At 38.3% G+C, this 123683-nt stretch overlaps 5 protein-coding genes and 2 long non-coding RNA genes across 17 annotated transcripts; 4 read left to right on the top strand and 3 right to left on the bottom strand.

The window, feature by feature from the left end:
* Window positions 1-2561: 2561 nt before the first annotated feature.
* LOC146482594 (uncharacterized) lies at window positions 2562-9575 on the bottom strand. Its single transcript, XM_085106901.1, has 2 exons — window positions 7279-9575; window positions 2562-4767 (listed from the first exon to the last, which is right to left on the bottom strand). The coding sequence occupies exon 1, from the start codon at window positions 8601-8603 to the stop codon at window positions 7323-7325; it is 1281 nt and encodes a 426-aa protein (XP_084963027.1). The 5' UTR covers window positions 8604-9575; the 3' UTR covers window positions 2562-4767; window positions 7279-7322.
* An 8422-nt stretch (window positions 9576-17997) lies between these two features.
* Window positions 17998-100306, bottom strand: LOC146482589 (uncharacterized). Of its 9 annotated transcripts, none has more exons than XR_014864086.1 (4): window positions 100201-100306; window positions 70036-70172; window positions 18358-18455; window positions 17998-18230 (listed from the first exon to the last, which is right to left on the bottom strand). XR_014864086.1 is itself a non-coding variant. In XM_085107002.1 (4 exons), exons 1-3 carry the CDS (start codon window positions 42664-42666, stop codon window positions 18390-18392), a joined length of 198 nt encoding a protein of 65 aa, XP_084963128.1. In that variant the 5' UTR covers window positions 42667-42980; the 3' UTR covers window positions 17998-18230; window positions 18358-18389. The 9 variants fall into 9 exon arrangements, 6 of the variants coding, with proteins under 6 accessions (XP_084963128.1, XP_084963127.1, XP_084963122.1 ...); XM_085107002.1 differs by lacking the exons at window positions 70036-70172; window positions 100201-100306 and adding exons at window positions 19107-19217; window positions 42646-42980; XM_085107001.1 differs by lacking the exons at window positions 70036-70172; window positions 100201-100306 and adding exons at window positions 19107-19217; window positions 34745-37569.
* Window positions 20331-24636, top strand: LOC146482593 (uncharacterized). The gene has a single exon (XM_085106995.1). It carries the CDS (start codon window positions 22682-22684, stop codon window positions 23933-23935), a length of 1254 nt encoding a protein of 417 aa, XP_084963121.1. The 5' UTR covers window positions 20331-22681; the 3' UTR covers window positions 23936-24636.
* LOC146482591 (uncharacterized) lies at window positions 49511-67688 on the top strand. 2 transcript variants are annotated; one of them, XR_014864090.1, is made up of 3 exons: window positions 49513-49765; window positions 50386-53077; window positions 67073-67688. It is a non-coding gene; the product is annotated as an uncharacterized LOC146482591 (long non-coding RNA). The 2 variants fall into 2 exon arrangements; XR_014864089.1 differs by lacking the exon at window positions 67073-67688 and having other exon boundaries at window positions 49511-49765; window positions 50386-52587.
* LOC146482592 (zinc finger protein ZIC 1-like) lies at window positions 57365-61400 on the top strand. The gene has a single exon (XM_085106993.1). The coding sequence runs from the start codon at window positions 58851-58853 to the stop codon at window positions 60264-60266; it is 1416 nt and encodes a 471-aa protein (XP_084963119.1). The 5' UTR covers window positions 57365-58850; the 3' UTR covers window positions 60267-61400.
* On the top strand, window positions 85463-91335 carry LOC146482590 (zinc finger protein ZIC 5-like). Of its 2 annotated transcripts, XR_014864085.1 has the most exons (2): window positions 85463-87792; window positions 90844-91335. XR_014864085.1 is itself a non-coding variant. In XM_085106994.1 (1 exon), exon 1 carries the CDS (start codon window positions 86024-86026, stop codon window positions 87356-87358), a length of 1335 nt encoding a protein of 444 aa, XP_084963120.1. In that variant the 5' UTR covers window positions 85463-86023; the 3' UTR covers window positions 87359-88691. The 2 variants fall into 2 exon arrangements, 1 of the variants encoding a protein (XP_084963120.1); XM_085106994.1 differs by lacking the exon at window positions 90844-91335 and having other exon boundaries at window positions 85463-88691.
* Window positions 100307-102230: 1924 nt separating the features above from the next.
* LOC146482588 (uncharacterized) lies at window positions 102231-114524 on the bottom strand. Its single transcript, XR_014864069.1, has 3 exons — window positions 114422-114524; window positions 114035-114077; window positions 102231-102721 (listed from the first exon to the last, which is right to left on the bottom strand). It is a non-coding gene; the product is annotated as an uncharacterized LOC146482588 (long non-coding RNA).
* Between the last annotated feature and the right edge of the window lie 9159 nt (window positions 114525-123683).

Genomic DNA, 123683 nt, shown 5'->3' with positions numbered 1-123683 from the left:
AAGGACAGTAGAATTAATCGAGAAGAAGGATTCACGAAAACAAACTGATAATCAGTAGTATTTCGTGCCTGATTCAGCTGATTTCGTAAGTTATAACCATCCTCAGTGTACCACAGGGAAGTGTTGCTCAATAGTTTATCAACTTCGTTTACAGAATCAAAACTACTGACTGAACGGACTTGATGACACAACGATCAGTACCAAGGCATAGAACGTATCGCTTAATATTGAGTTTTCACTTCCGGAATGAATAGGAGAAAATTTGATAGAAAAAACAATGGAAACCAAGAGAGAAACTGATGCAGGCGACGTCAGCTGGCGGTTTTTACTCAGTGGTATGTAAACTTAAGGAATGAGAAAGAAGATCTTATCTTTCAGCCACGGCAAATTTAATGGGGAGAATTTAGTAGTTTCAGTCGGAAGTCCTTAGTCAGGCCCATACTCTATAACTCCGTGTTATGAAGAAAAAGTTACCGCGAGTGATAAGAACATAACGACAGCCTTTCGTTACAACACAGCTAAAAAAAATTCAGTTTCTAAAAATTTTCGTTTCCCTGAGTCAATCAATGAGTTTGCAGTAATTGAAGTTTGAAGTATAAAGAAATCGAGTCCTACGGGTGTAATGTTTGTTTTCCCGAATGTTTGTTAAGCTGGCTGGCACTGGTCTCCAGCACTTAAACTTTGATGGATCAAGATTACCACTCTTGATCAGCTGATACAACAATAATGGTATTAAAGACATGCATAATTATTGGTGAAGAAGTCTGCTATAGCTGGTTTCTCTACCTTATATTCACCTAAAGCTAAAATCAGGGCTGTTTTTAACAGCTTACATTGTTGCTATGGAAGCCTATGAACTTGAAAATAAATTACCATAACTTGTTTACCAGTGTGAAGGCATTTTAAATTTGTTTGATACCATTATTGTGTTATCCACTGATAAAGGATGGCAGTAATGATCGATCAAATTATAACTAAAGGGAGTGCTGGAAACCCTGGTGAGCCACCTTAAATTGCAAGATGAGAGCCTGCAAAGGCGCGACAACTGACAATTGATTCAGCTTTCATATTCTTCAAAGGCGCTTGAACAACTGCTTGAAGAATAGTTTACCGATCACAGATTCTGGAGAAACAAAACGGAAATGGTGACAATCCAATTGTCGTTGTTGTCGTTTAGATAACAGTACTTTTGACTATCGTCAGTCATCTGGTACTTGAAGCAAAAGTCCGTTCTCAGAACATGCGCACTCGGAGAAGGTATTCTTTGATGTAAAATGTTTAAAAATAGGAAATGTCCTCCAATCGTATGCGAGTGCTTCTACTGCTGTTTTGCAGAGTTCTCTGAAAAGAATTTACTGTTTTGATTTATTGAATATAAGCACGTTAAAATTTTCTATTTCCCTTAGAAAACAATCCCAGGAAATTTATGACGCCGTTTGTGCAGCCATAGCAGAACGTCTTCCAACCAATCAGAAAGCACTTAAACTAAACGCTATTTTTTTCCAGTAGACGATACGAGAGCAAGGGGAAAACCCTCTGGTCGCGGCATGGGTACTTTGCCTTGTGCCTTACGACTGATTGGAAAATCCCCTCCTTATTTCTTGACGTCAGTGTAAGCATATTAAATGAAGATCAATATGCTCAAATTAAGTTAAACTAATGTGGCTACAGACCAGAAAAGTAGTAACGCTGGCGAAAAGTGGCTTATCGCACAGTGTCGGGGTAAAATGGTGATTGGCTAGCGCAAGTTACAAAAGGTCGAGAAACGGTGAAATAGAAGCGTCAGTCAGGTACCGATAAACAAACCAAGACAAGGGAGGGGGATAACGCCTGGGTCGAACCCCTAGCTTACCCTTTAGCATAAAATCTATCCCTTTCTTATACCTGAAAAATATGTTAAGACGGAGGAATTTTCAATAAGTTATTGAAAATTAGTCCAGTTTTGGGACCCTACATGGGTGCAAAAGGCTACCGTTTCGAGCGAGCCACCCCATGTAATCCACTATATGAAGTACAACCCCTCCTTCCTCTCTCAGGAGTGCATACACACTTCTGTAAGACGTTCATCTCTGGTTTCTGAACCATAAAACAACTAGGAGTATTTATACTCAATCGAAGGGTTACTTCATGTCCGACCTTTACAGATTTTTCAAACGGTTAACGCATCACCTGGAAGGATAGTAAAAAAGGTAGTCTGAGGAAACAGCAGTATACAAGAGGAAAGATAGATAAGGGGGTTAGTTTCTAGAGAAACTGTGGTGCTGCGTTGGTGAGGAAGTGGAAGCAAAAAGTTGGTTCAGTATCACCTGAGTTGATAAGGTAATTTGGCCCCCATAAAGAGATTCCAGAGCTGACGTTTCGAGCGGTAGTCTACTGTCAGTATGGCGAATCCAAGGGCTTAAGGGTCGACGGGTTAACGCTCGAAACGTCAGCGCTTGAATCTCTTTACGGTGGCCAAATTACTTTTCCCAGCTCTGTTGATACGACCATATACCACCAATAACCACTAACCACTTCTTCACCTCACGTACAGGTTTTCCATTGGATACACAAAGTAATACAGACCCTTGTTTTTACTAATTCGTTTATTACAAAATGTTTACGTTATAGAATAATCGCTTAATATTGGCATTAAGCTGTTCATAAATGCATCTCTATCAAAATAACAATTTTATAACAAAATCCACAAGTGAATACCAAAACCCTTACATCTTTCGAGCTTGAGAACATTTTTTGGTTTCTAACTTTATCATGTTCAATTATGACAGCCGTTCTAACGAGTTAAAATCATAATTGAAAAAAATCAGGATTCTAAGAATTGTTTAATGTTTCTGTTAATATGAGCACATAATCTGAATAAAAAAAGTTCCTTTCGCGACCTCCACTCCTTCCGCAGAACACAGCTTAGGAATTCACGCGAGATGTAATTGAATTAAACAATTATCCAAAGGAATTGAGAGAAAGCAAGAGACAAGAGACATTCCAAGGATCCAATCTGATGACGTGAACATACTATAATTTACGTGTCACACAAATCTCCATTCTCCGGCCTTACTTGTCTATTGGTTAAAAGTTGGAGAAGCAAAGGCCAGTCGAATACGAAATAACTGGAACATTCACAATTGAAATGCGAGCTTAGCTTGGGCCACTCCACACTAATTATGTGTTTTCGTTGAAAATGAATGCACTCCAATGCGTTTTGCCCATACCAGCGTCCACACTAACCAACTAACTAAGGTTGCGTTCGATTGACCTTATTCCGGAATAGGAATAACCAGAATAGTTGTTAAATTTCTCTTTTAAGCTATCTGGAAAGCCATTTCTGCAAAAATTCACCGACACATCATAAGTTAAGAGGCATTTCGTACTCCAGTAATTCCTAAAACCTCTTTAGAGGGATTTCTTGTCATCGTTATATGTATTCCTATTCCGGAATAGGGTCAATCGAACGCACCCTAACTAACTCTTCATGACAATTGAACATTCGCTTTGCTGCTGCAGCTATCTGGAATGATCTAGACGAGAACTTGAAACAACTTCCCCTAAATTCATTCAAACAAAAACTGAAACTGAATTCTCATACAGGCCTATGTATAAATAAAACAAATACTTTGGTGATCAAATATCCATAGCTGTCAACTGGTACCTATTACTTTCCTGACCTTCTAGTTATAACTACTTTTTTTCTTATTCCTTTTATCCCTTTAACGCTTTATTGCCAACAACCTTTAAGTCCAAATATTCAATTTTGTTACTCAGCTGGGATAGCTCTTTAGTTATTCTGAGTAACTTTTACCAGTTTTCGTTCACTTTTTATTACGTTTGTAATATTTATTTTAAAGGTAATAAAGTTGTTGTTGTTTTTGTCGTTGGTGTTGTTTTAACGAGAGAAATCGCTCGTATTTTTCTGTAAAGGCTTTCGAAGAGTGCGCGTCTATTTGTCACATGCACAAATGGTTGTGCTAATGTTTCCAAGTTGTTTATTAGCATTTCCAGGCATTATTGCGTGGACGGGGAAAACGCTTCGAAAACGATAGTGTGGACGCGAGGCCTTTGATGCATTATCGGTAAAACGAAAAAAGGACGTTTAGAAAAGGGATAAGTGAAGGAGGAGCCTTAACATTGAAGTACTACTTTTATCAAAGGAGGATCACCAATAATGCTCTCTTGCCCTATTCTCCTTTCTTCCCTTTCCCGTGCTTAGGATCGTAAATTGAAAATTTAGCAAATGTTTTAAAATTGAAATGTCTTTGTAAATTCAGTTTAAGACGATTAGTAGATATACTTCTGATTTCAAGGTTGATTGTAAGTGTTGGAAAAGCTCATCAGAGTAACTGGTACAAACTTGGCAAAGCACTTGCAGGGTCGATTCTAGAAACTGGCTGATGATGGCCCAGTAGGTTTGGACCCCTTGGGACATTTTAGAGTACTAACTATTTGAACTTCTCACGAGCAAATTTCATGGTAATATGGTGGTGGAAAATTGATATTTCAGTGAGATTACGAATCGCGCAGGGAAAAAATATTTAAAAAAACATGATTTTGCATAAAAATCTCAGTTTTGTGCGACCACCGCCCAAAAAAACTTAAAGAGAAGAAAGGATGAGCAACAAAAGAAAGAGAAAAACGTCATAAAAAAGCAAAATAAAGAGAAAGTTTCTTATCTTTAAATCAGTTTAACGTCAAGTAAGAGATCTTTAGACCTCTACAATTCATCCAGTCAGGTCAGATAACTTCTGCTTGTTTAGGATATCATTAGGTGAATACCTAAAAAGGAATAAAAAATATTTGTAATTTATATTTGCAATCTTTCATATTTGTTGTTTAATTAAAAAATTACACCTCCCCAGGGAGTCTGTAATTGGATCTCTAGTAGTTTATCGTATTAAATCTTACTTATAACGAGTAATTGTTATAGTTATTCCCTGTAATAGTCAATAGTCAACGCAGTTTTGCCTTGATGTCTGACAATTCTGTATGAACAAAATCTAAACTTTAAATTCCCTGACATACCCTGCATATAATGTATGTACCGATCCAAATGGTATGGTAAGAACCCTCAAAGTGGAAAGGGAAGATGACACATTTGGTCCTAAAAAAGGACAGGCGGGCCACGCGCCCAGCAAATATTTTTCGAAGAGTATTAACCCTTAACATCAGAGCCAAGCTTTACCGAAGTAGTATAACGCGGTTTAGTAAATGAAAGGTCTTGATCAGAACGCTCTCCTTTGCTGCTGTTTGTTACGTCAGTTAAAAGGCGGTGCTGCTATTGCACCTTTTGCCCTTCATTATCAGGAAATATATTTTCATTAGCGCGAAAACATTGGTCAATAAAATTAATGTATAATCAGTTTAACTAGGAAATGAAACATTTCAATTTGTGGCAGAGTCATTAAGGAGTTTTGCATCGAAAAGAAGATTCATTAAGGCCAATCAGAAAAGCGTTTTATCGAAAGCAACATTCTTTAGTGCGAATGAAGATTCATTGACCTAGGGTTAACGTTCCATTGCGCGAATAAAATTTCAACTACAAAAGATTTTTAGATACGTGGTTTCTGACTAATTTCCAAATGGATTTATATGGATGCTTAAATTTAAAAACGATGCTGAACATGTGCACACTGGTTTCGCAGTAATGGAGCACAGAGTTTGTCGAAACCGTGTCCCAATTGAGCATCGTGAAAGGATAGTTAGGGCGTTTGAAGATCCCCGCGAGAAGAGGAGAAACGTGAACACGATAATTGCAAGAAAATGTGCAGCGTGGTTTAGGTTTAGGCAGAGTTACATAGACCACGATGTTTGAATAGGGAGTTGATTGAAGGTAGAGCTAAGACTTGCTTGATTGTAACGCTGACTGTATCTCTGTTTAAATGAATTTTTTTCCTCGTTAAAGAACATTACGAAGCGTCTAATGTTTGCTCATTCTCTTAAAAGTTTGTTATTTCCATTAAATTGAACTGATATTCGCATTAATGAATATTCTTCTCTGTGTAAAACGCCTTATTGACGACACCGAAAATTAAAACGTTTGTCTATTTTCATACAATGATTACACATTCGCTTTTATGATTTAATTTTTAACACTAATGAAAATGTATTTCCTGATAATGAAGGGCAAAAGGTGTACTGACGGTCAAGTGTATTTCGTTAAAAACTGCAAACTACAATTAAATTTCTCTTCTGGTATAATCAAAATGTTATTTTTTCTTACAAAAGGGAACAGACGGCAGATTTAAAGAAGCTATCACTTCGGGATTCTGCTTTATTCACAGTGAGGAGAATTTGATTTTGAATTTGGTCTCAAATGATACCAAATAACGAGATGTTTACGACTTAAATCCATTTCTATCATTTGAAGAATATTAAATCCAAATTCTGGCAGGAATGAATGAATTTAGCAAGAGAAGGCATAAGTGTCTGACTGTTGAATCGTTTCAAGCCCAGCGTCCATGTGCTGGAGCTGCAAAATTTTCTCTAAAAAAGTACCTTAGGGAAGCATTTCTATGGCAATGATCCAAGAATTAGATTCAAGTGACAATCACCTCGTCCAGCATAAAAATAGCATTCAATAGCGTTCCCAGTTGAATGGCCACCCTGCAGCATTTCGTTCGTAAAATAAAAGCTTAAGAAACACTTTGTACGCCATGATAACAGGAAAGAATTGCAGGATAGATTTCGTGTGAACATTCACACTTGAGGATTTCATCCAAAGTTTGAACCAGTTAAATGTTCGAAGTGTGAGTTTGAACATGAACGGGTAACTTGGTTGGGAGTAAGCAGTAGCAAAATTTAATCTGTCACTTAGGAAAGGATTTTTTCGTGCCCAAACATCATAGTAACCAAGAACAATTACACTTGAGTTCGTGAAAGCTGACTGGGAATGCGTTTATAGATAAACGACTTAAGTATAAATGAACAACAGCATTCAGAACTACACTCGTTTTAGATGTGACACTTCATGAGGCATTCACACATGCAGTGCATTGTGCAAACTGTTGATGTTGTAATAGCGCAGCTGGTGACAAAACGTCTCTATTTGAATGAACGAATACTTACTTTCTATTCAACATTTGACAAAAGCGCAGAAGGAAATTGAGACAGGAAAATATTAATTCGGCAATTATTTCTTTCCAAAATCAAATTGTTAAGTAGACATTTTTTAAAAGCTAAATCAAAACATAACTGTATGACCAAAATTGTATACCTTAGTATTTAAGTTCATTGTCCACTGTTTTTCATTTATTCTTAAATAATGCTGAGATTGAATTCTTTACTTACCAGGCGGCAAAGAAATCAGAAGCCTCTATTGTTAACTATCACCATTAACTGAAAGATTCAGTGTACTGCACATGGGCCTCTTCGCATCCACCACTCACATGTTTAATAAACGTCTGCTCTAATTGTTGTCTTTTTCGTTTTAATTTCTCCAGCTCTTCCATTAACCTAGAATTTTCCGCGTAAAGCTCTTCAACAGTCGTCTCGAGCCTCGATTCACGTATAAGTTTCTTTTGACGGCATTTCCACGCCGCTAAACGGTTCTTTCGCCGTTTTCGTTCCGTTTTAATAAATCCCTGCACATCGATGTTCTCGCCGGGAATGGCGGCGGTTTGCGAGCGTTCCTCTAAAGTGTCCACCTCCTGCTTTAACACAGACATGTTATAAAGCTTTGTGTGGACCGTTAACCAGTGTTTAGGTGTCGGGGTATCTTGAATGTTATCGTCTCTCGCCTGGGTCCAGCCGACGCCAGCTTCAAAGTTGTCGTGCTCGTAGACGCCATGATGAACCTCCATGCTTTCTGCAGCTTTGCAGTCGTTTTCGAATTCCTCATAGCAGCTCTCCTGTGTTGCTTCCTCAGAGTCAGGACTGAGGAGAGAAGGAGAATTAGTAGATGATTCGTCTGAATCTTCGCTGGATTGATTTGATAAGTTATCTTTGAATGAACATTGTTGTTGCCCAGAAAATCCCTCTTCTAATGTTTCTACTTTGAACCACTCGGAATCCTCCGATTCTTGAAGTTGTTGTCCATTTTCCTGCTCGCGAAACGTAAATCTGTCTATCTCTTGCCTTGTTTTTGATTTTACCGTACCAGTCAACTTAGCAGGTACGAAAGTGTCTTGAAAAGACGGCAAACGATACGATGAATCAAATCTGTAAGAAATGAAAGTGCACTTCGAGTCATCAACGACTCGGGTTGAATCATCGGACGTGGGCGTCTCGGAATTGCTTATTTGTGTTACTTCTCTCTCTTCCCGAAGGCGTTGTAGAGCGTCAGTAAATCCTCTGGCAAATACCTCTTGTTCTGCGGTGACTTGTTGTGTAGAATAATCCTCCTGTGGAACAAAAAGTGACGGCGGTGGAGGAGAACTTGATTGTAGTTTTATCGAACATGTCTCCGGGAAATTCCTCCACACTATTGTTTCAAGGTCTGGTGACGAAATTCCAATGTCTGGAGACCTGAGCAAATCAGATATATCAAAGTCTTCTTTCTTTCCAGGATTTTTACAATCGCTCGGTAAATTTAAAAACAGTTTTCCATTGTCTTGTGCGTAGGAATTTTTATTCGAAAACAAGAAGCTCTGATCCTCATAAATGGTTGCTTCCATTGTAGGCCCGCCAGAGCTACGCTGAACTGTCTTGGTTAAAATCTATGATATAATCGCTGAAATTTGCTAAGTTAGCCCCTAAATGCAGTAGAAATCTTGTAAAATTCCTGGTTTCTTTTGAAGGCACGTGGAATTCAATCGTTCCAAGGAAATCAATGGGAGATGCGTGGCAGAATCTTGGTAACCCTTTGTTATGGACAATTAAACGAGGGAGTTTTGGGCTTTGTGATTGGTCAACCAAAGCCGTGACTGGTAGCGTATTATATCCTTCTCATATACAGCTGCGTGTCTCCTCTTTTGTTCATAAACTTGCTGGTTTTAGAGCGATTCAAATGACCTTAGAGTCAAGAGCCTTATCAGTTGAACTCTAGTCACTTGTTTGGATGGCCGGTGTAACGCGTTTGTTTGAAAAAAAAAGTCTTTTACGAGAAATTATTCATCCCAAATGAAACTCTTTTATATCGTAGGAATTGAAAGAAACTCTTCTATGTCATAGGAAATCTTAGTAAAATTTAATCATGAGTTTTAAAAAAATTTCTTAGAATTTCAGAAACTTTTCTCAATAAATTAAGAAATTAGTTACGGCGTCTTTTGTTCGCGTCACCAAGCTTAATGCCATCCTATTATTGAATAGCTCAAAAAAAAAAAATCTGGCGAAATCTCGATTCCGGTGACAAGATAAATATCGTCTGTGAATTAGTATACCAACTAAATATCTCCAACGCGTGTTTCTAAGTTAAGGAAGCCCTGTTTTTAACATGTATAAGTTAATAATAATTTTTAAACCCTGAATTTAATGGCACAATTAACAGGTTCCTTACTTTTATTGTTTTTTTTTAACTTGTATAAAGTTGCCCTTTCTGCAACAGCACCTGTCCCCTACCGCTTAACTGGTTTAAAACTCGTATAGGTTTAAGAAACTGGAAGCTTTCGCCACAGAGTTTTTAAACTGTAAGATACTGTGATCAAGGCGTGGCGAACTGGGTCAAACTCTAACCTCTTTCCAGATTAATGATAAATAACAAACATGGCATGCACGTCGCACAATATAAAAGAGCTTTTGCAGGACAGTTGCCAAAGACAGCGAAAATGAGTGGGTTGTAAGTGTAAGAAGATGTTTGGAAATGTAATTTAAAAACATTACGTAAACTTTCATAGCATATGACAAATAATATCTGATTATTTAATGCACCCCGTTCAAGCCTGATTTTTTTCAGGCTATCTTTTCATAGTTGCAAGTTGTGTGCCTAACCACTATGATCTGTCGTTTGTTGACTCTTTCATCTGCAGTCCATAATATTTGTGTTTCATATTTTTCACTTCCATTTACTTAATGCATGAACCAACCTTACTTAGTTGTGACGTAATTCAAGAATCCTCCCATGTCCCGTTAACCCAAAACGGAGTTAGAGCCATAGCTGTAAACAACTATTTAAAAATAGTTTAAATTTCAGTTGACTAACAGGAAACTAAAGTTGGGAAGTGATCCAAACTTAAAACAGATAACTACAAATTAATTAATTCCAGTTTGTACTGTTTCAGATTTTTTCCAGCTGCTGGGCGCGAAATTCATTTGATGTGATGCATAAACCGAAAATTGTTGCACCATCTTTGAAGACTACAATCCAGCCGGGCATATCCAGAATGTGAAATCTTTGAAGTATAACGACAATTTTTGGCAACAGTATCTCATTATGTTCGGAAATCTAAGATAAAAACTTTTACCCCCAATGACGATTTCGTCCTTCTAAAAGGAAAAAAATCATTAATCTCCATTGAGGTGATATTTCACCTGCGAAACCGTCTGATTATCTTGGGTGACTGTCTTGTCCCGAAACTGTTCGTTTTGCGCTCTTGTAGTATTTGTCGAATAAAGGCAAAGAAAGAACATTAGAAACACCACCAGATATATCTAGAATTTAACGCTGACTAACGATTTCGGATATGTCAAAATGCGAGTAAAGTTATTTGATATCGCCTTCCTTCAAAAAATCACTGTACTTCGCAAGATGCTCCAAATAATAGCGTAAACCAGAGTAAACTGGTTCTAATACACGAGCCAAATACACGCTTCTCAGCGACCGTACGGTTTGGCGAGGTCTCGGTAGGTTTCGGCTCGCCAAGCCTTAAGGTACTTTCCATTGCCAGGACCATTGCCAGAAAAAATGGAACGCACGAGAAAGACGGGTCTATGCCTGTCCTTCAAATTCCTTCCAAATGCCGAAATGGCCCAACCATTATCTGAATGCACCATTTTAAAGAATGTGGCAGAACCATTTCTTCAAAATGGTGCATTACACTGATTGACGAACTGCCGGATCTGGGAGGCTTGTTATGACAGATGGAAAGCGCACTTAGTTTCTATCGTTCTTTATTGCTGGATGTTTATCACAATCGATGAACGCCCGGATATTAACAAACCTTGACACATGCTGCGTTACCGAGCATGTTTGTTATGTTTTTATTTCATTTGTCAGATAACTGTTCAGAAACACACGAGATAAAAGCTCCTTTGTCTGATCGCGGCATGGCTTTGATTGATTTGACCTTAATAAAATTATTTGATTGAAAAGAAAAGATTGATATTGCGTCCGAAAAGCGACATATTAAAGTTGCGCTTTTTATTAACCTCATATGTATCAAGACTGTATGTGAAAGAAGTGTTGCTTTCCAGCCAGTTTCCGCCGACGTTACCTAGACAAAATAACGTCATATTCATTATGATGAAGACAATGTTCTGCTTTAAAAATACAGCTGAAGAGGGTAAAGTAGAAAAGAGAAATCGTTGCTAGACTGTCCAATTAGGGCAAATTAAAAAACGAACAACTGTGACGAGTATTACTTGAACGGTTATGCTTTTAAGCATTTTTAACCGGACAGAACCAGGTTCCCAAAAATTGACACTGCATCTCAGTCATAACATGATTCAAAGATTTCCTGAAGGAAACGGATTTTTAAGAAAAAACTGTGCGATTGTGCCATGTTTTTGATTTAATTATTCCCCAAACAAAGCATCTATTTACATCAAGTCATTCCAGATGACCGCGTCTTTCAAGAACCTTCCACGTGGTGACCTGCGAATAAACTGTCGATTTTCTTTTATCAACGGATATATCACAGTTATCACCGCCATCTGTTCGATAACAAATCGCCTTGGGCCGCTTCGCAGAAAGACAAAACCGTAATTTTGTGGTAACTTTACCGACATCATAACAATGAGATGATAAATGGATGTATCTCTTTCACAACGATATTGTTTTAGTTTTGCGGTTTGCAAATTAACATGACCAACCAACGAGTCGAGAAGCTGGTGGTCATTTTTAACCCTTCAATTAAAAAAGTCTCAAATTCTTGATTGTAAAAATATTGAAAACTGATGAAGACTACCATATTAAAGTACTACTTACGTAGTAGCTTTGATTTGAATACTCATACTTTTGGGTTTAATCCACAAACTCAAAAGACAAAATTGTTTTCATTGCTTAAGGCTTTAGAATACGTGTCAGTTAAATTAGGGGCTGCACAGTAAGATTATACGATTTAGGCTTCAGGGTTGAACATTTTAGTTTGAACATTTAAAATGTACAACTCTCCGTGTTCCAGTGGAGGAGGGTCCTCCCGTCAAGCACGTCTGTACAAAAATTGAAAAGAAGACGAAAGGATAACATCTCAGTAACTATTTTGGATATTCATCGCGATTCGCTGAAATCTTGAACTAGATGAAATGCTTTTAGGTTCAGGTTCATGAAAAACGGAAACCTTTACTTTTAGATTTTGCGTCGTATAAACCCGGGTATAAACTCCCTAAAACTTGATCCTTTAAATCATTACTGAGCGCCATGATAATATGAAACAGTATTTTCATTAGTTCAGACCAAAATTATTAGCCTCACACCCTTTATCAAGTAGAAAGGTATAATTGAGACGAATTTCCGAAAAGTTTTCCTGATCCACCATCAATATTGTTACTTAAGCAAACGATTAATTAGCGAATGTTTGAAGTGAGTTATTCTTGATTGCTGTTAATTCTTTAAATTTTAATGCAGGAAAGGATTTTGGCTTACAGCGGAAGTTATCATTGGGTACGAAGTTCGTTTATGGCAGGATTTGAAATAGGAAGCCTTGAGGTCAATAAAATAAACTTAGGTTCACAATTTGTTCTAATAAAAGTCAACATGGAGATAATTGATTGCCTAAATAATCTATTCACGCGTTGTTTTCATTGAGTGAATAACTTCTAAAAGCATGCATCGGCTTATTTTAATCCCCCAATTGACCCTCTCCCTTCAACAATCTTGTGTCGGAAACAATAATAAGAACTTTTACAGTTTGGAAGCATTGTTAGATCACTGGGTCTGTGAGTGATGGTTAGAAAACAGGAAATTAAATTTAGGTGCCCCGAGGCATTTCTACAACCAGATGGTTCAAACATCGAGATGCACCACAAATCTAAAATCGCTGATGGAATACTCCCCAGTTCGAGCATGAACAGAAACGAGATTTTCACCGATTAGGAATAGAGGTAAATTTAACAGGGGAAGTCATTTCATGAACTAATGAAAAAAGTCTGCGAATGCCTCAGGGGCTCTTGCCTTTTTTAATTTTGCGACTTAATTATTCATTTTTAAATGAATTTCTCGTGTTTTGTTCGAAGAGGTTCTATTTTAAGTCATAACTGGAGCAAAACAGGCCTGGTTGTCATAAGTAAATTTCACTTGGCATCTGACTTCCTAAGGCCGGGGATGAATGATCAAGATATAATTTCTCCGGACAAAATTTTCAGATAGATACGATACTGGAAAAATAAATTGTTTATATGCTGCGGATATGGCTCTGATGCAAAATGTAATTCTCATAAGAAACGTTGCCAAAAATATGAAGGTCACTTTAGGATAACTTTAATAGCCGCACTAAAAGCGTGACCTGCATGATACAGTTCAGTAGCTCGTTTTAACGCAGCTGATTTGTAGGTACCTCAATATGTGGAGAACAAGGAAGGATACATAAAGAATTCCTTTAAAATGAATCCTAAATGTTTCTCCGCAATGGCACCTTAGTATCAGCAATACTTAGAAGACATCTCTTTACACCTAGATGAGCAGCACGAATACCGCCGGCCTCCAATTATTTAGTAGAGCTAACTAAATTGTCGCCACGAGTCATCAATGGCTTACTAGTGGCAGAGCCTGAGTCTGACTGGGAAGTTCGTGGCTTCCATTCCTGCTGGAGCTCGGCTTTTTTTCTCGGCAGTTTGACTTGTAACAAACGCACCATTCTTTTTCATAACTAAGGTTGTGTTCGATTGACCGTATTCCAGATAAGCTGTTAAATTTGTCTTTTAAGTAAACGTGGGAAGATGTATTTACAAGCTTTTGGTGATACACGATTGTTTAAGGGCCATCTTGTAGTCCAGTAACTACTAAAACCTCTTATGAGATATTTCTAGTAATCATTGCATGCATTCCTATTCCGGAATAGGGTCAATCGAACGCCCCCTTACTTTTTGTTAAAGGGAGAGTGCCATTGGGATTTGAGGTCATTTCAAAAACCCCAAAACGTTTTTTTATCAACAAAAACCTAAAACTAACAGTCCAATTTTGTTAAAAATCACGTACCGCTCCAGTGTAGGAAACGGTCAATGAGTCTCTCTGGTCACAACTGAACTGGATCGGAATGGATTGCAACTTCAAGAAAGTTACGCTAACTTTTTTTCAAGTTCACACATTTTCGTATCCGAAATGCTCCAGAACAGAGTTTGAGTTGTTCCTTTCAAGAATTGAGTTGATTTCTTTCGCTCGGTGTTCTAGAATACTTTTGTTATTAAGTGAAGGTACTTTACCATTTTCACCAAAAAGAGTCAAAATCTCCAAAACAATCCCCTTTAACGCCTAACAATCGGTCGCATTTTTTTTCTTTGGGCCTAATACGTTTCCTTCAAGCCAGCAGGCCATTTGGCTCCCAATGCTTGTTAAGTGCATTACTCGTTGTTACTAGGTTGATTTACTGAGAATTTTGCCAGTTTGGTGGAGCGTTGAATTAAATTCGATGCGACTAACTTATAAGAGCAACGTCACTTATTTGTAGTGTATTTTACGAAAAAGGTTCTTTTAAAATATTTGAACAGTGGCGAAAATACAGTAAAATATCCGTGGCAGTGAGGTGTATCAGTTACACCAAACGCTTCTGTTTTTCATCTCCTCTATAACTGTTTGTGCAAAAAGTGCAATTAGTTACTCGCGCATTCCACTTACAGGTCTAGAAACATTTATTTAGAGCACATGTCTTATTGTGAAATAATCATTCGTTTGTACTGGGACTTTACTGGCCTCCAAACACTTCTTGAGATATTGTCCTGATACCGTTTAGAGATTTAGAAGCTATGAAACAAACGCATTCGTCGAAAGTAAAACGTTTCACCGAATGGCCTACTCATCATTCTATTCAGCTCGTAAGGTGGCCACTGTGCAAGCATGGTTGCTCCTATGAGTGGCTATCACGCCCGACCAGCACAGTCATGGGTCCGATTCCCGCTCGAAAAGTCATCTTACAAAGTCCACGACTTCCTGACTTCTCCAGACTTCATTATCGAGTTATCCAAGTGTATATTCAATTCCTTACATTCAACATCTTACTTCCCAGACCATTTCATTGCCCGACTGCGGATAAAACGTGGGTCTTGAGTTCGAGTTCCTTTGAAAGCCTGGTTTGTTTTTACCCCGAATGAACTCCTCAGCCCCCACCCACTCCCACCCCTCCCCACCCCCCGAATTGGGGAGAACCCGAGGAAGGATTCATAAAGAATTTTAAGACGAATGCTAAATGTTTCTCAACAATGGCACCTTAGTATGAAAAATACTTAGGAGGCAAGAATTTTTCAAGACACAAGAATCAAATTTTAATGATTTTGAAAGCTAAATACTCAAGTGTTAATCATACTCTGAAAAACGTCCAACTTGTTTACACTAAAAGCGCCTGAAAAAGATGGGTTTTCCGATATGTATTCGGCAGCTTTTCCTCCAAAGTGTCTGGTTTGTGCCAAGTTATTTTCTGAACCTTGCTAACTTCTCAAGTTATTTTATTCTACCTTGTTAACCGGTTGAATACAATTTTTAACAGTGAAATTTTACGAATGATCTGAATTTTATAGAACAATGGGAGCCAATTGACTGATAAAAAGATCTGTGCGGCAAGGGACTCATAATATCCTTCATACCCAACCATAGGCTATTGATAGCGAGTCTACGCATAAAGTGAGTATTTGCGTTATTTAGAGTATTTTAATAATGCAAAATGCCCATCAAAAGAAACCTAAAAATAGTCGGGTTTAGTGAACAAGGAACTCGAAACACCAGCGTAATAGCAATATTGATATTGCGGTAAAACTAGATTTCTAAAAGTAATTTCTGTATATTTCAAAATATGAAATTAAGTTTCTTTAAGACGTACGCACATATTGTATACATCATGTCTTGCAATTAAAACAATATTTTTCTAATTAAAGTCTTCTTGTTTGTATATGCATTTTTTGCGAGTCGAGATTTTCCTGCAAATGCCTGATGACAAATCTCAACTTTATGAGGTCATCATTTAACGTTTGAGTCTATGAATGAAATCACAGTATGACTATTCAAATGCATATGAAGGCGGTTGAACTTGTTCTTTCCTATGTTTACTGGGCCGAACAAAGCGGTTTTAACCTATTACCCTGTGAATTGAATTCTTATTGTGTCATTTAAATGAAAGCCATCGTGCAGTGCTTTCCATTGGTATTGTTTATTATGCTGTACAAGGTGATTCTAGTTTTTGCGTCTGTGGATGAAATCCTAAAGTATAACCATTCAAACGAAAGCTACTGAGCAGTACTTTCCTGTGGTGCTGTTTTTTATGCTGTACAAGATGATTTTGCTGTATTAGGTGGTTCGACTTTTGAGTCTGAGGACGAATTCTTGAGGTGTGACTATTTAAACAAAAGTGCTTCAGCAAAGCTTTCACGCGTGTTGCCTGTTTTTCTGCATACTTTGTAAAATGTAATTTTTCGGTGCTTTTGAAGTCCAGGATCTGATTTTATGAGCTCAGTGACGCCCAATATTCAATATAATAAGACTTAGCTTCTAAACAATGGTTTGAAGGGAAACCTGCGACTTTAATATCACAGCAAGAGCGCTTTTTTTCTGGACCATTAGTATGTAACATCTTCACACATCAGTGGATTGCTTGCTGGTGGTACCCTGGGCCCGAGAAAGAAGTTCAAAGAAATTAAAGTCAGGAAAGTCCGTACGAAGTTCGATCTGCTGATAAATCGAATGCTTCAAAAGCAATTCAACTAGTTTTATTTTCATCTTTGGTAGTGAGACCGTTAACCATTATGTGATTTATTCTACTAATCAGTAGTAGTCTATAATAATAGTCTTTATTAATTCTACTCACTACTCCAACGCAAATAATTCACTCTTTCTGCCCTGTCACAGTTGTTGTTAATAGAAGGACCACCACGAAGTTTGTCTGAGGTTGTTTACTTTTTTGTGGTCGCGTTGTTGGCGCGTAGGATGTTCGACCAGAGGGTTGGTTCTACCCGCAAAAGGTCGTGTTGTTAAAAGCCTACGCCAAAAGGATTCAGGAGTTCGTTTTATGTCGTTCAGCAATGTTGAATCACGGTAAAATCTGTCATCTTTGGAAAGCGCTGATAAGGAAACAGGGTACGAAATACAGTGTTTGTGTTTGAAGTAAAAAAATATGAAAACTGGGACAATTATGGAATTTTAAACTCAAAATATCCCTTGCTTTGTTGTGTTTCAAAATTTTTTTCCATCTACAACCCTGACGGAAATGCGGTACCACAGCTTGCTAATTTCTTGAAACATTGTATCTCGTAAACGATCTTCCTGAACGCATTAGCTTCTCTGGCAATCATACTTATAGCTAATGAGGAAATATCAATTAAACCGTGCTTTCCTGTTTTATTAACCCGTATTTTCTGATAGAGCCTCGATATGTTGTAAGTAAGTAAAATAATTTAAAGAATAAGTGCACTATTTTGAGAATATTTCCCTTGAATTCCTCCATTGAACGAATTGACAGAAAAATTTGTCTATATATACAGTAAAAATGGGAAAAGACTCCAAAATTCACTTTGCAAGCTATTGAAGAAGAAGTCTTCCAAGCGTACTGCTTTCATTTGAATAGCCACGCTTTAGGATTTCATCGAAAGATTCAAAGTTTGAACCACGGCAACGACTGATTCAAGGTCTGCCTTTTGGCCAGGGTGAAGGGTTTTTGGACAATCGCGGCTTTTACACAATACACAAAATCCCCTCCTCCTCTCCTCCTCCCCCAAAAGAGAGGTTTTCAAAATCCCTTTTCAGTAAAACATTGAATCACACACATTAACACTGGATAGGACTGCGCAATAGCTTTTATTTGAATAGCCACACTTAAGATTTCATCCACAGACTCAAACGTTAGAACTGCCTTGTACAGCAGACAGCACCACAGGAAGGTACGGCTCAATAGCTTTCATTTGATTGGTACACTTAAATATTTTATTCTCAATAGACGCAAAGTAAGGGCCATATCTTACAAAAAACCCTCCAGAGAAAGGTAGTTTTGTAACCTGTGACATGCGTGATCCTGAAAAGAATAGAGAAGGCGATAATTGAATTTTTAGTTTAATTGCAGGAAATTGAAAGGCAGACAGACTTGCCCATTTCGTGGATTACTTAAGTAAACAGTACATCAATTTGAAATGTAAACATACTTTATTGGCACAGTGAACTTTAACGTAAATATTTAGACACTGCACACAACCCGTGCTTGAGATTCTTGTACGACGGTTAGAACGTTGAGTCTCCCTGTCTGGAGAGGAAATAAACGCACAATATCAGCTAAAAAGGCTGGAACCCTCTATTTATTGTATAGCCCATATTGCGTTTAAGATGTATAACTACAGAGGTCATCTTTCTTACCGCGGTCAAATTCATGAAGTACAAAAGGCAACATGAAAAATCAGCGGCTCTAATTATGATGTGCGATATCATCACTGAAGCTCAAGTACTGAATAATTACCATCCAGATAAGCTCTTCCGCCTGCCCTCGCGTGCTTCAAGTAATAGTATTACCCAAGATAAGAGATTAGTACCATGCAACTGCCCCGCTGGCGTTAATTGTCAACAAATTAGAGCTTCTAACTGATAACTTCTCTGTAAGTCACGCTTTGAAAGGTCATCTTGAAAAGATCCACTGCTGGTTGATTACTCGAAGAACATATTGCAGACTGAGCAAGGTTCCAAGGAGCTTTTGTTGTCGGTTATTATTTCTTATTTACAAAGATACTTCACCTAAACGGACTTTTTTTCTTTAGGCTAAAATGGCACAGTTTAAAGCGTGCGTTTGTAATTATAAGTCAATTCCGGTCGTATCTGTCAAAGGCGTGCTTAAAATTTCGCGTGTACAACCCACTTTAACTTCCCCAAACAGAGCATATCTCCTGATTCTTTTTTCTCTTACTTGTTGAGCTTTGTTGCCACGGCCATGAGAAGTACTTGAGAAATATGAACTGATAAGCCCCACAACTAACACGGTAAACAGCAGTTTGTAACTCCTTCGAGTCTCGTAAAACTGTAAAAAAAAAAGGTTGATCAGAATTGGTTACTCTAGGTCTCCCAGCACAAGACTTGGAGATCGCGAATTTTATTTAATTTTTCTCTTTTTCAGTATTTCATGACACTGATATAAACCTCTTAATATAAACAACATTTGAACAATTGAGCTTAAATCAAAATATAGTTTGACATATTTGGTTCGAACAGCATGAGTTAGAAATTAAGAGCTTCACTGCATCTGGGTAGTTTGGGTTTTTCGCGAAACCAATTTCCTGATTTGTTCGCGTGATTAGGAACTAGCATTAATCTAATTAATCTCTATATTTTTTAGTTCCTTCCATTGGCTTGCCACGAATCGCAAATCAAAGTGAAATAAAACTTTATTCATGTTTGCATAAATCAAAGCAAAATGATCGAACCAATGAAAACACACACACGGCACGCCAAAATCCGGCTATTTTGGTGATGCTTACCAAAACACAGGAAAAGGGAGTTTCCATGCAGCTATACCATTCATGTTTTTCTCTTTATTCTTCGTCGACAAGATAATTTTCACAACTGGCCGAATAAAATGTATAAGAACCATCGCTGCTCACATTAACTCTTCGAAAATAAAAGCGTTTAATAAAATAAGTCACCCTTGACCTTACGAAAGTTGTTTATATTAACAGGAAACTCCGCGTTGGCCGACTTTCTTTTGTAAGGCATAATTAAAATATCGTCCGCATTTGCATCTCAACTTATTGAATCTGAGCACTCACAGCTTGAAGCGCTCAGTTTGTGGACCCCATAGCGGGGCCAAGCCAGATCGAACTTGGATATTTTGTGAAAAGCTGGTTGCATCCGTATAAACCTGACGGCAGCTTTCTCTCACGAAGCTTGACCTTTGGATATGCGTATTTATCGCACATGGAAATTAGCACTGGTATTGAATGAATCATTGATAAGTTGTTGGTGAAGTTTACGTTGGCTGCGTGCAAAACAAAAGTTCCCCGCTAGTAGCGAGCGCGATGTTTTTCTAAGTCTGTCACGCAAAATTTTCACTGGCGTGCTCTGTCCAAATACATCTGATCCTAAACATTTATCGTGTACAGAAATGCAGAAATGCTTAGAGATAAACTACCAGGTTTCAGTGCCGCTTTCAAAGGAATAATCCATATTCATTTGTCGTCATTGTTTTGAAGACTGCCTTACAATCTTCTTAAAGGACGTGAGGAGCTAATTGTTTTAGACGGTTTCGACGGAAGATTTAAAGGATTTACTTAATGATAAAATGACCTCTGTTAAAGAGAAGCCTTGACACCGTAGGTGCTAATGATGATTTGGTCCTTTCACTTTCCCTCCCTCTATCATCAAAACTGCTAGTTTTCGCAAGTTGAACAAATAATGCTTCCAGGGGGTCGTCGAGTGCTTGGTCTTCAAATCGTCATTCATTTTTTTCAACGCCTGACCCCAATTGTGTTGTATATGCCATGGACTATTACTCCCCCTTGTCGTCAACGCTAAAAAAAATTTGCTTGAACTTACCGGCCTTGGTTTTTTTTTTCTAGAAGAGTCTTTCGAAATTGATATCGAGATGTTGTTTGGACCGCCAAAATAATAAATACGTAATACCCATTATTTTCCACATCGCTTGTATGAATGCATAGGCTGAAGAGTGCAGCAAAAATCTTCACAGCTGACGATGGTACAAATTTACGCCAATTATTTATGTTTGCTTTATTTTGATTCAAACCTGCCAGTGAGGAATTTAAACAATTTTTTTAGAAAGTGAATTGTGTAGTTATTTATTTCGTTTCTTGTACACTCAAAAGCTCTTACGACGCGGTAGAGTGTTTGGGAAACACAAAGTGTGATATCGTATTAATTAAGCACTACTCGAACCTGTCACTATCACAGCTTAACTCCTCTATAAATAGAATTACAAATAGTTATGTTTGAAGAAGACAGGCGACTGTCAACACTACTTAGGTGTTGCCGCTAGGGTCGGTGTCAACAAAGACACCGAGCACAATGGTATCGCACCTACGTAACGCAACCGAATCAGACAAATTATCGATTCTGTTGAAATTTGTTTGTCTTCAAACTGTCAACAACAGCCAAGTCAACTGAGACGGGTCAAAAGGCGCCGCAAACACGAGAAGTACAGTGGTGCTAAAAATGTCGGAAATCGCGGGAACCGCACAAACAAACTTAAACTAGTGCTTTTTATCAATTTAGCTCAAGTGTGCGGTTAACCCAACGAGATGGAAAATCGACTCATCTTCCACGCTCGCTGCCGATAACATCGCAGTGGAGAAGGCGTCTTTCAGTTATAATCTCAACCCAGAAGTCGGTCGGTTTTTGCAGGGTCTCCACTCAAGTAGAGCGTTTAAAGTAAGATCATTCATTAAGATGACAATGAGGATAATAAAATTCTCACGACTCTTGCCTAGGTGTAACTGACACCAGACACTCGCGTGCTCTACCGCGCGTGACCCGTACTCAGAAACAAATAAACCGAATTGGCATTGGTTGATATTCTGTTTCCTGTTGTTTGTGACATGAAAAGAGAAGCCTATAACACTACCATTTATTTTATTAATAATGGCTTGGATTGCCATAATGTCCAATGAGACCTCAGATCGATGAATACTCTGTGGGGGGGAATTTGGTTCGTTTAACCGTCAAAATAGGCAATTAAAATTCTTTATTTCGAGGTGGCATGTGCTTCCCTCCCCTTAATCAAACCGTCCTTATACGAATGGTAAATATTTGAAAATTACATGTCGGCACCTCGGGACAAATATTGACAATGGAAATTAATCCCATTTCAGTGAAGAGGGAAGCAAACAAAATCTCTAAAATGTGTGTGTAGGATGGCCGTCCAATTTTTTTCTTTGAGCGATTTCTCGAGTTTGACGCGCGAAAATTTTTTTCATTTGTTTCTCTCAGATTGCAAATAAGATTGTTCCAATAAGACGTCTGCTATTGAAACACTAACAATTAATTGCATTCGATAGGACGAACAAATCGTAAAATATTTATCAACCCAAACACCCCGGGGGCGTTAACGCGATGATTGGATCACGAAATATCAACAACTTGCTAATGCCAATCAAAGACTGGTGTAGTTCAGTTACAATAGACCGAGAACTCACGCTGAGCACCGAACACAGGCAACTACAGATGCTTGTATGAACCGTGAGTCGACTTCAAAGGGGAGAACTAATACAGCAGCGTTTGAATTCCGCGCATCTTCGAAAATTAACCGCGCTACATTGTGTGAAGAGGCTCCGTGGAATGTTCGTGCACTTCTCAGCCGTGGCGTTCGACTTGCTCAGCACGACACAGATGCTTATTTAGTTCCACGGGAGGATGACAAAACTGTGAATTAAACAAAGAGCCAGCCCGATTGAATCATTTGAGTTTTCTGTCCGGTTTCTCACGCGATTTTATAGTGGAAAAAGCAGCCCGTTGAAGGTGCGAGAGACAAAAGAAATGAGTACAGTGCAAGACACATTCAACGTTCCAAATGGCTCGCATTATCCTTTTACACCAGCTCAAGGTGTAAGATCCTCGGCTCGTCCGTCGGCCCATGAGTTCCTATTTGCCGGGCCCGAGAATTTTCCAAGTTCTAGCGTCGCAGCTGTTCGCCCACCTAACAGTGGTATAAATCTGGCGTCTGACACGACTGGCGCTAGAGCAGGGAGCAACCAGCGACAACACAACATGTTCCCAGGCTCCGTAATTCACCAGCTTCATCCAAGCCATTACAACAGCCTGCAAGAGCCGCATCGCGACGGTACCAATGGCTCACCTCACGGCTTTTATTCCGTCGCTCACGCTCATGACCCGCCCGGTTCTCACTATCAACAAACTGGCGGGCCACTAACAGGGCCTTACAGATTCTCCAAAGGCATAGACTATTATCCACGAGACGAAAAATTCGATCCCACTCACCATTCGCAGTTTGCAAACCCTTTCGCTGCTCCACGTTACGAGTTCATGCAACACCCAGGACTAGCCATGCCGAGTTACCTGCGCCAACCTCTGAGTCATGTGGTGGTTTGTGAATGGATCGAACCGGGCAGCAAAGGAAAGCCTTGTGGGAGACAATTCTTTCGAATGCACGACGTTGTGGCTCATCTCTCTGAGGATCATGTTGGAGGACCGGAAAGCAGCACACATGTGTGCTTTTGGAAGGATTGCCCGCGTAATGGACTTCCCTTTAAGGCCAAGTATAAGCTTATCAACCACATTCGTGTGCATACGGGAGAAAAGCCTTTCTCGTGCCCCTTCCCTGGCTGTGGAAAGCTGTTTGCCAGGTCTGAAAACCTAAAGATTCACAAGCGAACGCACACTGGCGAAAAGCCATTTATGTGCGAATATCCGGGATGCGATCGACGCTTCGCAAATTCCAGCGACAGAAAGAAGCATTCGCATGTCCACACGTCCGATAAACCATACATATGCAAGATTGAAGGATGCAACAAGAGTTATACTCATCCAAGTTCACTTCGTAAACACATGAAGCTTCACGCAAAGCCTTCAGAATCACTGGGTACACCGAGCCCTCAAGAGGAAAGCGTATCGTCCACTCGGACTACTTCGCCAGCCTTCCACACCGCGTCAACGTACCCACCAATGTCGGAGTGGTTCAATCGATTACCGGTTACTCAGAATCATGAGCACTTTCATATGGACACTACCAGTAGCATTGCTGCCGGTCAAACGCCTTTGGCGTCCTACTGACATCCTACCGAGGAAATAAAGACTACAGTTTTTAAGCACAGAAGCTAGACAGAACGATTTAAATAGCCGTCTCAACCAGCAAGCGGTGACATTTCCATTAGATAAGTACACTCAGAAAACGTGTCGGCTGCGGTGCAGCTGATACGCGACCTAGAATTTCGTTTGGGTGACTGACCAGCCTTTGAACCGTTTAAAGGTGGGAATATGATCTAAGTACTGTACACTAAAGCACGAAGAACTTCCGCGATGTATTTATGCAATCACAGTTTTACAAAAAATGTGATGTTTATGAATGATTCTTAATACTGAGTTGCAGTGGTTGACATACAGGGAAGTGTCACACAAAAAAGGACATACGAAAACAACCACAAAACTGAAAATTTTAGAAGCTGACCGTGCTCCACATCCCACCAATAACCATGACATTGGGGCAGAAGGTTGTCTTTCGTAAGAATGAAACTTCGTTTGCGAACAAGTGATTTGTTGCAATTCAAACCGTGGAAATGAGAGTCCGTTTTTGTACAGCAGAGGACGAAAAAAGGTTCGGCTTGATTCGTCACCAAAAATAGACTACGTTTTACCTTACAATATTTTCCTATTTAAGTGAGAATATTTCCTGCTCTAAATCGGCACTGTAAATAGCATATTTAGGATTTGACTTCATGTGGGATATTAAAGAGAAAACAGACTGATGGAAACGAGAGGAATTTGATCTGAAGTGTCAAATTTAGTCAATGTGCTTTTTCCAGATCTCTTAAGTCTCAAATGTTCTCCGTCTAAGTTGTATGATACTGTCAAAATCCCCAATACAGTTAAACGAGCTTTCTTTTTTCCATGAAAAGAATCCGGATTAAAAACCTGGGTTTTTCTGGCAAGTCGCCTTACTTCAAAGTCCGAAGCTCAGCAAGACTTTCATTTTTTTTAAAAAAAAAAAAGAGAGATCTACCTTTGTCATTTCTAGAAAACGGTCAACTATTTTTAACAGCCAGCCATGTCAAATCCTATAACCTTGGTAAAACTACAAACAAAGAATAGTTCCTACGCAACAAGGGACGCATCTGAGAATTCAAAATTTACAAATTATATATACACAAGAGAAAAGCGTCAGTGAATCTCTCTCGCGCTCTATTTATCTTTGTAATTAAATTCTTGGAAGAAAGATGATTAGCTAAAGAAAACCGTCGTTCGGTACTCTGGTAACCAGAGGCCTGTTAGAAACAACATTCCACATTCTACTGAATTTTACAGTCCCAGTTTGGCACGTTTGGAGAGAAATGTTCAAGCAAAACTGTTGTCCGTTTAAAAATGTAAAAAACTATGAACACGAGGGGAAATATTTTTTGTTCAGCTCAAATCGGCATATATAATTAATTAATCTTTGTCACTCTGAGAACCCAAGTAGTCCCATCCTGTTCGAAATTGAGATTCAAATGCCCATGATTAGACTATTTGTTTAGTTCTTGAACACATCAAAGTAAAACCAACAAAACAGCTCCGTTTCTTTTAACCAATTACCTGTCAGTGGCCGTATCGCACGGGGTCTGGCTGGGCTGTTTGTATCCGTTCAAAAGCCGGCATCTACAAAGGCTTTTCTTTATTATGGTGTTTTTAATCTCTATGAATTTTTGCCCAAAGGCTGTTTCGAAGGGAACCGGTGAATTCGAATATTTAGCGGGCCGGTGAGCGGCTCATCGACAAAAGCCACAAACACTGTTAAGTCGCAAGAACGTTGCCAAGAAAATCATTCACTCTTACACTTGTTTTTCAAAGAAGACAAAATACACAAAACAATGGGCTTTTGCGAGAAGGTCTTAAAATAGTACAGTTTCTTATTAAGCAGTCATGCTGCTTAGAGCATTTATCAATCTTCACTGAAGCGTGGGACAGGTTTAGTAAGCACGGTCGATTGAACCAGAAAACCACAAGTCCACTGAAGTTCACAAAGAAGAAAATTAAAATAAAGTAAGGGATCTTTCTGGAATTTAGATGCACTAGTTAAATGGTTCAGTATTTCCACTGAAAGCTGTGTGTCACTCAAAACCTTGAGCTGTGTAATAGTGGTTAGAACTTTTGAGCCTATTATAGAAAATCCATAGTGTTCCCATTTAAATGAAGGTTACTGAACAGGACGTTCTCGTGGTAAAATCTGACATTCGATATTTCACCGAAAGAAACTTTAAACTTATTTTTTAGCATATTTTGGTCACTTTTATGAATGAAACTGGTGAACATGACGTGATGTGGTTCGGCGCTGTTGGCTTTTCAATTGCTGTGCATAACGTCACGCTGGGACTTTTGCTTAAAAGACTAAAGTTAGTTTCCGACTGGTGTAATATTTTGAAGCATGGTTAGCCTCTGTAGTAACGACATTACCGTACAAACACAAGTTGCATTTATTGTAACCTTGCTTGTGTTTCGCGGGTCGAGAGAATGGTGCACATCAACAACACAGTGGCTCTAAACTGGGGTCAACCAGTCCAAAACAAATGTTGCTTTCATGTGGCTCTGGAAATATGAAACAAATTATTGAGAGAGAATTTTAGCAAGAGATGAGAGCAGCCTGACTACCATTGGAAGCCGAAGGTAAAGTACACTTGCAATTTCAGAAACAGACCAGAATGACATGCTTGGATTCATCAGCCATTGAGTTGAATTTGTATGCAGCTAGAGCCACATAGTTTGCACTCATAAATGCGTAGATGCTCGTGCAGTCCCTGAAATATATTTCATCTAAATTGGGAACAAATGGGACCACTTTTAATAAGGTTTCACTTAGGATATCGCTTGGTGTAGTTTTCTTTCGGGCAACTGCTAATGCTTTACATTGACTCATTAGTCTTTGTGTCCTTCTCAGGTGGTTTCGAATCGGTCATAGTAACTTATTATCATCATCTGGTTTCAATATGGCAAGGAACTGTGAAAACCATAGAGCTGTATGTCTCCCAAGTAGTCATAAAACTCATGGAAGACCGGAAGAGCGCCCTTTGAGCCGTATTAAATGTTGCAATTCTTGTAAACTCAAAGCAGAACTGTGTTCAGCTGTGTGAAAATGGGATTTGGTGAAGGATGAACGGGCATTACATGTTGCATTCGCACGGTGTTCACCACTAAAATATCCCGTTTGTGTACTTAATTGGGATTGTTTTAGAATAGTCTTAGTCATGTTCTAGCATGAGGCGAAAATCATGGATAAAGATTCTGTGTGAAATATGAGAAGTTAGTGAGAGCTTTTTGCCAATTGTAACGGCACGTGTTCTATCCTTCTCAGAAGTCATGGCTACGCATTCAAGTGACCGGTGGGAATTTCATTGAAGAAAATTCCAACTTGAAGTACAAAATAAAATAATCGATTAAGCTATGATTATTTGGAGAGATAATTATAGGTTTTCCTTCATAGGTTTCTTTGCACTCTCAAATAAACAAACGCTCTCCAAAGATTCCCACTTTTCATCGTAGACATCATGATTGATAACAGTATTGTTGGTCACTCAAGCAATTTCAAATCGCTTTCGAGTCCTTGATGGCCATTATTAAGAACGCCGGTAAAACGTTCTCACAATACAAAACGCTTTCTATTTCTTATCCAACTACCGATGAAAGCAACGCCACAAACTGTAAAATGCATCTTACATGTACGGTTTATCATCAGTATCATACAGGTTTTAGAGGAAGAAGATAGTCTAGTTTACTTTCAAGCGAATGGGACACGTGTATGGCATTCTATTCTTAGATCCACCATTTGTTTCGACTGAAACAAAGGAAATTTTTTTCTCAAAGCAATCTTGAAGCAAACTTGATATATGTCCTAAATGACAAAAGAAATCAGGCAATTGATACTCTAAGAAGGACAAGCACTATGTGATTCATAGCCAAAACAACAAAGTCTCTAGACACCCAAAGCCTTGCCATAGCAGATACTTATTTTGCCCTCGAGCAGGTAAAATGTGCTTTGGGTCATTACCGGTTGTGTTAAAAAAATACCGGTGGATTCACTTAGTGAAAGACCACCGGAAACGTGAATTATTTTTTGTCAAACTTGTTGTAAATGAGTACCATGTTCAACCTGATATAGTGCATGGTGACTGAATCACCTTGTTCTTCAAATAATACTAAAAAAATGCTCCGTACCGGTAATGACTCGATACATAAAACAAACATGAATTTTATGTTGATGCTGTAGCTTTGCCAATGAAGTATAGCCCGATCAGATGTTGTGAAACACTTCCTCTACCAGAGACGTCTCATGTTATTTTTTTGAAATTGTACCCGATTCCTAGCACAAATTAGTTAATGTGGTTCTTGTTTTTGTGTCTGTGGATAAAATCCTCAAGTGCGACCATTCAAATGAAAGCTACCGAGCAGTAATTTCCCACGGTATTGTTAAAAATAAATTTTTCACAAAATGATTTTTGTTTGTTTGAGTTCAGGTGCTCTTTGAAATGAATGGTTTCATAGTACACAATTTCTGGTGCAGTTTGTCTCCCAGCAAAATGTGAGACTCGAGGATGAAATAAACAGCTGGCCGTACGAGTGAAACAAGTTTACGTTCTTTTTCTTTACCATTATAATGCTTGCAAATTGGGGCACTTGATATTGCATACATTACATCAGTTGTTGTACAGTAACAATGAACAAGTTGAGAAATCAAGTGACCAAAAACTACTAAATGACTAAAGTTCGGTTGATGCATTGCTTGTATCACTTCCTTGAAAGAATTGGAAGGGCGAAGGGTTGACTAAGAGAAGGATTTTTGATGCACTTTTTTAAATACCAGAGAATTAGGTCGGAGACCACGACTTCGATTATTAAAATTAGCGATGGAACCCAATTTAACTTCAAAAATTTACATTTCGATAAGAAACAAAGAAAATTATAAAAATTATTATTATATCAGGAAATTGCTCCCTCGGTACGTAATGTTAGAAATTGCTTTTCATTTTTTTTTTTTTTTTTTAATGGTTATTTTATTGACACAGACAGAAAAAGATAGCGTTTTGGACAGGTTGTATCTTGCCTAAATAGTTGTTTCCTCTTAAAAGAGGGGTACCCCGGGGAGATCACGACTGGTCGCCTTACCATATCGAAAAGCTTTTGTCCCGCGATCACGGAATCCTTAAAAATCAACCTCTAAAGTCATGCAACGACAAAAAATTTCAGTTTCTGTTAAGAGAAGAATACCAAATAATATCGAATTATGTTTAAGGGAAAAATCTTTTTTCAAAATTCATCTTTACTCGATGTGTAGCTGTGACAAACTTGACAACAACAATGGCAATCGGGAGGAGTGATTTTATTCTCGTTGCATGGCAAAAAAAAACCAAAAATATCAAATGAAATGTACCCTGTGAGGCTTGAAAATCTCATTTCATTTTGCACATGAAGCTATCCTAAAGTTGTATACTTTGGACAAGGATAGATGCATCGCTGATAGATCGTTTCTGATTCGATTGCCGAGTCAGAAATATAATTTCAGTTTTATTAGTTAATCGATACCAATCTTGATAATTCAGTCTTTCAAAATATAAGCACTTAAGTATTCCTCAAAGGAGCACTAGCTCTGCAAAGCCAATCATGAGTAAAAATAACCCTGACTAAATTCAACTAAAGCCGAGATACATATGTGACTAATTTTGATTGAGGCCCTCTTCTCCGTTTCCTCTGGTGAAAAAGTGCTTGATTTGACCTTCCAATTTAATCAACAGAAAGAGATTTTTGAGAGGTACTATTGTTAAATCTCTACAAGCACTGAAGTATAAAATGAAACCCATTTTCCTCGTTTGTGTTCAACATCGCTTGGAGATAATGTCAGCTATAAATGGCAACACCCAGAATTGAGGTTCCAAAAATCAACAATGTCGAGAATCTTCTAGTAACCTAACTTCCAGAATTTTTCAAATTGACGAAATCTGTCGCTTTTGGAGTCATTAAAGTAGATGTTTGAAAATAACCATGTAGGCTTTCAAGTGTAAAATGAAAATTCAGTCCTACAGTGGTAACCCATATTCAGCCATATTGGAATTCTCTAGCCACTTTCAAATCCTTATTACAAAAGAAAATGCCTTTCGATTAATTTCGTAATAATACAACTTGTTACTGAAGGTTCTGTAGTTAACTCGTTGTGTCCAGTAGAGGAAAAACAATTTGGGAATTGAAAAAAGTCTCCAGAAAATTCAGCCTGAAGAACACTTTGGCTGCTGTTTACCTTTGTGACTACAATAAATAATATAAAATCAGCCTGCAAATTTCCCTAATATGTGCTAGTTGGTTAATGACAGAAACCTCAACATATTACTGAGTACTTCCAAGAATATTTCAGAAAACAAGATCTTCAAGCTTTGAGTGATCATAATTATAATGTAATTTCTCCAAGGGAAATATTGAGGAGATAATTTTGAATGGCTAGAGTCAAACCTACGTTGATGCTATTTGTCTCTAGTTTATATACTTCAACCAAAAACTATTGAGCAATGCTTTCTTGTAATTCTTTCTGATTATGCTGTACAAGGTAGTTCTACCTTTTGACACTGTGAGTGAAATCCTGAAGTGTGACCATTCAAATAAAAGTTACTAAGCAGTACGCCCCTGTGGAGCTTTCTGATATGCTATACAAGGTGATTCTTCTCTAGAGTTTGGGGATAGAATCTTGAAGTGTCGCAACTCAAATAAAAGCTACTGAGCCGATGCTTTCCAGTGATGCTCTTTGTTATGTTGTGTAAGGTGGTTGTAACGTTTGAGTCTGTGGATGAAGATCTAAAGTGTGACTGTTCAAACGAAAGCTACTGAGCAGTACTCCCCTGCAGTAGTGTTTATTATGATGTACAAGGAATTCTAGCTTTTGAGTCTGCAGATAAAATCCTAAACTGTGACCATTCAAATGGAAGCCAATGAGGAGTATTTTCTTGTGGGTTTGTCTATTAAGCTGTAAGCGGTGATCCTACGTTTTGGCCTGTGGGTGAAATTTTATCGCACTACCATTGAAATGAAAGCTACTGAGCGGTACTTTCCTGTGGTACCGTTTGTCCGCTATAAACTTTCTAGCTAAGACGCCCTTGGGAGAGAAAGACTTCAATCAAACTAAGAAAATGACTGGTCAGGAGGCCGGTTGCTCGAGGGTGAAATGATATATTTTAACCTGAGAATGCCCAAGTTAAACGTGCTCATTAAATACGTAAACATTGAATACGATGGCTATTATGAAATTCACAAGATGTGAAAAAGTGAAACTGGCTTCATGTTGGCATATATGGCTAATATAAGTTAGATATTTGACCACGGCGAAATAGGAATGTCACATGGCTCACATATATTCGTCACGATTTTGCTATTTGAATCATTGCTGCCTAAACTGAAACGGTATTCAATACAATTTGGCAAAAGGAATCTGTATATAATCACTTTATCAAGAGCTTGAGTATGGGACTGCAAACTAATCTTTGCTTATTCTTTGACATTTCACCTTCAAGTTCCTTAATATTTTCCTATACTTCACTGTGTCATGTTTAATCTAGACAACATGTAATGGAACATAAAGCTCCATTTAACTTAGCTATCTTGAGATACAATTTGGCCGTCTGCCAGCGCCAGTGGGAATTTCATATTTGAAGAAAATTTCATAAATTGTTGAAAGAATGATCCACGACATACTTGTCTCTTGCTGCCATTTATTCCTTAAATCTTCTTCTCTACTGATTCACTGAGCCTTGAACTATCTTGGTGATTCTAACCACTAAATCTTTCAACGGAATCCCAAGAGCGTAACTTTTCTAATGAAAGCTCTCGCACAGCACATTACTGTGGTGCATTTGTGTCAACTTTTTACAACAAGAAAAATAAGGAAAAAATTTCAACTGAGTGCAAAGATTTTGGCACTAGAGCAGATCCAAGATTAAACTGATTTTTCGCATTGCACGATTTTATTTCCTGTGGTGGTCTAGACAGTACAGGCAGCTCCTCCAGACCAGAGAAGCTGTGCTTTACAACATGCCCGCGGATTCAAGTCAAACCAACAAGCAGTGCCGGGTCCTGAGATAGAGGAGAAAATGTTTTAAGATTTTCCAAATAGACACTTTATCGTTATTTTAATAACTTTCATCTTCAAACGGTTACTAATCGCCCTTGGCTCAAACTGTTTTATGGCATCAAGGTAAAGTTCCTTCATATAGGTTAATTTGAGTGGAAGAATACAAATTTAATATTTCACGAAACCTGTTTAAAGAGCTATCGACAGAATAGTAGCCAAATGCACGGAAAGTGTTTCTTCGAAGTAGAATTCAGAGTTAAACGCTTTGAAATAGTAACTGAATCGGAAAGAAACCTTGTTCCTTTACTCCCACAGTGAAGAAACCTTTCATTTAAAAATTGTTTACCAGTCCACAGAAACAGTTGTAAAACTGGCAAATGTAACAAGCTTCTCCCACCTGTATACCTGCTGTAGCTATATGCGATGACGTTAAATGAAGAAGAAATAAATTCCACAGAAATCAAACGAGACTTTGTTTTCTTTTCCCCGCCAAGGAATGTTTTACTAAGTGTTACAGATATTAGGCCCTTTCACTATTGGCTATTTTGTTACTCAGAAATTTGGTACTTGCCGGCTTCAAATAAACACAGATACAACCTGTCGAAATAGAATTAACTTAGTGATAGGGAATGTGAGTGAGTCTCCATGAAATTGGAACCACATACACGATTTAGTTTCAGTGATTTTTTCTTTGAAGTTAAATCTGATCACAAAGTTAATTTTTAGCATACAAAGTAGTTCATTTAGTCAAATTGTTTTTCAAGTTCTTTCCTAAATTGATTCTAAACAGCCTAGGAAAAAAGATAAGGTCTTGCAGCTAGGGGACAAAACCTCGCGTAACACTGAAACGCGCTTTTGACGCCTGTAATCAAGTGTTTCCTTAAAGTAACTACATATATCACCATTTATAAACTCACAACAGAAGCGGAAGACAAAGAAAAGTCACTTCTCAAATCCCATCATGCAATCATTTTCACAACATTTTTAACCTCAAGCAGTTTATATATGCCACTTCTTGTTAGACCAATTTTAAAATCAACAATGTTAAATCTTGGAAAGAATTTGCTTCAGGCGCTTGGAAAGCAATATTACTATGTGGAACTGGTGTCTTCTTTTCTCAGAGTATCACCTTGATATTTTTCACTGATGAAGAGATAATATACTATGCACTAAAAAACATTATTTTTAGATATAGGGTACAGCTCATTATTGCGTTTATTTGAGTAGTATAGGGTAAAGAAGCTGGATCTTAAAATTCCTTTTGCCAAGAAACAAACGTTTAATGATTCTTTCAAAAAAATAAACGCAGAGAAATAGAATGTCAAACAAGGACGTATTCTGCAACGAGACCTTTCAAGATTTGTTCAAACAGACAAATCTGCCAAGCACTTGCCCACGACAAAGACCATAAATGGGCAAATTGAGAAAACAAGTGTTCCTTCCTTGAAATGATTTTATCACTTTTTTCAAAATAGCAGTAATGAGATGGAATGCCTATAATTCAGACACCAGTTCTAAAAGGTTTAAAAGTTACTCCCATGTTTTAAAGTAGGACGGTTTCAATATCGACCAGGCGTCTGCTAGGATATCATATTCCTACCTATTTAAATAAACATTTCTTGAAAGATGTTGCAACTAAATTTAATTGTTACAAGCCATTTAAACCGTAAAGTAGCCATTTGCTGATAGATAGATAAAACGTGGCACAAGGTTATTAATGTTCTAACGACGACTTGGAATTTTTAAGACAAAAATACTACCTAGTATTTTCTTTGTTTAACATGGATGTTTTACGGAAGAACACAACACCACACCCGTTCTTAATGTTTGGTGGTTTATTATTTTCAAAAAAAAAATGACTAAAAGAATATTTCACTTAGCATTCGCTTTAACACGATTGCTGTAAACAATTTCCATCATGTATAAAGGTTTTACCTGGCAATATGCCCTGAAAGCGAGCGCTCATATAAATGGGGCGGAGAAAACATAGCCTACACACAATAAAACGAGCACAAAACAATTGATATCGTTTAACAACGATTACAAGTTTCTTGTTTGCAACTTTAGAAACATTTGCTATCAAATTCCACTTGGTATATTCTGTCGCTGCTCTTATTTTTCTTTTGCAAAATTGTACAATCGACAGGAGGAGGAGACTTCGTCGACTACCAGCCTAGCTTTATTTCAATGGCGACAATTTCAAAGAAAGCAAAAACTGCCCCGCTGAGAGAGAAGCTTTCAATTAGTGTTAGTTGCCAAACACGTGTTTTGGGATTTACTTTTTAACCAGCTCAAAGAAACAGACCACAAAAATTTACCAAATTTCTGTTGAAGATTATGCATTTTATCTCAAAGGCACGGAATATAAGATGGTAAAAATTAGTTTCAAAATTGTTGTACCACCCAGTTATTTTGTCACCAAACTAACTTAATCAACGATTGAACACCTGTTCAGTTAAATCAATGTCTTTTCAAAACCTGGTAAGATTTACTATCTGTTCCTTGCGAAAATTTTACTTGACCTTCTGAGAAGGTTGATGTGTTTTTTTCCTTGAAATCCCTCTATGGTCTTCTATTTACTACGATTAATCAGTTACATATTAAGTCTCACCTCGAGATGTTATGGGCAAGACGTAACACATGTAATGAAAACATTGTCAAATAAAACACTTGTCCCTTTAAACTTGGCAAACTTGTCTTTGAAAAAGAAAGGATTGCGTTTTCTTGGTGGTCGATAGAATCAACATGCCTATATGGTTTTACGTTCTAATACACCAGACTTCGCTTACCTCAGCAAAATCTTTTAACGTTCTTGCCTTGATATGACAAAGCAACACAATTTCCATCCCTCCTTTTCGAATATCCCTTAGTTTAAACAAATGCCTCTTTGTGCAGCTCTCTGGTCGAGAACTACCGACTACTAGCGAAGAGTCTAACAGATCGACCCTCTTATTTTCCCTTCAGTTTCTGTGGGAGGGAAGGCATACAACACTGGTTGAACGTGTTGAATTTTGCCTCATATGGCGACTAGGCGCACAGTGTCGCGGCGACACGGCGGTACCTGCCATCATCGGCCTTCATGCGGGCAGAAAATATGGGTGAATATCTTAAATATTTTACTGTCTAGAGTTTCCAAGTCTTTCCTTGATTGGGACTAACTGTGCGATCTCTCTATTACAGTGGAATCCCGATTTAACGATCAACATTCTGTGTCCCGGTAACAGTTATTTATAAATCGGGAATTCGTTTACAACGATATCCCGATTTAACGATATGATTTTGCTGTCCCCTTGCCATATCGTAAAATCGAGGTTCCACTGTAGAACGATATCGAGTGACCGCTTCCTCACTGCAAGACTTTTGAATCACTTGAAAAGATGAGAGAGATCCGGAGACACCGACAAATTGCCATTCGTGAGTTTCAACCAACTGCGTTTTATTTTGTTTAAACTTTAGCTAAGTATGAATATTGTCTTTAGAATTTTGGCCTCTCCAGTCGCAAGGATTAAACACTGGTTCCAACTTCCCTTCCGGAGATCCTTTTTAACTATGAAAGTTGTAGTAGTTAACCAACAGATCTCTAATCACGTCAACTTCTGAATGTCGATTATGCACCCCAAAAAATTCGGTTCAGCAGAAGCTAACTAGGGAAGGAAAACCTGAAAACAAATTAAAATTATGATGTGGAAAACCCACACCAAGATATGTCGGAATATTTCTTTTAATGTGACTAAGGTGCAACAACGGGATAAGGGTGTTTGAAACTTTGTAAGGGAAACAATATAACCCATAGGTTAAAACCTCGCTGGAAAAAATCAAAACGCCATTTTGGGGACACATTTCACAAACATGGAAGGTAACTATAAAGTGGTTATTATTATTATTATTATTATTATTATTATTATTATTATTATTATTATTATTATTATTATTATTATTATTATTATTATTATTATTATGATCATCATCTGTTTTACCAGATATCTTTAGTATTAAGACTTAAAAAGTACAGATGCATATTATTTTTCTGACCAAATGCCCACAAAAATAAGGAATTTTTGTAGGCAAGGGGGCAATGGGTTTAGGTGTGTTGGTTATGTAAGGGAACGGATTTTAAAGACAAACTCGGATTTTTTTTCCAAAAATTGGATGTTTACTTCTAGGTCACAAAACATGAAAAGCTATTTTTGAGGCTTTCGTGTTTTGCAGGTTCAAGCAAGAATTGGGTGGTCTTAACAGCGTCGACAAGAACAAACGGCACCCAACCGGCTCAGAACGGAAGGGATTAATCTCCAAACCTCCGCGAAGCTTTTGAATTGTTAACAATGCCAGATGGAATTGATCACAGCTGGTGACGAACAAAGTCTAGGATTAACAACTAAGGGGTTTCAAAAGATCAATCTTGTCGATGTTTTACTTATCAAGGAAATGTGAAATAACGGGTCAATTTTGAATAAAGTAGTGACTCAGAAATACCCTGGTATGCTCGTTCCTTTTCTTTTTAACCGATGATAAAATTATCCCATGAGTCTTTTAAATCACCGCATGGTTCAAATTGCGCCTAACAAACAAAATGCCTTGTCAACAAAGAATTGTCCCTTCACTGTTTTTGTTGGCCATGCGGTCAGAAAGAAATGGATAAAACAGCCAGTTTTATCTCGCCTAATACGCAGGTGCAAAGCTAAAGAAAAAGGGTAAAAAGATGTTATTTCCCATGCCAATCCAAGAAAATAGCAACTAATTTGTTGAACAATGCAAAACAATGCAAACAAAATTGATAGCACTACCTTTCTGCTGCGAGAAACTGAATACAACAAAATATCAAAAACAGAAAAAGCCTCCAGGGTAAGGGTTTAGGGTTGTTCGCTCACTGTAACCCTGTGAATGCCGCCCAATAATTCCGGGAGGGGCGTACTCCCCCTGTACAAGCTATATAAGTATGAACTGCATGGTATGGGTTTTGAGCCGTTTTGGTCTGAAATAGGATCTAGATTTTAACCATTTTGGTCTGAAAACCTAAAAACGGGTATGGATTCTACAAATCAGGTCTAAGAATTAAGATTGTAGTACGAATACGAGTACGAAAACGAGATTTGACTTCAAGTTTTAAACGAAGTACTAATAATAACTTTATTTATCCTGATAAAAGACCGGTCAGTCAAACAACAAAGGTTGATAGACTGGTATTAATCGGTGACCAGCACATAGGAAATATGTAAAAATATTTACATGAAAACAGCGGTAAAAAATAGTTAGAGAAATATAACAAAATGAACTAAGCATCGCTTTTACAAATATGATTGGCCCTATCCATGTTCGTCAAGTAAGTAAATGTTCTGACCTTAAACTGTACAAGTGTTTTTAGCTCACGTAACTCTCTTGGTAGTTTGTTCCAGGCACTCGCAGCCGAGACCTTAAATGAAGTCTGGCCACATTTGGTCTTAACTAGTGGTAGATCTAATAATGTCGGATGTCTAAGAGATCGACAATGTCTTTGTGATCGTTTTACTAAGTAGCCTGTCAATTGCGTAGGGCAGTGTACTCAGACCTAAGAACAAACTAACAAGAGATATATCTCAGAAAGCTTTATTTTACTCTGAGCCCTTTTGTAATTGCAAAAAGACGAGATCACCTACAGGTTTCAAAGACCTTTTTCGCCCCTACGCCGTTCTCCAAAAAAGACAACCCTCGTCGACAAATGACACTGGTTCACATGCGCATTTTTGCTCTCTTGAAAAATATCGTACTTGCCGACTCGTACTTGTCCTAGAATCTAAAGGTCTCTATTAACACCATCGAACACTGTTATCTACGAATGCGTTTTGCTTAATCATCGCGAAAAGCGACTAAACATCATGAAATAATACAACAAAGACGTGCTGAGCTTAAACGTCATCAAAAAGTACAAAATGTACAGTTCACAGTATCATCCAGACTTCAGCAAATAATACAAAAGATACACACGCAGCGCGTAAACAACCTTAAAAAGGTATGCAAGACATGCACACTAATAATATTTGTGACCTTCTGTAAACAGTAGAAAAGAGGCAGGTAAAATGCCTAAACATTTTCAAATAGCACAGCAAAGAAATGACCATGGGCGCGCTTTAACCATGTAACAGTATAGAATTGACTTGTGCAACCGCGGTCAAAGATTAAAAAAAACCAAAAGAAAGAAAACTTCCAAGAGTTCAAAGATGTTAAATTTTTTGTGAGTCTGTTAGTTTACTAAATTTTCTTATTTACTAGAGAAGTTTCAAGTTTTTGAAAGAAGCATGTAACTGTTTGATATGTCGTATATAGAAGCAATAAAGAGCTGACTTGTTACAATTTCAGATCAATTGCCAAGAAATAGGACACCCCAACCGCAAAAAAAGCCCATATCACTGCAACGCCACATATACACGTTGTGAGAGTGGGCTGTACATGGAAACGAAGGAATATTTCAAGTCCATATGTCGTGTTTATATTTAAAAAAAATTACCATGCGTGTCCTGTTTCAGTACATTGTCATAAGAGGCGCCTGTGGCTTTAAAAGGTGTTCAATATCATCAAGCACGAAGACAAGTTCATGCATGATGAGTTGAAATATCAAGAAACAGTGCATCAAAGGTATGCACAGTGCTTAAACATAAACAACAACAAAAGATGCGGTAGTGCGTCACGAACATACAATATACAATATACAATAAAATATACAATATTTATTTTGCCACATACAACAATTACAGATGGAAAAAAAAATGATGAAAATTGACGAAAGAAAATAAATGGCGAGGAAACCTGAAAGAAACCACGAGGCTTATAAAGTCAGGCTTCCTCACTTCATCACCATCACACCTCGCTTCATCACCATCACACATTTCGACAAAGATATGTGCAGAGCTTAAACCACAGAAAACTGTACAAAGACAGAAGAAAAATGATATTTCAGTGAAGTGTCTCAACATCACAACAACGGCACGCGCAGTGTTGAGGCATCACCACAAATCACATGAAATACATGCAAAGTACTGCAAGGTCATTGCTAAGTACGAGAAAGACATGCGCATTAACACAACACTACCAGAGGTAGAACAAGGACATACGCGGTTGTTAAAAGTAAAAAAGTTAAGTGCAGTGCTGAACTTAGAACAAAGACATGTATGATACTAAAACATTTCCAAACAAGACAGCAAACAGGACACATGCGCAGTGCGTACAAATCACCAAACACTACATTTTGGACATGGGCAACACTTAGCAGTAAAGTAAAGATAGGCACGTTACTTAAAATTACCTAAAAGTACAACAAATGCTTGTAAAATACCTGGGCATCACAAACAGTGACAAAAGAACAAGCGCGGTGCTTATACCGATGGCTTCAAGGAATTACGAAATTGAGTTTATCAGGTTTCGTTTTATTCAGAACTTCACAAACACCTTCTACAGTATTCCAAGAAAAAGCAAACATCATTGAACTTGCATTGTTTAATGTAATTTGTTTTGATGAAGTTGATAATAAATTAGAGGAGAACATAGGTAGAAGCTTGCAAAGCTCTTGTGAATTGCTAGGCTTTAAGATAGAACTGACGAATAAACAATGAAACACATTCAATCCTTCGATCGCAAGCAATAAAAATCAAACAGCTGAGTAAAATTTGCTCGAGAGGGAAACAATCTATGCATTAACCCTGATTTTCTTGAAAAGCATATTCAGCAGATCAACCACTGTGAAATTATTTTAACGGAAACTACGTTGGTTAGCAAGGTATAGGGCGTCTTCTTTTCAGTTTATTTCGAAAAAGGAATGCTAGAAACTAGACGAAAATCGTTTCTGGCGTCACCCATTCTGCTGTCTAAATCATGGGAACTATATTTCACTGCTGTTTGTTTTTAAATATTACGAACCAGTGAACCAAGTGAATCAAGAACAAAACTGAAACTTGAAACAAGGAAGCGATTGAATCAAATATTTGATGACGGTATGAATGGACCTGAACCAAGCAAGAAATCTGTTCAAGTAAACAGAAAAGGAAGTGGGTCAAAGGAATCAAGAGCGAAATTTTAGGAAAGTCATCTGGAAATCAAAGGACTATAGCTGAAGAAATGGCACCAACGGAAATCCTAGGGCAATAGGAAACGCTTAACCTATTTGCCTACTAAAGCAGTTAGGTATGGTCTGTTTACATCTACAGTTTTATTGTCATGTTTTTCATTACACGAAGAGTGTGTCTGAGCGTAGATTGAAAATTGAAACAAATGCTGCTAAAGGAAAAGTCTGACTACATCAACATACATAGTTCTCTTTCAGTTGATTAAATTGTCGTTGTCGCTTACGAGTCCTCACCAAAACTAAACTGTCGTTGTCTTTTCATGGGTGATCAACCTCGCTAAAATGTTGAGAAGAAGAAGAAGAAGAAGAAGAAAACAGATCCCACCCACCGCTAAACAAAAGTTACAAGATAGGTATTCAGATACAATTGTTGATAGGGAAAAAGTTTACTCCTTAGCCTTTAATGTTACATTAGAATCAAAACTTAGGGAATTTCAATATAAAATACTAAATTGTATTCTTTACACCAATGAAAAGCTATTTCGGCTAGGCCAAACTAACTCTCCATGTTGTACCTTTTCCCAAGAGGACATAGAGTCCATCGAGCATTTGCTTTTCTCTTGCAAAGTATCTTTAAATTTTGGCAACACGTTTTGTCCTGGTTAAGGGATAATGGAATTCAAATCAATACACTAAAAGAGACAGATTTGATATTTGGAAAATTTGATGCCACAGATGACTTCACTCTAATCAATCACATGTTGCTAATGGGTAAATTCTATCTTTATTCCAATAGATGTCAAAAAATATCCGAACCTAATCTGCCAGTTTTTACTGCGAGGACTAAACGTGTGTACAACATTGAGCTCTATATTGCAAGGGAGAATGATAAACGTTTGCAGCATCTTAAGAAATGGGAGAAATTAATTCATATTTTCCAATAATTAAACGTGACGATATTCAATGGAAGGTTTTTAAACAGTGACAGGATTTCAATACAAAATGTCCTTGTAATTGACTTCGTATTGTTGTTTGTTAATGTTTCTGTTGTAGTTTTATTTTATTTAATTAACTAGTATTACGTGTTTTTCTTTCCTTTGCAATTGTTAAAATTGTATTCTTGAATATTTAATAATCAATAAAAATTGACAAAAAAAAGAAGAAGAAGAAGAAGAAGAAGAAGAAGAAGAAGATCAAGAAGAAGTAGGAGAAGAAGAAGAAGAAGAAGATGATGATGATGATGATGATGATGATGATGATGATGACGATGATGATGATAAAGGAGAAGAACGAGGAGAAGTAAAAGGAGAAGGGGCATACATTTGCTTTAAAAAATACCTCTTCAGTTTTTAAGGGCGCATCAGGGGGACAAACGGATACATTTTGGGCGTGGGATGTATATAAGAGGGACAAAATGAGGTTTTTGGCGTGTCGAAGCTTGATACAGTTTAATCCAGTTACCTTTCCTAATATCTTGTGTACTATTAAAATAATGAATATTAAACCCAATAAAATTAGTTGTGGATCTCGACAATGCAAAATTTGTTCTCGATATATCATAAGATGATAAAGATCGATAGTGGTGGAGAACAAATTTCGATACATCTAATAATATCAAACATTATATACTTATACGTTGAAATATTGTTCTCCTCTATGCCTGTCGTTTATTTTTGTTTGCAAATGTATTTTGAAATCACGAACTGAATCTATAAAAATGCACTGTGTAATTTTGGTGGGCCTGGACAAGTTATGCTGCAATGCGATCTTTCTTTTATTTATTTTGTTTCTTGGTTGGTTGGTTGGTTGGCTTTATTGGCACCGAGAAAACTGAGGATATCCTCGACACACCTTGCACAAGAGACTCGGCGATATATGTACTGTAAAATACAACGAATGATACTTAAGGATTCTCAGGAAACAGGAACTGTACCAGTCAAAACAGGCATCAAAATCCTTGTATGACTTTCAATTCAAAGCATAATTTGATGAACTGATCTCCCTTGAACTACAGGAAAAGAAAACGAAGAAAGCCTACTTGAAACATTCGACCAGACGCTCGAAGACACGATACTTAAATACGTGTAACTTCAGGCTGACAAAATGCTAAAAAATTCAATAAAGAACTGCATCAGGTTCTGTATAATTTCAGTTTTAACTCCCTAGAATCCTAAAAAGTCTACTCAATGTAAAACGAATCAATCCCTGTAGTTGCTGCCCAAGTCTAGAAAAAGGACGCACAATGTTCTTTGCCATACAGAAAATCTACATCTCTCAAGATAGTGCAGCCGATATCAAGCGTAGTACATTGTCGCTACCATCTCGAAAAAGCAAAGATTGCTGTGCTCGTCTGACTTTAAACAAAGGACATCACTTCCATGAATTAGGGCGTACTTTTGTTTCGCTTAAATGTATTTCATTTCCGATACCAGCTCAGAGTTAACACGACCACGGTTTAGCAAAGCAATGAATATTACAACAAGATTTCATGGACACATTCATTCACTAGATTTATCGACAAGATGATCCGAACTTCCTGCTTTTGAGTTGGTTATCCGAAGTGAATACTTCCCCCTAGTATTAGTCGATGGCAATACTTACGCTAGATTTTGCCACTCCAAAATGTAACTGAAACAGTAAAATATGAGCCAATACCTTCAAGCCTATCCTATCCATCCTGAAGATTCTGAGGCTGGTACTCGACCTCTCAAAACGTTGGATAAGGTACTGTATCCATTTTGACAAACCTTTTTTTAAAAACGACGTGATTTAAGTTTCAGTTAGAACCAAGCATTCAGTGCATCTTAAAGATGTTTACACCGTAAAACGTTGCGAGGTAGACAAACAACTACTGGGTCTTAAAACTGAATATATGTCACTACAAATAAACGTTACAAAAAATACTGCCATCACAGCACAGTGGGCATTTTAGGGCTTAAGCCTCAACCGTCAGGGTTTTTTTTACACATGCAAAGAACTTCAAACCACGACAGTTGCTTTGTTCATTTAATCTCTCGTAAACGCAACCCTCCGAGTTTCAAAATACAGTCGCTAAGATTTTTCCGGGTCTTTGGTACGTCGATTGTCTCAGAAATCACGACAACAGCGCACCCGTGAGGTCTACGCAAAAGAAACAGGCCGCACCAATTAATCTGGGTGGGGATCCAAACAACAGCGGCACGAAAAGATGTTTAATATTTAAATCCTGCTGTTGGCAAAAGCGTGCGACACGCTATCTGCACGACACCAGTACAGATTTGAAAGCAGCTAAACAAAACGGATCTTAATTTTCTGCTAATAGCGTTGGGGTGGAGCGATTAGGTGGACCCCTAAGAGCTTTATAATGACACTTTATTGAGACCTTTCCTAGTGTACAGCGCTTAAGAATTATTTCCCCTGACCTCACGCTACTTAAATGTATTGGAAAATCCATTGTTTTCCACGCTACATCAATAAAGCCAATGACATGTTTTCGGATGGACGCTCTCCACATCTGAAAGCATTCTGTCGAGGAAAATAAACACAAAACTGTATTACACAAACAGCATTTCTTCAATGCTTTCGATATGTTGGATGAGTTGGACGAGTTGGATGACGCTAAAGATAGCTTTACATGCTATACAAATAGCAGTAATTATGAAAGCTTTTAAGTACATGGTCTGATTTACACCCTTTTATCTCACGCAATTCAGTTTCATTATTTCACGCGGTCTCTTTTAACCGCGTAGAAAATCATAAAAAGTTAACCTGACCAATCAGTAGTCCATTGGCAAAGGAAGCAAAGAGTACTCAGTTATAGTTAATTGTTCGTGAGCTAATCAGCCAGTCTCACGGTCTTCCTGCCGGCAGCTTTAACGAGGATTTACAAGTTAGATGGAGTCAAGGAAATTGTTATTGCTTCGACCACTTAAATCCTTGAGTCAATTCTGCATTTTATAAATAATAATGTGATTGCACATGTCAACTTGAAATCCGTGAAGAAAATCCTACGGTGTGACCATTCAAATGAAAGCTAGCCAATGGTACTTCCCTATGGTATTGTTTGCTTTGCTATAAAAGGTGTTTTCTAGCTTTTCTCTAGCTGTGGACGAACTCCCGAAATGTGACCTTCCAAATAAAAGCTATGGAACAGTACGATTCTTTAGTACTGTTTATTGTGTTGAGCCAAGTGGATGTGAAACTCTTAAGTGCTACCACCCAAATGAAAGACACTCAAATTTTTTTCATGTGTTGATTTGTCTTTCAAAACGACTTTTTTAAAATCTGAACTTGACATTAAGTTTTAACTTCGCGTTTCGCTGGAAGACAGAACAAAAAGAGAAAGCTTTTTACACCGATCACCTGGAGTGAGATGTAATAAGAAACCAAAGTTTTCTATATACGTAATTCAATGTCACCAGAGAGCACCTGCCAAAATCATATCGCCTTGAAATTAAATACGGACAAACAAAGAACTTCGGAAAAAGCTTTAAAGACTTTTTATCACAATATAGTTAGTGAAAATACCGTTGGGTTGACAGGGAAACTTCGTTATCTTCCGCTGCAATATACATGAAAATGACACGATAAATTTTCATACGTCCGAAACTCCTTCGTTGATAATAAAATACTATTGTTACTGACCTAAGGCACTGGTTATCTTAAACCAATTTGCCTCCATATACCAGGTACCTGCTCGTCGGTAGGTGGTTGATTTGATATTATCGACCAAGCCAGTCATGAGAGAGAGAAAATATAGAACTGCAGTAGGATAGTTTTTTCTCTAGAATTTAAAATTACACGAGATTTTTCAAGCAATGTGGGAGAATAGTGTTTTCAAGGAACGAAATCTTTCACTTCTTACTGTGTTGTGAATCTAGTACTACGAATTAAGCGAAATTGAAGAACTAGATTTTCAAGAGTTAATTTAAAGCCGGCTTGAAAATCAAAAGATTTTTTTATGGAAAAATATATGATGTAAGTTATTATTGTTATTATTATTTTTAATTTGCCCCCCATTTTCCAATAACATTATGTTTTTGGAATATCGCCAGGTTTTGTTTCAAACAAATTTGGAAACAGAAATCACAGCAACATTTCAAATTATATGCTTGGTGTTTAACTGCTATCGAAACCCTTCCCGCAGGCTAAATATTAAACGGGATATTCCTTGATAACATCTTTCTTCCCTGGTAACAGAACTATTTGTCTTCAAACACAACATATTCTAAGAATTTTCCCTGTTTAAATTGTATGAATAAAATACAATAAAAAAAAACAGGGTAAATAACAAACCCACGCATTCATTAAATGTGATTTCTAACGTCTGCATCTGAAGGTTAAATCCTATTTAATTGTGACCATTCATATGAAAGCTACTGAGCAGAACATTTCCCTCGTACTGTTTATTCTGCTGTCCAAGGTGGTTCTGCCTTTGTGTTTGTGGATGAAATCCTTACGTGTGATCATTCAAATAAAAGCTACTGAGCAGACCGTCCCTGGTACTCTTTATTCTGCTGTACAAGGTGGTTCTTACTTCATCGTCCATGGGTGACGCTTTATTTCATTACAAACGAAATGTGAAAATTTTTTCCTGTTCCGAAATTGAGTTTTTGAGAGAAAACTGGGCTTAGGAAATCAACAAAGAGTTTCTCCGTCTTGAGTTACTAAAACACCCTAAAAACAGTTATTCTGAAAGTGAGAGACAACGCATTTTCGGTTTATATCTACGCTTTATTCATAGGCGTTTAGATCTCTTTTCTTGAGTCAAATGTGTCTGAAGACAGTGTCTAAACACATCAATCGATCGCATATAGCCGTGCCCAGCAGTCCAGTATCAAAAATCCCAGTGGGGATATTTCATTTGGGAAATTGGGAAAAGCCATTCAGGCTGATAAGCAAGGGCATAAAAATTTGTCGAGGACAGCTTCATTGTTCTGGGCATCCCGGACTTTTTAAGCAACAAATGGCGGAATACTAACTCGCTCCTTAGTCAAAATCCCCTTAAATCTTGAAGAAGAATATATGGTTAAACGTATGCGATATACAGTATTTGTCTAGAGGCAATCATTACGTCGGTTCAGTTATGTTCTTCGCAAGCGGAAATTTTTTTTCTAGTGTTTTCGTTGCACAGTAAAAAATGCCAAGTTTGAAAAACGGAAAAAAAGTGCTTCAATAAGAAAACTCTTTCACAAAGAACAAATAAATAATGATATCAAAAACGGTGCTATTCGTTTTTGCCTTCGATTTTTGCGTTATTCTGCTTGAGCTTTCCTATGTCATGATGACCTTGAATAAAGAAACGCAAAATTTTCATTTTCAGGATTAACTATATGTAAAGGGTTATTGGAAGTATCGTTTGCATTTGAGGCTCTACAGGAATGAAGAAAGTGGAGCCCCTCTGTTTCAAGATCGTTTCTTCGCCCGTCCCACATCGGCATTTGAAAATAAGGTGCTGAAGGAAGGCCCTTTTATGTTGTCGCTCCGTTTAAGATGCAACTTCTCCCCACAGAATGGGAACGATGTTGGTGTAGTAGTGGCTAGCACGTTGCACCTCAGATCTGGAGGTCGTTGGTTCGAGGCATAGCTTCTGCTCCCAAGGGGGGGGGGAGGGGATACTCCCCTAAATAAGCCATCCCAAAGGGTATGGTTTTGAGTCTGAAAATGGATATGGAGTTTATAGAAACGGGTGTGGATTCTTGAGACCAGTTCTGAAAATGGGTATGGATTTCATAGAAACGGGCATAGATTCTTGAGACCAGAACTGAAAATGGGTATGAATTTTACAGGCCAGGCCCCAGTTGTTCAAAGGGCGGATAATTTTATCCACTGGATAATTCGCTATCCGGCAGATAAAATGTGTGCAAGATTTTCACGATAGTCCTATGATTTGTAAATAGAGTAGAAGCATATGTCAAATTGAAGAATGGAATTGTGTGGAAAACTTGCCAAAAGCATTGGTTGGAGCACATTTGCTGTGCTGGATAGCGACTTATCCACTGGATAAAGTTATCCGCTCTTTGAACAACTGGGGCCCTTGGACTCCTGGGAAGGTCTTAAAAAAAGGTCTCGAAGAATAAAATGTTTTGTTCCGCGACATGGTAAAGTTTTGGAGAACCGAGTCGTACACCCCCTCCAAAAATCCGAGGAGTACCCCCTCGGGCTTCTGCTGTCGTGCTCGGTTGCCTAAGACAAGAAACTTTGTGCCTCATAACCCAGCAATATGTTGTTGTAACTCATTTACACACCTGGGGGTAACCCTGCAATGCTCTGGCACTCCACCCGGGGGTAACACTGCAATGCTCTGGCACTCCACCTAGGCGTAACACTGCAATGCTCTGGCACTCCACCCGGGTGTAACACTGCAATGCTCTGGCACTCCACCTGGGGGAGAGTAGCAATACTCGTAATTAACTGCATGATGTTGCAGAAACCGGCTTTAGCGCTAAACGTATGGGCCACCTGAGACCACCTCTGCGATTTTATCTTTAATTCCTGGGCACATACTGCTGTCCCACGTTCACGTAATTGTTGTTGAGCAAGTCCCAGACAGGTTGGAAGCGGTTCGCACGAAAGTATCTCAACCTTTTACGTCCGACGTCCCTATAGTGATCAGCACCTAATTTCTCTCAACAATATTTCCACCCGGTGGTCGTGAGAATTAAAAAAATGATCACCAAGATAAAATGCCTTGATGTTCAAACAAATTCTCCCAACTAATAACATGAGAAATACATCAAGAAAAGTGGGGAGAATACGTATGTCGACATTACAGCAGATTCAGATTTTGTTATCCGTCCAAGACCTTCCAAGGTGTTATAATTATTTTACAATTGTTCTTTATTCTCTCTAGATTCCCGGTCGAGAAAGAATTATAATTCCACCCAAAATCTTAACAGTTATATCCACATATGCAATTCAGAATGCGATACTTTGTAGATTTAGTTGAAACAAATATTCTGATGATTTTACTATCCAAAGCAACCTTAGCGCATTTTACTGACTTGTGATTTTGGAAGTAATATAAAAAGGTAGCAAGCAGTTCGAAAATTGATGACATAGTTTCTCGTGTACTTTACGTGCAGTGGTTCAAGTCTTTAGAACTGTTTTCGTAAAGGGAGATGAAGTTAAATAAAAACCAATTTTACATTTCAATTTTTATGTAAAATTATGCAACAGATTGTAGCCTTAAAGAATATAGTTAACCAACAGTTATCTTCATGAAAAAACATTTTCTTTCCAATCTACATCGAAGCGTAGTTCACTATTTAAATGTAATAACGAAAATCAAAATCAAAAGCAAGATTTATGAACAGAATATTCCAGATTTCACTGAAATGAGAAATCTGAAGAATTATGTTGTCACAATGGGTAAACGGGTTTAATTAATGTCCTTCATGAATATTGTGTGATATTAACTCTGCACATGGATTGAAAACAGATGAAACATGCTTTGAGGCGATAAAGACATTTAGACATTTCAACGCCATGTTTTTCATAAAGTGGTAGTTAAAAATCAGCGTGGGTGTGTAAATAACTATTTGCACAACAGCACATACATATGCACCGTTGACAAGACTGGGAAAATGTGTATTTCTTTAAAATGACACCAAATATATTAAAAAGTCATTTGCAGGCAATTTTGGGAAGAAAAACGTTTTCGATGCTATCTTCATACGTGATGAATTAGTTTATACAAAAACGCGCGTGATTTTCTTTAGTCAAAAACAAGCCCGAATTAAAAATTTTCAAACATAAAATTCAAACAAAGCAAGAGGAATTGAAACCACGGGCTTCGCAAAACATCTTCCGTGCAATTGTTAATATAGCTAACTTCTGAAAGTGAAATGAAAATTAAAAAGATACCTTGCAGCGCATATTTCATCCTGAAAGGCCCCGACCTTTCAGATTTCTTATTAAAATCTTCTTTCCTTCGCCCGCTCTATTTTGTGTGTTTTTGAAACGTACCGCATTCACAAAGAAATCCCCACACCCCCTACACGTTTCTTTCTTCTCATCTATAAAGCTAGGCTTGTTTCTATATCAACCAGGTACTCGGTTTCCCGCGATCATTACACGAATTTTTCCAACCCTAGTTACATGTACAGCAGGCCCCCCGATGTGAACGTGTCCTTCGTCCTAGACTAGTGGCGCTCCCTTTCTTTCTGACAAAAAAAGACAGGAAAAAATCATGAAATCACCTAATGTCCTGTTACTAATAAACTTTTAAACAAAAAGAAAAAGGCTAACCATACCAAAACAACGTTTTGCTCACTTGATGAAAATTTGGCCTACTTTTATTTGACCCACAAAAAAAAGTTTGCTAGTTTTTGGTTTTTTTTTTTAGCTGAATACTTGGTGAGAAATTTTGTTATAAAATAAAGGCAATTCAACACTTTTCATTTAATTTTTTGCATCCCTCGATAACCAATTCGTCGTGTTACAAAGACAAAAAGGTTTTTAGATCTCTCTCGCAGCGAAACGCCGCATGTGTAGAGACGTTCAGACTGAGCCACCTGCTACGAACAACATGCATAGAACATAGAAAGCTGCGAAAATTCACCATTCCCGTTGACGAAATCGTGGGGATCACTCGGTCAGCTGAGGCTGGCAGCGAACCCGTCGTATATAAGCTCCAAAAATGCTTCAGAAAGTTGCACTAATTCATCAGCATTGCTGCTATTTAGAGTTTAATTTATTGGCGATTGGGGGAGCATGATTTTGTTAGGACAAGAAAGTGTACGTTAAAGACAGACCTGACTTCGTGACTTGATGCCGCTTGGAACCAGCGATTCGAGTAAGTTTTCTTGTGTTTATAATGATCATAGAATTAAGCTTACACGAAAACATGTTCATTACGAGCAAACTTCGAATACAAATAATCGACAAACAGTTTCCAATTGAATATTAAGCCGCTAAGGAATGAATGCTCTGAATGCTGTTTGGATTATTTTTCACTTGCTTTTAATACAAGTATAAATCATATCTTAAAGCTTAACTTCAAGTATTAGATCCGATCACGATGTATCGTACTATTTATGAAACAGTTTAACTTCAACTCGAGTAGTTATCTATCTCTCATACGAAACCTCGTTCCTTGTGAATTATTTTGTTTTTATTTGTAATATTAAGTGAAATGTTCTTAACTGCTACAAGTTAAAAAAATGCCTAGAGTTATTTTTTTTTTCAGCGAAATATAAAAAACCGCTCGGGCCTAATAAGCGAGACATCAACCAACCAAAATAAAAAGTAAAAAACTTAGAAAAGCCATTTGAAAAAATGTTACACTGAAATTGCACACAAGAGACGCTAAACCTGTAATCCTGTTATATTTAACAAACTCGCCTTTATTTCATTTTCATCCAGTGGTGATTTTTGCTATGTTCTAATTGGTTCCGTTCTTATTTTTCTCCCTAGAATTCGATGTGGACTTCACTTATAGCAGCTACGGTGCTTCCAAAATACAACGCAAACTGGGAAATGCAGCTCTCTTTCGAGCACCCAACCGCGGATTGTTTATAAATCAGGGCGTGATTTTATCCACCCCTATCCTTTTAAAGCCCCATAATTAGCCAGCAAGATTTTCAGATTTTGATTTTCTTGGCTGCGCAAACATCTTAGGCTTCATGCAACATCACAGTAGGGCAAAAGGAAATTTTAGACTTGAAAAACTCAGGAATAATCCACTTCAGTTAGGGTATAAAATCGTAACAGTAGAAGCTTGGCTTCAGGGCAATTCGAGACTTGGAGCAGTCTGTATCTCAAAACTCCCGGAGTGTCCAGTTCGAGCCCGAGTAGTTTTCTCCAAATCCGTTTTCTATCGATTGGTGCTAGGTTTTCGTACAAACTAGCCCAATTTGTTTCTAAGTCTTGTACAATTTGTTTTAGCTTCCAAAATCATTGGAAACAAATTTCTAGTTTTGAACATTGCGCACGTAGAACAGTTTTTCGGGCCTGAACTGTTTTAGGGGTTTTGAGAAAACTCACACCAGAAAAGCGCCCTCGCTTGCTCGGCTACTGATCCGTGTACTGATAGAACAGCAATTCATAGTATACTTTAAACTACCAGCTTCATTTTTCCCAGGCGAAATCAACGTGAAAATTATCCCCAAATGATTTGCACACCATTTTTAAGGGTTAATCAGATAAGACCGCTTGCAAGACTAGGGATGTGTTGTTAAAAGTATTTAAACTGAATCTAAATCGTGTAATATTTTGCTGCCTGGAATTAGAATTGTCATTGGCTGTCGTGCAGGGGTAGCGATTTTCGGCGTAACAGATCAGAAAGCAAGCTCTTTGTACAGCTCAACTTAAACAGCAAACACTCTGGAGATGAAAGATCGATATCGTCACACTTAATAACTATAACCCGCTAAGTTGAAAGGCTCTATCGGTACTCGTGTCAAAGATTTAGCTCAAGAATTTATTCTTAATCTTGTTCATAACATGGTAAGGTGCTTTTTTTTTTTTTTTTTCATTCTTGTCGGTGGTCATAGCCTATTTATTTTTTTTAAGGCAAATAATTGTGAGAATCGGAAAACCTTTATACAAACGCAGTCTTCTATAAGCTTGTTTGTTTTATTTTGCGAGGCTTTTTCAGTCGATTGTGTAACCGACAACTCGGAAATTTAACCGGCCTCTAATGATTTGAAGGTGGTATTTTCAACACAATGATATTGCCTTTATCATCCAACGCGGATCTAAAAATTGAGGGAAAATTATCCTACATTATCAAGTTGGGTGGATTTCATCACGTTACTTAAAATTCAAATTCTTAATCGATTCACATTGCTTATCAACACCTCCAAGGTACAAATTAAGTTCAATATGAATACTAATCACTTGAGGAAACTCAAAATTGACTCCCTCAAAAGAACAGCATTATTGATAGCCAGAAGATAAACTTAATTAGAATTCTACAGCTACCAAAAAAAAATTGTGAAGCCGATATTGCCCAAAAAAAGGCTCAACACCATATTAAACAGCTTCTCTTTGATAAAAGACGGATAATAACCGCCCTGGCTGTTAAACTTGTGTTTCTCAGTAAAGATAACGAGAAAGAGGAAATACAATTTACATAAAGGTTGGGTTATGTCGTGAGACTTTCAAGATGTTGAAGGGAATCCATGCCATAAAGTTGTCAATATTTTTCTCAGTGAGTATTCAAGAAATCTGCAAGCTAACTTCACCAACTTCTTAATGGGCGAAGCTTGATACATTTTGCGCTCTCTTGGTGGTTTAAAGCAGCTCTAGTGCTAAGTTGGTGGTGATATGCAAAAAATAGTAATCGCAGATGCCTCGCGGCATCGGCAGATGGGTACGCAGACGCACCACTGGATCAGCTACTATCTATTTTATCAAGTGTGGTTAATAAAATATTCGTTGGGTTTTAAGACATCATCAATGCTAAAAATCGAGTGTATATTATCTTATGAGAAGAAATACGGGGAACACCAAATGGCACCCAGATGTCTATATATTATCATGAAGCGGTGTGCTTTATTGATATAATTGCAGTTGACGTTCAAACTTAAACCCAAACGACTTTTGTCTCCAAGACATCTTGACCAACACTTTGCTCGGTTTTTTTCAAAGAAATAAAATTGCCTGACTCTCATGTTTTATAATTGCCTTGCTGTCCGTTCGCAAAGCTGTCAAATTACCCCAGCAGACATGTGATTGGTCTCAGCGAAAGGATTCGTTTCGTTGCGGCGTTGACCTACACTTCACATGCAAATAATAAATGATGTGGTTTCGGTAAGCGCTCGTTGTTAACTCACACACAAAACAGGATTATTGATCATATCTACTTTATCAAAACGGCAGCAGTTGTTTTGGAGTTCGAGACATATTTGCATGTCTCAGTGTTATATTTTCTTCAGTTCAAAGTGAATGAAAACAAAACCCTAAACTGATCCTTTTTAACTCGTTATCCGAAGACAAAAGTTGTTGAAGGACTGTGGCTAAGTCATGTTAACAAAGGCTATCAACCTACAAGAAAAAGCTAAATGCTCGTTTATTGTCTGGCAGTCCAATACAGTCTATAAGCGTCAAAAGAGGTGACAATCAAATGGAACTCTTAACAGACCTTCTTATTATCAACAAAAAGGTGAGGCGGTTGGTTTTTTTTGAGGGTGTTTCGTGAGGTCATTGTGTTTCACTTAGCCGCCTCTTAATTAAGACGCTAGAATGCAACGATGCAAACGTTGCTTGAACAGTTTTTCTAAAGGGACATCTTATCAGACAAGCGAGCTTCTTTCATGCGTCGATTAGAAACGTTAAAGACTTCAAATCCGCGATAAATGTTAACGTTTAAGTCTAGACGTTGAATATTTTTGCCTACAGCATTTTGTAATAGATAAATAACGGTGTATAAGAGCCAGAGAAGATCGGGAAGAAATGAGGAATAAGGAAAACTTTTTACAACGTCCTGAAATTTAAATAAAACAATAAAATCCAAGAGAGATTTTTGTTTGCATATCTGGAGTTAATACTTTAAGATATTCGGATTAAATTGTGATAAAAACTAGTGTTTTGTTTATTCCCTTGAGCGTTCTTAAATTTACCCTGTTTCGCTTCAGAAGGATAAACGTTGTTTAGCTATAAAGAATACTGCACCAGGCAGGGTTTTTTTACGTAAACGGCATCAGCAGTTTAAACATTCGAAAATACTTCGCTTCGTCGAATGTTCTGTTCCCTAGAAACTTTTCTAGATAATGTAACAAGATCAACCTGTTTAAAGGCTTAAGAAAAGGCTCAGGCCAAACGAACTGGGAGTACTGGACTGAAAGATGATTATTTGTCTCGCTCGGTGCTTCTGTAAAGTGTTCAACAATGTTCTTTGCTAAGGTACAAGATTTACATACACGTCCGCCGTCGATTTTTTTTTAAGTTAAATATTTAGTCTGAGTTTTTATAGAGAAACACAATAGATGAAGTTTAAGGTTCCTCCGCGATAAACTCAATGCCTTTTATTTTCTTTTAAGGACACAAATTCTGTCAATAAACATTTATTTAACCAAAGGAGCAATGAATATATAAAGTGTTCAAGATAATTGTCCTTGCAACGAATACGCTTCACCACCTATCAAAGGATTATTTGTTCTCTCTGGTAATTGTGTCTCTGTTATCGGTTGATGCGCTCTTATTTTGGTTAACAGTTTGTTCGCTTCTATACAGCTTCTCACCGCTTTTAAAATGTATATGTTGCTTGGCCGGGAGTCCGTGACTTCAAAAAAATGTTATGCACGAAGAGAATTAATTAGACTGATGCGTAGAGGTAAAAAGGTCTTTGATAAAACGAAATTGGGATGGAAATTTTCCCGGTTGTCATCTTCTAGAGGGCGCCTGCATGTGTGTTTTTGCTTGAGGGCAAATCAACTGATCAACGAATTTGACAGCTAGTTTGGCGCCTAACCATTTCGAGTACAGGTGCCACATCAGTCGCCACAAAGGAACAACTCATGCACAACATTTAAAATACGGACCAATTTGCCTTTGCGTTTACATCCAAATTATTCCTCTGTTCCCTATTTTCATATCTTTTAAATGGCTCTGTTGTACAAAAAGCGTGAGCATAAACCCGGCCACGGTCGAACCAAAAGGAAATACTCGGAAGTGGGTAAATTACAACCAGTTTCCGGTTGTTTTTGTGACTGAATAATATGCTCTCGGGAGACAACTTGTGGACAAATAATAAAAGCATCAGTTTTCGAGTCAATGCGTGCCAGTCACGCGCATTTCCTACGATTTCTCCTAGAAATCGTGTCGATGGGGCGAGAATTTATTTTCTAAATTCTGCCCTCGAATAAAGGTAAAATAAATAAACAGACGAAAAGCCGAAAACTTAATTATTTTAGTCTTAGGAAAGGTTGGTCCAGCCATAAGTTTGTTTTGAGAGGAATGAAAGCGGCTGTCTACTTGTAACCAAAACAAACTCGGTGCAAAACCAAACATCACGAAGAAAAACTCGGATCCGATATTACATTAAAGTTAGGCAATATTTTGAAACCCCAATTGTCAAGTTGGAAACCTTGTAAGTGCTTTGTTTACCTAAACAATCTGCGAAGAATTCGCTTAACTGACCCAGAAAACTGATCCTTAAAACTCCTGCAGTGAAAAATATCAAAACCAAGATTTCTCACATATTTAGCAATTGAAATCCGTCTTGAAACTGGTGTAGTTTCAGACAAGGGGCTAAATGCAGCAGAAATCCTGTTAAAGTCGTAGGTTACCATTTTGTTTTCGACATTCGTGCACAAGATGTTCAAGGAAGTATTTAACGAAAATGAAGAAAGGATTGTGTTTTAAGATTGCCGAAATTTGAAGCTGAACTTTGCATGAGGCCGCAGTGGGGACAAAAGGATTTGTTTCAAGCGCTGTACGCGCTCTTACAAAAACGCTTGTTAACAAGGGCTTTATAATCAAAGCTTCCCTCCTACTCAACCGCAAAGTTCATTAGTCATCTTTTACATGCAGCGACCTGTTGTGACGGAAACAAGTGAAGGGGCCGCGAATTGACTTTTCTAGTAGGTATAATTTTTGTTGGAAACGAACACTCTAGCGGCGGGCGCCTTTTTAGAAACATCACTGTTATATCCAACAGGCTTTTTAATATTCACAAGCAAGGGAGAAAAAGCTTGTAAATAAACGTGGCCTCATTTTAGACATAGGAGCTCAAAAAACCAACTCCAAGTAAAGATACTTTCTAACTATCATGGGTGTTTGTAAACGTTCTATCGAAAATGTCTTATTTTTTGTAATCTCTATAGATTTATAGTCTTTTTGGATCGTTTTCTTGCTGAATACAAATAAAATGCTTTGAATTAATGTGTCTGCTTATCTAAATGAACCATTGCTTTTTTATAAGACTGTTTATATATATTTTTAATCTAGTGTTGTTCCTGTATAACGTATTTTTGAATGGTAAAAGACCTTTACACCACTCGAAATGCAAACTTTAATCCTAAGACTGTACAGATAACAATAAAAGTTAAGTCGCCAAGGAGTGAATACAAAATAAAGGAGTTTGTTGTTTGTTGCTAAAATTATACGAGAATTATTGGTACATACCAAACAATAAGGAAAATTCTCGATTTTTAGGAAACGCGCCAAGAATAGAGGAAATCCCATGTTCCCTGTAATTTCATTTCTGAGAATGGCTTTTAAAGTAAAAGGAAATTAAATATGTTAGACCTAGAGCTTTTATAATTGCAATGTTTCGGATGATTTCTCCAACGGCGACTAGTGCTAATCAGGTTTTTTTAGCTGCGGGCAGGCATGCTGGTGTCAAGATGTAAACATCACAAAATCGACCATTTGGCTCAGATTCAACGAAAAACCCGTAAAAGACTTATTCAGAAGGTCGGCAAAATATTTCTCGGATTCAGCTTTGGGAGCTGTCTTCAAAGCATTCAATGTTAGAGTTGTGAAATAAAAGTGCATTAATGCTTGGTTCTTTTCCATGCATTTTACTCTGTTGGAAGGAAATTTAATGAAATCATTTCACAAGATTTTTTTGTGGTCAATTTCACAAGGAGCTCGCTTCCCTCGTGAAGTCTACGTGAGTTCGCTTTTTAATTTCGTATTTCACGGCTGTTACGGGACGATTAAAAAAACTTGACTACGGTGAAGTTTATTAAAAAACTTTCAACTTCTCAGGTGGAGGGCGGCCAAACCGGATACATACCTGAGAAAGTTTGCTGTAAATAAAGATGTAAAAATGTTGGAAGGAGCAAGTCCCTTTACGTTTTCTCTGAGTACAATAATTTAGCAGCGATAAATAGACTCCTCTGCGTCAAATTTGGGAAATTTTCAATTTTTAAAACCAATCACATTTCCTAAGCGAGAAGGACAATTATCTGATGGATTTATTTCATAGAAGTCAGCGAAATAATTGAGACAGCTGAGTAATATTGGGTGATGTAAACAAGGGCAGGTGCAGACATCCGCTCGATTGACAAAAACGAGAAGTAAAACTGTAAAAGATAACAACTTTTTTAATATAACAGTATACAACTTGAGTCAAATATAGCAAGAATATCAGCGGAAAGATAAATAACTCAACAAGACTGGAGAGGCATGCGACAAGTCAGATATTTCACACACAAACGCTCCCGGGTCTCAGTGTTATGTTGTTCTTTTACTCAATATGATTGATATCACTACACTTAATGAGCACGGAAAAAAATGAAATATCTTTTGATCAAGCAAGGTTACCGGTTTGAGCTGTGTTTACAAAGAAAATGACCTGGCATATTACAACTGAGTTATTACGTTGCAGCCGTCGCAGCAAAAAGCCTCTGGGATAAACCTGCTTTTATTTATTGACCTTTTCGTGAACCAATCTTCAAAAGAGGCAACAATGGCTCACTAACACATTCTCCGTTGTCACATTCACTGGGGAATATTATAAAAAAAAGTGAATTGGCACTTAAAATTCAATAACCCAAGATAATAATTGCCTCCTTCCTTGCGGGGAAGAGTAGAAATTGTCTTTTTTTCTCCGTTGAAAGTCTGCAGCTTGCCTGCGTGCACTGCCAGGCTTCAAAACCGCGGAAATTAGACAGACGGTGCGAGTGAATACATTCAATTACAGAAGCAAGGGAAAAGGGGAGCACCCCGTGCGGTGGTCCTATTTATATAAACTATTTCATCTCCTTCGCACGATGAATAAACACTCTTACTGCACCGCGGTTCAAACTGCAATGAACAATGGCGTGCGGCGTATGAATTATCCTTAGCAGTGGTAGTCACTTCAGTGCTAAGCTTAATTAAACTCAACCAAATGAAATTCGGTGTTTTATGCTTTTCTATTGCTGGGCCTTGTTTAATGGCCGCGATCGGGACCACTTAACGGCTTTATTGATTCATAATTCCGAGCACGAAAGCCCAAGAGATAATATCTGACATTTGCTTCAATGCATTTTTCCTAATTGTTACTCGCTTCCGCGGCTGAATTAAAGAGAAAACGATATCGTGAGGTATCGCGAATAATGTCCCATCCCCATGGCCTGCTTAAGCACTCCACGGACAATTAAATGATGAATTGGCGAGAATCTTACGTCGCTTGCAAACCAAAGCCGAACTGTGGCGACTCCCGGCGATTTTTGTCAATAGTATTGTGTCTCTCGGGGTGTTAATAAATTTATCGCGACAAACACTGCAGATAAAGCGAGGAGGTGTTTAAATAAGAAACGATTAATCGCCTCCGAATCCCGTTATGTAAGCTAGTAAAAGCGTCAAGTTTGACGGATTTACGTTCGTGTTCGGTCTTTTTCAAGAGGAACTTTACCAAGAGGCCCATCCTTAACAACGTTGAGTGACATCGCTTCAAGGTGTTTATTCTTTCCCGCTGTGCTTTTCAAATTGTGTCCCTCCCTATATGTCTATCACCGCAACCTCACCTGCAACGTAGCTGTTACTGAACGACAACATGTATTCGCGACGCTCTACAAAAATATCGAGGTGGAGAGGCGTTATATTCTCAGAGATAGCGCGCTACCCGCTTCCGATGAAGCGTTCTTAATCTCGGGCGTGATCGCACGTTGAAAACTGGCGAAATGGTTCGCGTTCGGTGTTAGTCAATAAGAATAGGAATGCCAAATATAGTGTTGTTTTCAGAAGCTATCAAACAATTAAGAACATAACCACAGCTCTGCGGGAGACGACTAATCATAATATTCACCGGGATCACTTTACTGCTCATGCGTGCCTTCTTGGCAGGACAATTGTCAGTCGAGTCTCACGCTGGGTTTTAACGGTGTAACATATGCTACTAAACTCAAAACTTTCGCGTAGTCTCTCTTTAATAATAGTTTGAATCGTTATTATTTACACTTGCGTAGAGTTGATCCATATTCAAAGCCCAGGGAAGCCTTAAAATGGACGGCGGATTTTCCAAGCGGTATTCACTGCCGTCGTTCGAGGGTGCAGCTCTAAGGTCCTCGTCCGTGAATAACTTTCCAACCACTTCGACCGCGGGATTCAACGAGCACAAGAAGGACTCGCCGCTAGGAATGAATCATTTGTTAGACTCCGGGAGCCATCTTTCGTCGATCAGATTTGCTGCAGCGCACAGGGCACAAGCCGAAGCTGTCGCCTTCGATCAAAAACCGCCCGGGATGTCTTCGCAGCAGACTCTGTACCACTCGTTTCCAGCGTATCGTCATGTCTCCTCTCAAGGCTTCCCGCCTCACGAGTTTATCCATCACCAGGATTCGCACTTAGGATCTGCCAACATATCGAGCTCTCACTCGCTGGCTCTTCACGATCCCATCGCTTCCAACACGCCCAATTACTCACATAGGCACAACATGTTCAGTTCGCCACCAACCGCTGCAATTCACGGAAACAACATAAACTACCATCACGCAGTGACGCATAAAGGCTTAGATGTCACGAGCAATCCGCATATACACTACGGACCTCTTACGCCAGGGCACGAGGCGACTTCTCCACACCATGGAATGCCTCAGGTCCTCAACAACCAGCTCAGGTATCGTGGAGACTTTTACTCGCGAACCGATCGCTTTGCACAAGGCGGTCTCGGAAGCCCTTTCTTGGATCACGGCCCGCCTGGTTATGGAGGGCCAACAGGACCGGGCATGTATCATCTTCCTTTGATGAAGCAGCCCACAAACCAAATAATGACCTGCCTTTGGATAGACCAGAACCCGGTGCAAGGAAAACGGAAGCCTTGTGGGAAGCAGTTCACTATGATGCCCGATCTAGTTTCGCATATCTCGGACGAGCATGTGAGCATCAACGATTCTAACCTCCATGTCTGCTATTGGCAAGAGTGCGGGAGGAGCGGCCAACCTTTCAAGGCCAAATACAAGCTGGTAAACCACATCCGAGTCCACACTGGAGAGAAACCTTTTCCGTGTCCTTTTCCCGGGTGCGGAAAACTATTTGCTCGGTCTGAGAACCTAAAGATTCACAAACGAACTCACACCGGGGAGAAGCCTTTCGAATGCGAGTTCCCCGGCTGCGATCGCCGCTTCGCCAATTCAAGCGATAGAAAAAAGCATTCGCACGTGCATACCTCGGATAAACCGTATATCTGCAAGATCGAAGGGTGCAACAAAAGCTACACGCACCCCAGCTCACTACGAAAACACATGAAACTTCACGAGACCGGTGGACTAAGGCCTTTATCGCCACCTATTTCTCAAACTAACGGACAACGGGATAGTATTAGTTCAGACAGGGAAAGTCCTATAAAACCTTCCGCGAGGTCGCCTTCGCCTAGAGCGCGACCAAACACAGAGAACAACTCGGAATGGTACTCTTGCTAGCTGCATAATTTGCAAACGAGTTGGAGATGTTGGATATTTGCCGACTCGATAGACAACGTTTAAAAATCAAGCACTTACTGTATTACTAGGTAGAAACTTTAGAGAATGTTTTCAAGAAGAGTAAAAACGTTTTAGACAATAATGGGTTTTAGTGCAACCTATTCATCCGTCGTGACAGTTCAGAACGATTTGCACAGTAGTAAATTAAGGAAGCAGTTTTTAATTTCAAAATAAGACTTAAAGAGTGAGTGCTTATGAATGCTGTCTCTATCTATCGCGTGGAATTTTATTGCGTGTACAGGTGCTATATTCTTTGTGTAAATATAAGTTTCTTCTTACAAAGAAGCTGATTAACGGAGTTAACTGAGAATGTACGTAGATTGAAAACTATGCAAACACGATACTTCAGCGTAAAACTTTCGTCGAGGTAAACGCATAAGAAATCTGTAAATCAGTTTGGTTACAAAAGACAAAACAATCATTGAACACCACATGTAAGTCTTTGATAATTTTGCGGATTTAAACAGTTTATCGACGAGATGAAGTGATAGAAGGGTGGAATTCCCCGTCCGATACAAAACTGCAAAGCAGGGAAGAAAGATACTGAACGAAATGGGAATTTTTTGAAAAATAAAGTCACGTTTCGTAAGGCCCTGCATAGCAATTACAAACATTTGGAGGCCATGCTGGTACTACCGGTTGCCACTAACAGTAAACTTTTCTCGTTGTGTCACGGAAATTGCGGCTTAAAACAAAAACCTCAAAATCAAGATAGTTTAAGCAGTATTTAGATTTAGTAAAAGCTGTATTTTAACTTTATCCAGCACGGAGCAGCGCGGGGAAAAATTGCTACGCGCACAGTCGTTCCGTCGCGCAATAAACGACGCTAGAGCTTAGAGACAATTCATATTCTACGATTTTTATTTTGGACAAAACAAAACTATTTAATTTATTTTCGGAGCTTGTAAAAATAAAATTCCCTTTATCGCCAAAATAGGTACTTAAGATTTTTATCTCGCTTCCGCGTTTAACAAGGTTTCTTATCGTTCTGTTGAGGTAAAAGTGATGATTGTTTAGCGACGGTAATGAGTGAAAATTTGGACTGGCATTAATTAAACATGTACGAACACCTTGGCCTTCCTTCGTCTTTTATTCTCGCTCAACTCTTCCATATGAAATTGCACTAAAAAATTACAACAAATACAGGAACACAACCAAGACGAACAAACTTAGCATTCGACTGTCTTATAATTGCGCCATCTGGTCCACAAAAAATACTCATATCTTCTTGGTCGGTAAAGACAAATCTTTGAACAGATTTATCAAAGCAATTTTGCAATCATAACAACTGTTTTACTTTCAAGGTCGACTCAATGAGTTCTGCGACGTTGCTATTCAACTTTAAGTTGATTTTCAGTACGCTCAACGTTATCATCTTGCCTTGTAAAATCGCCTTTACACTTTCAATACCATGCATAGCATGTTTTATTTTTTTCCTTCAATGGAAGTAATTACATCGGAGAATCTCATTCTCTTGCTCTCTCGTGATTTTAAGTAAATGCCTCGCAAATGGCAACACGTTTGCTGCGAGAAGTTTACAAAATGAAATGTGCTTGGGGTTTCTTTCGCAGCCAAGTTAAAAACCTGATGAGTTATACAAATAAAAACGATTCACTTCGAGGTATGAATGGGGAAGAAACAGCTGGAAGATTCTGTTTCTCTTGTTTGCTGATTTTGAGTTTAAAAAAAGTACCCCAGTGAGATTTTGCCCACTCAAAGATTTAAATCTTCGAAAAGACTTCTCGCTTCTAATATAATCTTTAATTGAACCATCTTTTTACGAATTTTCGATGAAAATGGATAAAGTAACCAAGTTGTCTTTTCAGAGGAACAAATTATAGCTTGTAAGCCCCCAACACAGAGTATCATATTTCGTATACAGTAGTAAAACCGTAACTAAACAGTTGCCAACTCAAAGCACTACACTAAAAGCAATTACAACATCTTCATCATTCAAACATGGGAGCGAAACCACTAATTACAAAGAAAACTGCTTCCTAGCTAGAATGATCGAGGACCGTTCTTTGAGGCACACTGTCCATGGTGTATGTGTTTGTTAAAAGGTCTTAAAACTGACTACAATTGTCTGGAGAATTTGTCTGAAGAACGCAGTAAAAAATATCACTCGTCTTGGCGCTCCAAAAGCAGGTCATTGGATCTTGCACTAGACTGTGTATAGATGGATTATTGTTCGTCTCGCACTCGTTTCGGTGCCGACGACCAGTGAAAACTGTCACGAGTAACCTCACTTCACTCTCGATAGAGAGACCTTATAGTTAGTTTATTGAACGTATTACACAAAAGGTAAAACAACGACAAATATCAAGATGGCTTTCCAGTTCCTCCTAACATTTTCTGATGCACATTTCGCCGACAGGTTTATATTTCTCCGACGAAGGATGCTTCATAAAACTTACTATTTCGGATTGTTTGTTTCGCATCTAAAGGGAGAAAATGATCGTTAACTAGAACTGGCCCACTCAGTATTGGAAACAGTGATCGTATAAAAACTCAGTGACAATTCTTGCGTAGGTTTGGGGTCATGTATTGCGTGATATAAACCCCTTTTAACCTGTATCTCCTGCCAGCAACTGACACGCAGACAGCAAGTCTACATACGGTTCTTTTCTTGTTGATTTTTTTTCTTCGAAGAACAAATGATCAATTAAAAGTTGGCTCGAAGGGCGAAAAGAGAAATTTTAATCAATATTTTAAATGTGACCAAACTCACCCAGGTTGATCTGTAATTTTTGGTGGGCCCAAAATAAAAACTTTTGTCTGCACCAGCGGCGACATAATTGAATTGAAAAGCTCTTGATAGAATCCTTAGAACAGCAGCGTGGTCCACTGAATTAAAATTCGAGAAACCAGCCGGAAGAACAGCTTAAAAAGTCAACTTCTCTGCGACAAATAGACAAGCATTTTCCTAGCAAGATGTTCCGGAGGGGCAGGTTAGGATCCCACGCTTGAATTTAGACGTAATATTTAATCGTTCTACGCCCCGCTGTGATGTACAATTGCTAATCACAACCCCAGAAGCACTTGAAATCGCCTTTGTGCTGGGGCTTTTGAAATAGCTCGGCTCCCTGCCGCGATCCCTCCGAGAAACCACGCTTGATTTAAGATTAACTGCGGCAGCACTATGATGGACGCTGAGAAGGTGGCGCTACGCGCAACGACTCATGTAAACATCGTGAATGTAGTCACCGATCAGCCGCAGAGAAGGGAGACTTGGTTCACGAAAAGGATCTTAACAGTTCCAATTTAAGCTTTTGTGAACCACTGCACTTGCTGCTTTTCAACCAAGAAAGTTCTTAATCCAAAATTATGATGATAAACGGCAGAATAAAGAATTGCTGTGTATGAGTGATCTTTCATTTCATAGGCCAGGCATTTAAGTTTCATTCAAAAACTAAAGATGAGAAAACAGGAACCAAGATTTGATTCCGAGAGAGAGAGAGGATCAGGAAAATAGTTGCTTGGAGGGGATTGTTTTAAATAGCAAAACAAAGGGCAGTAAGTGGCTGAAATGCTTTGTTTTCATTTAGATAACCATCGCGTCAAACCACAACTTGTAAATCTATTATTGCCGTTTTGATTATCGTCCTCAACTGATGTAAACATCTTCTAAAGTCAAAGGATTCCTTCAAGTGTTTGCGTCAAGTGAACAGTGTAGAGTGCTCGCAAGGGGTATGATTGGTATACTGATTATTCTTTTTTGTTCGGCTCTGCAGCCACAGGGGTTGAGCTCAAGAAGTTAACCGTGTCAAAACAAAGAAATATTAGTTCTTTAACAAGCGTGTTTTGAATAACAATCAGAACGTATTTAATCGTCCAATTTAACAAAGCAGATCGAAAGTACAACACCGGAAAAAATAATCATGCAAAGCATTTTTTAGCCAAATAGCAACAGAGAGATGTCATCATTGTTATTTGCTCTTGAGTATTGATAGCGACCTCCGCCAGTTTGGTTTTCTCTCCTCTCTCTTTACATAGAACAGTATCTTGACTCTGAACATGCAACAAAAATAGCGTGAAGGTTGGCAAAATACCATTATCTAAAAGCGTCATTCGTTGTCGAAGAAACAAGTTCCTCTTAAGATAAAAACAATTTGTAACAAAGATGTTTTAGCCGTTTTGTACCTCAAGGTAAAAAGACGGAATTAAAGTGGTTATGTTAACCGACAAAATACTACAAAGCATCATGCAAATTGATGCCGGATTCAAAGTAAACCACATCAGCGTAATAAATTTAAAAAGTTGTTTGTCGCTGCCAAGTTCAAACACTGTGTGTGTTGATACGTTTCACGTGCAGCTGAGACAATAGGCTAAGGCGGCCAAAGATATGAGCCGCATATAAGTGTGCAATCTTCAAATTATGTTTACCTGTGTTTTAAGCGCTGAGGAGTATTAACGTCGGCATATTTACCTGTGCTTCAGGCGCTAAGGAGTCTTAACGTCGGCGCTCGTATAATATCTGTAAAGCGGTTTTTGAATTGATTGGTGTCAATATTAGTGGTTCCTTAGCAACTAAACTACTGAAAAGCCGAAATAAAAAATACAAATAAGACAAGCGACAGAAAAAAGACATTTTATTATGCAAAAACTTCAAGACGGGGGTTTCACTCCCTAAAATTGTTGTTTATACATTTTATGTTGTCTGCAGTAATAATTTTGTCCCACACATCTATATCAGCTGAATTCAGTCAGAAACAAGTTACAATAGGAAATATAATTCAAAAGAAAAGGGAAGTAATTCCATACCATGCCTTGAATAGGCTATTAGTCACTCAAGTTCGAAAGCGAGCATAATTCTTAAAATAACCATTACGGGAGAAAATAATGCGAATGACGTAAAGAAGTGCTAAGGACTTTACATCTGAATAATCAACTAATAAGTAAGTCCACCTTAAATCAAAGTAAATCCAAGTTTCCTCCTTCGAAGCAAAAGGCCTTGTTCAGCATGAAGACAAAACAGCCATGAGATAAAACGTGTATTTAGAACATGTCATTTCCTAAACTGCATGGTATTGAACTTGAACTGTCTTTTATAAGGGATCCTAGTTGAACAGCCTAAGTTCTGTGACAAAAAGACATCTCTTTTATCCTGGAAATTTGTCGATTTGGTTGTTTTTATTATTATGTCAAAAACAAACTACAGTTATGTTCTACCAAGGACAACCGACATTGTAATTCCTTTAGCCGAATTGTTTCATGGATGCCATATTTCAGTTTTGCAGGTCGTCTTTTCAATGACTTTAAATAAACCTTTGGCTAGACGCAGTCAAATGTTGAGTTATGTGGATCAAACTTCAAGGGCAACTTAGCAATATATTCTTGCGATATTACTGTTTATAGCCCATAGATAAAATACTAGTGTTTTGCGTCTGTGGATAACATTAACAAATCAAGGCTTTCGAGTAGTGCTTTAAGATGAATGGCCGGTTTATTATAGGTTTAACCATTAAAATCACATGTAACCACCCATTAATCGGTTTGAGTTGGTGGACGAAATCCTAGCATGTGACCATTCAACTGTAAGCTGTTGAGCATCCCTTTCCTATGTGCTATTTATTATACTTTGTAAGGTGGCCCTACCTTTCGAGTATCTCTGAAGAACATATTGAGCGGTGCTTTTCTGTGGTGCTGTTTATTATGTTGTACAAGGTGGCTCAAACTTCCGCGTTTGTGGATTAAATTCTAAAATGTGACCATTCAAATGAAAGCTACTGAGCAGACACTGTCCTGTGGTGCTATTTATAAAGCTGTACAGGGTAGTTCTAACTATAAAGTCTGCGGGTGAGATCCTGAAGTACAGTGACCATTCAAATGAAAGTCCCTGTCTGTGAGTTTGTTTTATTGTGCTATATCAGGTGTTGTTCATGTTTTACCTTTTCCCTAGCATATGGATAATAAAATTATCCTCCTTTAGGAGGAAATGGTTACAAGACCTTCTTTTTTTAAGTAGTGCCGACAAGCTACAACTCAGATAACGCCAGTATCGTTTGACATCTGGCGTGACTGTCTGTTTTTTACATTCCTTTAACTCCATCCGTTTCGGATCAACACTCACTTGTATCGTAAATGTGATGACATATTCAATGGGTGATAAATTGTGACCCGTAAAGTGATATTTCTCACTTCCTGAGTGTTGGGGAGGTACCTTGGATTACAAATCTGTTAAATGCCGCGCTGGAGGTCGAACCAATTAATCGCTGCCGCACATCTGCGGTCCAGATTATATAGCGCGGAGCGGAGGCGTACAGAAACATAACAACAGAGAAAATAATACAGCAATGAAAAGAGGAGATGTGCGAATATTATCTTTCCTAGACTTTGCATTAGTAAAAACAAAGATTCTACAGTTAGTAAACATTCAGTAAAAACCAGCGGACTGTGTTTGGAAGGACCACCGCGACAAATATATTTTCAGCCTCAAAAATACCCTGAAGAAGAAATGTCATGCCTTTCAAAATATTGGAAAAATATATTTCCCTGATTGTGAAATCCGCCTTGCTCTTTTTTTTATATTAGAAGAAACCAAACCAGAAGTCTGAGGATAAAGGGTGTTACAACGATAGAATTGCATCACAACTCATCAAGTTCATTCCATAACAGAAGGGACAGAAATCACGGATGGATCTTTTTTATTGTTATTTTATTTGTGAGGCTATTACTTTGCCCCTTTGAGTCCATATGTTGTTTCTCTTATCACTTTTGCCCATTTTTTTTCGTCCTATTTTAAGATAACAAAGCAAACTTGATGCAAGCGTCCGGTCCAGGAGTGTGTGTTGCTGTTATACTTCCGGAAACACAGCTCAAACAATCACAAGTCTCTCATCAACGGCATTGTACCCGCGACCTCCTGCTCAAGAGTCTGGAACACAATCTAATTGAGCTAGTAAGGTGGCGGTGAAACAGTTGCAAATAACAACTTAAGAAACGATCTTTGACCGGTAAAAAAAAAAAAGGAAAGAAAGATCGAGACAATTTTATCGCTGCGAATTTCTGTCTTCAACAAGGATCGGGCGTCCCAGTAAAAAACAGCAACATAGAGTTTGGATGTCTCCCTCCTCCCTGCACCGCTCTCTATCTATAGTAATAAAACCTTCGAGATGTTCCCACAACCTCAGCCCAGCGCTTGCTCAAGTCTCTGTAGAGCGTAATAGCGACTGAGTTGCATTACGCCGCTCATTGAACACTTTTGAAAATCAGTTTCACTTTTCTTCGCTGTTCATTGCGAAAGATTTTGACAGCGAGGGCAATGGCCGTATCGAGGAAAATAGCTTTTTATCTACTGGAAACTGGGAAGTTAAGGACTTTTCATTTCTCACTTGTATGCAGGATTTCACTTTTCAGACGCAGCGGACTTTGTCAACGAGTTAGGGCCTTTCTTGAGGAAGATTTCTGCCGGTTTCGAATTCATTTTCAAATTTTAAGACGTCAGTTCTAATTCGTGCTACCCCTAAAATTTTTAGCCTATAAGAAACAAATAAACAATCAACAACAAACCAACAAAAAATTAGCAATGAAAAAAACAAGCAAAACGACCAAACAAAATAATAATAATAAACCTTTTGGCATGATGGTTGGCTCCTAAAGCTGAATACATTCCGTAAACAATTTCGAATTGGCCTTATTAAACCCAAACAAAACAACAAGATAAAAGGTGACTGATGAAGAAGTCCAAATGGTAAGGGCACGAAGGCCGAGGTCCCATATACGAGGAACCACCATAACTGAATGCCGGCGAGAAATAGGTAACGGATCATACTCCTTCCATCATGTCCGAAGTTTCAGATGAAATGGTCTGAGGAATGGAGAAGTAATTTTGTTTGTTTTTGTGTGATTAATCTAAACTGGAACATGCCTTCAAAGTTGGGTACTTGATAAGTGTGGTTTGGATCAGGTATCACAAATTATATGAATCATTCCACCTACGGTTCCGTTCCGTAATTAGCTATATAGCTAGCCTGAACGTCCTTGTGAAATGCTCATTGTTAAAGTATATCACGCAACTCGTGGTCCACGCGGCACATGAACCATTGACAGTTCGCGTCGTAAACTTTAGGCCGTTGCCAAATTGGGCCATGCGAGCAAAAAATAAAATAAATAAATAAATACAAATAAATAAAACAATGATAAAACAGGCAACGTACACACAGGGTACAACCATGGCCAATTAAAGTGACTCGAACAGTTATCGCGCATTTCATGAATATGTTGTTCTGCTGGCTTAGGCGTTCCGCTATTACCGTTCACGTAATCATGAATTCTCACTTCTTACGAGTAACGATTATCAAAAGTCACAATTCACGGCTATTTGATTAAAGAAGATATGGAAAAACATTTTAAGAGAAATATTAACACAAGAACATGACGTTTCGGCATCATCCTGTCTCCATTATCAAATGCAAATTATTAAGGTTGTACGTTAGAATTTACAGCAGTTTGAGTGTGAAGATGAATAACGTCAACTTATCAGCTAAGTAAACAGTTTTGCACGGATGGAGTCCGCTTGCGTGTTTAAAATTGGGCTTCTTTCCTTGATCAATAGCATTTCATAAATCAGACATTCCAACTTCCCTCTGCATTTTTTCAAGATGTTAAATTGTTCGTGCATATTTGGTAGGTCAAGGTTGTGACTTTCTCGGAGATGTTTCCCATTAGCTGAGTACCCATGTTTGTTAATCGTCGAAAGAGGTGTCGGCATTGTCTACAAGTGCATTTTCGTACTAACAATTAAGCCTTGTCTTGATAAAGTAAAGTATAACGTGACAAAATGAAAATAACGAGAAAAGAACAACATACAAATACAATGTGGGGAGGAGGGGGTTGCTGGGTAAGGATTTTATCGACGGACTCAGTTTAAGTTGTGGCCGCCTTGTAAAACCAAATAAACCATCTAAACAAACAAAAAAACAGTAATTGAAGAATGCACTGCTAAAATACTTCCGTTTCAAAGGTCTCACTTCGTTATGTCATCCATAGACTCAAAGGTTACAACCACCTTGTACGGAATAATAAACAGTCCCACAGAAAAACACTGCTTGCCTTCATTAAAATGGTAAAACGTTAGGATTTGGATGTTATTCCGGCATAGACTTGAAAGTAGGAACCCATTTTACAGGTTCATAAACAAACAAAAAAAAGATAGCTACTGTCCAATTTAGCTTTTGATGGCATGTTACGCTATAGTATTTCTTTTCAAAACTTAAACGTTGAGGGTTAAAGGGGCACTGTAACGAAAATTTTGCTGTATTTTGGTCAAAACTTCTGAAATATTGACAAAGAACCTGTTTGTAACATGAAACATGTTTTTACAACACCGAGAAGCACAAACTATAATCAATTTTTAGCGACTTCTGTAAAATACATGGGAAGAACTTGAAAAAAAATGGTTGCAATCCACTTCCATCCTAGCCATCCGTAGCCAAGTATGATTAATAGTAGTTTCTATACACTATTAGGCTTATTGTTAACCAAACTAAAACATTAATTTAACGATTCCAGTGAAACAAATAAGTTTTTTGGCTATTCATAGTGACACTAAAAATAAGTGACACTGCCCTTTAAGTTACTGAACCCTAGCCAGTGTCTAGTGTGCCGGCGAAAATAAAACAGGTTAATGTTAGGAAATGGACTTAACAGGAAATGCGTCAAGCGCATTGCATATTCGATGTGAAAACAAAAATTATTCTGCACTGACCTGACGAAAGGTTTTCGGCATTCGTCTTCCGGAGCTGAACATCTGCTTCAAAGATGTATTGAAGGAAATCTTTGTTCTTTAAAAGTTACGAAGACAGAGCACTCAGTACTTCCATTGGCGAGACATCATCCTTTCAACTGTGTGGACAAAATACGCCAACGTCATTAACCAATCAGTAAATAAACATGTTGTTGTGTTGTTGCTTGGGATTCACCGACAATAAACATCTGTTCGTAGATGACTCGTATTAGTTGTCTACAAAAGGGACCGTAGTATTGCTATTTTACGAGCCTTTCTGTTGGAAACTTCTCAGATATCACTGAGTATACCCCATGGTCAGATTGGTTCCCACAGCTAAATCAACATTGCTTCTCATTTGCTTCCATGTTTACTCTCCCAAACGGTCAAAACAAATGGAGAGGTCAGGGTACGTGGTAGCAAATCATGAAACAGTTACGCATGATATTTCCGCTCAATATTACCCCAGATATTTCACTTACGGGGCAAAAAGGAAAACAAATGGAAGTTCAGGAAAAACAAAGTTGTCTTCATTTACCATTAATGTCCTCGAATTTTTTACCTGACAGAGAAAATGAAGGATGTTGGGAAGAGGAAAAGAAGACGTGCGTTTCGAGTACCTAAAAGGTGAAAATTGTCCTTATTGAAGGGCGAACCTGTAGCTTTCCAAAAGAGGTCTGTTTTTGTTTCTTTTTAGGAATATAGGGTTCCGTAGAAAGTCCTGGGTAAGGTAAATTCGCACTCGATCCCAAGTGGTCTCTACGACTGGAGCCTAACCCGATTTCTGTGACATGAAGCAACTAGGATTATTGCTACTCCTCCCTGGATGGGATGCTAGTCCATCCCAGGGTTACTCCCAGCAGTATGTTGCCAGTACCCCTCTATACACCTGTGGAACAAAGTTTCTTGTCTAAGGAAACAACACAGCAATGAAGAGACCAACCCAGCAACGAACCAACGACCCTCCAATCTTCTGACCGTCCGATCGAAAGTCCGGCGTCCCTATATCACTACACCACCGCGCCTCCATAAACGAGGTCTGTCTTTGGAAAGACCCAAACAATGTCGCAATCCCTAACAACAGTGGCAGCTAGAGGATATATAGTTCAAGATGAAAATAGGAGTCTGTTTGAAGCCCTGGAGCGCTTTCCATTTAACCAATACAAATGGTGCGATTGCGCATGGATCAAATGGAAAATTTCCGGAACAAACAGACGACCCATTTTGGAACATCTCACGAAATGTCTATCTCCATTTTGTTGTCTTCTTGCGCCATCATTGCAGCATCACCTACGTTTTTTGATGTACCAAAGTCTCTCCATTTGATGCGGAAAATTTCCGAAATTTCGATCCGAAAATTTTGGTTAAATGGATTCCCCGGAAACACATACAAGCACGTATATATGTAACAAATAGATAAGAGGGTTAGTTTTAAAGAAACTGCGTTACTTCGTCGGTGGGGGGGGGGGGGGGGGGGTTAGAAACGAATCAGGAAATCAGGATTCTCCCTGACGAGGGCTTACGCTCGAAATGTCAGTACTGGAATCTCTTGACGCTGGCCAAATTACGATATCAATTCCGTTGATAAAAACAAACATTGGCTTATTTAACAATTAGATTGTGAGCTCGAGATTTCCATTCAATGGATGGCAAAATGGAGGTTTCTATCGGCTATTATCAAAAAGGGATCATTGTATAACTCAATTTCAGGGAATTGATTGGCTTAGCGACAACATGGCATATGAGCCATTATACCATGCCCGAAAAATAGCGACCGTTAAATTGTGTTTCGGGTCTTTCTTGCAAAGCAAAGTCAGCAAGATCAAGCAAAATGTCTTGATTGTTTTTAATAAAACAATTATTCCGCTCGCTGTTGTTGGATATGAGCTGATTATAGACAACTCGACGCTACACGCCTCTTTGGCTATCTATCATATCATCTCCTATCCAAAGCGCACTTGTGGAATAAATGTTAATTGTAGTTCGCCGCTTAATTTTCTCCAAACCCTAGTGATTTAAATTGATCACATGACGTGATAGTGTTCTTACGAGAAGGAAATATCAGCGCATAGTGTCCATCGAGCGAAAATGCCCCAATGAATAGTATTCATTGCCTTCCATATTTATTCTTCCAATCATTACCAAACAAGTTATTTTCGTACTATTTTTATCCTTTACGCTGTCCATTCGCCTTTTTCATTTCGAATTTTTGCCGTAAACTGAGGTGAGGGTAAGTTGTTGAATGTAAATTCGAAATGCCAGTCTCGGTGACATTTCTGCATAAGAAATTTAGTGGTGAACAATAAAAACAATAGAACGTTTCTGTCTTGGGACTATCGGTCTGACAGTTGCCCCTTAGAAATTTGATGTTCTTAAAACTAGCAAACAAGCCCTCGAAACTTCCTTTTTGGGGCTAATATTTGTTTTAAGAACATCAAATTTCTGCGGGCAAATATCAGCCAATAACAACAGCAACAATCGTTATTTTCTTAATTTTACCAATTTACAAATTGGACTGGCCCGCAGGTAGCAAATTATTTATTTCGTATATCAAAAGAAGAAGAAGAAGAAAAGAAGCAGATACAATAGAAAGGAGAAAAAGAAAGAGAGATTAAAACCTGTATACAAGGTTTATGGTAAGGTTGGTTAGAACGAAGAATTATGGAGAATTGTTAGATGATACTTTTGCTACTAAGGATTTGACTTTAGAGATATCTTGTGTATGTCAATAAGGAATCTTCTTCTCCCAAACCACTCAGCAGTGTTTTTTGAATTCTGCTTTTGAACGATTTTTTTGGTAGTTCTCTCAAAGTGCATTGTATCTTGAGAGTTTTACGTAGATATTGTTGGAGGTAGAATACATACGTTGCTGAAGCATTTCTAATGTCATGCATTAATTCGGATATTAAAAGCTATTGTTTAAATAGTTAGCGAGGGACGAAACGCCTACCAACTCTTACTGTCGACAAAAACCAAGAGCGAGCCCACTGATTGTTTAAGCATAATCCAGTGACCGATATATTCAAAAACGAAAGTCGGTAAAAACGGTTGATATCTATTTAGTTGTTCCCTGAGCGGCAATTTTCCTTGCAAGCACTTCCAGGGTATAGGTAGCCTGTTGAAAATGAGACTCCTGCGTAGCCAATCGGATTGCGAGTTTGCCTACTGGTCCGGGTCGCTGGGTTATGCCCAATAACGCGTGATTTATGAGTTGTAGTCCAAATCAACTACCAAGCATAGAAATCGAGAGTAACAATTGGTTATTATAAATCTATATAAACATCCCAATGGATATCCAGAGATAAGGTGTTTATTAACAATTCCTTATTGTTATTCCCAGGAATAGAAAATTGTTAAGACAAAAATACTTTGCATACATCTTATCGTAGGTGGGCTTCGTAAATCCGGCTCCAGGAAACCACCTTAGGATAAGACGTGTCCTCAGTAATTTGGAGGAATTCTCAAAGGAAGAACACACTTAGTGGGTACTATAATCCCCTTTTTACAGTAACACAAAAAGGAGACAACTAGGCCAACGGCTTACCCTCCAGGCCAAAGGGCGCGGACTCGATCATGATCCCTATGACGAGATAAGATTCTTATGGTCGATAAGTTTACATGATCTTTCCAATTATTTGAAATCCTGCGGTGTTGGTGGTCCAGCCCGAATTGAAACAAGTGACCTTCGTTCCGCATTTTACCGTACGGCGGAGAGATCCTTAAACGCATAAATGAAAACTTGAACCGCCAAGACCGTGAAAAGAAACATGACAATTAGAAAAAAAATGACAATACTATTTGCAGTTTAAGAATTAAATAGCTACTTAACATATTCACTCCCATGGCGCTCCTAACCACCCATGAAGGACCACGCTTCTTGTGCCATAAAAATCATTATAATCACTCTAGGGTTTGTGACGCTGGTAAGGCCTAAATAAATAAATAAATAAATAAATAAATAAATAAACAAATAAATACGATAAATAGATCCTAATGCTCCCAGCAAAAAAAACAAGCAAATACATCATAATCCTATACAACAATGGAAAAAGCCATAGAAATGTAAACTCTAAAACCTAAAACCTTAGGATGCAGACTGCGGTCCGAAAGGAAGGTAATTCCGTTAATGAACGCAGTGTGCCAGGCATGCTATTCCACGCAGCAACAGTTGGGTATCTGACAGAGTCAGTTAAACCAAATGGAGTAGAATAAATTTTTGGCAACTTTAACCTTGTTAACTCCTCTTAGGTTCTTGACGTTGTCTCTGACCACGGTTATCAGTTTAACGACCAAAGGCATTTTCGATTATCTCCCGATAATCAGAAAATGGGATCTTGCGAATCATGTTCAATGCGAACAATCAGAGGAAACGGGTCTGAGTTACATACAAAAAAATCAAGGAATTCCTCAAAGAAATATGGAAGAAAAACGTGGTTTTCCATTCTTGTAAAAAATTTACTTCTTCCTTTAAATTTTAGGCCAAACTTCGTCCATCACAAAGAACGTCTGCTCTCAGAGACTGACGGAGGAGGGTTCTAGCGATCTCCAATCAACTAACGCTCGACTTGCGTGTCTTTTTACTGTATTTTTGCCTTTCCTTGCCACCAGGATTGAAAGAGCTATATTTCTCGCGTTGAAATGAATTGTGGTTTTCTTGGTTTTAGATTCGTTGAAATTTAATAACAGTAATATTTTATAATAACGATATAATTTATAGAGCGCATATTACATCTCTATTATGTTTTGTACGCTATACAAACAAACCTACACTCCCAAAAAACGTAATTCAATTAAAATAAATCAAAGATTCAAATACTCCATAGAGGTATTGTTTATAAATACACAAACGCTCCAGTTTTTTAGTCATGACTCAACAGACTCCATGATTCTGATTGTCCAAAAGCATGTTAATTCATCATCATCATCATTTTCATTCATTTCTTCCCAGGGAAGGGAGGTTAAGTACTTGGGGGAAAATAACTAATAGATTACCGAAGGTCACCGAAAACTACATGTACCTAATATTAAGAGAACTTCCGAAGATTTCCGAGGCATTCCTACGATTTCCCACATTTCGAAAGATTAGTACCAAAGACTTAACAAATATTTCTGTGATCAGAAGGTTTTCAAGTAACTCCGGAAATCTTCTAAAGATTATCCAGAGATGTGCACTAACATGACTACGATTGCTTGCACAAAAAGGATTATAACGATTAAAACTGTTCGTGATGGAAATTATTTCAAGTTGGTCGATTATTGCGCTCGCACTCATTCGATTACCAGTTCTGTAAAATTAATGTAACTTATGCTAACGGAATAGAACTGAAAAAACTGAGCATAGTACCACCAATCGGTTAAAAAGATTAACACCTAAGCTTTTTGCTCATTCTGCATGTCACACTATATTTTTAATCACATGCAATTAAAATTTAGCACCCTTTTCACTACATAACAACCCGCATAACCGGACTTACACAACTTTGAAAATGATGATCTGAATTCATCGACACGTCATTCAACATTGCTAACGTTTGTTTTTATTTTAAATAGTTTATCGAAAACCTCCGTTATTCAAAACGTTACTGCCGTATGAATCACGATCGTTTTACCGCGTGTCTAAAAGTTTTGTACCATGCGCTTAAAACAAACAAAACAAAACATAAAACGGGAAAAACAGGAAAAGCCCCAGACTATTCTGAAACACAGCAGAAGAAGTACGATCCTAGTCTATTATTCATTGTAACTTTCTATGTTTGTATGTCGTGGTGAATAAATAAATAAAAGTCGAGACAGCGCCGGGACGATGGAAACACCAAAGAACTATGGTGTCATTCCCAGTCTCCGTTCGATGTTCTCAGAGCTCTTTAGAATTATATGATTAAATTATAGAATACCATAACAGCTTCAACGGAAAAGAGCTGCTTGTTTTAGCGTCGACTTGATCGCGCTTTTCCTCTTCAAATAGGATTCAAAATTCACTATACGACCCGTACGACCCATGTTGTTCAAAAACGATTCAAAATTAACTATACGACCATCTTTAAAGTGATATTTCGAGTTAAATTTGATACAAAAAGGTGAGGCCTGGCGGTTAGGACACTGGACTTGTTAGCGGTAGGTCCCTGGTTCAAGCCCTGTCTCTCTAAATACTAGCTTGGTGTAAAATTCGTAAACTCCGATATCTAAAAAGTGAAATCGCCAGATCCCTTCCTGCCCTTGTGACCTAATGGGGATACCATTCCATGAGTCACCCAACAATGGCCTTTTATCTTTCTCTAGGGCAAGTATGGTTCGTTTCTAAGACAAATGAAAAATTATCCATAAATCCAAATTCGTTGCCACTGGATTCTCTACGTGGGGTAAAAACTATAAAAATCACAGACTCGTCTTCAAAATAGGTTCGCTAAGGGGACGCAATTGGATCGCTTTACATCCACAAACTGCCAGTTGCAAAAAAATTAAGGGGCCCAATCTTCTCATACGAAAGAGTCCAGACCCGTTCCATCCATTCCAATAATATATATATATGACCCGATGTGATGTGCTGTGTTGTAAATCACCATAACTATGGTTGCTTATTAAAACTGGGACTTCTGTTTTACCAGACCAAGGAATTCAATGCTCTTGACGTAGAGTAACTCAACACTTTCTGCTCGCGTGAGTGCGCTAGAACTTTTCGAAGTTCTTATCAATTACGGGTAATTCGTCCAATAAGCCAGTTTTCACGGATTTTGAAAAGGAAAAGCTTGGCAACCTGGCTTATACCAGGTCAAGAGCATGAATCACAGACACTGTTAACGTATCTGCTAGTTATCGCAAGAAACTCTTAAGGGTTATTAAAATTTAAGACTTCTCAAGTGGAGTTGAACTTTGCCACGGTATATAGAAATTTCCCTGAGTTTAGGCTTTTATCACGAGTGTAAAAACGAACGGAAATAAGAAAATTTCAGGCGGCTCTGAACCCCTTCCTTTAAAGTATTTTTGACTTTGAAAAAAGTTGTATCGGAGCATATTTATCACGGTTCTATACTTAAAAAAAAAAGGGAGGTCACTGAGCTCGATTTTGAGTTATAACCCCTTAAAGTTAAAATTAGAATTTTTTAACAGGTTCAGACACTTTTGCTAAGGTAACCCAGCAAATGACCATAACTTGTTCACCGATGATTAGGCAACTGCTTGATACCATTATTGTTCTATCAACTGATAAAGAGTAGTAGTATTGATCCGTCAAATTATAAGTGCTGGAAACTGGTGTCAGCCAACTTAAATAAGCACTTTGGGATTTTTAAATAATTCTCAAAAGGTGAGGCTCACGGCTTACGCTGATGCAAGCATGGCGTTTGGGTTGTCAAAAATTTCCGGGTGTTGATATAATTTAACAATGCTCCCAAAGAAACTTTTTGTTTTTAATGTCGTGCCGCCCGTCTCAGTGTGTGCAATCCCGTTCATTCTTAAGAGTTTAACCCGTATCTTACTCTGATACCTCTTTTTCGCGTACACACAATGTTAGTTTTACACATCGTTCTGAAGGTTGTTCGTGAAAATTAAAAAACTTGAGCGACCATTATTTCCACAGGAAGAAAATATTGCAGGGAGGAAATATCAAGGACTGATACTATTGTGAGCGGTGTTCCGATCTTCATAAGACATTTTTATCTTTATCAAACTATCATTACAGTAATTTAACCAATAGTTCTTTACCTCTTAAATACTTTTCGAAGTTTTCCTGTTAGTTGCGAACACTATAACAATGCGTTAAATTATTATTTGTTTGCTTTTTTTTCTTATTTTTTCAACACATTTGGTATAAAATTTCAAAATTTGGTCTATTTTACACATCAAAGTTCTTGTGGAAAAATGTTTCTTAAGCGAAAAATTCAAACACCCGAATGCTGAAAATAGTTTCAAACCTAATACAGTTTGAAATGGATTATCACGTTTAATTATGAATTATGAAGGCTACTGGTACATTGAAACTATAGCAAATGATACCCATGTCTAGCCCGTTTTTGAAAGCCCGATGATTTATCGATCTTCTATCGATTGCCGGCGATTGTACGTACAATTTGCATAATGCATTTCATTAACATCGACTTTTAAAATTAATAGTCTTTGTTGAGAAACATTATACACATAAAATAGCTTTTAGGTTGGAGATTGTAACTTGAAAAACATGAATCAGCATTTTCACTCAATAAAAACTACTTATGGTTTTTTCTCTTCGAGAATTTGACTGGCACTGTGGTATCTTACTCTTAAAATACGGTTCAGAATTATTTTTTTTTTGCATGAACCAAGGCGGTACTGCACAAAAAGCAAAATCCTATAGACCAAAGGGGGACTTACTAGTTTAACGAGGAAATTATTGCCGACTTTCGCCTATTGGAAGCGAAACTATACTAACATCAAGTTAATAACATAGTATTTCAGTGTATCAGAGCATTGAGATAAGTCAATGTGATAGTCTGTAGCAGTTCTCAATTCATCTGTTAACATGAACCAAGGCGGTACTGCACAAAAAGCAAAATCCTATAGACCAAAGGGGGACTTACTAGTTTAACGAGGAAATTATTGCCGACTTTCGCTTATTGGAAGCGAAACTATACTAACATCAAGTTAATAACATAGTATTTCAGTGTATCAGAGCATTAAGATAAGTCAATGTGATAGTCTGTAGCAGTTCTCAATTCATCTGTTAACATGTTCCAAATCTTCGGACCAGAAAATCGAAAGGATTATTTTCCACAGAAGGTAGTTTGACACATGGTAGCCGGAATTTGTTAATGCCCCTGATTTCATTAGTTTTAATTCTTGGTATAAGTAAAGATGGAATATAAGTGGGTGTGGTACCTTGAAAGGGGCACAGGAGACAGGTACAATCATGATCATAGCCCTTAACGGCTGAATTTAAATTTAAAAAATGAGAATGGAACAAAATAGGACATTTGCAAATTCTACTTTTTTTAACTATCATTCACAAAAAGGAGTTTTGTTGGCAAGAATTCGTGAATCGAACTTTCTAGAAATCGTGGAGCCATTCATTGTTGTCAATAATTCATAGTGGCGGGAGCACCGTAATGGTAACTGGTGATAAGCCACTGTGTTGTTTAGGTTCTGGGGTAATGGTAAGGTAAGGGTGACTATATGGAGGGTTAGGGTTAGGGTTATGTGGGTGACTATATGGTACCTAAACATTCCTGGGTGGTTTATTGCAATACTGTAAAGTTCTTTTGAGCCCCTGGGAGGCTGAAGCCAACCCAATAAAATGTTTCGTTGCAAATCACCTGACCCCGGTCGTTCGAAAGCCGATTAACGCTAATCCACGATTAAAAGTTACCCGAGATTTTCAGCTCGCTCGTTAAAAATGTTTTTAAAATCTAATTTTAAGCCAATGGTGAAGAAAAGCCAAAGTCAAAACTGAGGGACGCAAATCTTTTTGAAAAATCTTTATTGTTTAGTAATTAAAGTCGAATCAAAATTCCCGTTAATCCAGGATTAGCTTAATCGGGCTTCGAGCAACTGGGCCCTGGGTTCAGTTGTTCAAAGCCCGATTAAGCTAAGCCTGGGTTAACGTGAACTTTGATTCGAGTATATTTAATAACCCATAAGGATTCGTCTAAAAGATTTTTGTCCCTAAGTTTTGTCTAAGACTTTTCTTTACCATTAGCTTAAAATGAGTCTTTTAAATCATTTTTAATGAGCGAGATAAAAACCTTGGTTAACTTTTAATCGTAGATTGGCGTTAATCGGCTTTTGAACAACCCGGCCCAGATGGCCAGCAGGGAAACTGACATAAAAATCACCGTCATGATGCCACCGGCTTTCGAGTGAGGAAATATCGCCTTCGAACAGCTTTTAGTAGATAGTGCTCGTTGCATTTTGGTCATGATGTCAGTTCCTAAACGCCTCCCCGCAAAAGTATATTGTTACAGCCTTGGGGGTTAGTGTTTTTAAATTTGTCTGAAATACGGTAGTAGGATTTCGTCTACTTAACTGGAAGGGGAAATGGCACCTATTCTTAGTCATTCTGAATAGCCAAACCACCTATTTGCCAAACGTTAAAATAATGTTCTAGTTTTTGTTAACAGTTTCCCGACTAGTGCACAGAATCTGGTGTTAATCATCTCTAACTTCAGATGGCCAGCAGGGAAAGGGATTGAAACTTCAAATAATTGGCCACCGGATGTGTGAAAATACCATAAACAGTTATCCTCGTGACTTTTTTGTGTAGGGTGGGCTAGAGCTCAGTTTGGTAAAGTTTTTAATAAATTACCCATATCACCTTGCGGTCTTGTCCTGCAGGGTTTTCGACAACTTTAATAGGAAAAGTTGAAAACTGAAGGCGGATTACCCTCTTCTGCGGATCCATAAAGTGTAGAATTTATCCATGATACTGATGGAAAGCAAACATCTACACAATTGTTCAGACAGATTACACAATATGCGAGATATCATATTGCCTGGGTCGCCTGCTGCGCTCGAAAGTAGGAGATCCACTTTAATCGATGAAAATGTCAACAATTTTCTCTCAAAGACAGGTCTGTAAGTGCTGCATTCACTGTTATATCAACATTTACGGTTCATGTCGTTTGAAATAAAAAAAATAAATGAGTGGCATAATGCGATTTCATGTAAACATGCGAAAACCATGACAAAGTTACAAGCCGTTCCTAAAGTAGCGGGCCTCGGAAAGTAGGCGAAAATAGCGGCTACCTAAAAGTAACGAACTTAAGATAACTTGATTTTTCAGTTAAAGTACAGCAATGGGAAATAACAAATACCACATTTTGAGTGCACCAAAAATTGTACGAAATTTTCACCTTTACTACAGTTTTACCTTGATGAATCGGTCTAGATGCTACCCAAAGCTGATCAGCGAACCTCCGAAAGCAACGAACCCGCAAAGTCGCGATAGAAAAAGACTGTTAAATACGAAAGTAACGAGAGTCGTAACTTGCCGAACTTTAACGGTACGTCAAGTCGCGTATCGAAACAAAGTGCGAGCGCTGTTCAAACAGCTCGTTGTAATATATGTGGAACACACTGGTTTGTGTTGTCGTGATCATTTTTTTCGGCAAAAAATGAATTAAGTGGTTGAAAACACCGATTAGTCAATCTAATTCTTCTCGAACAAAATCAATCGATGCCCACGGATTTACTTATTGATTTACAGTATTTCATTCTTTAGTTATGCTTCATTTGCTTCTTAACCACGCAATACATCATAAAGGATCTTTATTGAAAAATGAAAGGCTTTGAAGGAAACGGATGCACGCACCATAAAGGAGAGAGATACGGCTGATAAGCAGGACAAAGCGGTTATCATACCGAATGGGTTTAATTATAGGTTACTCGCATTCAACTCAAATACGATGTTTAGCCTTAGAGCACCTACAAAAAATACTCCTTTGGGCTGCGTGAACAGTCATACAGTCAAACACTACTTAAATTTCTCGTCTCCATGTAAAATAATAGCACCTAACCGAGAACCAGCAGTAGTCCCTAGAGCAAAGTCCTTTGCACCTGTACAGGTGTAAAAACAGAACGAGTGTCTTTGGCCTTGGCTTCAAACCGCCTGTACAACGGCTATACCGTCATCAAACAAAACTGGTTGGAAATCTCGGGTTGGCAAACTCCAAAAAGTTTGAAAACTCGCGCCTTCACACGGGAACCCTCCAAAAACGTCCATTCATTTGCTGCTTGAATCCGAGTTTGACGGCAATTCTTTGTATATACTTCTCTGTGGCTTTAACGTAAACAGCACTTGTTTAACAAGCGTTTATGCGATTGCAAGTTCCCATCTTCACAGGGTTGTAGAGAAAGTTAGCAAGAACAGAGACTGGTTTGCCAACATGTTTACCAACTGTTGCGGCTATTTTTTTTTTCCACACACAACTTTTTACTAATTTGCTAATCCGTCAAGCAAACCGTTATCGTGTGCAGGCGCCTTGACCCTCAGATCCTTTACTCCCCTTGAAGCTTCCAAGCCCAAAACAATAATAAAAAATTTTGTTTTCGGAAATACCGAAAACCGCACAGCACCACAGGAAAGTGCAACTCAATTAGCTTTCACTACTTTAGGATCCCGTCCACTGACTCGATACGCCCACAACACGAACCAAGTGGCTAAGAGCCAAAGCCGCGTTTTCTTATTTCTTTTCATTATTTCATTTCACAAATCGTTTTCAAGTAAATGGTTTAACGTTTTGAAGAAATTTCAAACTTTATTACTTCAAAAAACTTAGCAGAGGTTCCTTGTGGATAGCAAGGTATAAAATAAGTTACTTATTTAACCAAGCGGAACGTTTTATCATCTGCTTGCGGTTTTCACGAACTGAATAGAAAAAGTGCAACACAAAGAAACAATTCAGTTTCAGTGCGTGTTTCACAGGGTTCTCAAAAGCACGATATATCAGTTAACAATTTTCTCGGGGATTGGTAAACTGAGGGCGCTTTCCATTTGTCAGAAATGGCCTGTCAGCTTGAATGTACCAATTTGAAAGATAAGTTTTATCCTTCTTCAAAATAGTGCGTACCTTTTTTCGGAGTGGTTATTTTTCAATATTTTCCAGCACCATCCCTTCAAAATGATGCGTTTGATTTAAAGACTGACCGGCCAGACCGACCAGTTTTGGCAAATGGGAAGCACTCTTAGTTACCAGTAAGAAGCACTGAACCGCACCATATCAACATACTTATTCTCTTTAATGTCTTCCATATGGTTCTCGGGGCACTTGTTGAGAGAATTGGGTTCCAACATTAAGGCATTTGATTTTTTGTGTTCGTGACCTGTCTGTTTGAAAAACTAGTGATAATGAAAGGAGAAATGAAATGTTTATCACCTTAAGGAACTATAAGAAAACACAACGGTTTAGAAGCAGCAAATGGCTGGGCTTAAAATAACAGTTTGTCGACATGGCCAGTAAGTTTATTAATTAATTCAAAACCCAGCCCCGGCCTCTTAGAACTGAAATGAAAGTTCTGGTTTTGCCAATCTCTGGTGTCTTGATTTTAAAATCCTATCACTTTGTAACTTATCTACTAAACATTTTTCACGAGTTTGCGAGAATTCATTCTTCCTCGTTCGCCTTCAAGTGAATAGGCTACTAAGTTCTGAAGAACTCCTGCGATATTTCAACTGTGGTCAACTGAGTTCGGAGATAAGACAGCTACTGTTTGTTTCATTGTTTAATAATGAAACATATTTTGTTGACTGTAAAAGCTCATAATACAAAACCACAAGGATGCAATAGGTCACGTAGTTGTATTTATCCAAAGGCCTTGTAGCGGCCCTGTTAATCATAACCAACTCATTTTACTACGCAGAAGTAAAACGGAGGGAGTACATTATTTGTCATGACGCACCTGTCGAAAATGATTGATCACAGTCATCATTCATAAAATTAATGTATGTATTGGTTTAATAAGCCATTGATTTCGGAGTTGTCGTACTTTTTCAGCTGGATGACAATGAACCCAACTGGCTCCACTGCAAAATGGCGCGGTCAAACACATCGTGAGATCGCGCGCTGTTTATAGTTTTATTGCTAACATCTAAACACATCAGTAAGCTGAGTTAAAAGACTAATTCCTTTTAACAGCTAAACAACCCGCAGAGATCGATAAGAATTTAAATAACACTAGCCCGAAATTGAAAACGGTACACGAATAAGCGTACAGTACAGGTGGATGCACATTTGGTAAACAAGTTGTACAATGAATAATCATGGCACTTTTCCCCAGTAAGGAAAAAAAATAAACAAAATTAATGGACAAATTACACGTGTAAAACCCTAACGAATCAGTCCTATAATGAAATGGTCTGTAATTCCTTTGGTGTTGGAGATTTAGACAGCCTCTTTCCTTTCAGACTAAGGATTAACAATGTAAGTAATCCATCAAATTCAAATACCACTGTGCCCCCGCAGTGTTTCTGTCAGCGTTGTCCATCAAATGAACTACAAGTCGAGAAAAATCTTTTCTTGGTGAAGTGCAACTGTCACTGGTCCATTTTAAGAAATTATTTTACTTCATTTTTAAACAGAATTAAATTTTAGCGTTCCGTGCACTGAATGAAAGCGTTGCCAAGCGTCATCTCCTAAGAACTCTCTGAGGATTGATCTCCCCTGAAATGAGATTAATCCTGGGGTATTTATCCGTGTCAGCACACTGGGTGATTTTCAACAACATTGACTAAACCCTAGCGGTCAATTCACGAGTGTAATATTGTAATAACACAACCACGAGGTCACATAAACACGTTCTCAGCTTGCAGACAAGTTAACAATTTTGATCAGTCTACAGTTTTTTATTAACATTTGCAAATTCTGCTCCTAAAAGAAAATCACATGTCGAATGTAACCCCACCATTTCCGGAAGTCGAAAGTCTGGCAAAGAAAAAATGTCCGGAAGTATTAATATTTAGTGAACGGTGAAGTACGGACAGATGGCTGGCAGATTGGCTAAAGCTGTATTTGTACAACGAATATTTCTTAGTTAGGCTTCTCGCACAGCATAAAACGCAATAAAATCTTGACCTTTTAGTCACAGTACATTGACATCACTTTCAGAATCATTCTTTTTGGTGAGACATATTAAGGGTCTTTTAATACAATCTAATTCCTACAGCCACTTTTACATTAGATCTTCTTGATCCGCTAAATTCTTTCATCGAGGAAAAACGGAAAAATGTTTGACGAGGTATTTTAACAATGGGCTTTGCTTGAAAGGCTGCTGCCTTTGCTAGCATTAAGGGAGAAAAGCCCGATGACTAGCTGAGAGAGCATTTAAAAGCTCATCGCGACCTCATAGAGAAACGCGAGATCGATTTTCGTTGTTAGCTTAACCCAAAACAAACATTTCCCACCGTGAATGAAGATACCTCGAGTGGGTACTGAATAGACGCGGTTTATTGTTCGGAAGCGTATTTTAAATAACTTCCAAATATTTTGCATTCAAAGAAAAAAGCGGTCCACGAGGAGCTAATGTTAATTCAATCTTTCGTGACGCTCAAGATAAGATCTTAATGAGGGCGGGGCGCGCCAATTAGTCACTCTAACTTGCCTGTCAGCACTTGCTACGGAGACTTTGCATGTGTATCAAAATAATAGAGACGAGCATAAAAACTGATTTATTTTCTATTACACACTGGATGGGCGTCCAACAAACATAACAATCTTTGAATTTTGATGGCAATTAATTAGTTCTCGGCAATCTTCTGATAACGTTAAGTCCAGTGGCAATGAAATCGATCGATATCTCGTTATCTTTGCGAGCCTGATCAGCTTACGTCTTTGGGATTTACAGTACAAACGAAAGAGCTGCTTAGAGAGATATAAAATGGAATAGCAGGAAGATAATTGATGATCTTATATAGCTGAATTATAAGATGACCTAAGGTGAGATAGAATAAAGATTTAGCGCCCCCTAGAACGCTTGTCAATGAACCCAATACACCACATGCACGCATGTAAGAGCTACCGCCACCGGGATGCGACGCGGTGTGGTTAGCTCTTAAAACAAGAAAACGCACTAAATCGATTCTAATTCCCACTAATGGATTTTAGACAGTCTGGTGATGTGTTTGGCGTTGGATTGAACTACTCACGAGTAGTCACTGAACGTCAACAAAACCAGGCCTGACCACAGCAGCCGTAAACGACAAGTGACGCCAACAGGATCAGTGACGGAGCATGCGTGTGGAAAGCCTGTCTGATGAATGATTGGCCCCTAAATCTGCTTCGAAAACAAATTATGCAAGAACCGATCGATTGATAAAGTAAGCATCAAGCTGTGATCGAACTCAAAAACACAGATGCAGACGGTCCAGTCAACAGCGTTGGCCAAATAATCATTTACCGTCAATCTACTCCGGTGGATAATCTTGTAAAACAAACTATAGGAACCTGAAAATCAATACATTGTACATTTACTCTCGCATTACTGGCGTCTCTTACCCGGCTTTGCTGTTATGGACAATCTTTCGCTGTTTAGCCAAAGCGCTTCTGTTGGCCATCCGACCGTGGCTGACTTCATCGAGCCCGGCAAAGATTCACCGTATGTTGGAAATCCTTTCGTGGACTCAAGCCCCAGTATGATCTCGCGAACGGCTTTCAACTTGGCACATAGAATTCCCGAACCCATCGCCGACACCAAGGCGGTGTTTAGCTCGCAAACCGGTGGCTATCCGGCCTTTTCACCCCACACCAGTCAAGTCAGAGCAGCGTGTGCGGCTCAAAATCTAAGTAGCCGAGATTACCTCCACCGCCAAGATCATCTTCAAAGTTCTGGATCAATTGCTCATGGTCATGGGCACTCTCTATACGAGCCTGTGGCACCAGGTCCGGGACGGTTTCCTCAATGTCAGGGCCCTTCAATTCATTCCAACTTCAGTCCTCTGACACTCCATCAAGCGAGACCAGATGTAAAGCGGCACAATTTCTACCCATCGCTGAACGGGCCTCCTGATCCAGAGGCGCCACAAAGGCCAACTTTCGCTTTTCCACCGCCTGGAGCAGATGTGTATTCTCGAGTGGATATGTACTCGCAGCCGCCCTACGGTTACGACCATCATCGCTCTCTCAATTACGCACAAGTGCACTTCTCACAGTTTATGAGCCAGCCTCCAAACAAAATCATGACCTGTGAATGGATTGATCCACAGAACTATCCGAAGAACAAGATCTGTGGTAAGCAGTATACCAGTATACATGAGATAGTTAGGCACTTGAATGATGAACACGTTAGCCAGAACGATTCTCCTTTACACGTTTGCTTTTGGAGGAACTGTGGACGTAATGGACTTCCATTTAAAGCAAAGTACAAGCTGGTGAATCACATCCGAGTCCACACTGGTGAAAAGCCATTCCCATGTCCCTTTCCCGGCTGTGGAAAACTCTTCGCTAGGTCTGAAAATTTAAAGATCCACAAACGAACTCACACAGGCGAAAAGCCATTTGTATGCGAGTTCCCGGGCTGCGATCGCCGCTTCGCCAACTCCAGCGATAGAAAAAAGCATTCGCATGTCCATACGTCCGACAAACCATACAACTGCAAGTATCAAGGATGCAACAAAAGCTATACACACCCGAGCTCTCTTCGCAAGCACATGAAACTTCACGGTATCTCGCCTTCTCCACCACCACTACACGAATCTGGTAGCCTGGATAGAAGCCGTTTGAGCACTCCTTCACCGCCAGAAAACCTTCGTCTTTCTATCAACTCCTCCTCTAACAGCCAAAGCTGTGCGAGTGCGTCGAGTGAGCGCAATGAACGCGAAGCTAACACGAACTGGTATTCGTGTTAGATGGAGGGAAGTGAAGATAACTCAGTGGACGCGACGCTTCAAAACATACTTCTTCGATAGAGAACGCAACTTCCAGTTATGCTACACAGTGAGATAAACGCTGTTAGATTTTAATACCAGTTGATCTTGTCGAAGTAACAGAGGGTCTGTATATAAAATAATGAACTGTAGGTTTCACCCACTAGCACTGCTAGAGATTCTATCAATAGTTAGGCGTCATGGCTTGATACATGACAATAATAATGTATCGATTGAGAATATCCATGTGATATCCCTGTGGTGTGGTGTGCAGAGTATAAAGCTACTGCAGTTAGCAGTCAACTCGATTATTCTCAGGGATTACCGAAACAATTACATTGAAATCAGGCACAAGCTGAACGTTTTAGCCATAGCAAAACGGCTTTGAAACTGTTACACTCGCGAAAGGACTTCAGGTTTGTTTGCTCCTTCAAAATATAGGATTAATTCTTATGGGAAGGGCGATATCAACAAACTAGCTTTCTAACATATTAGTTTCAACCAATTTTTGTTCATAATACATGACATGTTTTTAGATGTTTCTTAGCTAAATGTCCTTGTGGAAATAGTAGGATGAGATCAAAACAAGTTACGAGATTGTGCCCGACGTTTCGAGCTTTTATTTCAGACCTAAAATAAAAGCTCGAAACATGGACACAATCTTACAAATATATTTTTTTTATCTCATCCTACTTCGATCGTACTATTTACATCTGAAATCTAGGTTTTTCCCTGTTTATATTGTGGTTGATTGACTGAATGCCCTCTTACGACGAAAGCGTGGGAGTCTTCTAGAAAAGGAAAAGTTTGATTATAGATTACTTCGGTCTTTTGAAACCCCATTCTCAAAATTCCTGTACGCCGAGATCTGAAGCAATTTGGCGAGACTCTTGGAACACATTTAACATTCTTCGCCCTAATGTCTATATAGAAAACCGGGTTGTCCGTGGGGACAACAGGTCCCAGAGTAGCTATTCTCCGCCTCACTACTTAGAAAATCCGTAACGTTGGATGCGCCTTGCTTTCAGATTAAGCAGAATTTCTTCTTAGCGAGTCAAGTTGATTGCGAACGTTACTTTATTGCTTCATTCTTTGTGGACAACGATGCGAGGGCCCTTTGCCCTTTCTTTTATTTATTTAGAGTCATACTTCGCGCCGAAGGGCTGAGTGATAACAGTACGCATTTGAAAACGAATTCGACTCATCTTAGGGTAGAGATATAATTTAATCTTCTTAACTAGATGATATCGCTTAATTCAAGAACAGACTGTGATGGAAAACAACTGAACAATAAAAAAATTTAATCAAGAAAGAAGCGTTGTAAACGTAAACCATCTTGAATAACCCATTACATATCTTAGAGAGTCAGCGCTAGGGAAAGAAAGCATCAAAAGCAATGTACAGTCAAGCTATAGGCTAAATTATTTTCCTTTGTTTTCTCAAGAAACATTAACGTTTTATTATGCCTTGGTTTCAAAAAAACTCAGCGTTGTCCGTTTGTGTAATAAGAAAAATACATGGAACACATTGATCAGGGAGGTCTAACTCAATAGGAGCGGAAATTCCCTGCGCGTTCCATTGAAGAAAACAAAAGCTCTTCCCATTTACCTTTTGTTAAGAAAAATCCAATGAAGAAGAATAGCCGGCCAAGGGCCTTAGAATTTTACATGAAAGCTTGGATGAATTTTTAGACGCAAACTTTGTTTTTAACACTGACAGAGATTTCAAGAGGGATGAGTTATTAAGTTCCCCAAGAAGGAAGGATCAAAGCGAATTAATAGGTGGGGTTAATACCAAGCCAAGTCAGACAAATGCTGTTCAAATTTTAAACTTGTCATAACTTTCTACTAGCTAGGATCGTTTAAATCAGATGAAGAGAATGCGAGATTGTTAGATAACGACAAAACTGGTTAATTGCCTCAACCTCCGTTGTGTGAGGAACATTCAAACATCAAGATCGCTGATAGCAAAATGTCTGAATTACTGTAGCTAGGAATGATCGATTAGATCTTTATCTCGCGAGTTGACATCAATTGGACTCAAGATCTAGGAGTTTTTCATTGTTATCTTTAATCTCCAAGCAACAAACTGGACGTGTCGCTTGTGACGTTTCGCACATGCACACGGCCTAAAGTGCACTATCAAGATGTAAGAAAAACCCCGAAAATCTGGAAATTAGGAATAAAACAAATATCAACTGAGAGTGCCCTCTTCACCTACTGGCCTATATACGATTGATATTTGCAAGGTAAGTTTGGAGGGACATACAGCCCTTCAACTGCTAAGATCTTAAACTGCTTACAATGTTAAGCCCAAGAAAACGCTTCTAGCAACATCCATCACCTAAATGGCGGTATTTTGGGGGAATTCTGCGGGTTGTTAACTCCAGTTTTAAGATGTCATAACCACTTTCTCCTTGAAAAGGCATTCGCCCATCTTGCAGACAGTATTTCGATATTTCAGCGATCACAAATAACGAATTCGTGAAAGACTAATCAGCTTAACTGAAACATAATGATCGCCTAAGTTCAGGCTATTGTAAGTTGGTCTTGGTGTCGCCATTTTATTTTAAATTGCCTGTAGTTTCTTGCACCCTCAATGTCTTGCCAGTGCCCGAGTCACAGTGACCCAATGATGAAAAGATACCATTCTACTTTGAAAACTGCACAAGTGCTACAAAATATATTATATGTCGAAAGAATAAGGACAAATTATTTCCCTGGGCGATTCATGATGTTCTCACTCGTTTCTACCCTTATAAACTTTAGAGAAAGCATTCCTCAAATGCACGCTTCTGAACAATACGTTCTGTAACACTGTTCACGATGTAGTTCAAGGAGGTTCTATAAGATAAATGGGGATAAAACTAAAAGGCGCTACCATTATAATGAAAGTCATTGAGGAACTAGTTATTTTCCTGTGGGTTGTTTACCGTGCCGTACAAGGACGGTTGCTGTACAACCTTTTACGCTGTAGTTAAATGTGACCATTCAAGTAAAGAGCTTCTGAGCGGCACGTTTGTGTGGTTTGCTTGGGTGTTTTCAGCCGGACAGAATTTTTCTACTGTTTGAACTTTTGGATGAAATTCCATAGTATGACCACATCTATTGTACAGTACTTTCTTGTGGTTATACCCCTTCCTCAATATTTCCTGAGTGGAAATTAAAGCTTTATCAAGTTTCATTTCGACTGAAGTGTTGTTTAGCGGAAAAGGCTTTATAATCTTGCTTTGGCACTTTAGTAAAGGCTTAATGCATGAAGAGTATTACATAAAATGGATTTGGATCCACAAACTTGATTTTCACTACGGTAGACTGACAAATGACGTTTACGTAAGCAAATAAACATTTACTGCACAACATTACTCATTAAACATCGAAGTAAGTGCTGCACATTTATTTAGTTTACAGCCAGCAGTTTCTACATTGTCTTTTCCTTTGATATTTTCCGTTTCTTTTGTGTTGTAGATGAAATCTTGGAGGGTCGACTTAAAGAACATGTGACTTATTGTCGACTGGATGAATGCAAAGCGGAAAGCGGAGTCTATTATTTTGGATCGCGCTCAAAACACATCAAAATTGAACATGGGCTAAAACGCCAATTAGAAGGGATAACCGGATTCCTCGTGCCAGCAAACAACCTGGTGCACTAAGCAAAATTGTTTTCAGTGTTTTGTGTCATGGATAACCAACTTTGAAATCTGCGTGTACTCGCCATTTAAATCGCCCCAGGATTTCAAGTGTCTCAAAGAAAGATGGCAGATAAATACAGGAAGCGGATGACAATTCAGGCCACGATCCTTTGGCTAAATAGTGTTCTTTGTAAGAGGATTAGTCTCTCTCTATATTTGGAAGCTTCTTATTTTTATCTCATTTTCTGTCCGAGCGTTTAAAGCCATTTCGGACATTAACGTAGGTCCAAAGAAATATATTAATAAAGTGCTAAATCAATTTGGAAATAACCCCTGATCTTTTCATTCTCATCTAGTGAGCAATGCTGACCTTTAAAAAAGTGTACGTGCCCTTGGGTATTTAATTCTGGTACCGTCATCGAAAAACGCTACCCTATGAATAAATGCACACTTACAGTTGCTCGGTCTAAAAAAAATTCATTACTAAAAAGCGAGACTTAGCAATAGGAAAGAAACTCACCATTGAAGTTTGGTTTTTGATAGCGTGCGCAAGTAAAGGGAAAAATTATACTTCTTTAACTAAAGGTGAAAAATAGCTTTTAAGGTAGTAATAAACTATCCGAGCCACAAAATGTATTATTTACCAGAGTACTGGCTCTATCTGATGTTTCAAAGGCGAGACGTTGAGTTTCGAGGTAGTGCAATAGCGTCTGGCCGGATGCATTTATAAATTTGTGGCGAACAACTTCAGCATCTTCTATTCTGGGTTAACTAAGTGGATTAGTCGGCGATCTGGCACGCACAAACCGCGACGTGAATTTCGTCAAACTGCTCATGTTTGTTATCATTTGACCCACAACGTCTAGATCCAACCCTTACAAAGTAATAACAACAAACTATGAAAGGTTTCTGTCGGATTGAAGTCAACGAGAAACGATTTGAAAAGCCTTTAAAGAGCGACACCATAGCGCTAATGCAAATAGACCTAAATCGCTTCCCCTTAACTAAACTTGGCAAAGCGACCGTACTTTTACATTTTCTACGCAAACTAGAAGAAATCGCGCCCCACAGTTTTAGCTGTGAGAAATCGAACGTCAGAGCATTTCAATATCATTTCATGGAACGACTTAAAAAAAGAAAAACAATGAGAATTCACCGACCTTTTCAAGTGGTTAATAGAAAACGCAGCGGGCAGTAACAGACTAAATGTTGTTTGGACGTAGCTTTGATCTTGGGTCTTTGGAACTGTGCCGCTTTGTAGAGCTATTAAGATTAAACAACTCAAGCGACACAAAAGAAGTGGGAGATGATTTTTAATTAATTTTTTTAACGGAGTTAATGGTTGTTAGCATTTCTTACAAAACGGGGCATTTCAAAGTGTTAGCTGTCACGAAAATGTCTTATACCATTTCCTCGTGTTATTTACAGGATTAAATAATGCTTATGGACATTTCAATGTTTTTTTTCTTGTGAGGAATCTTCTAAAAATAGCTCAAAATGACACTGCGTTTGAATAAATAATGTACATGAATTGTATTTCACGTGGGTATGTCTCGAAGTGACGTTGTATTTTACTATCATTCCACGAATTCGTGTCATCTGTGCCTTCATAGCTAAGGCGTCAAGCTATCTGTGAACCAGTGTAAAATGGAATTGAGTGAAATAAATGTCTTATTCCATGGCCTGTTCCAAGATCATATGAAAGTTTGTTGCCAAACAAGAGACACATCTCTGTAAAAAAAGTGTCCCTAGTCCCTTCGGGAGCAGGGGGGGGGGGGGTTGGGGAGTAGCCACACGGCCACACTGCCTCTTATGTTCACAGATTAATTTGAAAGTGTCCTCTGAGTTCCGTTAACAGATAAGACGTTCGCCTCTGATAACCCTGAACCAATTCCGATAAAACCACCCCTTTTAGGACAAAAGTTAGTGAACTAGATACCCTTTAATGACAAAAAGCCTTATTGGGGTGTACGATTCTGTAAAATGAAGAGTCAACCTCGTTCCCAGGGCCTTTCCCTTTCTTAACAAAGGAAAAAGCCCTGGGAACGAGGTTGCAAAAAGAGTGTACCACAGGGCACGGCACTGGAACCCCAGGTCTATGGACCGCTCTGACCACTTGGACTTGTTTCATGGTTGCCCTGTTTTCAAATCCAAGGCCAGGGTATGTCAAGAGCCAATTGGTCTGCCTCTCACCAGTTGAGATTTTTAACAATGTCATGTTCAGTTTTGCATATTTATTTCACTGATTTATAGCGTCTCCAATTAGTACTACGGTGCTAAACATTTCGAACTTAAAAACTATAAAGTTTTATCATTGTATATTGCTATCTCTTGCAATGGCGCAAGACAAACACACGTTTCACACAAATTTCGGCAGCAGCGGCAATCATAAAATAAGACAAGGTGTCTGTTCAGACAAGGTACCCGTGCCAGGGCCGTGTGCCGGGTACCCCTTGTCTGATTGGTTTAGCCATTTTTCGTGGTTGTTTTTAATAAAACAATTATTCCACTAGCGATTATTGGATACGAGATGATTATAGCCAACTATCATCTTGTATCCAACGCGCGCTGGTGGAATAATTAATTCGTTACTCGTCATTGCAACTAGACTTGAAAATCCAAAGTAAAGAACAGAAGCATTTTACCAGTGAACCTATGACATTACTAAAGCAAGATCGTCGGAATCAGACTGAAAAATAAGCCATTTTTACTCAGCCTTGTCTACTGAGAACTCAGAATTCACTCAGTGGTAGACGCTGCTTGCATTTGGTGATCGAAAAGGCAATCTGTTTCATTCTTCTTTTTCGTTGAACATGAATGCTTGGTTTTAACAACAGAGTAGATAAGTTAGTTTTGTCACCGTAAAGAGATTCTAGGGTCAGCGTTAGCCCTAACGCTCGAAACGTCAGGACTCCAATCTCTTCTATACTGTGTCCAAATTACCTTAACAACTCTAAAACCTTCGTTTCCACTCCCCACCGACACAGCACAGTTTCTTTAGAATCTAACCCACATATCCTTGAAACAAGGTTTGTAATTTCAGCTTCTATCCTTTTTACTGCTTTTGTTGGGTGGTTTATTTATTTTCTATTCATCTCTTTCGACTTTTTTTCTGGACTTTCCTTGCAAGAGCAACAATAACATGGTTGTTGAAAATTGGAAAGAACAGATTGAAAGTTCGGGATACGTTTGGTCGCCGACAAAATTTCTAAACGGGTTTGACAACCGATATTTAAGGACAAAACAATAATCACACCAAACGCAAATGTTGTTTCTTGATATGCTATTTTTAGCATGGGCAGTGCAAATTAGTCGAGATAACGTTCTTGTCTCGACACACTGTCACCCAGTCTCCGTTGTGCAGCCCTCCAATGAACGAAGTGAAATTTCACGTTCTCTTCAGACCCGCCGGAGAGAAATACTCACGATCTCCAGCAATTTCAAGAGCAACCGAGCAATAGAGAGGCGTAAATCGAGCCCAGAAAAATAATCGATACATTGCCAGAGTTAATAGTAAGATGATATTTGGATGCATTTAATTCAAATGAAGTAGCCACAAATTAATCTTTCTTAAAACATAGAGAGCAAAATTACTTAATGCTGATTGGTCGAAGCAGAGGGCATTCTTCTCCTAATTTTCCCTCTATCGAAGACAAAATTACTCGCTCCTTATAAGTCGAGGAGCAAAAACACTCGCTCTTGGCAGAGCAGAGCTTTCAGTTCTACATTAAGGTGGTTCGCACAGGGGGTGCTTCGGAGTTTGACTTATACTAACCGGAGTTGTTTGTTTAAAAAATGCGTGGAATTGAAGAAAATTCCAAAGGTGAATCACGAAAGGGCAAAAGACTATTTAGAGTAGGCGCCAGGTGGGTCTACGTGCTCGAAAAAAAAAAATTCATCGAGACCAAACTCTTTCACTTCATCAAAGCCCATTGTAAAATAAACCTGCACAAAAGAGGGCAGAGTTCACCGAAAGAGAATGTCATTATACTTTCAAAGGAAGGAATCACCAGATTTAAATTCAGTTGGAGAAATTACAGCGCATGTTTCCTCTTTGTACTCGCCGCTTGCTCTTTTATTATTATTATTTTTTTTAATTTGTTTTTTAATTTTTTTATTAAGAATGTGTGATTTTCAGCAATTGATAGAGAACTTTAAAGCACTGGTGAATCAAATTAATTTAAGCTTAATAATTGGTTTAATCTCGTTAAGTTAATTTTGCTCTTGAATTAAACTTGTACAGGGTGCCGACATTTTTCTTTTAATCATAGATAACAATCGTCTTTTTCTTGTTTTGAGTACGCTGAGGAATTTGTTCGACGTTTAGTTACCACCGTGTAAGTCTACTTCTTTTCCGCGGAGTGCTTTCGAAGAGCCTCGAAGATTTTTACAATGGGTTAACAAAATTTTTCCCTCTATCTTGTAAACACGTAATCGCAACGACTCCACACTTGTATTTCTAGAGTTTGTACAAACTGCCCGAGCGGCGAAGCGAAAAGGGCAATCTGTAGAAACTTGGAAAATATGCGTGGAAATTAATCCTTCAGGTCTCATGCAAGTACACAGACTATAATGTACTTATGGTACACGATGAAGGAAAAAGACAGGTGGGGGCGAGGCAAAGTTTTTGCGTAACAAGATCTTAACCGGTAAGTACACGAGTCAGATCATGCCGTAAGGGATTCATATCAGTTGTACATATATGCTATGAAACGCCTACATAATATGCTCAGGGAAAAATTGGTTAACTCCCGTATCACGCGGAGTACACAGGAGTCCACCTGAGTACACCACACGCGATAACAAAGTACTTCTCTACAAAAAGATTATAAAGATGCGGTTGTACCTTTTTATTAGGTGCGTGATTCTCTTCAAATGGACAACTTTATTATAAGAAATGAACGCTTCATGAAGTAACACTGCACAAAGCGAATTCAAAAGATTTGTTTTAATTCAAGTCGCGCTATTTTCATTGGAAGTTCATTTTCGTGGCTTTATCAATTTTTCCCAAATTCTTGGGAAGGTGCAATTCAAAAACTAAAACAACAGCTCTCTTTGTTTTTTTTCTCTTTTTTTTTTTTTTTTTTTTTGGGGGGGGGGGGGGGCAATTTGAGGCTGAAAAACCTGCTGTATAGACTGAAGTTTTATATGGATTATTTTATCCGTATTTATACTGTTCATTTTAAAAACATTTGGTGAAATAAAAATGTTCTCAACTGACTCTCAGCCTGAGTAATGTTCTCAGTAAGTTCTTAAATTTACGTTAATCTCAGCCTCAACATTCTTATAGAAAGGTACTTATATAAAAAAGTGTATTCCAGAGGAAATGGCTTTAGCATGATCGATGTTTTCTTCTTTGAGAAAACGGAGACCACCGCGCTCCCGCTAATTCCTTCAATTCGTGTTAAAGTCGCGTTGCTACTTTCCTATATTTAGGCACTAATAATTTCCAAGTCGAACTTTCCAGTTTTATCCTTAGATTAACCCGTGGAAAGTTATCGCAGACAAAGTAATTTAGATTCGAACTTCCGGAGTATGCGAAGTATGACAATTGCCCAACTCAGTGAATGCTTCGACGTTAGTAAATTTCCTTTGTTAAATGTGATTTATATTTACAATAACCATATAGATAAAGAAAGAAAGATAATAATTCCTTTTATCATAACTGTATTATAGCATTTATGATCCATTCGCGGCAAGTTGGTGCATTCTTGATGATCGGGGTCGTTACTCTCGGAGCTCTACCTGAGTATCATGAATGAAAAGCCTGTAACACAGACAGCGTCATACAAACAACCAAATCCGCTATTTTTTTTTTTTTTTTCATTATAAATGGTCATGTTAAATGTTTTTAAACTTATAGAATTTTTTGTTCTTGAATAGAGTAGTGTACTTTAATAAAGAAGCAAAATAATTTAATTATAAAAATAAACGCTAAAAGCGAACGACGTTTCGACCGTTCAACGGTCATTTTCCACCATCATGGTAGCTTAAAGGAGAGGGGGGAAGTGCTAATTGGGAATACGATTCTCGGATGGAACTTCAAGGGGGTTTAAAGGACGGTGCCTACTTTTGTTACTGCGCATACGTTCTGCGCATCATCCTCTGGGTGGGGCCCCTCAATAGAGGGATACTTTTGCGCGGTTTAAAACTATGCGGAGAAAGCAGAACTTAGCAAGTGCTCTTGATGTCCAAAAAGGAAATTGGGGGGAACCATGCATTTTTCAGACATAATAAAGCTTCAATATAGAAAAAAAAAACGCCATGCATTGCTTTGTATTATACTGTTTTTTAGAATAATTGTTGCTTAATCATCTCTAAAAAATGCGTGCTTACCCCCAATTTTCTTTTTGGATTTCAATAGTCCTTGCTAAGGTCTACTTTCCCCAAATAGTCATAAACCACACAAAAATACTTTTTTACTAGTAGACACCGTCCTTAAGGGTTTATTTTGACTCCCTTAACTAACGGTCAAAGTAGTCCTACGTTTAAGGTCTGAAATGCATACAAATTGCAAAATTAGTCCCAGAGCGGCCGGAAATGGTGTTTGATAGGGCAACTCGTTGCCACGGCTTTTCCCTTGTAAATTTAAATGCTAAAAAAAGTCAGCTAGAAGTAAAATTCCATTCTCTAAAACTTTCTGCGACTTAAATTTTCGGCTAAAGCATCCCAACAGATCAGTCTATATTAGCTTATAACAATATGTCTGTAAATAGACACAAAATGATCTGGAAACACAGGGACAACATTTTAAGTAGTTTTCTGACATGTTCTGGTTGGGGGTCCCTGGAATTTTGGGAGTTATAAAATGAATCTGATGATTGGTATTTGATATCTTGGGCCCAGTTGTTCAAAGCACTATTAAGCTAACCCAGGGCTAGCGTGAACGTCCATTCAAGCGTAATACTAATCGCTAAAGATTTTTCCTAAAGATTTTTGCCCTTCAGTTTTGATTTAGAATTTCTCTGTACCTGGAGCTTTTAAAAATATTGTTAAAGGGCGAGATGAAAAAAAAAACTCAATTCAATTTTAATCATGGATTAGCATTAATCTGCTTTCGAACAACTGGGCCCTTTATTCTAGTTAGTATCTCGTACTTGGTCTTATAATGTGACAACTGAGAATTACAAAATGTCAACTCCTTGTCTGGAATAGTCTGAAATTTGAAAACTGGAAAGTAAGATCTAAATCTGGAATTTGAAGTTTTCAATTGGATATTATTTAAAAGGAAATTTGGAAACTGGATTTGAAACAGGAATTTGTAATTTTGACCTTGGTTTTTGAATTTTAAGAATTTTCAAATTGAAACATTTCACACCTGACTGAATTTTACAGATAAACAGACAACTCTATGTAAAGAGTTCCTGAATTGTCCCTTCCCTGGGGGATTGCACAAGGAACCCATTTTGTTCTGAAGCCTTGAGTGATGTCAATGCCAATGATTGACTATGGCAGGGTACATGAGGTATGCTGCTGTACCATTGTAAGCTGCAGTCTCATCAAGCAGTGATCACTCAACACTAGATAAGCAACAACAACAACAACTTTATGCTACCCCTACAGAGCAGTACAGCTGAAATGACATAAAATGTACAATGAAAATATAGAAAAAGGGGTATTGGCTTCCTAAAAAAAAAACTTGAGAGTTAAAGAACAAGGAAGCCAATTTACATGAAATAAATTACAATATTGTGGCCGGAAAACACAGAGAAAAGAGACAACAAACACAACAGAGACAAAAAAACACACAGTGTTTCAGGTAACTGTCAAAGATAAAGAGAGCCAATAGATACAGGTAACACTCCATATCTTCTGAAGTTTACCATTCAATTCGTTGAAACAGGAAGCCAGCCGTTTTGGGACATTTTGTCACCTAGTGCTAGCAGTAATTTTCACTGCAGTGACCAGAGTGAAATTACTTTAAAAATTGTAGAACAGAATGCTGTAAGTGCATTTTCATTCCAACAATGATTTTTAACAGATCTCATATCTCATAAATAGCAGTAATATCATTTAGCATAGAAAACTAGTCGCCTTCATTTTGTTTGATGATGTGCAAATAAAATTAATATTCATTATCATCGTCATTGTTATTGCAACAACATCAAAGACACTTTATTGGATAAGTAAAGAAAGCAATACACTAACCAAGGGGTAAGCCTAAGGTATGTGCAGTGGGTTAGTTAAATGTCATCATAATGTTGAAGTTTAATATACCTTGAACAAGGCTAGTGCGACTAACTTGAATGCAGACAAAAGAATATCAAAATGCCAGTCATTCCTGCATAACTGAGGTCTATAGCATACACAAAATGTTCATTACATTTAATATTATTAAGGCCAAATGGTTACAAAGAGCAGTCAAAGAACAATTTCAGGGCATCTTCATCGACATTAACACACTCTCCCACTCTCAGCATCCTCCCAAATTCACCACAAATTTTGTGAGAGAAAAAAGTTACCAGTATCTTGTCACTATCTATTACAAATTTCATTTTCTCTCACTGTTTCAACACTACTTGATTTAAAGTTGCCTCCCTTTGAAAAAAAACTGTTATCCAGAGTAATATCTTATTGTGAAGTTACTGTTTCACCAATAACATAAAAACAAAGAAGAAGCACTTGTTACTGAAGCGTGAGAGCGTGACACGGCAGTCTCACGCTCAGTGCGTGCGTGACTTGAGCGCTCTGTGACATTACATGCAACCGGATGTTACCATAAAGTGAGATTAGAAGAAATGTATTTCAATACAACTTAGGAGCCATTGAAACGTTTTTTTAAATATAATTCAAGTAAAAGATAAAGTTCAAAACAGAAGATCCTAGAAGGGACCAAAAGGGGTAATACCAGTAGTTTTAAGCACACGCGTACGTTAGTAACGCTCATCGCCAAACCACAAGCTCGAACTGGACACGCCGCACTGCAAAACGTGGTATCTGAGAATTTGTACGGAATTCAACGGATAAATTCCGGAGACACGAGGCAGTTTTCTTTCTTTTTGGTTAATATTTGTCAGCAGTTTTTCCCTGCTTGTTGCAGAGATTTGAACTTAAGACTATGTAAGCTTCTTTAAATTCTCAGGTCTTCTTTTACCCGAAGTCTTATTCACAACTATACCTACGATTTTCTCGTTGTAACCTCTCCTCTTTTAAAATTCTTAACACTAAGGACAAAGACAATTAAATTTCTTACCTTTTGTCGCTGCTCAAAGGTACGTTACATCATTTCTTAGACCACGCAAACACGAAGAGACGCAATATATCCACGTGAATCTTCAAACATGGCGCGGCGTGAGAAAAAAAACGCGATGTGGCCTGGGAGAGGACAGGGGAACGATGGGGAATTGCCCGGCGGGAGTGGGGAGGGAACTCCCACATTAAAGTCCAGGGCCCAGTTGTTTAAAGCTCGATTAAGCTAATCCTGGGTTAACGTGAACTTTGATTCGAGTATACAGTGTATTTACTAATCCATAAGGATTCATCCAAAAGATTTTGTCCCTAAGTTTTGCCTTAGACTTTTCTTTCCCGTTAACTTAAGGGACCGTTTTTTTTTTGTTATGAGCATGGGGGGGCTGGTGGGATTTAGGGGGGGGGGGGGCACGAGAAAAAAAATGTCTTTAAAGGGGGGGCTACCAAAAAAAATTTAGTGAAAGAGGGGGGGTCACCAGCAATAATTGGCTAGTAGGGGAAATTGAAAGTGGCTCAACACAGAAACAGATGAAGAAATTGAATATTATTTCAATTTTATTTAATACGATTTTCCTAACCACTTTTAATTTGTTTTACATACTGAGGTCGAAATCTGCATTTCATATTACAACAACTGTGGAAATGAAGCATATCTGTTGGAAAAGCAATAATGAATATAAACTGAAGTAGAAACCTATGTTTGTACAAGTTCAAATTAATATAAAAACGTAACAGTCTCACTATTGAATCAACCGTCGGGGAGTAGTTTTCTATTAAGTGGTTGTACTCAGAACTATATCAATAGATTGTTTAATGTTCTGTTTAATAGTACTCACTTTTATAAAGACTGTTGATTAGTAAATTATTTGAACCCAGGAGTATCAGTAGACTCAGTAGTATGCCTAGTGTGAACATCCAGATTAGTTTTTAATAATAGAACTGTTGTTGGTGACTTCAGTTGACAGTAAATCTGAGCCGTTGGCCATCTTCAGAAAAGCTTGTAACTGTCATTTTTAATAGCAGTACTTTAATATCCAGGCGTGTAGGAGGGGGGGTTCGAGGGGTTCGAACGAACCCCCTTTGAAGATCAATAATGGCGGAAGAAAAAGCACAATGAGGAGGTTGAACAACTACATGAGGTGTACCATGCGAGAGAGTAGAATGTCCGCCCTGGTTCTAATGCATATCAAATATGATATGCCTGTCAATCTTGACGAGATAGTCAATTTGTTTGAAGGCCTACACCCGAGAATGATGCAGTTTACCAGCTTGGTGTATGACTATCAGCAGATCCAATAGCTATCAGAACTTGACAGGACGCGGAATGTACATTGAACTTTCTTGTTTAAGTTGAGACAATTATGCCGAAGAAATGACGTATATAGCTTAAAAAGCTGCTGTAAAACAAATTTGTGATTTGCCTAAAATAGGTCTCAAAATGCAGGAAATGAGGTTTCTGGGAACCTAGATTTTCAAAAATTTCCGGGGGAGGATGCCCCCGGACCCCCCTAGTAAGAGCGCCTCCGGCGCTCAACAAACACCCCTATCTAACCCTTAACTACGCGCCTGATATATGTGTGTCCGCTGTTTTTTTTTCTGTTTAATATGACTCGTTATCGTTGATTGGTATGCTTCGATCCATATTTTGTTAGTCAGATCTGTATGTGTATTATATGTTTCTACTCGAAGGGGAGTAATTTCACTTTAAACATTTGCTTGATTAATTTTTATAGTTCGTCTAAGAATCTAAATGGAAATTTAGGGTTTGCCGTTGCCGTAAACGTGTTGCTATCTATCAAACGTTTTTTTTTTAAACAAGAGAAATCTTTACCTAAGCAGGGCACGGTAACTTTTTAATAGTACTGTAAAGAAATCACAGTAACAATAACGTTTATCTTTGATATAAACAGTACATAAGCGTTTTGCTAAAGTTAGGAGTATGATTTGTTTCTGGCTGGGCGGGAGGGGGGGGGGGCATCAGAAAAAAATAGTTTCTGCTTGGGGGGGGGGCCATGTGGAGAAAGAGTAGGTCGGAGTGGATTGAAACTTGAAAAAATGTTAGGCTAATGCTTTTCAAGTTCTCGCATTTTTGTTTCCAAAATGCGCTAGAACAGATCACGAGTTGTTCCTTTCAAGAATTGAGTTGATTTCTTTCCTCTCGTCATTCTAGAATTATTTGACAGCTGATTGAAGGTCTTATTTCATCATTTTTAACGAAAGATACCAAAAACCCAATGATACTTCCCCTTTAATTCATATTCATAAGTCGCTTGCAGTGTCTTAATATCTGATAAACATCGCAAACTAATGGAGTGTTTTATCAGTTTTTTCAGCTGATAAAACACCGCATACTAATAAGGAGGAGGTTTATCGATATATATAGTCGCTGCACGTGCTGTATTATCGACCATTTGATAGGTCAATGGGCTTATGAATTATTAATGAGTTTCTGAAGAAATATTCATTAAATATAAAATTATTATGAAGATAATCATCGCTGCAGATTCTCTTGTACAGCCCTGTTCCTGTGGATTATAAAATGAAAACTGCGTTTGTTGGAATATTTCATTGATGCTCGAGGAAATAAAATTGACGACGTTAAAGACTAGGTAAAAGGGGAAGGCAAGAATCTCCTAATGACGGGAGTGTTCACTGAGTGGAGTTCACTGAGTGCAGAACGAATAAAAAAAAAAATAGGCTAACTGCAGTCACGTTCTTCCTTTGTGTTACTAAAAACTCATTTTAATCTTTTAAATCTTGAAAGATTTATTCTTCATTTGAGTAATCGCTTGAAATTTCCTTTTACGTGCTCTGGAAGCATTTCAGGTTTCGGGTAGGTATGTCTATTCATCTCCACGTTGTACATTAGAACAGAAATATTAACAAAAAGAGGGAAAATGGTGTAAAAGTAACGGAGAAAGGGCAAAAATAGCTTAAAGCCGCCGTTACACGTTGAAACTTTTAGCTGAAACTTGTGTGCAACGGCAAACGAGACCAGTTTCACGAAGCGGTGTTACACGGTGAAACTCTTGTTTTTTCACCACTGCGACCGTTGCGAGCCGTTGCAGAAGTAGAAAGCGGTTCTACTTTTCGTGAAACTTGTCTCGCAACGGAAGTTCGAAAAAGTTTCACGAAACCGACCATGTTACACGGTGCAACGCCTGCTGAAACTTGTTTCGCAGCGCCGTTGCACACAAGTTTCAGCTAAAAGTTTCAACGTGTAACGGCGGCTTAACTAACACTTACCAAGATTGTTAAATAATCACTTAGGACACCGGATTTGTAATCCGAAGGCCTAAGTGGCCAATCAGAATGGCAAAATAAAATCGCGGAATTATATTCTTTATTTAAACTGTCCACTAGCTAAAGTTCAAGTCCTGGCGTTCTGACCACTTCAATATGTGTGCTGGTAACCCCTTTGACAAATATAAGGCCATGCTATTTAAATAGCCAACTGGTCTGCCTCCCGCCATTTGGGATTTTTATCAAATGTTATGTTCAGTTTCTACTATTTCTGTCAGTAATTCATATAGTGTCCCCTTCGACACTTCAATAAAGTTCCGTGTGCAATTGAAGAGAGTTTCAAACTGAACGCGTAATGTCACCACAACGGTAGTTTCATTAATAGGTTTCTCTACCCTACTGACCCTGAGCATGGTGCTTACAAGCTTGTGTTAGTAACTTTTGACTGACGAGTTTTTTTATTGTTCACAATTCCTAGAGAAGTGCTACGCACCTACCTACCTGAGCATATGCAAAATCGGCTGGTGTGGGACAGGCTACACCTCTAAAATAAAGAGATTCAAAACAATTACGTGTATCGTATGTAACATAAGCAACTGTTTCTATGGATTTCTGAATCCACTTTAAAACAAATCTTCCTTGAAGTTTCTACTAAGGTTTGCTGTCACAATGTAAAGTTAGGTAAGACTAGATGGACATGTTAGACAGGCAAACAGAGTATGTTTGAAAAGTGTGAAGAACGTATTAAAAGAGACTATTGAAACAGCCGTGATGCTACTCCATATATCTTACCCTATGGGGCTGTGTTCACCCCCCGGGTCAGTACACTGACACACTTTGTGGCCCCTTTCTGTCCATCCTGGTGGCGGAAAAACCTAAACAAACAAAGAAATAAGGCGTTTGTAACCTTGCTAAAGAAATCCTGTTGGATAGAAAAAAATAAGACCGTATATGATGAATCAAAAGTGTAAAAAATAAATAAATATATAGATAAATGAATGAATAAATAAAAAGTTTTTGTTCTGAAAATAAGTTTTCATATGCAAACAAAATTAATTTTCATATGAAAATGTTTGCACTTAGCCTCGCTTTCATAGTGAGGTTCTCAGCAACTTGGAAATGGCCTATTGTTCATGTGCAGGAGCTCCTGACATGTGCTGTAGTGTATGGAAAAGAGTACATGCAATTCTGGAACATATAGATGAGTTCTCAGAAGACAATTTTTGGATCGACCTCGCATGTGTTATTCTCCCGCTGCATCAGCTCGAATCACCGGGAGGGATACTTTCTACTAATAAAGTAGTACAGGCTAATTGGGATATGACGCCGGATAGTGCTTTGTTACTAATTGATCGAATATAATGGGAGACGCATTTTTACCTCAGCTACCACATCGGACTGAAATTGAAAGAACTCGAATGACTGAAAGGCGTCTTCACCGTGGAAATGACTGCTAGATAAAAGGGTTCAAAGGTAGATGCGTAAATTCAACTGAATTTACCGGGTTGGCATTGAGTATGTTACACTGATTTGAACAAAAAATCGCCGGCTTAAATGGCCCTTTAGAAAGTGAAAACTGTATAAAGGTTAAAGAAAAATAGTTGTCGATTTCTTTCTGTAAGTTGGTGGAGTTGTTCAGTAACACAAGGCGAAAGCCAAGAATCACCAAAATCGAGTAGAATAAATAACACTTATTAATTATTATAGTAGTCCTTTTTGTTAATATGCGCAACTCAGTTCTCATACTGTTCTCATAATCGTAGAGGGCAAGTTTAAGGGAGAGAGCATTTTAACATTTTGGGATTTTTATCAAATGTTGTGTTCAGTTTGTACTATTTCTGTCAGTGATTCATATAGTGTCCCCTTCAACACTTCAATAAAGTTTCGTGTGTATTTTAAAGAGAGTTTCAAACTGAAAACGTAATGTCATCACAATGGTAGTCTCATTAATTAGTTTCTCTACCCTACTGACCCTGAGCATGGTGCTTACAAGTCTGTGTTAGTATGCTTTTGAGTGACCGGCGAGTTTTTTTATTGTTCATAATCAGTCCCAGAGAAGTGTTATCCAGCTACCTACCTGGGCATATACGAAATCGCCTGGTGTGGGACAAGGCACACCTCTGAAATAAAGGGATTCAAAACAATTACGTGTATTGTATGTAACATAGGTAACTGTTTCTATGGATTTTTCCCGGGGGGAGGGTACTCCCCTATATGGGCTATACGGGGAGGTGCCACTGGATAGGGTATGGTTTTTGGCCCCTCGGCCCTAAACAGGGTATATAATTTCAAGCGAGTCTGTCCCGGACCCGTCCTAGACAGGCTATGGTTGCAAGACTGTCGTCGAGTATTTGGCAATCCAAAATCAGAAACGTTAGTCTGTTTATTTTAGTGAACAATTCTCCACGTCAATTGAGTTTCCACTTAAGGCTACACCTCTGAAATAAAGAGATTCAAACAGTTCCGTGTATTGTATGTAACATAGGTAACTGTTTCTATGGATTTCTGAATCCGCTTTAAAACAAATCATTGAAACCCAAACGACAGTTTAATCAGATTTAAAAAAAGAACCTCTTTCTTTAAGTTTCTACTAAGGTTTGCTGTCACAATGTAAAGTCAGGTAAGACTAGATGGACACGTTAGACACGCAAAGAGAGTATGTTCGAAAAGTGGTCTGAAAAATGCTGTTGAAAGAGTTTGTTAATGTGCTTCTTCATATCCTACCCTATAATGAACGTATTAAAAGAGACTATTGAAACACCCGCGATGCTACTCCATTTATCTTACCCTATGGGACTGTGTTCACCTCCCGGATCAGTACACTGATGCACTTTGTGCCCCTTTATGGTCCATCCTGGTGGCGGAAAAACCTAACCAACAAAGAAATAAGGCGTTTGTAACCTTGCTAAAGAAATCCTGTTTGATAGAAAAAAAGAAGACCGTGCGTGTGTTATTCTCCCGTTGCATCAGCTCGTATCACCGAAAAGTCGCATTTTCAACCCAGTTACCACATCGGACTGAAATTAAAAGACCTCGAATGACTGAAAGGCGTCTTCACATTGGAAATGACTGCTAGATAAAAGGGTTTAAAGGTAGATGCGTAAACTCAACTGAATTTACCGGGTTGGCATTGAGTATGTTACATTTGCACATAAAATGGCTGGCTGAAATGGCCCTTTAGAAAGTCAAAACTGTATAAAGGTTAAATAAAAATAGCTGTCGATTTCTTTCTGTAAATTGATGGAGTTCATCAGTAACAGAAGGCGAAAGCCAAGAATCACCAACATCGAGTAGAATAAATAACACTTATTAATTATAGTAGCCCTTTTTTTGGATATAGGCAACTCAGTTCTCGTACTGTTTTCATACAGTTCTCGTAATGATCGTGGAGGAACAAGTTTAAAGGAGAGAGCATTTTAACATTTTGGGGTTTTTATCAAATGTAGTGTTCAGTTTGTACTATTTCTGTCACTGATTTATATAGTGTCCCCTTCGACACTTCAATAAAGTTTCGTGTGTATTTTAAAGAGAGTTTCAAACTGAAAACGTAACGTCATCACAACAATAGTGTCACTAATTATTTCTCTACCCTACTGACCCTGAACATGGCGCTTACAAGTCTGTGTTAGTATGCTTTTGAGTGACGAGGTTTTTTTATTGAAAGGAAATGTGATGTAATATTTTAAGCCTGGTGAACAAATGAGAATGATGTATTATTCAGTAACGACACAGGCTGTGTCATTACTGAATAATACAACATTCTCACGAGTATTTTTATTGTTCAGAATTCCTAGAGAAGGGTTATTCAGCTACCTACCTGGGCATATGCGAAATCGCCTGGTGTGGGAGAGGCTACACCTCTGAAATAAAGGGATTCAAACAATTACGTGTATTGTATGTAACATAGGTAACTGTTTCTATGGATTTCTGATTCCGCTTTAAAACAAATCATTGAAACCCAAAAGACCGAGCTCAATCAGGTTTCAAAAAGAGCCTCTTTTTTGAAGTTTGCACTAAGGTTTGCTGTCACAATGTAAAGTAAGGTAAGACTAGATTGACACGTTAGACACGCAAACAGAGTATGTTTGAAAAGGGGAACTTAAAAGAGAGAATCTGACAAATGCTGCCGTTCAAAGACATTGTTAATTTGCTTCTTCATATCCTTCCCTATGGTGAACGCATTAAAAGAGACTATTGAAACAGCCGTGATGCTACCCTTTATATCTTACCTTATGGGGTTGTGTTCACCCCCCGGGTCAGTACACTGATAAACTCTGTGTCCCCTTATGGTCCATCCTGGTGGCGGAAAAACCTAAACAAACAAAGAAATAAAGTGTTTGTAACCTTGCTAAAAAAATCCTGTTGGATATAAAAAAAATAAGACCGTATATGATGCATCAAAAGTGTAAAAAAATAAATAGATAAATAAATAAATAAATAAATACAAGGATTGTAAAGGACCGTTTATACAAGCAATTTTGGGCGATTTTAAGCTGTAGGGGTTGTCACTGGTTTAAAAAAAAAAAAAGAAGACAACTGCATGGAAACACTATTTCTGAGTTGCTTTGAACCTCATTATGAAAGCGAGGCTAAGTGCAAAGTTTTTGTTATGAAAATTAGTTTTCATTTGCAAACAAAATTAATTTTCATATGAAAATGTTTGCACTTAGCCTCGCTTTCATAGTGGGGTTCTCAGCAACTTGGAAATGGCCTATTTTACATGTGCAGGAGCTCCTGACATGTGCTGTACTGTATGGAATAGAGTACTTGCAATTCCGGAACATAAATGAGTTATCAGAAGACAATTTTTGGATCGACGTCGCATGTGTTATTCTCCCGCTGCATCAGCTCGAATCACCGGGAGGGATACTTTCTACTAATAAAGTAGTACAGGCTAATTGGGATATGACGCCGGATAGTGCTTTGTTACTAATTGATCGAATATAATGGGAGACGCATTTTTAACCCAGCTACCACATCGGACTGAAATTGAAAGAACTCGAATGACTGAAAGGCGTCCTCACCGTGGAAATGACTGCTAGATAAAAGTGTTCAAAGGTAGATGCGTAAACTCAACTGAATTACCGGATTGGCATTGAGTATGTTACACTGATTTGAACAAAAAATCGTCAGCGTAAATGGCCCTTTAGAAAGTAAAAACTGTATAAAGGTTAAAGAAAAATAGTTGTCGATTTCTTTCTGTAAATTGGGGGAGTTCTTCAGTAACACAAAGCGAAAGCCAAGAATCACCAAAATCGAGTAGAGTAAATAACACTTATTAATTATCATAGTAGTCCTTTTTGTTAATATACGCAACTCAGTTCTCATAATCGTAGAGGGCAAGTTTAAGGGAGAGAGCATTTTAACATTTTGGGATTTTTATCAAATGTTGTGTTCAGTTTGTACTATTTCTGTCAGTGATTCATATAGTGTCCCCTTCGACACTTCAATAAAGTTTCGTGTGTATTTTAAAGAGAGTTTCAAACTGAAAACGTAATGTCATCACAATGGTAGTCTCATTAATTAGTTTTTCTTGCCTATTGACCCTAAGCATGGTGCTTACAAGCCTGTGTTAGTATACTTTTGAGTGACGAGTTTTTTTATTGTTCATAATCAGTCCCAGAGAAGTGTTATCCAGCTACCTACCTGGGCACATACGCAATCGCCTGGTGTGGGACAAGGCACACCTCTGAAACAAAGAGATTCAAAGCAATAACGTGTACTGTATGTAACATAGGTAACTGTTTCTATGGATTTCTGAATCCGCTTTAAAACAAATCATAGAAACCCAAGAGACAGCTTAATCAGATTTAAGGAAGGGCCTCTTTTTTGAAGTTCCTACTAAGGTTTGCTGTCACAATGTAACGTTAAGTAAGACTAGGTGGACATGTTAGACACGCAAACAGAGTATGTTTGAAAAGTGGAACTTAAAAGAGAATCTAAAAAATGCTCAGTGTGAAGAAGGTATTAAAAGAAACTGTTGAAACAGCCGTGATGCTACTCCATATATCTTACCCTATGGGGCTGTGTTCACCCCCCTGGTCAGTACACTGACACACTTTGTGGCCCCTTTCTGTCCATCCTGGTGGCGGAAAAACCTAAACAAACAAAGAAATAAGGCATTTTTAACATTGCTAAAGAAATCCTGTTGGATGGAAAAGAAGAAGACCGTATATGATTCGTCAAAGATGTAAAAAAAAACAAAAGGATTGTAAAGGACGCTTTATATAAGCAATTTTGAGGCGATTTTAAGCTGTAGGGATTGTCACTGTTAAAAAAAATCAAATGCATGGAATTGTACATGCGCTGTAGTGTATGGAATAGAGTACATGCAATGCCGGAACCTAGATGTGTTCTCAGAAGACATTTTTTTGGATCGACGTCGCATGTGTTATTCTTCCGTTGCATCAGCTCGTATCACCGAGAAGTCGCATTTACGTCTCGCATTTTCAACCCAGCTACCACATCGGACTGAAATTGAAAGACCTCGAATGACTGAAAGGCGTCTTCACCTTGGAAATGACTGCTAATTAAAAGGGTTCTAAGCTAGATGCGTAAACTCAACTGAATTTACCGGGTTGGCATTGAGTATGTTACATTTGCACATAAAATGGCCCTTTAGAAAGCCAAAACTGTTTCAGTAAAGGTTAAAGAAAAATAGTTGTCGATTTCTTTCTGTAAGTTGATGGAGTTCATCAGTAACACAAGTCGAAAGCCAAGAATCACCAAAACCGAGTAGAATAAATAACACTTATTAATTATATTAGTCCTTTTCGTGGATATACGCAATTCAGTTCTCATACTGTTCTCATACAGTTCTCATAATCGTTGAGGAACAAGTTTAAGGGAGAGAGCAGTTTAACATCTTAAGATTTTTATCAAATGTTGTGTTCAGTTTTTACCATTTCTGTCAGTAATTTATATTGTGTCTTCTTCGACACTTCAATAAAGTTTCGTGTGTATTTGAAAGAGAGTTTCAAACTGAAAACGTAATGTGATCACAACGATAATCTCATTAATTAGTTTCTCTACCCTACTGACCCTGAGCATGTTGCTTACAAGTCTGTGTTAGTATGAATTGCAGTGACGAGTTTTTTTTAATTGTTCAGAATTATCAAAGAAGTGCTATCCAGCAACCTACCTGGGCATATGCGAAATCGCCTGGTTTGGGACAAGCTACACCTCTGAAATAAAGAGATTCAAAACAATTACGTGTATTGCATTTAACATAGGTAACTGTTTCTATAGATTTCTGAATCCGCTTTAAAACAAATCATTCAGTAAAACCCAAAAGACAGCTTGATCAGATTTAAAGAGGAGCCTCTTTCTTGAAGTTTCTACTAAGGTTTGCTGTCACAATGTAAAGTTAGGTAAGACTAGATGGACATGTTAGACACGCAAACAGAGTATGTTTGAAAAGTGGAACTTAAAAGAGAGAATCTCAAAAATGCTGTTGAAAGAGTTTGTTAATGGGCTTCTTCATATCCTACCCTATGATGAACGTATTAAAAGAGACTATTGAAACAGTCGTAATGCTACTCCATCTATCTTACCTTATGGGGCTGTGTTCACCTCCCAGGTCAGTACACTGATAAACTCTGTGTCCCCTTATGGTCCATCCTCGTGGCGGAAAAACCTAAACAAACAAAAAAATAAAGTGTTTGTAACCCTGCTAAAGAAATCCTGTTGGATATAAAACAAATAAGACCGTATATGATGCATCAAAAGTGTAAATAAATAAATAAATAAATAATAAAATAAATAAATAAATACATAAATACAAGGATTGTAAAGGACCGTTTATACAAGCAATTTTGGGGCGATTTTAAGCTATAGGGGTTGTCACTGGTTTAAAAAAAGAAGACAACTGCATGGAAACACTATTTCTGAGTTGCTTTGAACCTCATTATGAAAGCAAGGATGAGTGCAAAGTTTTTGTTATGAAAATTAGTTTTCAAATGCAAACAAAATTAATTTTCAAATGAAAATGTTTGCACTTAGCCTCGCTTTCATGGTGAGGTTCTCAGCAACTTGGAAATGGCCTATTGTACATGTGCAGGAGCTCTTGTCATGTGCTGTACTGTATGGAATAGAGTACTTGCAATTCCGTAACATAGATGTGTTCTCAGAAGACAATTTTTGGATTGACGTCGCATGTGTTATTCTCCCGCTGCATCAGCTCGAATCACCGGGAGGGATACTTTCTACTAATAAGGTAGTACAGGCTAATTTGGATATGACGCCGGGTAGCGCTTTGTTACTTATTGATTGAACAAAATGGGAGACGAATTTTCAACCCAGTTACCACATCGGACTGAAATTGAAAGAACTCGAATGACTGAAAGGCGTCCTCACCTTGGAAATTACTGCTAGATAAAAGGGTTAAAAGATGGATGCGTAAAGGCAACCGAATTTATCGGGTTGGCATTGAGTATGTTACATTCGCACAAAAAATCTCCGGCTTAAATGGCGCTTTAGAAACTAAGAACGGTATACAGGTTATGGTGATGGAGTTCATCAGTAACACAAGGCGAAATCCAAGAATCACCAAAATCGAGTAGAATAAATAACACCTATTATAGTAGTCCTTTTTGTGGATATACGCAACACAGTTCTCATACTGTTCTCACACAGTTCTCATAATCGTGGAGGGGAGACAGCATTTTAATATTTTGGGATTTCCGTCAAATGTTATGTTCAGTTTGTACTATTTCTGTCAGTCATTCATATAGTGTCCCCTTCGACACTTCAGTAAAGTTTCGTGTGTATTTGGAAGAGAGTTTCAAACTGAAAACATAATGTCATCACAACGGTAATCTCATTAATTAGTTTTCCTTGCCTATTGACCCTGAGCATGGCGCTTACAAGTCTGTTTTAGTATGCTTTCGAGTGACGAGTCTTTTTATTGTTCAGAATTCCTGGAGAAGTATTATCCAGCTACCTACCTGGGCATTTGCGAAATCGCCTGGTGTAGGACAGGCTACACCTCTGAAATAAAGGGATTCAAACAGTTACGTGTATTGTATGTAACATAGGTAACTGTTTCTATGGATTTCTGAATCCGCTTTAAAACAAATCATTGAAACCCAAAGGACAGTTTAATCAGATTTAAAAAAAGAAGCTCTTTCTTAAAGTTTCTACTAAGGTTTGCTGTCACAATGTAAAGTTGGGTAAGACTAGATGGACATGTTAGACACGCAAACAGAGTATGTTTGAAAAGTGGTCTGAAAAATGCTGTTGAAAGAGTTTGTTAACGTGCTTCTTCATATCCTACCCTATGATGAACGTATTAAAAGAGACTATTGAAACAGCCGTGATGCTACTCCATATATCTTACCCTATGGGGCTGTGTTCACCTCCCGGGTCAGAACACTGATACACTCTGTGTCCCCTTATGGTCCATCCTGGTTGCGGAAAAACCTAACCAACAAAGAAATAAAAGTGTTTGTAACCTTGCTAAAGAAATCCTGTTGGATAGAAAAAAGTAAGACCGTATCTGATTCCTCAAAATTGAAAAAAAAAGGTGGGGGGGGGGGGGGGAGTCACAAAGAAGGGTTTATACAAGCAATTTTGGGAAGATTTTAAGCTGTAGGGATTGTCACTGTTAAAAAAAAAAAAGACAACTGAATGGAATTCTACATGTGCTGTAGCGTATGGAATAGAGTACATGCAATGCCGAAACATAGAATGTGTTCTCAGAAGACATTTTTTGGATCGACGTCGCATGTGTTATTCTCCCGTTGCATCAGCTGGAATCACCGAAAAGTCGCATTTACGTCTGTGTGAGTGTGTTGTGCGGGAGGGGGGGGGAGGGTACTTTCTATTAATAGGAACGTACAGGCTAATTGGAATATGACGCTGGATAGGTTCGCTTTGTTAATAATTGATTGAATATAATGGGAGACGAATTTTCAACCCAGCTACCACATCGGACTGAAATTGAAAGAACCCGAATGACTGAAAGGCGTCTTCACCTTGGAAGTGACTGCTAGATAAAAGGGTCCAAAGCTAGATGCGTAAACTCAACTGAATTTACCGGGTTGGCATTGAGTATGTTACATTGATTTGAACAAAAAATCGCCGGCCTAAATAGTCCTTTAGAAAGTAAAATTTGTAAAAAGGTTTTAAGTTTTCGATTTCTTTCTATAAGTTGATGGAGTTCATTAGTAACACAAGGCGAAAGCCAAGAATCACCAAAATCGAGTAGAGTGAATAAGACTTATTAATTACAGTAGTCCTTTTTGTGGATATACGCAACTCAGTTCTCATACAGTTCTCATAATCGTGGAAGAACAAGTTCAAGGGAGAGAGCATTTTAACATTTTGGGATTTTTATCAAATCTAGTGTTCAGTTTGTACTATTTCTGTCAGTGATTCATATAGTGTCCCCTTCGACACTTCAATAAAGTTTCGTGTGTATTTGAAAGAGAGTTTCAAACTGAAAACGTAATGTCATCACAACGGTAGTCTCGTTAATTAGTTTCTCTGCCCTACTGACCCTGAGCATGGTGCTTACAAGTCTGTGTTACTATGCTTTGAGTGACGAGTTTCTTTATTGTTCAGAATTCCAAAAGAAGTGTTATCCAGCTACCTACCTGAGCATATGCGAAATCGCCTGGTGTGGTACAGGCTACACCTCTGAAATAAAGAGATTCAAAGCAATAACGTGTACTGTATGTAACATAGGTAACTGTTTCTATGGATTTCTGAATCCGCTTTAAAACAAATCATAGAAACCCAAGAGACAGCTTAATCAGATTTAAAGAAGGGCCTCTTTTTTGAAGTTCCTACTAAGGTTTGCTGTCACAATGTAAAGTTAGGTAAGACTAGATGGACATGTTAGACACGCAAACAGAGTATGTTCGAAAAGTGGTCTGAAAATGCTGAAAGAGTTTGTTAATGTGCTCCTTCATATTTATCCTATGATGAACATTTTAAAAGAGACTATTGAAACAGCCGTGATGCTACTCCATATATCTTACCCTATGGGGCTGTGTTCACCTCCCGGAGCAGTACACTGATACACTTTGTGCCCCCTTATGGTCCATCCTGGTGGTGGAAAAACCTAAACAAACAAAGGAATAAAGTGTTTGTAAACCTTGTTAAAGAAATCCTGTTGGTTAGAAAAAAATAAGATTTTATAGTCAAAAATGTAAAAAAAAAAAAAGAAAAAAAAAAAAAATGAATTGTAAAGGACCGTTTCTACAAGCAATTATTGGGCGATTTTAAGCTGTAGGGATTGTCACTGTTAAAAAAAAAGAAGAAAAAGAAGAAGACAACTGCATGGAATTGTGCATGTGCTGTAGTGTATGGAATAGAGTACATGCGTTGCCGGAACAATGTGTTCTCAGAAGACATTTTTTGGATCGACGTCGCATGTGTTACTCTCCCGTTGCATCAGCTCGAATCACCGTAAAGTCGCATTTACGTCTGTGTGCGTGTGTGTGTGTATGGAATATGACGCTGGATAAGGTCGCATTGTTACTAATTGATTGGATATAATGGAAGACGCATTTTCAACCCAGCTACTACATCGGAAATCGAAAGAACTCGAATGACTGAAAGGCGTCTTCACCTTGGAAATGACTGCTAGATAAAAGTGTTCAAAGGACTTGGTAGATGAGTAAACTCAACCGAATTTATCGGGTTGGCATTGAGTTACATTTCAGTAGAGCACAAAAAAATTGCCGGCTTAAATGACCCTTTAGAAAGTCAACATTTTATAAAAGTTGAAAAAAAAAATAATCGTCAATTTCTTTTTGTAAATTGATAGAGTTCATAACACAAGAACCACCAAAATTAAGTAGAGTAACTGATACCTATTATTAAAAAGTGGAACCTTGTATAATGAAATTAAAGGGATTTGATTGGCTTAGCGGCCATGGTATATGAGCCATTATACCATGCCCGAGAAAGAGTGACCATGAAATTGTTTTCTAGTCGTTCTTGCAAAGAGAAATCAGCAAGATATAGCAATATTTCTTGATTCTTTGTAATAAAACAATTATTCCACTCGCGGTTGTTACTCATATCCAACGCGCGCTCGTGGAATAATTGTTAATTATAGTAGTCCTTCTTGCGGATATTCGCAACTCAGTTCTAATACTGGATCAATCGTTGAGGAATTAGTTTAGGGGTGAGAGAATTTTAATATTTTCTTACCTCTTCAATCCAAATCTTACACAAAATTATCAGAGCGATTGTCCAAAGTGCTAGTGCCAAGGAAGACGGCATCTTTCAGTCCTTTCTAAAGAATGAAAGCTTGGATTATTCTCATATTGTTGGTCAATCGGTACCAATTACTTGTTCATTTTGAGTCGATTCATGGGTCCGGTCCTTTAAAATCCTTATATGTGACTTGTGTTATCTTTCAGTTCTCGTCAGGGTACTATGAACTAAATTGTCCGAAAATTTACTCCTTGCTTTACTCAGAATTCCTTTAGTGCAACCGTTCAGAGCGATGAAAGCTACTCAGTTGTGGGAAGCTGTGGAACTGTATCATTTTCGGTGCAAGATAGGCCAGACTTTTCAAGACTGTAGATGAAGTCTCAATTTGCCTCTATTCATTTAAAACCTGCAAGTAAAGCATCTCTTTCTTGTGGTGCTGTTTGATATGACGTACAAACGCACTTGGTTGTGACCTTTCAAGTGAGTCTTGCGGTGGTAGGTTCTCACTTTCAGGTAATAACTTTTTTGTCGCTTTTTGGTTGACAAAAATCTCCATTTTAAATAGCATTCGTATGTTGTATACGTATATGTAGAACATTTAAGTTAAAAGTTTAAGTTAAAAATGCACTTGAACAGATCGATCAGAAAGCGCGATCCAGACAGTGACAATATCCCAGTGTCTAACACAACTCACGTGATTTTAGACAGCAAATTCAATTCGCCATTCGTTTCACCCCATTTGCTAGAATGATATTTGATAAACGGCTACGTTGTAGGTTTAATTCACACCTTCGCATGACGAAGTAATTGTTACGCGTATCATACCCGTATTAAACAAGTCACTAGTTAACCTCACAATTTAGATATTTTCCCTGTAACCGGGTGGAAGGCTTTCTTTTCTAGTTTTTCTGCAAAGCTAAAATAAATATATATAATCAAAATAGGGGATAAACAAATAACTGCGCACCGCCTTCAACCAGATAAGTACAAATTGATAATTTAAGCGCTGGAATATCAGCGAAATAAAACACCGACGTTTCGACACCAGAATTCCACTAGCCAAAAAAAAAAAAAAAACGCTTCAAATCAGTTTTCTGTTATGTTCCTTCAACTTTTTGTCTAGTAATTTTTTTTGTTACTAATAAAACTGCTTTCAAAAGTCCGTTCGTAGGTCAGCGCATGGTCCGTTGTAAACTCGAACGAGGAGGCTTGTTAGTCCGCAGTCTAATATAAGTCCGCGTGATCAATCAGGCAGAAAACTGAATAAAATGAATAAATTAACAATGGAAAAGAAATGGGCCTTTTCTCTGGGGTCCTCAACTCAGAAGCAACCTTTTCATTCATCACTGGAAAGAAAATTCGTTTGACCTACCTGTCTTTGGGGCTGTGAGAGCCGGTAGAGAGTATTACAGACTAACTGCTTTCAACAAATATGACGCGCGAGATTGAGTAGAAGCCGAATATTTCTTCAATTCAAACAACAATGAGTCCCTTCGTGTGTACTGATCTTCGTGCCTGTGCTAAACTGCATAAGTGGAAATGACGCTTATGATTATGTCCTTACAAATAACTGCTAACTAATAAAAACAACTAAGTTAAAAAAGGCTGATATATGCATCTAATTTATAGGCTAAGTAATGTGCATTACAACAAGTTCAAGTTCAAGTTCAAGAACCCGCACATTTTCATCTAAACTCTCCATACTTAACAAGCTGTCAGTTTTCTTCTTTTATTCAGTACGTACAGTCTTCGAATATTCAACTTTGACTGAACCGCAATCAACTGATCACTGACACGAAACAAATCAAAACACGAAATCAGCAATCCTTGACGTGGACACGCTTTGTCGGTTGCAGGCTTTTGAGTTCCTTTTAGAGACTGTACAGATGCCAAAATTCTATGTAAACGGAAGAAATAAACATAACGCCAGCAAACCTGAATATAGCGACAAAAATTCTTGTACATTATTGATCGTAAAGGTTGATTTCCACTATCACGTAAAATTTACGTGCGTATGGATGTGTATTAGGCAGGCTTTACATCCGCAAATATTAAAGTTAAAAAAGTAAAAAAGTTCAAAAGTACTCAACTTTTTACGTTTACGTAAGCCGTTCATACGTCGCTTCTTATTTTGTTTACGTACGTAAAGCCAGCCCAGTGTACATCCATACGCACGTAAAATTTACGCGACAGTGGAAATCCACCTTTATCCTTTACAAAACCGTGACCACGTTAGTCTGTATCCTGACACCGGGTCTCGCAGTCCCAAAAGATAGATAGGACATTTCTGATTTGCTTTCCAAAGTGGATCGAAAAATTCGTCATAACCTTCAGACCTTGGTTTGTCACATGACGGCAGCTCGCTTTTCAAAAATAAACTCACAGAACCTGTCTCAAATGCAGGTTTTATACGCGCAACAACTGGATGTTCCTCCCACGGAAAAGCGAGAAGTAAGATTCATTCACCGACAAGGGGCAGTCCCATATCCCATGATGCCTTGGTACAAGATGCCTTTCCACGAAAAAAGATATCCCGTACCCAGACTCCCCAGGCTTTTGGCTATCGGTTGGTTGGTCCTCGACGGGGTCCACTGGGTACTGGAATTTTAGCAGGACTGGAACAACACCTTTTCTCTTTTTAGTGACTTTAGTAGCTAGCTGTCGCAAATGTTACCGCAAATTCAGGAGAGGTCAAGCTGTGTCCGGATTGTCTGTGTCAACCGAAGAAGGTGAGATACATGACTTAAATTTAGCACTTCTGATAGACCTGATACGCGCTTTTTGAAATCAATTTCATGTTTTCAGTTTAATTTTTATTTAAGCTAGTCTACACTTGTTTTATTAACGCAGTGGCTATTCGTACGGCACCCGTACGGCGATTTGTATTTGCTATTCGTACAGGAGTCCGAAGATTTCATAGGATTTCTCTGTAATTCCTGATTCTCGCTTATCCAAATTATAATATTTACCTTCAGAAGGAATAAGCGAATCCAGTGAGTGCCCTTTCTTTGAGCGAGATAAGTTTTCGTACTCTCTGCTCACTAAGCGAACGAGCCACTCGCGACACTTCAAACTTTTTCCGAGCTACTAACATAGACTCGCACATGTCACGCAACCTCTTCTTCACAGATCAACTGGCTACAATTAGTACGCTGTAGCTTAAAAATGTACGAAAAGAATTTCTTATACCTTATAAATAGTAAAAATACACTGACTTGGATCGGGGGGTAAGTGACAACTTAACTCACGTTTGTAATCCCGTACGAATTATTCGCATTTTTGCTATTCATACGGGAATTCTTCTTCCTTCTCTAGTAGGCGCAGTTTCAGTCATTGCAGTGAAATTTTATACCTGTGTCAGAAGGAGAGGTGTGTTCTGTTATCTTCAACATAATTTCTGTACGGAAATGCGAGTGTCTTCCATTAAGTGAAACTCCCATTTCGCGGCTTTCTGGCCGTACGAATAGCATCACGCAGGTTGGGAATACGGGAGTCCACGGAACTGCTTAATCAGTATACCACCGGTCAGGATCAGTTGTCTGAATTTCTCAACCAGGTTAGCGATTCTTAAATTTAATGATAATTTTTACTGATACTCATAGGAATCCCAAATGAATAGCAAATACCAGTCGCTGTACGGTCTCTTCTAATCGCGTGACGTGTGCGTGAATATAGCGCAAAACAATTCCAGGTGTCGCGAGTGGCTCGTTCGCTTAGTGAGCAGAGAGTGCGCAAACTTATCTCGCTCAAAGAAAGGGCACTCACTGGATTCGCTTATTTCTTCTGAAGGTAAATATAATAATTTGGATAAGCGAGAATCAGGAATTACAGAGAAATCCTATGAAATCTTCGGACTCCCGTACAAATAGCAAATACAAGTCGCCGTACGGGTGCCGTACGAATAGCCACTGCGTATTATTAACATGGGCAGAAAAAGCTTTGATGGCAGTTCCTGTATTATCGACACCACTGCACCATGTTTCAAGTGAGAAGGAGTTTCTTTATTAAAGTCAAATAAACTTAGGAACCATTTTTATGTTATGAGTTACAAGCTCAATAATTTCATGCATTAACTAGAACTCTCGAAGCTAGGGCTGGGTGGACAGATGATTCGAAATGATGTTGTCTTTTGTCTTTGCTCTGTGGTTTCCTGATGTCTCCTCAGTTCTTCTTTGCTGCTCGCGCTGAGTTTCGTTGTTTAACCCTTTTGCTGCGGGCCATTTTTTAACCCCTGTGCGGACCAGACTCGTCGCGATAATCTTCATCACTTTCGCCGTCAAATTCATTGCCAAAAATGTCTTCCTCGTCAGCAGAATCGTTCCAAAGCCTCTCTAGAACATCGTCAGCTGTGTATCCACTCATTGCTTGTAAGTTTCAAGCGAAGAAACGATGAAGTAATCACACAATTCACCCAAAAACCACACGTGGAAAATCCAAGATGGCGGATAATTTGCAGTTGACAGGAAAAACAAATCTTGTAGGTTTTTTGGTCATGTATCTGTCACCAAATATACGAGTCTTTACCAGGCCCTCACAAATCTATTTATACGCGGTTTGATTGTTTTTACTACGTGTGGTATTATTCATACAAGCACTGTAACTTAGGATGCACTGAGTGCGTCCTCATAGCATATGAGTAATCTGATACAGGACGTACTCAGTAGGTCCTTGTAGCAGCGAAAGGTTTAATCTTCCTCGGCGAATCTGTCCCTTGTGCGTCCTCCTGTGGTTCATTTGCATCACAATTAGGTTGTGTTTCACCAATAGTAAACCTTTTTCACTGCTTGATGAATAAACACGTTCAGCCCTCAATGAATAAACATGAGTTGTGTCTTACGCCAGCCTGTCTTCCAACCTGTTGCTGCCTTGTAACCTTCCCTTTGTCTGGCATCATTCAAACTTTGTTTGCACTGTTGCCAGGCAACAGCAGGGACACCTTCAACGATATATATAAATATATTTTTCGCTCGAATTTGCACGGCTTAGCCCCGCCCCAACAAATTTATTAACTTCGCTACGCCCAGGCCTTCGTCCCTCGCTTCGCGAGGAATTATATGAAGCCCCTCTGAAAAGAGAGGTTTTTTTTCTGGAATAACAAAGACATTCTAATTGACAAGAAAACAGTCATTTGGAAAACCTGATGCGATAAAAATACCCCTTTTATTAAGGACCTGCTGAATGATTCAGTGGGCTTCCTCTCTTTTAACCAGGTTAAACAGAGATATAATATTACAGTGCAACGTGCCTTACCATGGCCACCCAATAAACTTTTTTTTACAAGTTAGCCAATCAGGATACGTGAATTTGATTAACGGTCACGCCTCCTTGCAAAGTCCAACAGGCAAGTGATGCAACAACGAATTATTGAAAACATGTAATTTTGTATTTTATGGCTAACTTGTAAAAAGAAGTTTTTGTTGGGTAGCCACCATCTGCTCAGCAAAGCATTATCCACAATTTAGCATTTCTCCCTCTGATAATATTCTTTCTTTCAGAAGATAAAGCTATCAACTTTGAGAAATTTTATTGTCAACCATTTTATCAACTTTTCATGGAAACGCTTGACTATATGTGCCAACAGCAGTTCAATGGTTCTTGGAGAAGAAACCATCCTGTAGTTGAGAATCTGTGGCAATGTTCAGTTACCGAGGCCTACCTAATTACCTCAGATTACAAATTAGGTTGAAATCATTTTAACCTGGGATTCATTTTAACAACATTTACACGACGCAGGCACTTAGTACTCAGTTTTATGCATTTTATAAGTGATTTACTGGCCAACATTATTTTACTTTCCCTCATGCTTTTACTATGTTCAATCAAGGGATTGTATCAAATTTCCATGTTTTACAATGTATGAGAGGAAGGCAGGTTTGGGAAACTTAAAACTTGGAACTTTCATTACTTCCCATCAACCATAACAGCCCCTGAATTCTGATAGGTCTTTTATTCTGAAACATTTTTTCAGGTGAAACATTCAAAGAAGATTTGCGAAATAGCTTCAAGAGGCCATCCAGACTCTGTGCAAAAGACAAGCAGCCACCAATTTTTATGAGCCTTGAAGGTTTTTTTTCCCAGCATGGTGCAGCAAATCTCTTTAAATTTATTTTGGCATGTATGACCTCCTCCCGCCATTTTGAGGATTTAATCTTGCTTACTCATAAACGCACAGTGGTTATATTTTTATGTCAGTTTTGTTTTGGCCTTTCGACAGTTCTCACCTGTTGTACCCTATGTTGCCCCAAGCTAAAGTGTCCTCCCTTAGATTAAGACGAAGTGCTAGTTAGTTACCTAAGATAAACACCGAATGTTTTAAAAGTAGCTTTTTTAATAGGCTTAGGTTTAGATACAGTTTAGTATTATGAATTTCTTATTATAAGTGCCTCAACTAATTGATTAACTTTTTTTCCAATTCATGTAAGGTTTGATATGTATTGTATCAAATGGATAAAGACGTTATTATTGTTATGATTATTATTGTTATTATTATTATTATTATTATTATTATTATTGTTATCATTATTATTATTATTATTATTATTATTATTATTATTATTATTATTATTTCTTACAAGAAGATAATGGTGTATTTTTGCACCCTTCCAACTTGATGCAATCAGGGATTGGGAACATTAGTTGTTCCAGCAAAGTTGTTGGAGGAATTAGAACAACCTTTGCCAAAAAAAACCTTTCTGTTGTGAATCAAGCCATAAAATAAGCTCTTGACGAAAAGCCTGCTATCCTGATGATGATTGATGACTAGCACAACATCCATACCATTCGACAACCCTGTCATGGAAACAAAATCTGTAAATGAGAATGATGTATTATTCAGTGACACAGGCATACTCAGAAAAAAAATCTGAGTGCTCCTATCAGCTCCTATGAGTCTCCTGTGGCTCAGTGGCAGAGCATCCGAACTAGTAATCGGATCAAGGTCTTAGGTTAGACTCCTGATAGGAGCACTTAGATTTTTTTCCGAGTATGCCTGTGCCACTTACTGAATAATAGTCATCATTCTCATTTATTCACCAGGCCCTTGAATATTCCATCACATTTATTCCAAGATCTGTAAAGTGGATCACAACAGTCATCATCAAGATTGTAAGAGAAGCTAGTCAGCCATTCCCATTTCTAATCTGCTAATTTAATTCATAACCCTTGAGGTATTGTTGTGATCTTCTTGTAAATGATTTATGTTCTAATCACTTTTTCTCTCAAAAAATTATAGTTTGTTTGCTTCATCAACACTCAAGGGGTGGCAATCCTTGTTAATAAAGGTGTTGATTGTACAATTCACTCTAAAATTTTGGATCCCTCGGGACGGTATATAATACTAAAAGCAGAAATTGAAGAGAAAATGTATATATTGATCAATATCTATGCTCCAAACAAAGACACAAATATCGTCAATTTTTTCAACAATTTGCTTATGACGTTGCGGGAAAATGATTTTGATGAGGAAGAAAATATTATTATAGGTGGGGATTTCAACTGCCCTCTTAATCCACTTCTTGATAAGAAAGGGGGTCTTTTAATTCCAAGAAAATCTGTCGTAACCACAATTGATAGTCTACAAGAAGAGCTCGATCTTGTCGATATATGGAGAATAAAGAATCCTGCAAAAAGAAGTTTCACATGGAGCCAAAATTCTCCAATGATTTTTTGTCGATTAGATTACTGGCTGATTTCAAATACCCTACACGACTTAGTTGTAACAACAGACATAATTCCGGCCATTAAAACAGACCATGCAGCAATTTCCATAGAGTTCTCTAATAGATATAACGATATAAAAGGTCCCGGTTACTGGAAAATGAATTGTTCTCTTTTGGATGACGAGGACTATATTAATGATCTCGCAGAGAAGATACCAATTTGGTTAGCCGAAGGTCGTAATGAACTGTCGGACAATCGAAGCATTTGGGATTGGATGAAATACAATATAAGAGCACACACAATTCAGTATTCGAAAAGAAGTGCGCGGGAAAGAAACCAAAGAGAAAAAAGTCTTCAAGAAGAATACGCTAAAGCAAAACATATACATGAAATAGACCCCAACGACTTAAATGCAAG

Source organism: Pavona decussata, unplaced genomic scaffold (assembly GCF_977016875.1).
Source record: "Pavona decussata unplaced genomic scaffold, jaPavDecu1.1 SCAFFOLD_45, whole genome shotgun sequence".
Classification (NCBI taxonomy): Eukaryota; Metazoa; Cnidaria; class Anthozoa; order Scleractinia; family Agariciidae; genus Pavona; species Pavona decussata.
Note: the sequence above shows the minus strand (reverse complement) of the source record. Positions and strands in the feature narration are given on the sequence as shown.

What these genes read in the sequence shown, in the direction of transcription:
- LOC146482592 (XM_085106993.1), top strand. Translation starts at nt 58,851, where the DNA reads ATGGACGGCGGATTTTCCAAGCGGTATTCACTGCCGTCGTTCGAGGGT.
- LOC146482590 (XM_085106994.1), top strand. Translation starts at nt 86,024, where the DNA reads ATGGACAATCTTTCGCTGTTTAGCCAAAGCGCTTCTGTTGGCCATCCG.
- LOC146482594 (XM_085106901.1), bottom strand. Translation starts at nt 8,603, where the DNA reads ATGGAAGCAACCATTTATGAGGATCAGAGCTTCTTGTTTTCGAATAAA.
- LOC146482589 (XM_085106996.1), bottom strand. Translation starts at nt 70,077, where the DNA reads ATGTTCAGCTCCGGAAGACGAATGCCGAAAACCTTTCGTCAG. An exon ending in TGCCGAAAACCTTTCGTCAG is followed by an intron (nt 47,353 to 70,035) that starts GTCAGTGCAGAA and finishes ACTCTCCCCCAG; the next exon opens with GTGGAGTGCCAGAGCATTGC. An exon ending in CATTGCAGGGTTACCCCCAG is followed by an intron (nt 43,495 to 47,216) that starts GTGTGTAAATGA and finishes TTTCCTCGACAG; the next exon opens with AATGCTTTCAGATGTGGAGA.
- LOC146482593 (XM_085106995.1), top strand. Translation starts at nt 22,682, where the DNA reads ATGAGTACAGTGCAAGACACATTCAACGTTCCAAATGGCTCGCATTAT.